At 40.7% G+C, this 144,179-nt stretch overlaps 2 protein-coding genes across 2 annotated transcripts; one reads left to right on the top strand and one right to left on the bottom strand.

Annotated features, from left to right (window-relative positions):
* Positions 1–29,434: 29,434 nt before the first annotated feature.
* LOC308089234 (DNA repair protein XRCC4-like) lies at positions 29,435–127,311 on the bottom strand. The gene is made up of 9 exons (XM_080433842.1): positions 127,189–127,311; positions 108,561–108,727; positions 102,602–102,656; positions 101,785–101,926; positions 59,554–59,720; positions 56,297–56,452; positions 51,817–51,911; positions 37,554–37,677; positions 29,435–29,844 (listed from the first exon to the last, which is right to left on the bottom strand). Exons 2-7 carry the CDS (start codon positions 108,700–108,702, stop codon positions 51,857–51,859), a joined length of 717 nt encoding a protein of 238 aa, XP_080289968.1. The 5' UTR covers positions 108,703–108,727; positions 127,189–127,311; the 3' UTR covers positions 29,435–29,844; positions 37,554–37,677; positions 51,817–51,856.
* Positions 127,312–128,576: 1,265 nt separating this feature from the next.
* Positions 128,577–137,523, top strand: LOC308089235 (protein kish-A). Its single transcript, XM_080433843.1, has 5 exons — positions 128,577–128,618; positions 130,057–130,166; positions 133,721–133,755; positions 133,886–133,969; positions 136,553–137,523. Exons 1-4 carry the CDS (start codon positions 128,616–128,618, stop codon positions 133,951–133,953), a joined length of 216 nt encoding a protein of 71 aa, XP_080289969.1. The 5' UTR covers positions 128,577–128,615; the 3' UTR covers positions 133,954–133,969; positions 136,553–137,523.
* The last annotated feature ends 6,656 nt before the right edge of the window (positions 137,524–144,179 follow it).

Here is a 144,179-nt window from a genome sequence, read left to right as displayed (position 1 = left end):
CCAATTACTCTCAAACAGTGGTTCTCGAAACCTTCCAATTTCATGGACCGCTATTCCATGTGATGTATACGCTCAGCGTTACAGACACTGTAAGGGCCCATTGAACCCCCCCAAGGAACCCTGAGGGTCCCATATGGATCCCACTTTTGAGAACCACTTCTCTCAAATGAATGTAGGCTATGACGATTTGTTCCAGACAGTGCATAGGCTATTCTCAGTGGGGGAAAGTAAGTAAGTACATTTACTCAAGTACTGTAAGTACAATTTTGAGTACTTTTACTTCTACTCCACTACATCTCAGAGGCAAATATTGTACTTTTTACTCCACTACAATTATTTGAAAACTTTAGTTACTAGTTACTTTGTAGATTTTGATTATTATAACAAAACATGTATTACCCACTATAGCCCTATGTACATTTCGGCCATTTGAAAATAGCAGATCTACAAGCTCACAATGCGTGGCGATGCCACGCATTGTGAGCTTGTAGATCTGCTATTTTTTTTTAAAAGGTCCTTATACATTTATACATTTGAAAACTTGCATAATGAGTACTTTTACTTTTGTACTTTAAGTATATTTTGATACCAATACTTTTGTACTTTTACTGAAGTGAATTTTGAATTCCGGAATTTTACTTTTTAATTATTTTATTTTTGCACTTTTTTCACCACTAGTGCATAGGCTATTCTATAACTTTAAGGCATGCATGGCAAAAGCACCTGTTGCTTCGGGATGCTGTGTAGAGCCTACACTTTGCTGTGATTCAATGTGAGTGTTTGGTTGAAGTCGATTATCATTATCCAGTATCCACAAAGTAATTAAGGGTGGTGTAAGTGATATTTGTGGGTTGGTTAAAGAAAAAAGTCTTCTGTTAAAAAGCTCAAGTGTGATAGTATCCTAATCATTGCTATAGAGTCATTGAAGACCCCTTCTCTATAACAATGATTACCATCACAATGTAGAGCTATTAGAACAACACAATGTCATTTACACCACTATAGCCCTGCCCTAGCCTAGCCCCGTTTGGAACCTCACGCTCCACGAAAGCTCCGAGATGAGGTCCCGCTGTACTGGATCCCGACAGAGGTAGAGTCCGTTCAAACGCAGTGAAGATCACATTTTTAGCAACATCGTATCCAAAAACTAAAGGTAGTCCCAGACACCTCCATATGTTTGAGATTTTTCCGGAAAGTTACATTTTCAGGACGGGGTTAAAAAAACGTTTAAATCGCTTATTTAGTCAGCCTGTGCCATGTTTTCCCCATTCAACCCGGAAGAACCCCCGACGGCGTGTGCCAGTATTGCTCCCGATTCGGCTACAATGGGGAAACATGGCACAGGCTGACTAAATAAGCGATTTAAACGGGTTTTTCAGCCCCGTCGTACAAAATGTACTTTCCGGAAAAATCTCAAACATGTGTAGCTCTCTCGGGCTACCTTTACTTTTTGGATACGATGTTGCGAAAGGGTGATCTTCACTGCGTTTGGATGGCATCTACCTCTGCCGGTAGCCGGTACAGCGGGACCTCATCTCGGAGCTATCGCGGAGAGTGAGGTTACAAACGGAGCCCTTAGCCCTGCCCCAGCATCCCTATCCCGGGGGAAACATTCACCCATAGTAGCTGATCTAGAAGCTCACAACTTGCGAGCAACTTGTGAGCTTGTAGATCAGCTATTTTCGGCGAAGATATTTAGTGTAGAGAGGGGAAACTTTCAACCAGGCTGTATCGCAGTGACACACACTGTCGGCTCTCACAGCGCCGGGCTGGGTCAGGTTATGTGAGGACAATGCTGTGACCGGGACTTCACTGGGTTGTAACCCAGTTACAGTTGCATGCAGCAAAACAAACTTTTTTAAAGTTCATAACGTCATGGATTGATCAGTAAAACACTTGTTTATTTAGAAAAAGAGCTACACCTATGTGAATAGCCTACTACATGCCGGATTAGGCTATAAACCATAACCAATAATATTTGCGTCCCATCATTGAGCTACATCATCACATTATATTTGTGATGATATTGAATTTTGGTGTTATTTTTCACGTTATGTTGATGAATTGAATATATACAATACGTTTTTGGTGTTATCCTTTTAGACCAAGTGTTTGACTGTGATTGTGCTGTTCTGCATTTCTGTCTAATAACATTCAATCAATCAATCAATCAATCAATCAATCAGCATAGCCGTACATTTCTAAATTGATTCATGAATGAAAACTTACGTTGAACATGATGTCTTATTCCATAAAATGAAGAGAAAAAAATAAGTAAAAAAGTTATATCCTAAAAAAAAAGATCCAGTTAGTCCCGTTGCGCATGCATGCGTAAAAACGTGTCCAAAGTATTATGTCCAAACACAGCCCGGCAAAAATTAAAGAAATAACTCAAATAATTCTTATTAACACTGATTACTGGTTGTAACAGGTTATGTCCTCAGTGAAGTAGTGCTTATCCCCCGATGATCAGAGCTGCCTTGGGTCCCTCTGCTCTCCTCTCCTGTGTGGTGTGATGCCTCTGCTGCTCTCCTCTCCTGTGTGATCAGATGCCTCTCCTCTCCTCTCCTGTCCTCTCCTTGTGTGATGTGTGATGCTGTTCTTACCCAGGACGAGACACACTGTGAAGTGCTGGCATGCAACAAGGTCAATTTCAGCCTTACATCCCACTGTTATTTCGTCAGTGCTGGGAGGGGAGGGGCAGGGAGAGAGAGAGAGAGAGAGAGAGAGACAGACAGAGGGCCTGATCGTCCAAAAAGTGAATGGAGACACCTTGGGGAGGGAGGGGACAAGCATAATTAGAGCCTCTCTGTCTGTCCATTCCAACAAGGACATCCTTCAGTCCAGCAAAGTTGCCTGATCACGCTCACTCCTCCTTTACTTTGGATTTCACTTCGGATCTCTCCAGATCACCCAAGATTTAGCTTAGCCTTATGTACTCAAGTAGCCTATAAGTGCAATTTTGAGGCATTTCTTTTTACTTTACTGGAGTGTTTCCAATTTTCAGTACTTTCAGCCCTACATACATTTCGTTGTGATGGAAGGCATTGTGAGCTTGTAGATCTGCTATTTTCAAAAGATCTTTATATTGTTTTTACATTTGAAAACTTACTTTCTACTTTTGGTACTTTAAGTACATTTTGATAAGTTTTTAAACATTCTAACAACAAAAAAGGCTCCCTGGGCACAACACATTTTCATGAAAATATTTGAGAACCACTGGTTTAAACAATAATTTAAACAATTGGAAATAAGCCTGAATCATTAACTACACTTTAGAAACAAGCCCAAAAAATGCAACCTGCAACTACCAATTTTTACAAGCAACAGACAAATAAGCCCAAAATCGCTTATAATAAGCAGACATGGCAACACTGTTCCTCTCTCTCACCCAAATTCGGTGGTGTGGGGTGTTAAGAGTTTTGTCACCACTAGTGGTGGAAAAAAGTACTCTGATTATTTACTTAAGTAAAAGGAGCATTAGCACTACTCTTGTTACAACAAGGGAAAGTCTTGTATTCAAGATTACTTCAGTGAAAGTACAAAGTACATTGGCATCAAAATATATACAAAAGTATTTTGTAACTAAAGCTGTCAAATAATTGTAGTGGAGTAAATATTTGCCTGTGAGCTGTAGTGGAAAAACAGACATACTCAAGTAAAGTAAAAGTAGGCTATACCTCAAAATTGTACTTAAGTATAGTACTTATTAAGTGACCATGTTACTTGCACACAGTCTTGTCTGACAGTTCAACTTGGGGTCTGGAATAGGACATTTCCCCAAGTATCAACCCAGTCACAAATAAAGGGAAAACCTGCCTTAAAATCATGGATTTTTAACTTTACAGCCTACAGGTTAATAGAAATGTAATTTATATTTATATTTTTATGATGCTGCTGCCTATCTTGGCTATTAGGTCTCCCCCCATTGATTCATTCATTCATGAATGAATGAATGAATGAATGAACAAGTGAATGAATGAATGGTGTTCTCCTCAGCAGTAGTTTACTACTGATTGTTACTGTATGTGTTAACCTGAATACACACGCATATACACACACAGTGTGTGTGTGTGTGTGTGTGTGTGTGTGTGTGTGTGTGTGTGTGTGTGTGTGTGTGTGTGTGTGTGTGTGTGTGTGTGTGTGTGTGTACGTGTGTGTGTGTGTGTGTGTGTGTGTGTGTGTGTGTGTGTGTGTGTGTGTGTGTGTGTGTGTGTGTGTGTGTGTGTGTGTGTGTGTGTGTGGGCTCACTCACTGGTTTGAGACCAATGTTTCCAGTGAGAGGTTTAATGGGAGGAGACTGGGATCCATGGTGGTGGCTGCATGGTCCCTTCCACCTTCCACATGGGGGAGAGGCTGGACCACACTTTGACAACCCCCCCCCCCCCCCCCTGACCCAACCACCCAACAATCACTGCCATTGGCCAGAGGCAGATAAGAGGGACTGGCTGGCTTTTTCACTGTGGTGTGTGTGTGTGTGTGTGTGTGTGTGTGTGTGTGTGTGTGTGTGTGTGTGTGTGTGTGTGTGTGTGTGTGTGTGTGTGTGTGTGTGTGTGTGTGTGTGTGTGTGTGTGTGTGTGTGTGTGTGTGCGTGCGTGCGTGTGTGTGTGAGCGTGTGTGTGTGAGCGTGTGTGTGTGTGTGTGTGTGTGTGCACGTGTGCGTGTGTGTGTGGTCAGTGAGCAAGACAGAGACTTGTAATGGACAGGACAATTTGTCTGTCTGTCTGTCTGTCTGTCTGTGTCCATTTTATGCCCAAAAATGGAGATCCCCATACTCTCCCAAGTTGCTGCATCATGACATAAACACCAAACCATACTTGACTGTATTTTGTGCCGGTATAGCCATGAATTATGAATAATGATGCACACAATTGCTCTGTTCGTTCAATAGACTAGCTCTGAATGTAGCAACAATTAATTACATTATAACTGTGTGTATTCTTATTTGTATTGTCCTGCAGAATACTAGAAGAGTGGGCACTATAGGGAAATCTGGGAAACATTTTTTGGGACGACTGGGCACGAGGGAAATATATGAGCACCAGGCCTCTGAAGACTGGGCACCTTTTAGCTCTGTAAAACTATGCCTAAACCTAACCTTAATCACAGAATGATGCCTAACCTTAACTGGAAAGCAAATTGTAGTTGCATTCCAGTAATACGCATCTATAGACTTCAAAGTTTGGGTGCCTGGATTCCCCCTACAGTGCTCCTCCGAAACCTGGTGCCCACTCTGTTTTGGTGCCCACATTTCCCTAGTGCCCAGTCTTCCGAGGCCTGCATGGTGCCCAGAATGTTTTGGAGCCCACCCTTCCTGTTACTACCGTCCTGCACTCCGTCCAGCACTGTTGAGGGTGTATAGTGTTGTATATCATATTCATTATTAGTGTGGTAGCACAGGATTTCTCACAGGACCAATAACGCATTGGTTCTCAAAGTGGGGTCCGGGGACCCCCAGGGGTCCTCGAGGGAGTTCCAGGGGGTCCCCAGCTAAATGATGGATAGTTAGGAACCAAATGGACCCTCATGGGTCTGTAACTCAGAGAGTGTACAAATGGAACCAAATGGACCCGTTAGGGTCCATTTGGTTCCATTTGTACACCATTTGTACACACCATTTTGTACACTCTCTGAGTTAAATTAACATTGATTTTACAATATAAATGAGGGTTCTGGAGGTCCTTGACATGAAAAGGTTTGAAAAACCACTGCAATAAAGGTCTTATCTGATCTGATAAAGATGACTGAGATCATAGCCTGGCCTCCAGGTACACTCTGCACTAGTAGAGTGAAAGAGTAAAAGTAAAGGTAAAAGTAAAAGAGTAAAAGTACTAGAGCGAGAGGAGGAGGGAGGGGGGGGTAGATAATGGTTAGTTGTCTGGTCAAACCTTACAGCACTGGTTCCCAAACATCAACCATCAATTACTCACCCCATCACGCCTTGAATTAACCCATTAAGACCTGAGGCCCATTCTACAAAATGCCTTCTAAATCACTAGTTCTCTACACTTTTTCGAGATTTTTCAAAAAATGTTCAAAAACAGCCGATGTACAAGCTTTTATAATCTGCTATTTTTGAACGGCCAACGCAAAAACTAAAATGACACAGACGCTTTCCCGGTTTTAATGGGTCAATGTAGATTTTTCTTTTTCGTTTTTGTGGCATTCCTGAGCCAATAATCCAATATAGGAGGTGGTAGGAGACCAATACAAAACTATATAAAAATAACTATATAAACTCCAAAACAACTCTCACAGTGTGCTCACTACTAAGAGAATGTTTTAAATATAGTATTGCTCTTGTTAAGATTGGTCTCCTATTAACTTTAATTGGTGGATTATTGGCTCAGGAATGCGACAAAAACAAAAAAAATCTCCATGAATTCAAGGCTGCATGTGGCGAGTAATTGATCCTCAGTGTTTATTTAACTCTGAGAATGTACAAATGGAAACAAATAGATAAGGGTCCCTTATAAAAATCGATTAGTTTAACGGCCACTTACCCTGTATTATAGTGGTTCTCAAACCTTTTCGTGCACAAATTGATATGTATGTGGCCGCAGACCCCCACCTGAAAATATGTTATGCCAGGAACCCCCACAAGCAAAGATTTGTGTTTAAAAAAAAGATTGAAAGATTTGCACACATTTTCATGATTTTTCAAAAATAGCAGATCTACAAGCTTGTGAGCTTGTAGATTTGCTATTTTTGAATAGCCAAAGTATAAAATATGGATAAAGGGGTTAAAATGATCGTGATGCCTTATTAACTAATTTGGCTGGGGACCCCCTGGTATCCCCCAAGGACCCCTGAGGGTCCCCGTACCCCACTTTGAGAACCAATGCTGTATTATACTTTGTTGTACAATGGTGGCGTGCAAAATAATTGCGAAAATAGCCGATCTACAAGCTCACACATAGGGACATAGGGCACTGCTAGCGTAAATTACACACATTATTGTAAGCTATTTCCTACCTTTACATTGTATCTGTGAAAGACAGCGTGTTTTTTTTTTGCCAAGCGTGAGAATTGTGTTGGAGTTCAGGCAGTTAAGTGAGAACACCTTGCAAATGATGCTTCTAGCCGCGGTCAATAAAGTTAATAACAGTGTGTGTGTGTGTGTGTGTGTGTGTGTGTGTGTGTGTGTGTGTGTGTGTGTGTGTGTGTGTGTGTGTGTGTGTGTGTGTGTGTGTGTGTGTGTGTGTGTGTGTGTGTGTGTGTTTCTGATAGGTGAAGTCTGGTTGTTAGGTGCTACACTCCGAAAGTCCCGAGTGTTCATTTGAACAAAAGGTTCCTTGTACCCCCTCAGAGTCAAATGAGCGCTGGGTATTTTAGAGTGTAATGGTTTAAATTGACACCAATGAGAGTGGGGAGCAGAGCTGATGCTCCGGTCAGGGATGATCGGGCCCCTGAAGCCCTGAGGACCCCCGGGGGCCCCTTGTAAAAAAAGACACTTAGGTGTCCTTTCCATGCCTGTCTGTGTTCCGAGAGATGACCGCTATTTACCCACAATACATTCTGACAAGCCTGGACGGGTGTGTGTGTGCGTGTGCGTGTGCGTGTGTGTTTGTGTGTGTGTGTGTGTGTGTGCGCGTGCGTGCATGTGTGCCAAGGCTATTACAGTTAACTAAAACTAACAAAACAACAAAAACTAGAATTGAAAAAAAATAATAACAAAAAAATAAACGAGAATAAAAAAAAACGATAACTAACTGAAACTGTAGTGTGTTTACTAAACTAACTAAAACAAACTGAAATTATAGACAAAATGCCCATAGTTTTTGTCAATTTATAAGCTTTTTGGGATGATATGAAATCTTAATCTATTTATTTCGCTGTACCAGCTTTATACCAGCTGTCGGCACCACAGTTTTTAAGACACAATAGCCTACACTTACTCTGGCCCTTTTCAATCCTGCCCCTGACAAATAACCGAAACTAACTAACTTCAAAAATAAAATATGTGCATATGTGCGTGCGTGTGTGTGCTTGTATTACCACTATTCCTTTTTCTGCCCCTGTAACTTGTACCTTGACTGCTGTGCTGCCCTTGGCGACTGAATTTCTCTCGCGAGGTCCAGCTGGGGAAAGGCCACGGGACAGACCCTAAGGACCAGGTGGTGGGACTACATCTCCATGCTGGCCTGGGAACGCCTCAGGATCCCTCCAGTCAGAACTGGCTATAATGTGGCTAGGGAAAGGCAGTGTACGTCTGGGGTTCTCTGCTGCACAATTTACAATGTAGGCATTTAGCAGATTTATCCAGAGTGACTTACAAGAAGCAATGGGAATAATCTCATATAATCATATTTATAATTGAAAGAGAACTCAGTCAGGATACAGATTGAAACAAGTGAAGATTTGTATTATATTTTATTTTATCGACCACTAGTTGAGAAACAGTATGATGTATGATGACGCATCAATGTTGTCAGTTACTTGGAAGTCGGATGTCAAGAACTTCCACAGAAATGGGAATGAGAATTTCAAGGGAAACTGTACCGGTTTACCTGGCTGAGTCATCATTAGTAGGAAATGTGCCCATATCAGTCGCATGTGCTTGCTCATACATATGTTACAATGAATCAGTTAACATGAGTTTAATATGGAAGGTTAAGAGAACAGAATAAGGGCAACCATGGGAAAGGAATGGATCAGTGGTTCTCAATCTTTTGGACCACTGGAGCTCTGGACCACTACCATAATCTCAGTTAAATAATGACTGTTAAGGGATTGACTTAAGGTTTAAATTAAGGCCTTAACAGTCATTATTTAATGTCAAGCTTTTCCCCCACACCACGCCCATATCCCCCCTCCCAACATAACAGTGGTCCCCAGGTTGATTCTCAGTCAGGGTGGTGGTCCCTGGTTCATAATCAGTTGAAAACCCATGCTCTAGAGCAATGAGTACTATCAGAATGTAGTGCTTTAACCTTTTAACAAAAAAAAATGTTTTGTTTTAACCAACAAATATCACTTACCCTACCTTTGATAATTATATATTATAGACAGTGTTGTGCCTCAAGAAACGAAAAGGATACCGGGGAAAACCATTAACCTGGCATCTGTTTAAAACAACGTGCTATCCTAATCGCATTCTTAACATTTTGTGTTCAAGAAAAACATGAATCTAAGAAACAAAACATGAGAATGAGTGACCAGTGTCTGCATTATGGTAGCCATATTTTGGTCAGAGGTGAGTGCTAGGGGGTGAGGTCTAAACCGAGGGGCTGTATGTATGAACACACATGTCCGACTGTCGGACCTGACATGCAACAGACTTTATGCTGGTAGCTCCCTTGTCTCGGTAAAGTCGGGGTAATGTCCGATTGAGCCCAAAACGTCTCAATGGGTGAATGGACCCAGTGATTGTTCGGTGAATGTAGCCAGTGGACATGTTGATGACGCTGCTATTGTTGACGAGAGAGTCGCCTCCATATTCTATGAAAGGAAATACAAAAAAGATTGCATTTGATCCTTGCATCTCCCACAGGCTGTGCCTGTGTTATATTGAACGCATCTCTGTCATTTTAGATTTCTTTGGCTATTCAAAAATAGCAGATATACAAGCTCGTCAAGCTTGTAGATCTGCTATTTTTGAATAGCCAAATAAATCTTAAAATGACACGGATGCGTTCCCGTTCTTAATAGATTAAGTGGGAGTAGCTTATGTGCGTGTCTACTACCCAGACACAGCCCCCCCCCATCACCTTATCAAACAGAGTATTATACCTTCATGTGTGAACGCATCTGAAACGGACATTCTCCTGTCGCTTGCTGCGGGCCGACACCGTCAGCAGACAATATGAGAAAGGGGCTTTAGGACATAAACTGCGGAGCTGTAACTGCTGCCTTTCTGGTGTTGTGAAATGGCCCAGGGCAACTGTTCTTCAGGGGGCGGTTTGTCCATTAGGGTGATGCCTAAATCATACCCCTGGCTGACAAACACCCAACCTGACACTAATGGTGAAGTGAAATAAAAACAAAATTCAAATAAAAAGTAATGGAAACATGCTAAATGATAACCTCGATGTGAGGCATTGACACATTGTCAGTGGTGGAAAAAGTACACAGATGTTTTACTTAAGTAAAAGTATCGATACAGCAATGTAGAAGTACTCTGTTACATAATAAAAGTATCGGTATCAAAAAGTACCAAAAGTAAAAGTACTAAAATGTTTGAAAATAGCAGATCTACAAGCTCACAACGCGTCGCGATGCGACGCGTTGTGAGCTTGTAGTTCGGCTATTTTCAAATAGCCTGGCTATAAAATAAGGCTAAAGTGGTTAATGTATGTTTTATAATATAATAATTTATACCTGCAAAGTAACTAGTAACTGAAGTTTTCAAATAATTGTAGTGGAGTAGGCCTAAAATTTTAATTTTTGCCTCGGAGATGTAGTGGAGTAGAAGTAAAAGTATAGACAATTGGATATACTCCGGTAAAGCAAAAGTATGCCTGTAAATTGTACTGAAGTACAGTACTTGAGTAAATGTACTTACATTGTACACATTGCACTGTGTTTGGATGGTCCACAACATCAAAACGCACACAGACAGACAGACAGACAGACAGACAGACAGACAGACAGACAGGCACGCACGCGCATGCACGCACAAGGTCAAGGAGACAACTCGCAGAGGAGCTCAGAGGAGAGAAGACTCTGACCTGATTGTCGAGCGGAATGTAACACCTGACCTCAGCCACCATTAACCACCCGGCCATCACTTCATCATTTTACTACCTCAGCGTCTCTAAACGCACTCATAATGAAGTTCAAACTCTGTAAAAAACACTGGTGGAAAACAACCAAGTGCATTTACTCAAAGTACTGTACTTTTTTTTAAACAATTTGTGTGGCGCTTTTACTTTTACCTGTGTAGGTGACATTTCTCTATACTGTACTTCTGGCCTACTGCAACTCAGAGGCAAATATTGTCCTTTTTACTTAGATTATTACATTATCACGATACAAAACATCTAATACTTTGTCTATTCAAAATAGTCAGTTTACAAGCTTACAAGCACGATAACATAGTCAATCACAAGCTCACAGATCTGCAGTATAAGTTTGTGAGCTTATAGAGATCTGCTATTTTCGAAATGGGACATTCTACAGAATGAGTGCTTTCACTTTTGCTACTTTTGGTAAATAACTTTTTTCTATCGATTAATCACCCCATGGAGACTTGAATTCATGTTTATTGTTTTGTTTTTCGTCGCATTCCTAAGCCAATAATTTGATGACCAGCGGACCGGTAGGCAGCGGTTCCGGTAGGAGACACAAAGGAGACTCTTTGTGTCTCCTACTGGAACCGCTGCCGGTCATCAAATTAAAAGTAATTTTGGGGGTGAACTACTGTATCTTTAAGTATATTCTGATGCCAATACCTTTGCACTTTCACCAAAGTAAAACCTTGACTACAGGCCTTTTGTACTTTGTAACAGAGTACTTCTACACTGCGGCATCGCTACTTTTACTTACGTAAAAGTATACGTACTTCTTCCGACCCTGGTCGTAAAAAAAGCCTCTCTCTCTACTGTATATGGAACCAGAGACGCCCTGTCGCTCTCCCAGCCCTCGTAAATCAACGAGTCAAAGGAGCGTTTGATCCTGAGGGTCCGCTGTGCGGGCCCCGACATGACCTACATATCACATGGCCTGTAAAAGGTGGTCTACCTCCGGCACCATGCCAACCTCAGACGGCATAAAACGGGCGTTAAGTTTCTCTGACCCAGAGGGACACCTTTTCACTGGACACCACCAACGTGTGCTGCTGAGGCAGCCACCATGTCGCCAGAGGAAAAAGCGATATTGCGTACGTTGAGCAGAAGCGTACAGAGACGTTATTTGAGCCATTAAGACCTGAGGCCGATTCTACAAATGCCTATAAAAATGTTCAAAAATAGCAGATCACAACGGCTAATTTGACCTTTGGGATACAAAAATAAGTCAGTGTGTCAAAAAACTATAGCATTCCAGGTATAAAAAAAATCAACCTAGCGTCTGACTAAATAACATGCAATCAATATTACATTTGAACCTTTTCATAAGACTGCATGGTTGTCAAGGCTATAGGTCAAGTAATAAGGTGGGGTCTGAAGAGGTGAGTCTTCAGGTTCCGGCGGAAAATTGGGAGTGAATCTGCAGTTCTAACTGCAATGGGGAGTTTGCTCCACAGTTTGGGAGCCAGAAGGGAGAAGAGTCTGGGACGTGTGGAGCGTTGTCCAGGATGTTTTAGGGAAGGTTTAGACAGCTTCCCTGGGTTGGATCAGGCTTTGAAGGTATGTTGCGTGTGAACGCAACGCTATAGACACAGACCATGTCGAGTCAATTGCTCGATTTTACGGGGCCTACTAACTAACCTTGAACCTAACCATAACCTTAACCTCACAAAATAAACTATGCCTGAATCTCACCCTAACCTTAAGTAGCCTAAAAATTTTTTTGGGGGGACGAGTTTCACTGGACATCCCAACATCTGGTGATGGAAGGTAGTTTGTGAAAGGATGATTGCTGAGCTTGTGACTAAATAATAACTACATTGGATCCATTGGAAACACATGGGTTACCCCCCCCCCCCCCATCTCCTGAAAAAAAACACCTTTTGACATACAAGGTTACTGCCCGACAGACGATATGGAATCAAGAAGGTTTATTTTGTCTCTTTTGGGTGGAAACCTCATATGTCTAAAACTTGTATGTCTTACTTTTCCAGATTCAAATTGAAAAATCGCTTTCCGCTGTGGTTCGAGCTTGTGGATCTGCTACTTTTGAGTGACGCTGTAGTATGTTCAAGTAGGGGCGTTAATTTACGAAAAACAGACACAAAAAGTTAAAATATGGAGATGAGAGGTTTCTGCCCGACGACAGCGACGATTTGTAACTACCCATACGGTCAAAAGCAGCGAAATGCAAGTAAGTGTGTGAGCTCCGTAAAACACTTCGCAACAACATCAGAATAACAATGATAAAAAAAACTAATAAACGGGGGGTTTACGAAGAGCAATAAGTGGATCATTAATACGTTGTTCCAATTACACGCTGCCTTTTCCAATAATGTCCACGGATTAGATGCAGGCGGCCCCCCGCCTCCACGGGTCAAACAAACCCCTCCACACAAAATAAACTCAATACAAATGTCTCCAAACACATTTTTGTTGGAGGGGGGCAAAAAACATGCACAATAAAAAAGATATAAGTGCCAACGCTTGATGAATTCAAGGTTTTGGAAACTGACCTTAACAACGGTTTTCTGTGTTGACTAAATACCCCCCAAAAAATATGCAATTTAATTGTTAAACAAAAGCAGGAAAAATGAGGAAAACCGCCACGGAATGTTTTCCCAAGGTATTAAGAGATTGTGAAAGAAGACTTGCGGGGGGGATTTTTGGGGAGTGAATGAGTGAACCGCTTGTTTTTAGGAGGAGGGGGAAATGTGGGAAAAAGGAGAGGAGTGTGTGTTTAGATGGAGATGGAGATGCATCCTGATCCGCTTTGAGCCCCGGGAGCCAATCCCACACGCGAACAAAATAAAAGGTGCCATCTGGAACCCCCAAAATGGTTCTTCAGAGCAATGGCTTCTCCAACTCTTCTCATGTCAAAGACCCACCAAATGTAAAGGTATTTGACCGCAGACCTGAAAATATGTTGTGCCATTTTTTCCGTGTGTATAGACCACCAATGTATGATCCATCAGGTTTAGCGAGGGGGCCGAAGGGGAGCTCAGCTCAGGGCCTCGATTTGATCCATGTTTCTTTAGAGTCGTGGCATGTTTTGACATGTTTGAACACGTACAACGTAAGAGCGCTGTGTTTGCTCTGAGTCTGTGCACCGGTGGAGAGTATAACTACAGTACATTTACTCAAGTACTGTACGTAAACCACTTGAACCTCAGTATCCATATTGTTACTTTTAGTGTTTTCTTCGTAAGTTAACGCCCTACTACTTGATCATACAGCGTCACACAAAAGCATGAAGGATTCAAATTCAAAAATGGCAAAAGTAGCAGATCTACAAGGTCCAAACGTGTTGCTTTTTCGTCATGTTTTGGGCTTGTAGATCTGCTACTTTTGCTATTTTTAAATTTGAATCCTGAAAAAGTAACAGTTTTGGATATATGAGGTTTCTATCCCGACTGAGACGAAATGTAGCATATTGTCGCCGTCAGGTGGAAACCTCATATGTCCTAAACCGTTTCCTGTTTTTATTATTATTTAAAAAAACAATTTAAAATAGTGAAAATAGCCGATCTACAACTTTTTTTTGGCTACGATTTTTTTTGGTTAAATCAAAACGTTTTCTTTGTTTTTGTTCAAAGTTATAGCTGTATGGTATATTGTGATAGTAATCATTGCTATAGAGAGTGTTCGTTCAGTAAAAGGTCTCTTTAACTCCAACATAAAACCCATTTTCAGGTGGGTTGCAAACTTTCAGCCAATCAGGGGAGAGAACCCATTTATCAGCTTCATGTGTGATCCATTTGAAATTGTGTCTGCTCGTTCCTTTATGTCATCAACTTCCTAATTCCACTTGTTTATCCCGTATCCTGTGTGAGCTCTCTATCCTGATTGGATAAAATTGGTATCCCGAAATGAAAATGTTCACACTGGTCCCGAGCAGTGTTGCCAGATTCTGTGAGAGAAACAAGCAACCAGGTCTAGTACAACCAGCCCAAAAGAAGCCCAAAAGAAGCGACTATAGGCCACATGAGCACTTTAACATATACATCAGCTATTTGAAAATAGCAGACCTACAAGCTCACAGCGCGTCGCGAAGCGACGCGTTGTAAGCTTGTAGATCGGCTATTTTCAAATACAATCTTACGGGGAAATAATAATAAGCAGATCTGGCAACCCTGGTCCCGAGGAGGGCTTGGCACACATTACCCACCTCGACCATGAAGATGACATTGCCTCGGTAGTCTTCTGTTTTGGTCAATCATGGTAACCAATACCATGTGGTTTATGTTTTGGTCACGGTTCCTCAACCGGTACCAGTATATCCAACTTTCACAATCTCGGAATCTGGGAATTTGAGGTCACTGGCAATGTCACTGGCTAACCGCCCCTCTCCAAGGTCCGTAAACTGACCTTAACCGCACCAAACCCCTAACTAAACGTAACCGTCTAGGCAAGGCAATTAAGTTAAGTTTATTCGTGTAGTGCATTTCAACGAATAGGGAATTCAATGTGCTTTATACATACAACATTAAGCGTAACAAACACATAACACAACGTTTGAATTCAGTCAAAAGGAAGGGGAAATATAGCTGCAAGCAGCGATAAGCGGGGCCAGGGAATGCAGAAAGAAAACAGAAAGAAGCAATGATAAGTAATATGCACAATAAGCCATAGAAACATAGAAGAATGAACTTGAGAGAATGAAGACCATGCAATTAACAAATGAGCATTTTAAACCCTCACTAACCCTAACCTCAGTAAAACAACGCCTAAGCCTATCCTCAAGAAACACTATGTGTAAACACAAGAATGTCAAATCATGATCACCTCAATAGATTGTCGCGGACAGGGGTCGGACCAGCGATCTACGGACTCTGAGGTTGCCTCTCTTCTCATTGAGCTAGATATATGGCCTCCCTGGTAGTGTCTGTTGATAATTATAAGTATTTCCGTCCATTATGAACCAAGCCTCTGTGTCCCGAACAACTCTAGATCACTGGTTCACAAACCATTTACCAATAAAGGCATTTTTGTGTCTCCTCGGAACGAAAACTAGTGAAAGTAGCCGATCTACAAGCTCACAAAACGTTGCTATCTGAAAAGTTGTGAGATTGTAGATCGGAGAGAGAGAGACATGGAAACGGAATAGATTGAAGAGATAAGGATAATTCCTTTAACAGGTCCGTTCATGAAAGTCCTTGCGGTCTTGTTTCCAATGAGGGCCTGTGAGCAATTAGGGGTTAAGAGTCTTGCTCAGGGACAAATTTCATTTGCTGGCCTGGCCTGGAATCGTACCTGGGGAAACTAGGGCCTCTGGCTCCCTAGGCTGGCTCACTAACCACTCAGCTATGGCCACCCCTCAAGAGAGAGAGAGAGAGAGAGAGAGAGAGAGAGAGAGAGAGAGAGAGAGAGAGAGAGAGAGAGAGAGAGAGAGAGAGATGGAAACAGAATAGATTGAAGAGAGAGAGAGAGAGAGACATGGAAACAGAATAGATTGAAGAGAGAGAGAGACATGGACACATAATAGATTGAAGAGAGAGAGAGAGAGAGAGATGGAAGCAGAATGGATTGATTGGACATCTCAACCTATTGCCATTAACAGGAATCGAACCTTCAACCTTCGGATTGACAGGCTGCAACACTACCTATAGTGCTATAGCTTTGTCCAGGCTAAAGTTGTCTGTTGAAGATAAAAGTGAACCAGTGAAAGCAGCCGATCTACAAGCTCAGAAACACGTTGCTATCTGAAAAGTTTTGAGATTGTAGATCGGCTATTTTCAGAATGAAGTATGTCATACATTGCAAAAACATACCTTCTCAGATAAGCATTTCATGTTATCTTTATCAATTGCATATGTATTCATTAATACAGTCTTGTTGTTTGCAATGCACTTTAAATGAAGTCTCCACCAAGTGAGGCTTGAACCGGCAACCTTGATGTTGTGAAACATTCACTTAAGCGGGAAGCCATTGGACCAACAGACCTGGTCCAGTGAAAACGGAGGTCAAACAGATGATACCATTTTACGCAAATAACTGAAAAATCCTGGGTTTAAGTGTTTTTCAAACTGCTCAAAATTGCGGACAATGTAAGGGCGGAGAGAGAGACATGGAAACGGAATAGATTGAAGAGAGAGAGACATGGAAACATAATAGATTGAAGAGAGAGAAAGATGGAAGCAGAATGGATTGATTGGACGTCTCAACCTATTGCCATTAACAGGAATCGAACCCTCAACCTTCGGAATGACAGGCTGCAACACTACCTATAGTGCTATAGCTTTGTCTAGGCTGAGGTTGTCTGTTGAAGATAAAATTGAACCAGTGAAAGCAGCCGATCTACAAGCTCAGAAACACGTTGCTATCTGAAAAGTTTTGAGATTGTAGATCGGCTATTTTCAGAATGAAGTATGTCATACATTGAAAACACATACTCTCAAATAAGTTCTAAGGCACACACTTAAGCGAAAAGCCATTGGACCAACAGACCTGACCTGGTGAATATGAGAGAGAGAGAGAGAGAGAGAGAGAGAGAGAGAGAGAGAGAGAGAGAGAGAGAGAGAGAGAGAGAGAGAGAGAGAGAGAGAGAGAGAGAGAGAGAGAGAGGAGTGAGTGAGTGAGTGAGGGAGGTCCATGGGAATAGGACAGGTGGACTGTTGCTGTTGCTCACTTTCTACAAGAACATAATTATGTCAGAAGATTGACAAACAAATATTGTTAAGCATTTCATGTTATTTTTTAACAATTGCACATGTATTCACTGATACAGTCATGTTGTGTGCAATGCAACTTTAATGAAGCTTGCATCAAGTGAGGCTTGAACTGGCAACATTGGTGTTGTGAGGCATTCGTTTAAGGGAGAAGGCATTGGACCAACAGACAGAAACTGTGAAAAAAGAGATCACACAGATGATACAGTTTCACGCAAATAGCTGGACAATCCTGGGTTTAAGTGTTTTTCAAACTGCTCCAAATTGCGGACAATCTAAGGGCGGAGCTTACTGGTCAACGTGATAGATGTGTTCCTCATGAGTCAAGGCACATGTGTAAGCAGGTTTAATGGCTGTCGGCCAAACGAGGCATGACTTTTGCCTGTTTAAAGTTTGCATTTTCAAAAAATCGCTATAGCGCCCCCCCTTTGACCAATTGGAGTAAGATTGGTTTCAGTGATATTTGGAATGACCCTCAACATTACCGCAAAGTTTCAAAGAAATGTGAGTCTGCATGTATGTGTTAGGGGCAGATGAATAATTGTCATAAAACTGCAATATTCATTGGCTCATTAAAGCTTAATTTTTTCACTTATGGAAAATCTTTTGCACATGTTTGTCGGCATAGGTCCAAAGTTCATGTGTAAAACGTTTCGTGCAGATTACTCAAAAATCCCAGGAGGAGATTGTTTTTCATATAATTCAAAATGGTGGGAGATCTAAAGGTCAGAGGTCAAAAGTCAGAGTGTGAAAGTTGTTGATCATGAGTAGACGCATAATATTGAAGTTTCATGGCTGTAGGTCAAACAGGGCATGAGTTGTACCTGTTCAAAGTTGGCATTTTGCTATAGCGCCACCTTTTGACGAAAGATTGTGAGAATTATTTCTTGATAGTTTTTCATGACCATCTACCATATGGCCAAGTTTCGTAAAAAGCGTATACACGGTTCAGCCAGAACTGCGAAAAGTGGCAGAAGAAAAAAGAGGGGAACATTAAGACAGGTCCAGAGCTGAGCTCTGGCCCTGTAACAAGAAGTTAAACACCTATCTTTATAGGAAACAGGACATTTGACATGGACATCACAATCACATTGGACGAACCAGATGCAATGCTTAAAGTGCATATAGCACGAGTGCTATATGCACTTAGTACAGTAACAATAAATACAGATTTTTTTTTCTTTCTATCAATTATTGTTTTTAGTTTTTGTCGCATTCCTGAGCCAATAATTTGATGACCAGCGGACCGGTAGGCAGCGGTTCCGGTATAGAGACACAACGGAGACTCTTTGTGTCTCCTACAGGAACGGTTGCCGGTCATCAAATGATTGGCTTATAGGAATGCGACAAAAACTAAAGAATAACCGTGAATTAAAGTCTCCATGGGGTGACTAATCGATAGAAAAAAAGTCATTGTGGGGGTGAACTATCCTTTAATAGAGTAACAATAAGTAAAGAATAAAAGAAAATAAAAATACCAAAAATTATAGAAAAACGTACAGTGCAGAAGAATAATGAAAGAAATCTCAATAAAAGGCAGTGGCAAACAGAAAGGTTTTTTGCAGTGATTTTAAAGAGAGTTATAGCAGACCCGCAGTTTTCCAGGTTAGAGTTTGTTCCAGGTACGTCTTCTCCTTTTGGCCAATGCCCATCAGGTTGCCACAGCAGATCACCCGTTTCCATCTGGTACTGTTTTCTGCATCTTACTCCTGCCACCTGCATGTCCTCTCTCACAGCATCCATAAACCTCCTCTTTGGCCTTCCTCTTCTCCTCTTTACCTATAGCACCTCCATCCTCAGCATCCTTCTCCCATTGTACCCCTCATCCTTCCTTTTTCCACATGTCCGAACCATCTCAACCTGGCCGCTCTTGCTTAATACCCAAACCTACTAACCTGGGCTGATCTTTCCACCGCCTGCCTCCCTGCACTGTAAAGCAAGTTAGCAAGGCAAGGCAATTATAAAGCACATTTTAACAACAAGGCAATTCAGTGTGCTTTACATCAAACACAAACCCATTAAAACCTAGAAAGCATCTGTGTCATTTAATATTTTAGCGTTCTATCTTGAAAGTGTGAAAACTACTGATTTAGAGGGGCGCGTTGTGAGCTTGTAGATCTGCTATTTTCAAATGTTTTAGTACTTTTACTTTTGGTACTTTAAGTACATTTTGATACCAATACTTTTGTACTTTTACTCAAGTAAATGTTCAATTCCGGACTTTTACTTGTAACAGAGTACTTCTACATTGCAGTATTGATACTTTTACTTAAGTAAAACATTTGAGTACTTTTTCCACCACTGGTCCACACCAATGCAACTCATTGCAACTGCCATTGGGGATAATTGCGAACGCAGCGGAAGGAGGCGCAAGTGGAGCTTACTATGAAACCGTGCTCGGGTTGTGTGTCTGTGTGCAGTATTGTGTGCACTGCCTGTGTGCAGCCGCGCCCCCATGTGACTCACGCTCTCATTGGCTGCTGACAGATCTCAGAGTGCACTACAGTGTGGCTGAAATCCGCCTGCCCCTGGGTGACTAATTACACTCCTCTGAGAGAAATATAGCAGCTACAGTAAAAAATAACACATCTAAAAGCATCTACACAAGTTCATCTATTGGGATATCTAAGAATTCCATGTCATTTGTGCATATTTCAGGCCGGATGGCAAGTTGAAAACGCCTTAGTTTGAGGACAGTTTTAGATTTCTTCTTGCTAGCTAGCTATGCTGTAACATGGGATTCCAAATGACTAATTTGCACTTTTAAGAAAATGCGTTCGCGCGTCTTACTTGTGGTTGCAAGGAGTTGCATGTTGCAAGGAGTTGCATTGGTGTGGACTGGCCTTTTAGAAAGCAACCACACTTTCAGGTGACATAAAGAGAAGGCCCTTCCTTTGAATGATTAACAGTAAGAGTGTTTTTGGGGGCGTCCTGTCTTTAATTGGTCGTGTGTGTATACGGGAAGAGTGTGTGTGTGTGTGTGTGTGTGTGTGTGTGTGTGTGTGTGTGTGTTACACGGTTACAGGGTTTAGAAGTAAAAGCAGCAGGCAGGTCATAACAAAACTGAAGGAGTATATTTCAGGGCAATACAAAACCAGCAGTGAGCCTTCCTGTTTGAGTCGCTTTGAACTCCATGTGAGAGTGTGTGTGTGTGTGTGTGTGTGTGTGTGTGTGTGTGTGTGTGTGTGTGTGTGTGTGAGCGAGTCTGTGCATGTGTGTGTGTGTGTGTGTGTGTGTGTGTGTGTGTGTGTGTGTGTGTGTGTGTGTGTGCGAGACCGTGCACGTGTGTGTGTGTGTGTGTGTGTGTGTGTGTGTGTGTGTGTGTGTGTGTGTGAGAGAGAGTATGTGCATGTGTGTGTGTGTAAAAGTGATACACTTTGCGCATCATGCTTCAGTTTACTGCATCTGAAGTATATGGTCACTGTTGGCCAGGAACCTTCACATCTCCATATTTCAACTTTTGGATACTTTCTTTTTATTTTCCCATAAATTAATGTCCTACTTCCTCGTACGAGAATGTCTCGACAAAGCGTGTCGCGATGGAAACTTTTTGAAAAGTGAAAGAGTCTAACCCATTCAATCCAGGACAAATGTTTTCTAAATCCTAACGAAAAAAACGTATGTTGCTATATCAGTGTTTCTCAGACCTTTTCATGTCAAGGACCCCCAGAATTATATGTATCTGGCCGCGGACCCCCATCTGAAATTATTTGGTTCCATGGACCCCCAGAAGCAAAGCAAAACATTTTCCCCTTTTAAATATATCTCGTTGCTGTCCGGCAGGAACCAGCTAACTCAATTTTTTCGTTTTGCATTTTTTCCCATAAATCAGTGCTATTGAACACCCTTTACGTCTGTGTGTTGGTTAAAAAAAAATTTAACCAATGAAAAGTATTAAAAAGCGCTTCTGACAAAAGCAGCTAACTCCATTGGATCCTCAAACTTTCTGCTAAACCAGCTAACTCCAGCCTTTTGATCTCCAACCTCATTGTGAGCTTGGAGGTCCATTCAGCTGTTCTTATCAATGATGAACAAAACCTCCTAACTCCACTTTTTGTTTAGTTTTTTTCATTTCCTGAAAAATTAACATTTTGGAGTTAACTGGTTCCTGCCGGACATATATTCATAGATTTGCACACATTTTCACGATTTTTCAAAAATAGCAGATCAACAAGAGTGCCGCGCTATGAGCTTGTAGATCTGCTATTTTTGAATAGCCAAAGTATAAAATAATGTTTATATAGCTCAAATCAAAAATGACTCAGATGTGTCCCCGGATTGAATGGGTTAAGTCAGTCTGTGGGTTTGTATAAATATTGAACCAATGAAAAGTATTAACAAGCTGCTTGTGACCTAAATAATAACTACATTGGATCCATTGGAACGCATGGTTCTTTCCCCCCCCCCCCCATTTCCTGAAAAGTGAGGGTTTTTGGGCATAAAAGGTTTCCACCAGACAGTGAACATGTGTTCCAATGGTTCTAATGTAGTTATTATTTAGTCACAAGCTTATTGGATCAATATTTATAAAACCCCCAACACACACGTAACCACTTTGACTTTAAAAAACAATTGTGAGCTTGTAGGTCTGCTATTCTCGGCTGTTGACTTGTAGATCTGCTATTTTTTTTATTTTTATAAAGCAAACATTTGTAACTCAGATCTTTGCTTCTGGGAGGAACATATTTTACAAATGTTCGCTTTAAAAAATTATACATTCAAAGATTTGCACACATTTTCACGATAAAAAATAAAGAAAAGCAGATCTACAAGGTCATAGCACATGAGCTTGTATATCTGCTATTTTTGAATAGCCAAAGAAATCTTAAAATGACAAAGATGCGTTCCCGGTCTTAATGAGTTAACAATATCCGTCTGCTATTTGAAAATAGCCGATCTAGAACGCGTCGCATGAGCTATAATCAAAAAAATATTGTTGTATGGTATAGGGGTCCCTTGCACAAATTAATTAATTTGAGGAGCACTGGGGAGCTTGTCTGGTGTTCAACCGCCCCAAGTTCTCCCACACAACTACCCTTCTCCGTTCTCTACACTGGCTGCCTGTAGCGGCTCGCATCCAGTATAAGACCCTGGGGCTAGCCTATAGGCCAGTGAAAGGAACAGCTCCTTCTTACCTCCAGGCTATGGTCAAGCCTTACACCCCTGCCCGACCACTTCGGTCGGCCGCCTCGAACTGATCAGGACAGCAGAGTCACTGTCCATCTTTCGCCGCAGGCTGAAAACCCACCTCTTCAGGAAACACTACCCTGATCCTTCCTCTTAGCCTTGCCTACTTGTTGTCAGTTATTTGTACGAGCTCTTGTTTTATTAGATCTTGTTTATTTGATACACTTATTTGTTTTAGCTCTTGCTCATTTGATTTTCCTATTTGTCTCATCTGTTTAAGAAAGTAGGTAGCTGATATATTGCACTTTTACCTTATAGCTCTAGATATACTCTTAGTTGCTTGTTTTAGAAGAGAATGCACTGAAGACTTCTGGTGATTAGTTATTTTCTTGCCTGCCTATGTTGAATGCACTTATTGTAAGTCGCTTTGGATAAAAGCGACTTGGACCCTTGAAAGTTGTAACTCTTGAGAGTGTGCAAATGGAACCTTTGGAGTGCTGTGAATAAAATGCACAGATTTAGTCTCTGTCGGGTGGAAACCTCATATGTCCAAAACAGTTTTCAGGATTCAAATTTTTAAAACATCAAAAGTAGCAGATCCACGAGCACAAAAAGTTATATGAATATGGACATAAGAGGTTTCTGCCCCCGACAGCAATGATTCCCATTCCGGTTGGTTGGCACTGCAGAGGAACACGTTTCACCAGAGTGTGTTTCACCACCGTTGGGGCCAGACTATGCATGCTGCGGCGAAACACTCCCCCACATGTCACGTCCCCCCCCCACAAAACATCAAATGACAATTGTTTGTGATTCCCATCAGCGTATGAAGCTTTTATGAATCATTGCAATCTGCCACCTTCGACCAAACCCGGGCCTGTGATCAAGCTGAGAGAGGAAGTGGAATGGAAAGCTCGAAGCGAGAGAGAGAGAGAGGAGAGAGGGAGGGGAGGGGAGGGGAGAGAATTATTCCCCAATAACCAGAAACAGACCGTCCCTGCGTCATAAGGATCGGCGAGAGCCAATTACAGTAAACAGATTGCAGCATTTGTGGGATCAAGTTAATTCTCCAAAACTGATCCTCTGTTGTGCTGTAAATAACCCGTTCGAACCGGGTGAAAGCATCTGATGTGTCATTTTACATGTTGGCGTTGGCTATTCAAAAATAGCAGATGTACAAGCTCACAGCGCGTCACTTAGTGCCGTGCCGCGAGCTTGTACATCTGCTATTTTTGAACATTTTTGGAAATAATCTTGAAAGTGTGAGAACTACTGATTTAGAAGGCATTTAGTTTGTTCAAAGATATTTTAAAAAAATATATATTTTTTTTTTTATCCCACAATTTTGTAACCCATTTTTTCACCCAGTGCCAATGCCTAGGCTGTAATCATGGGCGCTACTCTCCCTCTGCCAGCCTGGGGAGAGCCCCGAACTGAGCTCATGCTTCCTTCAATGCATGAGGAGTGAGCAGGCCGCCTTTATTGATAGATATACAGTAGACTGACAGGAAATGGGGAGAGAGATGGGGGGGTCATCGGGATCGGGATTCGAACCCGCGGATTAGCAGCCTATAGGTGCCCAGACAGCTACGCCAGCGGTCCGGGCCGGCATTTTTTTTTTTTAATTTAGAACGCACTCATGGGTCTTAATGGGATAAGCTAATCAGCCTGGTGCTGCTCCTATCCCCTCCCCGAGGAGACCCTGCCATCTATGCTGCAGAATATCATCGGTTTCCAAAATGACACGGAGCAAGGGGAGGGGGACAGAGCCAGAATCGAACGGCTTCAACACCAAATCAAACAGATTCCTGGGAAAGTTTTGCAGATTGTGCAAAAAATATTATAAAAAAATCATTTGTAGGATAATCAAGCAGTGGTGGAAAAAGTACTCAAATGTTTTACTTAAAGGTAGGGTAAGTGATTTGCTTTGGTTAAAATACGTGTTAAATAGCTCTATATTCTGATAGTACTCATTGTTATAGAGTGTTTGTTCAGTAACAGGAGTCTCCTTGTCTGTCCACCTCTTTATTAAACAGAAAATGCATTTTCGTTTCAGTTTCAGTTTCATTTCCAATTTTATCCAACCAGGACAGAGAACTCAATCAGGATACAGATTAAACGAGTGAAATTGGAAGTGATGACACTAAGAAATGAGCAGACAAAATTGGAACTGGAACACTATACAAATGAAGCTTAAAAATGGGTACTTTCTCCTGATTGGCTGAGATTTTGACACCTACCGGAAAATGTATTTTCTGTTTATTAAAGAGCTGGAGAGACAGGGTGACATCTGTTACTGAAAAAACACTCTATAGCAATGATTACTATCAGAATATAGTGTCTTAACCTTTTAACAAAATACTTTTTGTTTTAACCAAAAAATATCACTTACCCTACCTTTAAGTAAAAGTATCAATACTGCAATGTAGAAGTACTCTGTTACAAGTGAAAGTTCGGAATTCTAAATTTACTTGAGTACAAGTACAAATGCATTGGTATGAAAATGTACTTGAAGTACCAAAAGTACAAGTACTAACATGTTTGAAAAAAGCAGATCGACAAGCTCACAACACGTCGCGACGCGTTGTGAGCTTGTAGATCGGCTATTTTCAAATAGCCTATGTATAAAATAGGGCTATAGTGGTTAATGTATGTTCTATAATGTAGTAATTTATATCTACAAAGTAACTAAAGTTTTCAAATAATTGAAGTGGAGTAAAAGTACAATATTTGCCTCTGAGATGTAGTGGAGTAGAAGTAAAAGTATAGACAATCGGAAATACTCCAGTAAAGTAAAAGTACCTCAAAATTGTACTTAAGTACAGTACTTGAGTAAATGCACTTTGTTACTTTACACCACTGTAATCAAGGGGACAATGATACAGGAAGTTCAGTGGGTTGTCTAGCCAGGCAGCCATTAAAAGTTGACTTATTCTCTTTTACAAACGGTAACTAATATACTTGGTAAGTTTTGTTGAAAATGAGGCTTCGAGTTTATTACTATAAAAGAGTTCAGAGCGACTATTTTCGTCAAATGTTCACTTATTATGACATGCCCAGAATAGGGATGCTAGGGTTGGATGTGATTAATCCATGTGGATATTCCCTCACACCCTCCTGTCCTAGCATCAGGGTCTTGAGCTCTGCAGTGTTGTTATAGCTCCGCTGTCCACCGTGACAGCAGTGGTATTTCATTAAAATAATACAAAATTTAAAAATAAATATACATATATATATATTCAAAGATTTGCACACTGGGAGATATATGTATGTATATATATATATATATTCAAAGATTTGCACACATTTTCAAGATTTTTCAAAAATAGCAGATCTACAAGCTCATAGTGCGCCACTCGGTGCCGCGCTATGAAATTGTATATCTGCTATTTTTGAATAGCCAAAGTATAAAATAATAGTTAAAGGGGTAAAAATGAGTGTGACGCAACATATTAACTAATGTTGCTGGGGACCCCACTTTGAGAACCCCACTTTGAGAACCAATGATCTACAACATCTACATAGCTGGTGCGCCTCTTTCCTTTTCCTGGCTTTGCCATGGACACCCCACGGTGTCGGTTTGCTCGCCACTAGTTACCGGGTGCCTGACGCATGCAGAGCCCTGCCAGCCTGAATAGCAGATATACAAGCTCGCTGTGAGCTTGTATATCTGCTATTTTTGAATAGCCAAGGCAAAAATCCAAAATGACACAGACAGATGCTTTCCCAGTTTTAATGGGTCAAGGATGTTATCTTCAAGCTACTTATAGTCTACAGAAGTAAAAATGGACTGTATACACATGAAAAAAAAATATGCGTTTAATTTAGTTCAGATCAGTGGTTCTCAAAGTGCGGTCCAGGGACCTCCGGGGGTTCCTTGACGGGGGTTTCCAAAATGGACCTTTATAACTTAGGTGTGTAACTCTCAGAGTGTACAAATGGAACCAAATGGACCCATATACGGGTCCATTTGGTTCCATTTGTACACTCTGAGAGTTAGTAATGATTTGAGAGATATTAATGATCTAAGTAAAGTAAAAGTGCCTCAAAATTGTACTTTCAAGTACTTGAGTAAAAATACACTTACTTTCCACCATTGGTTGAATGGTGAAAGTCTCCAGCCAGCCGTCTCACACACACACACACACACACACACACACACACACACACACACACACACACACAGACACACAGACACACAGACACACACACACACACACACACACACACACACACACACACACACACACACAGACACACACACACACACACACACACACTTTTTTGGCACTCTCTCCGAGTCACAAAACAGATCAATTCAAACTGTAGCTTTGACTGTGCGGGGGTTGGCTACTATATTTTACAGCCCCCAAAACAGAGTGCTTTGGTTTAAATTCAGATAATTAGGCCAATCAGCATCTCTATGGAAGAGAAACCACTCATTAAGGCAGTGATCAAAAGGCTCCTTCTTTAATCACTAGTTTCTAACAGAGACATTGAGACAAACCCCTCTCTCCTAACAGCCTCGGGCCATATAGCGCCGGTGTGGACGGAAGAACCAAAGAGGTGTTTGAAAAGCCAGATCAGATAAGAGTTTAACACACATTCCCGTAAGGGAGGGAAATCAATGCGTTGTTTATCTAGCTGCCAGTTCCAACAGATGATAAAATCAACGCATATATTCATGTTAAAGCTGCGTTGTTGTTGTTTTTACACATGAATACCTTTACATTGCTTGGGAATAAATTAACATTAACTGCCTGGGGCGGGGACAAGCTAGCGGAAGTATTGTTCTCACATCACCCCCCCCCCCCCCGTCATGCTCACCTGTGGAGTAACTACAAGGCTAGCCGCATGCAAAAACTAATAGTTGCACCCAATGATGCTTTATGGTTGCCGGTGAGGGTACCAAGATGGCACAGTGCCAGCCAGCTGGTTGTTGACTTGTTTTTCTTTTTCTATTCATTAAAGAGCTGGAGATACAGGGAGACCCCTATTACTGGGAGAAAAAAAAAACTCTATAGCAATGATTACTAATGTAGAGCTTTAACCTTATAATAAAGAAATGTTTTGACCCAAAAATATCCCTTACCCTACCTTTAACCACTTGAACCCCCATACTTCTACCATGCTCACGCTCACCATATATGGTAAAAGTGAGCCTGCCCATGGGTGATACACATCCCACTGATATGCAGCCAGGGCCATATCAGTGGGATAGGACCCCCACATTTTCAGATGGGGGTCTACTCTGTGGCCAAAGACATATACATTTGGGGGGTCCTTGACATGAAACACTTTGAGAACCATTGGGTTATTGTTTGACGTAAAGCACACTGAATTGCCTTCTTGTTAAAATGTACTTTATAAATACATTTTGCCATTCCTTGCCAACTTGCTTTACAGTGCAGGGAGGCAAAGTAACTAAGTACATGTACTGTATTTACGTACAATTTCCTACTTCTACTCCACTATTATCTCAGAGGCAAACTTTTTGCTCCACTACAATTATTTCAAAACTTTAGTTACCTTGCAGAACAAAGCATGGCTAGATGAACCAATTGAGCCCTATATTTATGGCTATTCGAAAAAGCCGATCTACAAGCTCACAGTGCGTCACACTGTGAGCTTGTAGATCTGCTATTTCCCCCCCCAAACGTTTTGGGGGAAAAAAGTTTAATAGAACATTCAGCAAAATGAGTACTTGTGCTTTTGGTAACGTAAGTATATTTTGATGCCAATATACCTTTGCACTTTTAACTCGAGCAACATTTTGAATTCAGGACTTTTACTTTTACGTAAAAAGAAAATCATACTTTGCTACTTTTAATCATTCATTAAAACCGGGAAAGGGTCCGTGTCATTTTAGAGTCGGCTATTCAAAAATAGCAGATACACAAGCTCACAGCGCGTCACTTCGTGCCGTACATCTGCTATTTTTGAACAATATTGAAAGTGTTTGGAAAATCTTGAATAATTTAGATTTTTGTCAACACAAATCATCTCTTCTGGGGGGTCCCTGGCACAAAACATTTTCAGATGGGAGTCCGCGGCCAAATACAATATATTTTTTAGGGGTCCTTCGCATGGAAAAACAGTTCCGAGACTCACTGATTTAGAAGGCATTTGTAGAATCGGCCTCAGGTCTTAATGGGTTAAGTGAAAAATACAAAAGATCAGTATACTTCTTCCACCACTTGGCGAGATCAGTCCCAGGGCACAACAATGGCTCTCTGTGTGCGGCGGGCAGGAAGACTGGCTGTCATTTATGGCGTTGTACAGGTGCACAGTTTAAGTGAAGGACGATGATAAGCAAGTATGGCTGTTGGGTTTAATTGAAAGGCTGGCAGCAGTCATCGCTCTCTCACCATGCCTCTCACGGCCTCCTCAACCCCCACTCAGCCCGTGGTTATCTCCACATCGCCCCTTCTGCAGCCCGCATTGCTTACAAACGCAGCTACACAGACCTACTGTATAGGCAGTGGTGGACGCCGGTTAACTAAGTACATTTACACGAGTACAGTACTTAAAGGGGATATTTCATTTTCATTCGTTTTTTTATCATTTGTTTGGATTTTTTTTAAATATATAAAATAGAAACATTTGATAAAATAAATGAAAAAGGTCATTGAAAAAAAACACGGCCCCCCTCACGTATTAGAAGGCCAATATCAGTCACCAGAACCAAGGACGGGTGTTTTCTAACATGGTTAAAACGTTTGAAGTTACAATGGGCTTGTATAGGAAGGGGTCTGATAAAATCAATTTATGAAAGGGTTCTTGCAGCCACTAGTTTTGCTCATTATGTGCTTAAAATAACTTTGGCCTTTTGTAAACCAAATAATTACTTACAAAATATCTTTATTAAATCAAAGTATAGGTACCATGGCTTAACAAGAACATACAGCAGAGATCACAGAACAGAACAAAAATGTGTCTTCATCAAAGTCCCATTGGCCCCATTGGCTGGACGAACTTCACAAACGCTTCCTTACCGTCGCTGTCGGGCGGAAACCTCACATGTCCAAAACTTTAACTTTTCAGGAAATGGTACAAAAAAAAAGAATTCGCGTTTTTCACAGGTTTATCGTTTTTTTCCCCATTTCCTGAAAAGTAAAAGTTTTGGACAGAGACGATATCTCAACAGTTGGGAGGATTGTAATACCGAAACGACGTCGGCTTAAATATTTCGTTTTCCACTTCACGTCGCAGGATGCCGTTTTGGCTGGTCAATCTTCCGCGAAGCTTCCCTTCATGAATGGTCTCCGTATCTCTCAGCTCCCCAGCGGCGTTGTTCTAAACCGGCATGATGCATGGAGGACCTATAGGGGAGAGAACGTGTGACATTCTTGTGAGGATTACATAGCTGTGGCGGATTATCCCGCCGACCGCCCGTCGTCCTCAGGAGATGTGTAAGGTGTGTATCATAACACACAGCGGGACGTAGCACCGGTCAAGAGGTAAGAATGGTCAAACCATCTTTACCTCGGCCGGGGCCCACTTGTTGGAAACTGCAAGTGGCCCCCTTAAATAAAAAAAAACCAATTTATTTATAGAGCACATTTATATATATATATATATATATATATATATATATATAGTATAATGCCAAATCTGTCATTTTGTTCAGATTTGCATTCAGTAGTTATTGTCTCCGCCAGGCCGAAGGCGTGGGAGAGACTGTTTTACACATCAAGCTAATCATCTGGGGACCCCCCAAAATAATTTGGGGACCCCCCCCCGCCCCCCCTCCAGAGGGTCCCGACCTCCAGTTTGGGAGCCACTGCACTAGGATTATCCAAACAACAGCCGTCCACTGTCTGCACAAGGCGGTGAGGTACGATCATCACACTCATAAGGAACACAGCAGGGGGGAGGGGTTGAGACAGGTTCAAGCACAGAGCATCTCCATAATGTCTACAGGTCTACTCCAGTGTTGCCATGTCTGCTTGTTATAAGCAACTTTAGGCGTGTTTTTTTCTGACTGTGAAGTCGCTTGTAAAATTGTCAATTGTAAAATTGGTTAGTCGCGGGATTTTTGTGGGCTCGTTTTTTAAGTGTAGTCGCTTGCTTCAAAAATATATATATATATTCGTTGCTGTCCGGCAGAGACCAGCAAACTCCTTTTTGATGCTTTTGCATTTTTTCCCATAAATCAGGGCCATTGAACACCCTTTACATCTGTGTGTTGGTAAAAAAAATATTGAACCAATGAAAAGCATTAAAAAGCGTTTCTGACAAAACCAGCTAACTCCATTGGTTCCTCAAACTTTCTACTAAACCAGTCAACTCCACCGGAGTTAGCTGGTTTTGCTGACTACAGGCTCCACCCCTTTTTGACCTCCAACCTCATTGTAAGCTTGGAGGTCCATTCAGCTGTTCTTATCAATGATAAACAAAACCTCCTAACTCAATTTTTTTTTCATTTCCTGAAAAATGAACATTTTGGAGTTAGCTGGTTTTTGCCGGTTAGCAGTGATATATATATATATATTGTTTAAACCAGTGATTCTCAGACATTTTTCATGTCAAAGAAAATTAATATGTATTTGTCCGCAGACCCCCATATGAAAATATCCCCCCCCCCAGATTTGTGTAGTTAAAATGTTTTTAAAATATTCAAAATATTTCTCCAAAAATCTCAATTTTTGGAAAATAACAGACATAAAAGCGTGTTTATCTCGCAAAGTCTGGCAACGCTGGTCTAACAGGTCTACTCATTACTTCATTACTGTCGGCTGTTTGCTGACCCCAAGACCTAAAACTGGTAGCAAGGGGTGAGGCGAGACAATACGAGAGAACATAATCCTATTAGGATCTATCTAGAAGATACCCTTCAGGAAGTTTTGGACAAACAACATAAAAAAAAAGAAGGGTGCTGAGGAAATTGCAGCTAAGATGATGTCAGTCATGCTCCATAAGGCACTACATGAACTTAATGTGAGAACATAGATACAGCATCGCTGTCGGGCAGCGGTGGAAAGTAACTAAGTACATTTACTTAAGTACAATTTTGAGATATTTGTACTTTACTTGAGTATTTCCAATTTCCAATACTTTTACTTCTACTCCACTACATCACGGATCCAAATAATGTACTTTTACTCCACTACATTTATTTGAAAACTTTAGTTACTAGTTACTATTTTTTTTATTATCACAAAACATATTTTAACCACTTCAGCCATATATGCATTTCGACCATTTGAAAATAGCCGATCTACAAGCTCTTTTTACTTTGGTACTTTAAGTACATTTTGATACCAAAATTTTGTACTTTTACTCAAGTAAACTTACTCAAGTAGGCTTTTACTTGTAACGGAGTATTTCTATATTGCAGTATTGATACTTTTACTTAAGTAAAACATTTGAGTACTTTTTCCACCACTGCTGTCGGGTGGAAATCTTGTAGGTCAAAAGCTGTTACTTTTCAGGAAAGAACCCGTGTTCCAAATGGACCCAATGTGGTTATTATTTAGTCACAAGCTGTTGTAAATACTTTTCATTGGTTCAGTATAGGGATGCAAATGATCGATTAATTAATTTATTGATAGTTGATAACCTTAAAGATCGATTAACTGATTCATTGATAAGCAGCGTTTTTTAGGACCAAAAGGAACATTCTTGTCCGTAACAGAAAATGACTGCAGAAACATAATTGCCTCGATTTATATAACATTAACGAGTGTCAACGAGCATCAGCTGGTCAGACACGCACATCTCCCCTCTGCAGTGCTCTATGGAGTCTGTCTCATTTCTCTCCAAAAGCCCTTGAATATGATTAAGAATTACTGTGATTATGGTAAGCTCACATTTGATATCACACACACCATATCTGTAACTTTCACTAGCCTCGGGCCACCCCCCCCCAAAAAAAGTTAATTGAAAGTCGACAACTTTAATCGACTAAATTCTTAACGGTAGTTAATCGATTATAGATTAATTGTTAACATCCCTAGTTTAGTATTGATAAAACCCCCAGACACAGCTAACCAATAACCAGTACTTTTCACTTTCAAAATCCAATTTCTAAATGTGTCAAAAGTAGCTGATATGCAAACTCATAACGTCACGTCGCGTTGTGAGCTTATAGATCGGCTACTTTTGCGCGTAAACATAAAAAGTTGAAAATGTGCTAAAAAGTTGAAAATGTGAAAATGCACATTGTATTGTTCTCACCACAGATGTTAATAGTGTGATTAGATTTATATGCATGCTAGGTTCATTGTTTACCTGGTGTCCTAGAGTTTCAAATGTATAGAATGTTATTTAGATAACATGTTTAGACATACACTAGGTTCATTGTTTACCTGATATCCTATAGTTTCTTTAAGGCAAAGGTTCCCAAAGTTTTCAGGCCGTGACCCCCCCAAAATTATCATATTTTAACCGGGGGCCCCCACCCTGACAAGCACTTGAAATTGTAGGAGTTGAGGCATTGCATTTAGTTTGACTCGGTCCCACAGATAAATATTGTGCAAATAACCGAACTACAAACTCACAACGCCTCGCAATGCAAGGCGTTGTGAGCTTGTAGATTGTCTATTTAAGGTAATATTTGACAATTTGGCCTTTTGTTATAGTATAGTTTGTTGGTTACTTTTGACGTAGTAAGGGTCTTATTATTAGCTTATTTCTTTCATTTTAGAGCTATTCAGAAGGTTTTAAAAGTCCTTAAATTGTCACTTTACAAATGTGCAGATACCCTGTATACACTTATACTGTATGTTGGTCTGTTTACTGAAAACAATGTTGCACATTAAGCTAATCATCTGGGGACCCCTCAAAATAATTTGGGGGACCCCCCAGTTTACTATAAGGTGACTACAATGCTCTCTCTGCACTCTATTAATATACTCATGTCACCTTGTTGTTTATTGACTAAGGCTCACATTCACTCTGCTGCTTATTCCGCTGTCACGCTTAAGAGCAAGTCACTCTGGATAGAGAGAGCGTCTGCTAAATGCCTACATTGTAAATCGTAACACGCATAAAGACAGAGAAGCATCCCAGGCAGTCACAGGGCGGTGGTGACACCATCTTATTTAGGGTGTAGCCCTGTTGTCCCCAAGTAGCTGTTAATCTCCAAGTCTCTCTCTGTATGGTTTCACACAGAGCCGGCCCTTGGCAGTCGCAGGCTAATCTGAGGGCGAAGTGGAGCAGAAATTGCTTCCATACTTCAGGGGTCCGGTTTCTCCCCCCGCACCGGCCTCAACAGTCATTAACACCCACCAACGCCACCAGTTATAGTTTAAGTTCCTCCCGGAAGTCTCGAGCATTTGTCACAACCGCCAGCTATAAACGGGCGCGTGCATAATGATAAATAAGGCTATGGAGGTTCTCAAAGTGGGGTCCGGGGACCCGCTCAGGGGTCCGTGACGGGGGTCAGAGGCTAAATGAGTTCATGTATAGCGTCAAAATCTGTTTACCAACTTTAACCGTACGGTATTGTCCAAAACTGTTACTTTTCAGGATTCACATTCAAAACAGCAACAGTAGCAGATCTGCAAGCTCAAAACGAGCTTGCAGATCTGCTGCTTTTGATGCTTTTGTGTGACGCTGTAGTATGATCAAGTAGGGCGTTAATTAAAAACACAAAAAGTTGGATATAGAGATAAGAGGTTGCGCCGTGGGTGTCAGCCTCCGAAAATAGCCGATCTACAGGCGTTGTGAGCTTGTAGATCAGCTGTTTTCGGCACACAGCTAAGTACAAATCGGCCATCAAAGCCTGCCAAAATAAAATGTCAACTTCAGATTTAGTCGACTAAAATCTTCTGAGATTTAGTAAACTAAAACAAGACTAAACGTAAAACCTTTCAGATGGCTAAAATGTGACCAAAACTGTAATGGAAATGGCATTTCATTAACCCATTAAGACCTGAGGCCAACAGTTTTTTGATATATATATAAAAAAAAAATATATATATAAATATATATACAAATATTTAGTTCCAAAGACCCCCAGAAGCAAAGATTTGAGTTACAAATTTTCACTTTAAAAAAAATATATATTTACAGATTTGCACAAATTTTCACGATTTTTCATAAAATAACAGATCTACAAGCTCGGTACCGCGCTATGAGATTGTATATCTGCTATTTTTGAATAGCCCAAAGAAATCTAAAAATGACACGGAAGCGTTCCCGGACTATGACTAAAAACTAAATGAAAATCTGCTGTCAGAAACGATCACCGGTACTGAGGGCTGAGTGTACTTTAGTCCACAGCTGGTCGTGAGAAAGTGTGTCAGGGTTCTGTTTGCAGTGGATCTACAGCGGAAGGGATGGGGAACGGGGATGGCAGCGTGCAAAACGCGCTACAGAGCTTTTCTAAAATTGTTTTCACATTGTGGGGAGAATTATCTGGCGTGAGAATGACAAGGCACCTCTCCAAGACACTGTTGCCTTGGCTGTGTCTTTGTTTTGGGTTGTGCGTGCGTGTGTGTGTGTGTGTGTGTGTGTGTGTGTGTGTGTGTGTGTGTGTGTGTGTGTGTGTGTGTGTGTGTGTGTGTGTGTGTGTGTGTGTGTGTGTGTGTGTGTGTGTGTGTGTGTGTGTGTGTGTGTGTGTGTGTGTGTGTGCGTGCGTGCGTGCGTGTGTGTGTGTGTGTGTGTGCGTGCGTGTAAGACATTCGGCAGCCAAGCGGTAAAGTTGACTTTAATCACACGGACGATGACTCATCGATATATAGACGGACCAACAGACAAGACAGACAGACAGACAGACAGACAGAAACAATAGATGGAGAGACAAACAGAAGTGTAGAGGGAGATGGACAATATAGGTCAGTGGTGTGTGTGTGTGTGTGTGTGTGTGTGTGTGTGTGTGTGTGTGTGTGTGTGTGTGTGTGTGTGTTAGAGTATGCTTCTCAAACATTTGCATGTCAAGAACCACCATATTGATGCGTACTGTACTATTTTGTCCGCGGACCCCCATCCCAAAAGATTTGGTTGCCAGGTAACAGGGACATCAACAATGTCACTGTTGCCTCCCACAATTTTCAAATGCTTCCGGTCATACAGTCTGGAGCACGGAAGTTGAAAATGATCAAGGGGAAAAGCGGATGTGACGCCAACTACCCACTTCCGTTCAGTCACGCAAATTTGTCCTGATATAAATCAAAATAATCGAAGCATATATAGCTTGCTGCTTATTAAAAATTGAAATTTTGAAATAAAGTGTAAAGATATGTTAAAATATATCTTTGTGAACGGAAATGACAGATGACAGCATCTTGCCTCGGATTTCGGGAGGTGTAGTTCCAGACTCTATAGCCTTCGGAGATAGTGGAATAGTTGTCTGGCTACACAAGACTACTGGTAGACAGTAATGGTGCTGTCTTATAATGAGTGATAATTAGTGAGGACCAATTATACGAAGATAAGGTTAAAAATGGGCGAAATGCTCCTTTAACTAATTTTGCCGGGGCACTCTGACAAATCAGTCATCTTCTCCTCCACTTAAAACGTATACTGTATATACTTTGTTGTATGTCAAAAAGCGAACATAGAATGCACAGCCATATTGGAAATAAATTGGGCCTCCTCTTCACTTCCCTCACAGGTCTTAGCAATGATATTAATGAAGCTCTGTTCCCTTTAGTGTAGCACAGTGGTTCTCAAACTTTTGCATTTCAAGGACCCCCATAACTCGCAGAGTCACACACCCGTAAGGGGCCATTTGGAACCCCCTCAAGGAACCATGAGGGTCCCTGGACCACACTTTGAGACCCACTGGTGTAGCAGAGTGTTTCCAGTGAGCCAACATGCACAATATCAGCACCCTGACTCTGTTTGACCAGAATGGAACAGAGCCTTCATTAGTATCATTGGTAAAACCTGTGAAGGAAGTCATTTCTTTCCAATATGGCTGCTGTGCACAGAGCCTATACAGACGCTCATAATGGTTGAGCATGGAAACAATAAGCTAATAGCATAATAGCATAATCTAGCAGACACAACACTGGTGTGAATTATCTAGTTGTTACAACACAACATCAAAGCTACTTACAATTGTGTTTAATCAACTGATTCCACAGTACTATAGTTCCAAGTACAAGATGCGTTTGTCAAACTGACACGTTTTTGGAATCCAACTCTGAATGCTAACGACAACAAGACATCAAATCCACACTGACTGAGATCAAATGCACCCAAACACACATGAGTGGAGTAAATACCGTCGGGGGAAAAAACCTTGTATCTCCATATTTAAACTTTTTGTTTTTTTGTTTTCGTAAATGAACGCCCTACTTCGTCATAGGACAGTGTCACACAAAAGTAGCACAAATGGCAGATCTACAAGCCCGACCAGCTGACCTCTTAACAGCCGGCTGCCGTGTTAAGCGGTCAGATGGGTGCATTTTCAGAGCATGTTTATTTTAATGATCAATCAATCGATTGCGTTTCGGCTTTGATCACGGGAAAGTATTATACTTTAAGTTGCTATATATCGGCATCCTAATGAAAAGTAACTTTTTCAAGGTTTTAAAGAAAACCATGACTTTACATAATTGTCCGTGAGGGTCCCTGAATTGAAAAAAAGTTTGAGAACCACTGACATTATAGCGACATAAGTAAAAAAAAAAAAAAAAATGTTTTAGAAGACATTTGTAGAATCCCCAGAAAAAAAGATTTGAGTGAAAAATGTTCGCTTTAGAATATATATTCAAAGATTTGCACACCTTTTCACGATTTTTCAAACGCCGCGCTATGAGCTTGTAGATCTGCTACTTTGGAATAGCCAAAGACATCCAAAATGACACAGATGCGTTCCCGGATTGAATGGGTTAACTAGTATCACTGGTATCACATCTATGAAGGGAAGAGGCCCGGTTTCTTTCCAATGTGGCTGCTGTGCATAGACACCTATATTCTCCCTGAAATCCGCTATATTCACTGATCATCCGGCTGGCTGCGTGTTCAGACATGCGCACAGTATGTAAAACAGACGACAATGTTAAATACCTGGCTAAATACCTGGTAAAATACCTAAATAACCCAAATAAATGCAGAGATCCTTATCAATACAGACCTGTGATTTCACTCCAGCTCAGACGACTCCAGGCTCTGAACGTGGCGGACGCGACGCTTCCGCTTGGGAGACTTGTCGACCTCTGTGTCCGCGATGGTCTCACCGACGCACGGCAGATTACGGCCTACACACACACACACACACACACACACACACAAACGCTGTATTACTATACGAGGACATCGTTTTAGGCAATTTTATGAATGACATTCATTAGGCATGTAACGATTTATCGAAATCGATTAAAACCGATTCAAACTGGTGACAATTTAAATCAGTTTATTACAAAATGTATCGCGATGCAAACAGCACAGTGTAAAAAAAGAGGAAAATACTGGATTTTGGTAAGAGAACTGATTTTAAAAAAAAATGTTTTCCGTCATTTGCTACCGGATTGAAAAGAGGATAAGATAAAACACAGTATTGTAAAAAAAATATATATATATAAATATAAAGGAGAAGAAAATACTGGATTTATATAAGAGAAGATTTTTCATTTTGTCATTTTGTCTGGAAAATAAAAGGTTGTATCGTGAACCTATTATCATGATTCGAATCATATCGTGAGTTGAGAGAATCGTTACATGCCTAACATTTATACAATGTTTTTGATGGGACACGTCGTATATATATATATATGTACTTACTTCCCCTGGGAAACTGTCTTTGTTTTACCAGCCACAACACAGAGAATGTAAACAGATCTGTGAAAGCCTCAACGTAACTGAGCCTTGGGCCGGTACTTCCGCCAAATTCCGGCACTTCCGTTTAGACTTTAAACAGGCTAGGTCTCGCCCCAGCATGATATCGGCGTGTTCTGTTGATGCCGTAACGACACTTCGATCATGTGTATGTGTTTCTGCATAGTGCGGGTAGACGTGTTGTGAGCTTGTAGATCTGCTATTTTCGAATAGCCCAAATATAGAGCTTAAGTGGTTAATCTATGTTTTGTAATAAAGAATTCTAAATCTACAAAGTAACTAAAGTTTTCAAATAAAGGTAGTGGAGTAAAAGCACAATATTTGCCTCCGAGATGCAGTGGAGCAGAAGTAAAGGTATTGAAAATCGGAAATACTCCACTAAAGTAAAACATAGCTCAAAATTGTACTTAAGTACAGTACTTGGGTAAATGTACTTAGTTACTTTACACCTCTGGCATCTATCTAAGAAATGGGTAATTTTCCGTCTAATTCACTTGTATGTCAAGTTTTCTGTATGTTCCAATTAGACGGCCTCAGCATAAATCTGAACACCACTAAGACGGCATGCTTCTCTGTTGCCGGTTCAAGTATTTGCGAGTCGGTTTGCTCATTGAGGTCTTGTCTTGTTCCAACATCTTTGGGATAACTGGCTTTTATTACAGAAGGAAAAACCCACATTTTTCATCCAGCCCAGTGGTGGATTGAAGAAAAGTGTCTGTTCGTGAAAATGCTTTGTGTGTGTGTGTGTGTGTGGGGGGGGGGGGGGGGTGATAGGAATGTCAGATGTGTAGGAATAGATGTGATACAGTTCAGGGATCAGTGGGATATCAGTGGATGCGATCGCCTGACGGGGTCAGCCGACAAATTCTGAGGTCACACCCCCCAAAAAACTGCCCCGAGCGCCACTGATAACGCATCTCTATACACACACACACCACAACCACACACACACACACATATTTGTTTTACTATACTTGTGAGGACAAACATTTTAGGACAGCATTGAAAATTGCTGAAAAATTGCAAAAGCAACGCTATTTTCTGGCGTGAAACTTCAGTATAAGGCCTAAATCTAACCTGTAAATGCCTATTCCCAACCTGAATATTTTCCTAATTGTAAGCCTATAACTCCCCAATCTTTTTTTTTTATCCCACAATTTTGTAACCCATTTTTTTCAGCCAGTGCCAATTGCCTATGTAATCCTGGGCGCTACTCTCCCTCTGCCAGTCTGGGGAGTGCCCAGAACTGAGCTCATGCCTCCTTCAATGCATGAGGGGCTAGCAAGCCGCTTCTTGTCACCTGACAGGGGGGGAGTTTCCCCGGTAGGACGTAGCGCGTGGAAGGAACACGTTATTCCAACCAGTTCCTTTCCCCTCCATCAGGCGCCCCGGCTAACCAGGGGGAGGCAGTATAGAGGGTTTTGTGAGGGTACCTACCCTAGGAGACACGGGGAGAACATGCAAACTCCACACAGAGTAGGCCCTTTCGCCAACCCCACCTAGGGTATGGGCACCGATGACGTGGAGGAGAGGACACGCCCCCAGCGCCCACAGGAATTGAATCCAGGACCTTCTATCTGTGAGGCGACAGCGCTACCGACTGCGCCACCGTGCCCCCAAATCATTTTTTAACCATAAAACAACAATTTCTCTTGTGAACACCGGGAAAAAGATTCCTCACAATATCTATTTCTCAAGTTATACTACACTTGTGGGGTCATATGGTCCTCACAAGTATAGTGATACAAGTACACACAGAGACACAGACACAACATAAACACATGCGCACACACACACACACACACACACACACACACACACACACACACACACACACACACACACACACACACACACACACACACACACACACACACACACACACACACACACACACACACACACACACACACACACACACACACACACACACACACACACACACACCTGTTTGCCCGTTAACTGTGCTCTCAGCACATTTCAGTCCATCCTGAAGACGATTGAGGAGTTTGTTCACACTTGACCTTTGACCTTATAACCAATCATACTGTCAATGGCGGCGCTCGTCCGCGGAAACATCTGCTGCCGCTTGACTAATTAATGTAACGGCAGAGTGTTATTGTGTTAATAATACACTTCTAACAGTAGAGTATTATCTATCTATAAATGAACGGAATCTTTGTGCAAGTGCGTGTGTGGGAGTGCGTGTGTGTGTGTGTGTGTGTGTGTGCGTGGCTGTCCCCCGTTTAGCTACTATCTGACCCGATCCACGTCTAACTTGGCGTGTGTGTCGCCGACGAGTCCCTTTTATGCCCATATTTGGAGATACTCGTATCTGTAGGGTAATAGTTTACTATTTGTAATAGTTTAGGTATTTTCTGTCATTTGTTTTAGCTTTTTATTACATTTTGTATTCTCTGTTTTATATTTATAAATAATTCTAAGTCTATGTTTTTTTTATTCTGTGCAAGGGGACCACAGTGGAAATAAGCAAGCAAAAATATATATCGTAGCTGTCGGGCAGAAACCTCTTGTCTCCATATTTTACCTTATTGTGTGTTTTCGTAAATTAATGCCCCTACTTGATCATACTACAGCGTCACACATAAATAACAAAAGTAGCAGATCTACAAGCTCAAAACGCGGCACGAAGCGACGCATTTGAGCTTGCAGATCTGCGACTTTTGCTATTAAAGTAACAGTTTTGGACATATGAGGTTTCCACCCGACAGAGACGAAATAAATCAAATCAAATCAAAATGTCTGTCTGTCTGTCTGTGTCCCTCTTTATGTCATGTATTCGTCACATCCTCCAGGAGGGGAGAGTTTACGACTCTCAATTCTCCTTTTCTTCTTTTGACAGATTGGCCCTCTGTCATTATCGAGTCGTCAATACGTCATCATTGTGACATCGTTATGACGTCAGTATGTCATCATTGTGTCATCGTTGTGTCATTGGTTATAACTGGCTGTATCACCTGGAGGTGACATAAAACCCAGCCAGAGTTTACCTGGGGTTTCGTCTTGCGAGTCAGACTGTTGCCTCCCATCATTGTCTCCGCCGGAGGCGAACCCGCCGTGTGTTCACCTCCCTCCCAGCCAAGCTAACATTGGTCAAGCTCCACGTGACACGTGTCAATATGTTGACACCAATGCCTTTGATTGGCTAGAGGGACGCATGACGAAATAAAATCCTATAAATAGGTGTGTCACTTCAAAAAACCATTTATGTTTTTTGAAGTGAGGTAAGACAGGATCAATCAGTCTTGATTGGAACTGTACCCCTTCCAGTACAAATCACCCGTCCGTGCGTGTGTGTGTGTCCCTCTGAGAACACCTAACATTGGTCAAGCAAAGGCGCAGAAGGCCAAGAAGGCTAAGAAAGCATACTCATCTACAACAGTAACACAGAAGAGGACTATAGAGTTGAATTGATCCCACAACAAGGCCGAAGTCTTAATACTGTAACAATTGGCCACCTTGATCAATAACATTATGTAGCACTAGAGAAAACTGACATAGATCAAACACACCAATCAACTGCTGAAACTGTTCAAGACAATGAAGATGAAGAAGACAGACAAGCATTTGAACAAACCAGTCAATTACGAGGACTCCCATATGACACATTGCTTCAAGAAGATTTTTTTTAGATGCAGACACTACATATTCAGTCGCCCCTGCAGAACACCAAAAACCACGCGCATTCTACCAAGACGACCCGTTCTACCGGCGGAGACTTGTGCTCCGAGGAGCACATTTTCTTGTTTTCAAATGCTTCCATCATGCAGTCTGTAGCACTGTTTCCCAAACAGTGGGTCGGGACCCATCTTTGGGTCGCGGATCAATTTTTATGGGTCACGAGTAAGAAAAAGGTTTTGTTTCATGAATAAAAAAAAGAAATTCTATGATTTTTCAAAACTATTTCATGAGCAAATAAAAAAAATAGAGAAATCAAAGAAATTCCATAAATTAGAAAACAAATGTTTAAGAACTAGTGAAAATAGCAGATCTCCAAGCTCACAACGCGGCGCAAAGTGTTGCGTTGCGAGCCTGAAGATCTGCTATTTTCACTAGCTTGGGTACCGGGCAAACGTAAAATTTCTCTTTTGGGTCTTGAGCTAAAAAGTTTGGGAACCAGTGCTTTGAAAGCTCTGAAAATGACCCGGGGATAAAGCGGAAGTGACGCCTCCTCCCCGCTTCCGTTTCGTCTTTCCTCATAATATGAATCAAATATGATCGAAGCCTGTGTAGCTTGCAGCTTATCAAGAAATGGGAATTCAAAAATAAAATGTAAAGACATTTTTTAAAGATATTTCCGTGAACGTAAATGACGAACAGATGAGGGCTTCCTTTCTCTGCGTTCGGGGAGGTGTAGTTCCAGACTCTGTAATAGCATTCAGAGATTGTGTAATAGTTGTCTGGCTACGCAAGACTGACTGGGGTCTAATATGTCACCATTACAGTACCGTTAAACCTCACAATATAGAGCTTTAGCTTTTGAACCAAAAACCTAAGGGGTGAATGCATGAAGTTGACACTGGAAAAAACATTAAACTGCTCACAAACTCAACAATACCAGGAGGGGGCTTTAAACCTTGTGCGTTTTAGTATAAACACATATATAATCTTATACATATACTAGTTAAAAAGTACATGTACTCAAATGAAAATGCATACTGGTTATAATAGTGCAAGGTACATATACTGACAAAGTGCATACAGTGGTTTAAAAAGGCCAGCCAGTGACTTGGTTGTGAACACATACAGTTGATGTGGGGCAAATGGTTGGTTGGGGCTTACTTGCCTTAGATTGCACAATATATAAACAATGCATCTGCTAAAGCCTCAGTCAGTGATCGATCCGTTTAAACATATGGGTTGTGTTTTGCTACTCTCTAGGTGATTAACATGGCTCTTGATAGAGAGAGACCAACTAACAGTAGATATAATAAGTGTTATATGGAACGGATGAATGATTTGTAAACTGTATTCTATCGCTGTCGTTTGTAAACCTTCGAATTTTGTGAACATTGGAGCAAAACAGACCTAGGTATAGATTCATGATTGGCTAAAACAAAGAAAACAGTTACAAATAGTTCATTTTCTCAATTATTTCGTAGGTGAATTCAGTTGTTCTCAAAGTGGGTGTCATTGAAGAGTTACGGTTCTGCAACTCAGAGTGTACAAATGGAACCAAATGGACCCGTAAGGGTCCATTTGGTTCCATTTGTACACTCAGAGTTACGTTTACGCTGAGCACTTTAAACAGTGTAGATTGGGCGGACCCAGACATAGCACAAGTTATCAAACTGGGGGGGCAGGGGGCCTTGGACATTAACTGGACTGTGTTAAAATGACGGATTGCTCCTTTAACATACTGTAACACAGGCAACAACACAAAGTATGGCCCGGCTCCCGCTCTGCGCTGCGAGCCAACAAGGACACGCCCAGAAACTGTTGCACCGCCGGAATACTGTAAACACACACGCACGCAAGCGCACACACACACACACACACACACACACACACAGAGTAAAGCCTGATTTATACTACGCCACGCAACGAATACAGCAGATCTGCAATCTCATAACGTGTCGTATCGTGTCGCCGTCGTGAGCTTGTAGGTCTGCTACGCCCTGCGCGACACTACAGACATGACCTTTGACCTCGTCACACTTCCCTGTATAGTTCCCTGTAAAGTCATTTTTCACCCCGACGTTGTCGTGCCTGATTCGCCTCGTTGTCTCCACTGAATTGCCAACATTGAATTGCCAGGTGTGAAATGGTGTCAATTCACACCGCTACCGCCCCGTTCTCCATGACTCCAAGGCTTGGACTTCCCACTGACTTTGTGCCAATGGCAGGGTCCTTTGAAAGTTATGACTCAAGCCTCAGACGAGGCAGAGGGGCGTGCGTGCGGACAGATGTACACACAGATGTGCATGCATACTGTACTAATACTGTACACCAGCGGTTCCAAACCTGTGGTCCAGGACCCCCTTGGAGGGGCCGCCAAAGATGACAGGCCGTGTCTGTTTAATTCAAAACGTATACAATTGGGTGTGGTTGTTATTTGGTCTCCCCTGCTCTTCTATTGAGCAGTGGTGGGAAAATTACACATGTTTTACTTAAGTAAAAGTATCAATACTGCAATGTAGAAATACTCGGTTACAAGTAAAAGTCCGGAATTCAAAATGTACTTGAGTAAAAGTACAAAGGTATTGGTATCAAAATGTACTCATAGCAAAAGTATCAAAAGTAAAAGTACTCATAATGCAGAATGTCCCATTTAACAAGTTTTAAAATGTATACAAATCTTTTGATAATAGCCGATCTACAAGCTCACAATGCGTCGCATCGCAACGCATTGAGAGCTTGTAGATCGGCTATTTTCAAATGGCCAAAATGTATATAGGGCATAAGTAATGTTTTGTAATAATAAACAAAATCTACAAAGTAACTAGTAACTAAGGTTTTCAAATAATTGTAGTGGAGTAAAGTATAATAATGGAAATACTCCAGTAAAGTAATAAATTGTACTTAAGTACAGTACTTGAGTAAATGTACTTAGTTACTTTACACCACTGCTATTGAGCCATTCAGAGCTTTGACACCATCCTGTTTCCTGGTTTGACACCACACTGTGACCTTTCAGGTCAAAAATCCTCTTGCTCTGCAGGCAGGCAGGCTCTGTTAGCTCAGTGGTAAAGATGTCAGCACTTGTGCAGGAGACCAAGGTTCGAATCCAGAATGGGACAGGAAAGTTACGTAGCGCAGCTTTAAGTGGTAAACATGACTGAAACACATGAGCGAGTGCGTGCGTGTTTGTGCAGACGCGTGGCAGTTGTTTGTGCACGAGAGATGTAATGCCACTGAGAGTGATAGCGCAGCGAGCAGCAGCAGCACAGCGGGTCAGAAAGCAGTGCTGCTGGGACACCACTCATGGAAATGCCTGGAAAGCTGTGTGTAAAAAAAAAGGAAAAGCGTGTTTCTGGACAGCAGATGAAGCGCCGAGGCCAGCACACGCGCGCGCGCACACACACACACACACACACACACACACACACACATCTGTACGACTCATCTATCTCTACTTAAGACTGCATGACAGAGAGAGAGAGAGAGAGAGAGAGAGAGAGAGAGAGAGAGACAGAGTGAGAGAGATAGACAGACAGAGAGAGGCAGAGAGAGACAGACAGAGAGAGAGAGAGGCATGTTTTCTCATGCCAATAAAGCCCTTTGAATTGAATTGAGAGAGACAGACAGACAGAGTGAGTGAGTGAGTGAGTGAGTGAGTGAGTGAGTGAGTGAGTGAGTGAGTGAGTGAGTGAGTGAGTGAGTGAGTCAGACAGACAGACAGACAGACAGACAGACAGACAGACAGACAGACAGACAGACAGACAGACAGACAGACACACACACACACAGAGAGAGAGAGAGAGAGAGAGAGAGAGAGAGAGACAGACAGACAGACAGAGAGAGACAGACACACACACAGAGAGAGAGAGAGAGAGACAGAGAGACAGAGGGATACAGAGAGGTACAGATAGTGGTGAAAGCCCATGCAGCACCATACAGGGCAGTAACAGGGTGGAGATGATGATGCAGATCATCACTCAGCATCATTCAGGCCTTGGTGGTGATGATGCCTCCAGCATCACAACAACATCACAGAGGTTGAGCAACACCACAGCGTTCTGATCCCTACGGACATGTTGCATGTCTTTAGTTTGGCTCACCCATTGAGAAGAAGCAAGCAGTGTGTGGTAGAGAGTAACTGAGTACTTTACTCAGTTACTATTTACTCAAGTGCTGTACTCGAGAGTACAATTCCAAGGTAAAAAAAAAAGGAAAAAGGAAAGTGTGACATTGGACATTCAGCACTTTGGTATTTTAAGTATATTTTGATGCCCGATACTTTTGAATACAGGAGTTTTACATACTTGCAAAAGAGTATTAGTAGTGTCACTTTTCAGGATTCAAATTCAAAAACGGCAAAAGTTTAAAAATGGAGATAAGAGGTTTCTGCCCGACAGCAGTGTTGGAAAAAGTACTCACATTTTCTACCTAAGTATAAGTATCAATACTGCAATGTAAACATACTCTGTTACAAGTTAAAGGCCTGTGTTCAAAATGCTACTTGAGTAAACAAAAGTATTGGCATAAAAATATACTTCAAGTACCAAAAGTAAAAGGACTAAAATGTTTGAAAATAGCCAATCTACAAGCTCACTGCTATTTTCAAACAGCCTGTATATAAAACAGGGCTCAAGTGGTTAATGTATGTTCTATAATAGAATCATTTATATCCGCAAAGTAACTAAAGTTTTCAAATCATTGTAGTGGAGTAAAAGTACAATATTTGCCTCTGGAGATGTAGTGGAGTAGAAGTAAAAGCGCTGAAAATTGGAAAGAAAAACAAATCCTCAAAATTGTACTTAAGTACAGTACTTGAGTAGATGTACTTAGTTACTTTACACCAATGCCCGACAGTGACGAAATCTGAGTAATTCTTGCATCACCCCCCCTCCCTCTCTCCCACCCTGCAGTCCATTCTCCTGCTGTTATGGTGCGTGTCTGTGGCGTGGGGGGGGGCATGACTCACACTCGTTGTGACATCACAGCGGGTGCTCTGTGACGCAGGGCAGAGACCACCTCGATAAACCCCTGAACACCAAACCAGGAAACTCAACTAGGGTGGCTTTAACCGGCCAGCCCGTTTCCCAGAACATAAAAAACTACATAGAGAATACCAGCCAGTGTATGTGTGTGTTGTGTGCAGTGATGGAAAGAAGTACTTAATTAAGTAAAAGTGTCAATACCACAATGTAGATAATACTCTGTTACAGGTAGAAGTCCCTGTATTGGAAAATGCACTTGAGTAAAAGTACCAAAAGTATCGGCATCAAAATCTACTTCAAAGTACCAAAAGTAAAAGTGCTCATTGTGCAGAATGTCCCATTTCACAAGTTCAAAATGTATAAAACAATCTTTTGGAAATAGCAGCTCAATGCTCACAATGCGTCGCATTGTGCTGCTATTTTCAAATGCCCGAAATATATACGGTATACAGCTGAAGTGGTTTTGTAATAATGATCGAAATCTACAAAGTAATTAGTAACTAAAGTTTTCATATAATTGTAGTGGAGTAAAAGTACAATATTTTCCTCTGAGATGTAGTGGGGTAGAAGTAAAAGTATAGAAAATGTTAAATACTTTAGAAAGAAAAAAAATACCTCAAAATTGTACTTAAGTACAGCACTTGAGTACATGTACTTAATTACTTTACACCACTGGTTGTGTGTCTGTGTACTTGTATTACTATACTTACAGTATGAGGGCCAAATGTCCCCACAAGTAGTAGTAGACACACAGTCTGTGTGTCTGTGTGTGTGTGTGTGTGTGTGTGTGTGTGTGTGTGTGTGTGTGTGTGTGTGTGTGTGTGTGTGTGTGTGTGTGGGTCTCTAACCTAACCTTGCTTTGCATAATCTCTTCCATTTGACGCGACAGGTTTATTGGATAATAAAGACACCAGCCCAGAACGCTGAGGCCTCTAGGACCCCGGGGTTTGGAGAGACAGACAGACAGACAGACAGACTGCCTTCCCCGGGTCTGCAGCATCATCATCATCATCATCTTCCTCATCATCAGCCTCAATCAGGCTGACCTATGACATCACAAAGCACTGACGGGAACGGGGCGTAGTAAACATCTGCCCCGTTGGCCTTCCACACCCTGCTATACTTCACACATGTTGACGATGGGGCAAGGACACACACACACTCCTGGAGAGGATGTGTTGAGAGCAGCTATTGATTCTTTTATTTGCGATTATTCTAGCGATTTTTTTTCTTCGATTAATCGGCTATTTTCACAATATTTATCTGTGGAACCGAGTCAAACTAAATACAAGTGTTTGTCAGGGTGGAGGGGGGGGTCCCCAGTTCAAATATGATTGTTTTGGGGGGTCGCGGCCTGAAAAGTTTAGAAACCCTTGACATAGATTACATTGCATTTACATCACTGGCCATGTTAGAGTTTAAATGACTAAAAACACAAAGAAATGTTGAAAACTTTAGTTAGTTACTTTGTAAAACATGCATAAACCACTTCAGCCGTTGCTATTTGAAAATAGCAGATCTACAAGCACACAACGCGTCGCTCTGCGACGCGTTGTGAGCTTGTAGATCTGCTATTTTCAAAGGATTTTTATACATTTGGAAGCTTGTGAAATGGGATATTGCATAATGGGTACTTTTTCTTTATAAGTACATTTTGACGCCAATACTTTTGTACTTTTACTCAAGTCAATTTTGAATACCGGACTTTTACTTGTAACAGTATTTCTACATGGTGGTATTGATACTTTTACTCAAGCAACCAAAAAAAATGAGTACTTTTTCCACCACTGCAACTTACCGATCTGGAAACATAACATTGTATCCTTTGCATGAACATAAAATGTGTCAATATTAATGTGTTTTTGATTATGATTTTTTTTCTTCTTCTGAGAAATGGCCTGAAACTCGCAGCATTCAAATGCAGTCACTGCATTCGAATGCTGTGACTGCCCCTCCCCCTTTCACATCTAACGGCCTCAGATGATTTCTTACAATATCTGCCTTTAACAGTCAATGTATCTGGCTGTTCGATTTAAATGACAAATGTCATGTCATTATAACAATATAAACAACAGACGCACGCACACACACACACAAGTGGCAAATGTGTTCATGAAGGACGTTACGCCTGAAGGAAGATTCATGTTTGTTATTTGATTGTGAGTAATGAGAGTACAAGGACACAATTAATGATGCAGAACACGCACGCACGCACGCACGCACGCACACACACACACACACACACACACACACACACACACACACACACACACACACACACACACACACACACACACACACACACACACACACACACACACACACACACACACACACACACACACACACACACACACACACACACACACACACACACACACACACACACACACACACGTTAAGCCATTAAGACCAGGAAGCATCTGTGTCATTTTAGATTTGAACCACTTAAACCATTATTTTATACTTTGGCTATTCAAAAAAATAGCAGATATACAAGCTCTCATACTAGCGCGGCACCATAACTCAAATCTTTGCTTCTGGGGGGGTCCCTGGAACTAAATATTTTAAGATGGGGGTCGGCGGCCAAATACATATCATTTTGGGGGTCCACATGAAAAAGTTTGAGAACCATTGATATATATATAGCAACATAGGTTAAAAGAAAAAAAAAAGATTTTAGGATTTAGAAGACATTCATAGAATTCCCCCAGAAGCAAAGATTTGGGTTACAAATGTTCGCTTTAAAAATATATATATATTCAAAGATTTGCACACATTCTCAAGATTTTTCAAAGAAATAGCAGATCTACAAGCTCATAGCGCGGCACTCGGTGCCGCGCTATGAGCTTGTAGCTATGGGCTTGTAGCTATGAGCTTGTAGCTATGAGCTTGTAGCTATGAGCTTGTAGCTATGAGCTTGTAGATGCTTTTATGACAGAAATCTATTATGACACAGACACGTTCCCGGACTGAATGGGTTAAAGCACTTTTTTCCAGTTCATTGTGTGAACGCTGGTGATGTTGCAACATTAAAGTGAATGTGCAGCCTTGTTCCATTAGCTCCCATCCAGCCATGACACATTTACAACCCAGTCCTGTTCTGGCTGCTTCTTCTCATCATCATGACTGGCCCAGTTAGTATACTAGACTATAATACTCTCTGGTTCTCCATCTGGGGGTCCAGGGACCCCCAGGAGTCCTTGACAGGGGTTTCCAAGAGGTCCCCCATATAGCTAAAAGATTGATGTTCATGGGAACATCATTTGGTTCCATTTGTACTCTTCTCAGAATTAACCCGTTGAAACCGGGAAGGCGTTTGTGTCATTTTAGATTTTAGCCAGTGGTGTAAAGTACTGTAACTAAGTACATTTAATCAAGTACTGTACTTGAGTTATTTTTACTTTACTGGAGTATTTCCAATTTGCTGTACTTTTACTTCTACTCCACTACATCCCAAATATTATACTTTTACTCCACTAAAATTATTTGAAAACTTTAGTTACTAGTTACTTTGTAGATTTAGATTATTATTACAACACATACATTGACCACTTCAGCCCTATATACATTTCGGCCATTTGAAAATTGCATTGTGAGCTTGTAGATCGGCTATTTTCAAAAGATGTTCATACCTTTTATACATTTGAAAACATTCTGCATAATGAGTACTTTCTGCTTTTGGTACTTTAGTACAATTTGATACTACAATACTTTTGTACTTTTACTGAAGTTAATTTTGAATTCCGGACTTTCACTTGTAATAGAGTATTTCTACATTCCAGTATTGATACTTTTACTTAAGTAAAAAAAAAATAGTACTTTTTCCACCACTGATTCGCTCTCTGCACGGCCCTGTAACTGAATGCGTGTGAGCGCGCATGCGTGTCCACAACTGGTTTCGGCCCAAATCAAGTCACCATTTGACCAATGTTAGCCTGGTAAACCCTCCCTCCGGAAATCTCATTTCTATTTGATTCCAGGAGTGAGTCTGGCCTGATCGCCCATTCTGCGATATTGGCTGTGGGCTGGAGTTGGGCGGGAGTAATACCGTTGACTGACAACCCCTTCAGCCAATGATCGTTTTTCCCCTTCAGCCAATCAGCAGTTCACCAGTCTAATGTGACGCAACGGGACTTTTGAGACGGCCATGCCGAAAATGGGTTGCCTTATTCGGATACATGGGTGTCACTGCCCGCCCCTACCGGTTCTCTAAATTTTTATTTTTAAATAGGCTTTGTCATGATTAATTGACCACATATATGAAGTTAAACAACTCAATTCTATCCAAACGATATCTTATAAGTAAATTCCGTGCCTCAAAATAGAAGTTAGAGAGTTTTTTGAAGTAAAACAATAGCGGAGAATATAGCGGACAAAAAAGATGGCTGCCGTTTGTGTTTTGTAGTGATGAGCGGGTCGACCCGTAACCCGCGGGACCCGCGGGTCAACCCGCGGCGCGGGTGGGTCGAGTCAGGATTTCAGAGGAAATTATGCGGGCTATGGGTGAGCGGGTCAGCTGCTCTCACACGCAAAAAAATTAAAAAAAACCTATTTTGAACAACATGCTTGTTTATTCAGCCCATGACAATGTTGTGCTACTGTAGACATTTAAAGGGACTTTGGGTACTTAAAAGAGCGCTATATAATATAAATATATATTCCCACCGCGGGTCGCGGGGCGGGTTGAGCCATAGATTTATATATGGGTTCGCGGGGCGGGTTGAGGCGGGTTGGGTTCCGTCGCGGGTTGGGGCGGGGCGGGTCATGAAAAAACCCGACCCGCACATCACTAGTGTTTTGGGCTCACTCGAACTCGCCACCTGATTGGCCAACTGTCGCTGTCAATCACAGAACGATGTGCGACGACGCTGATAGGCTTGGTTAGTTGGTAATTCCACTAGAAACCCCCACAATGGGCTAAAAGGCCAGACTCACTCCTGGAATCAAATAGAAATGAGATTTCCGGAGGGAGGGTTTACCAGGCTAGACCAATGTGGCTTCCTCCTCCAACCTCTGTCATCTCTCCATCACTGCAGGACAGATGGAGAGAGAGAACGAGAGAAAGTGAGATGGAGAGATGGCAAGAGAGAGAGAGAGAGAGCGCAAAAGTAGCATCACAATCATTTTAACCACTTTACCCAAGTGAAAAAAAAATATACTAAATATATTTTTCAGAAGTATACTTAATATACTATTTTTGTACTTTTTATAAATTACATTTAAATTGTCTTATTTTGGAAAGACTTAAGTAGTACTTAGTATATTAAAAGTTGAACTAAATATATGCTAAAACATATCTTTAATATACTTTTATGTACTTTCCCCCCCAAAAAAAATACAATTTAATTACAAATGTACTTATCTGAAGTACAATTGCTGAAGTATACTTTCATTACATTTATAGTGCATTACAAATACATATCAAGTACTAAATAAATATATATAGAGTATATAGCAATTATACTTAAAATATACAATCAATGTATTACAAATGTACTTGGAGTATAAAATAAATGAATGTGAAGTATACTTTTAATAGTTTCAAGTATACTATCAATGTAATAATAAAGTATTTAAACTACAATCCAAATGTGCTAAAATATACTTTCAATGTAATAATAATGTATTTAAACTACAACTCAATTTAACTAAATGTACAGTTAGTTAATTTAGAATATACTATTATTACATTGAAAGTATATTTTAAGCATAATTGCTATGTACTCTATATTTATTTATTTAGTACTTGATATGTATTGGTAATACACTATAAATTGAATGATAGTACACTTTAATGACATCAGCAAAACTGTACTTCAGATACTATAAGTATATTTGTAATTAAATTGTATTTTTTTGGGAGGGGAAAGTACATAAAAGTATATTACAGATATGTTTCAGAATATCTTTAGTTCAACTTTTAATATACTAAGTACAACTTAAGTCTTTCCAAAATAACACAATTTAAATTTGGGATAATAATGCATTTAAACTACAACTCGAATTAACTAAAAGTACACAGTTAGTGAATGTAAAATATACTATTATTACATCGAAAGTATATTTTAGCACATTATTGTCATAGTTTAACTACATTATTATTACATTAATAATGTACTTGAAACTATTTAATGTATACTTCAAATTCATTTATTTTATACTCCAATTATATTTGTAATACATTGATAGTATACTTTAAACTTTTAAAAGCATTCTTCAAATTCATTGTTTTAACACTCCAAGTATATTTGAAATAAATTGATAGTATACTTGAAACTATTAAAAACATACTTCAAATTCATTTATTTTATACTCCAAATATTTTTGTAATACATTGATAGTATATTTTAAACATAATTTCTATATACTCAGTATATAGTTATTTAGTAATTGATATGTATTGGTATTGCACTATAAATGTAATGATAGTATACTTTAATGACATCAGCAAAAGTGTACTTGAGATACTGTAAGTATATTTGTAATGACATTATTATATATTAGTATTTTGGGGGGGGGGAGTACATACAAGTACAATAAATATGTTTTAGCATATCTTTAGTACAACTTAAGTCTTTCCAAAATAACATTTTAAATTGAATGTATTAAAAGTACCAATGAGTATATTCAATATACTTCTGGGAAATTAAATTTAATATTTTTTGCAATGTAACGTGGAGGCTTGTGGTTTAGTTGTCTGTAAGAGCCATGACAACTCTCGCAACCATCAACAACACACTCACATTATATGTAAGGATGGGAAAAGGGGAGAGAGACTGACTAAACAAACAGACATTTAATTCATGGTTTTACTAACAAATTACATAAAATACCATAAATCACCAAATAGCACCACAACAAAACACTAAACTCAATGACCCATAGCACAACCCCACTACGCATTCCCATATTCAAATAATAACACAAATAGGAACAATAACACACATTTCCCAGCACGCACTGGGGCGCATGCTGGGAAATGGACTTCCTCTAGCCACCATAAATGTAATGATAGTATACTTTAATGACATCAGCAAAAGTGTACTTCAGATACTGTAAGTATTGTAATTAAAGTATATATATATATATATTTGATTAAATAAAAATGTGCTTTTCAAAAGTGTATTCATATAATGTTTAATTTTTGTTTAACTTAAGTACATTTAATGTTAAATATATTTTAAATGATTATAGTATATGTGCTTTACAGTATATTTATAGTAGATTATCCTCAATATGCATTTATTTTAAGATATTCTATAATATGCTTATTAAAAGTATACTTTTCACAAAAACTATTTAAAATATGTTCAAGTATATATTTTTGTAAGTATGTTAATGTCTATTTTATTGAAGTTTCACTTAAGTACTACTTCCTAAAAGTACACTTTTCTTCAGTGCATTTATAGTATAAGGCTGAAAAAATATACTGAAAAAGCGTTTGCTTTAGTACACTTTTTAAGTATACTATTTTGAATATGTTCCTGGATGCTATTAGTAATATACTTCTTAATATTATACTAGTAATATACTTGTTTTAAAGTGCATTCAATATATATTTCTACAAAGCACATTAAATACTAACATAAATTTAATTGTAATTTAGCACATTTCTTTTTAAGTTTACTAATGTGCTTTGTAGAAATATATATTAAATGCACTTTAAAACAAGTATATTACTAGTATAATATTAAGAAGTATATTACTAATAGCATCCAGGAGTAATGTACTTCTTAAAATTATACTTGTAATATACTTGTTTTAAAGTGCATTCAAAATGTATTTTTTACAAAGCACATTAGTAAACTTTTTAAATGCTAAATTACAAATTAATTTATGTTAGTATTTAATGTGCTTTGTATAAATATATATTGAATGCACTTTAAAACAAGTATATTACAAGTATAATGTTAAGAAGTATATTACTAATAGCATCCGGGAACATATTTATAAATAGTATACTTATAAAGTATACTAAAGCAAACATTAAGTATAATGCTTTTTCAGTATATTTTTCCAGCCTTATACTATAAATGCACTGATGAAAAGTGTACTTTTACGAAGTAGTACTTGAGTGAAATTTCAATACAATAGGCATTAACATACTTACAAAAATATATACTTAAACATATTTTAAATAGTTTTTGTGAAAAGTATACTTTTAATAAGCATATTATAGTATATCTTTAAATAAGTGCATATTGAGGATAATTTGCTATGAATATACTTTAAAAGCACTTAAAATATAATCATTTAAAACATATTTAACATTAAATGTACTTAAGTTAAACAACAATTAAACAGTATATGAATAGACTTTTGAAAAGTACATTTTTATTTAATTAAATATATATTTTTTGTTTAGTACACTTTTCACAAATGTCCTAAATTACAAATTAATTTATGTTAACATTTAATATGCTTCATAGAAATATCTTTTGAATGCACTTTAAAATAAGTATATTAGAAGTATAATGTTAAAAAGTATATTACTAATAGCATCCGGGAACATATTTATAAATAGTATACTTATAAAGTATACTAAAGCAAACATTAAGTATAATGCTTTTTCAGTATATTTTTCCAGCCTTATACTATAAATGCACTGATGAAAAGTGTACTTTTACGAAGTAGTACTTGAGTGAAATTTCAATACAATAGGCATTAACATACTTACAAAAATATATACTTAAACATATTTTAAATAGTTTTTGTGAAAAGTATACTTTTAATAAGCATATTTTATTATATCTTAAAATAAGTGCATATTGAGGATAATTAGCTATGAATATACTTTAAAAGCACTTAAAATATAATAATTAAAAATATATTTAACATTAAATGTACTTAAGTTAAACTAAAATTAAACAGTATATGAATAGACTTTTGAAAAGTACATTTTTATTTAATTAAATATATATTTTTGTTTAGTTCACTTTTAACAAATGTGCTAAATGACAAATTAATTCATGTTGACATTTAATGTGCATTGTAGAAATATATTTTTGAATGCACTCTGATTATATTTGCTAAATATATTTTTGCAAAAAATGCATTGTTAGTATGCTTTGACAAAAGTTCAAATTGACAATTAACATACTTATTGTGCTAAAAGTATACTTTAGCACAAAAAAAATACATTTTTTTTTCACTTGGGTATCCATTTACACGTTTGCTATTCGACAATAGCAGATGTGTGCAGCACGTTGAGCTTTTTTTTAACACATCTTCTCTTCTGGGGGTCCCTGGCACAAAACATTTTCAGATGGGGGTCTGCGGCCAAATACATCCATTTGGGGGTCCTTAGCGTGAACAGTTTGGGAACCACTGCTCTAACGGTTAGAGCCGTGGTTCTTAAACCTTTTCACGCCAAGGACCCCCAAATGGATATATGTATGTTAGGTTAGAGTCTAACCTGTGTCTGTCTGTGTCGTCCTGGCCGGTGCGTTGGAGGCGCTGGATGGCGTCCTGAAGGCCTCGGATCTTGGCTTTCTTCTCGTTGAGGACCATGATGAAGCGAGAGTACAGCTCTCTCTCCATGGACTCCTTCTCCTCCACTCGCTGCTGCAGCCTGCAACACATTTTAAAGGGTTAGTTCACCCACAAAAGCAAAATTCCAATACCCAAATAAAAATCCAGAATTAATGATTTACTTGAGTAAAAGTACAAAAGTATTGGCATCAAAATATACTTAAAGTACCAAAAGTAAAAGTACTAAAATATTTGAAAATAGCATATCTACAAGCTTGTAGATCGGCTATTTTCAAATAGCCTAGGTATAAAATAGGGCTGAAGTGGTTAATGTATGTTTCATAATGTAATATATTTATATCTGAAAAGTAACTAGTTACTAAAGTTTTCAATAATTGTAGTGGAGTAAAAATACAATATTTGCCTCTGAGGTGTAGTGGAGTAGAAGTAAAAGTGTTGAAAAAAAAGTAAAGTACAAATACCTAAACATTTTACTTAAGTACAGTACTTAAGTAAATGTACTTAGTTACTTTCCACCACTGACACTCGGTCACTCCAGCATGGCCGTGTTACGGTGAAATTGGTGACCCGCCGAAATATGTGACCATCTTGTGGACTTCACATAGCTTACATGGATGGTCACATATTTCGGCAGGTCACCAATGTCACCGTAACATCGCCATGCTGGAGTGAGCGAGTATGAGTGAGTGGTCGAGATTTGGGGTATTGGAATTCGGCTAAAGAGTCTGCTTTGTGTCTCCTACCGGAACCCACTGCTGGTCATCAAATGATTGGCTTAGGAATGCGACAGAAACAAAAGAATATCCATGAATTCAAGTCTCCATGGGGTGTGTAGGTAATCGATAGAAAAAAAGTTATTTTTGGGGTGAACTATCCCTTTAACCCATTCAATCCGGGAACACATCTCTGTCATTTTAAGATTTATTTGGGCTTAAAAATATATATATATTTGGGATTCAAAAATAGCACATATACAAGCTCATAGCGCGGCACCGCTATGAGCTTGTAGATCTGCTATTTATTTAAAGAAATTACACAATGGGGTGTGAAATCGATAGAAAATAAGTAATTATTTGCGTGAACTACTCCTTTAACGTTGGAATACATGTGTCTGTGCACACAGAGAGGATGATGATGATGATGATGATGATGGACCACACCCCGTCCAGACATGACCACTCTTCCTCTGTGCACAGTGGCAGCTCTCCAATCATTAGAACACACCCGCAAATAAATGACATGTCCATGTGTGAGGTCAAGTCCAGTCTAACACTTTAACCCTTTAAGACCTGGGATACCATTCTACAGAGCTCTTCTAACTTTCTGATAAACGTATGTTTCTATAGTGGTTCTCAAACTTTTTCATGTCAAGGACCCCCAAAATTATATGTATTTGGCCACGGACCCCCCATCTAAAAATATTTTGTTCCAGGGACCCCCAGAAGCAAAGATTTGAGTTACAAATATATCTGCTACTTTGGAATAAATAAATAAATCTAAAATGACAGAGATACTTTCCCGGTCTTAATGGGTTAATAGTCAGTCAGTGCTGGACAGTAACGAAATACCGTACATTCACTTGAGTACTGTACTTAATTTTTAGAGTATGTGTACTTTACTTGGGTTATTTGAAGTTGTTTTGGGATACTTATGACTTTCACTTTGCTACATTTCAAAGACAAATATTGTGCTTTTCACTCCACTACATTTCTAGGACAGGAAAAACTAATTAGCCACTTAAGCCCTATTTCAAATATAGTGAAAATGGCAGATCTACAAGCTCGCAGCGTGGCACAAAGTGACGCACTTGTGCTATTTTTGAAATTTATATTCGTAATTATAAATCTTTTTTTACATACATTTTCTCATCTGGGGGTCCCTGGCACAAAATATTTTCAGATGAGGGTCCGGGGGCCATCAATGTGGGGGTCCTTGACATGAAAAAGTGTGAGAACTACTGATCTAAATAATATAATGACTATAGTTGTCATTATAATTATGGTGTGGACTCTGCCATCCAGAGAAACATTTTCAAAACGACATATTTATTTATAGTTATGCATCATAGTTATCGTGCTCTGTGTGAACCCCCGATTAACAGCTCACAACGTGTTGCATTGCGACAAATTGTGTGAGCTTGTAGATCGGCTCTTTTTTTGTTGTTTTTTAAATTACATGGTTCAAATGAAACTAGGCTGCATAATATCAACTCAAATCAACATCAAAATATGTTTTTTTTACTGAATCCAGTTGATAACGTTATCATCAATCCACATTCTGTATCAGTGATGTAAAAAACATTATGATTCCCATGCCAACAACCACGCACATGCTCCCTCCCTCCACTCGTCTCCTTCCCTCCCTCCCTCCCTCCCTCCACTTGCCTCCTTCCCTCATACCTGACTAACTACTTCTCCAAAGTGAGTGACACCCACAGCCACAACACTAGAGGGAGCGACCATGATCTGGTACCAGCCCAAATTTTGAACAAACATCATGGGAAAGTTCTCATTCTATTGCTCTGCCACCAAAATGTGTAATCCCCTGACACCATCCATTAAAGAAATGTGGATCACTGGTTTCTTTCAAAACAGGCCTGAAAATCCATCTATCAGGAGACCACAAGGGGAGGTAAACTCTATGTTCCCATAGAAAGGAGATTATTTTTTTCATTTTCTCCTTTGTACATATAGTGTTTTATATTTGTTTATGATGTGTATTTTTGTGTTATTTTTATGCTGTGTTGATGAATTGAATACATAGGACCACAATGGTGCAGGACTTTTTTGTGTTTCCTTTTAGCTTTAATGTCTTACTGTACCTCGTGCTGTTTTACATTTCCTGACTAATAAAGTATTCAATCAATCAATCAATCAATTAAAAGAAACGTTACATGCGGTTCATGTCAAGGACCCCCAAAATGATAGTGTATTTGGCCGCGGACCCCCATCTCAAAATATTTAGTTCCAGGGACCTCCACAAGCAAAGATTTGAGTTACAAATGTTGTTTAAAAAAATATATTCAAAGATTTGCACAAATGTTCAAGATTTACAAAAAAATAGCAGATCTACAAGCTCATAGCGTGGCACTCGGTGTCCCGCTATAAGCTTGTATATCTGCTATTTTCGAATCGCCAAATAAATCTAAAAATGACACAGATGCGTTCCCTGCGGCCTTACTCTCGGACGATGCGCTGGTGCTCTCGTTGGAGGCGGCCGTTCTCCTCCTGCAGCTTGCCGTTCTCCGACTCGAGGTCGGCGTTGCGCCGCAGCGACTGGCCAATCATCTGTCGGCTCACCTCCACGGGGTCCGGGACCGCCTGCAGCTCCACCGACCCCAGATCCACCTGAAAGACGGGACATTTTTTAGATTGATTGAACACTTCATTAAACATGCCTATTATATAAAATTACATTACATTACATTCGTCATTTAGCAGACGCTTTTATCCAAAGCGACTTACAATAAGTGCATTCAACATAGGTAGGGAAGAAAACTACTATTCACCAGAAGTCTTAAGTGCATTCTCTTCTAAAACAAGCAACTAAGAGTATACCTAGCGCTAAGGTAAAAGTGCAATATATCAGCTACCTACTTTCTTAAACAGATGAGACAAATAGGAAAATCAAATGAGCAAGAGCTAAAACCAATAAGTGTATCAAAATTAACAAGATCCAAGCCTATAATATAAGCTTTTTTTTTGCTATGCATATATATATATATATATATATATATATATATATATATATATATATATATATATATATATATATGATAGAGTCATTTGATCTCTTATCTCTTATGTAAATTATCATAATGTGTCTAGGGTCCTTAACCTGTCCTATTAATTATGGTCTCATATTGGGCCTGTAATACTGTCATGTTAAAAGTACTCTGTACTCTCTACTAGCAGTCTCTGTGTCTGCAAGCCAAGGTCAAATCCATGCTACAGGCTTTCTCTGCGGCAATCTTGTTTTGGGAACACAGTATCTGGGTGTTCTTTTCTCTACAGCTGTCTCCCTTTAGTGTCACCAAATCTCCACTGACCAGTGACAGGTCAGAGATGTCAAACGTGTTTGACCCAGACATGGGGACGCTGTTGTCCAGAGATAAACTGTCACACAATCATAATCTACCATCATCTACCATCATCAGACGACGACGTAACCATCGCTCTCATCCAATCCGAGAAGTCCACCTTCGCACGGAACCTCATCGATGTCACATCCTATGATGTCATATGTTTATGTTACTGGACAATGTTAAAAGCTCGTGCTTGCTCTGTTACACGACGGAGAGACGGACGGCCGATGTTGCGGACCTGTGATATACTGTAAACCTTCTATTGTCTCTCTGATCTGAATACAAACATGTTTCCTTATACCCTTCGCTGCCTGTCTGAGTCTGGTCTTTCCTTATTGTCTCCGTGCTACAAGTATCTGTACTTTGTGTGGGTCATAAGGTGAAATTCAACTCCAACAATTGGTCTTTATCGAGCCAGGATATGTTTGAAATATGGTGTACGGGGGGGAACTGAGCTATTATCAGACTCTCTTTCCCCGGCGGACCATATTTTAATACGTATCAAACGAACCAGCCTTGGGTGTAACGACTTATCACTTCTATTCAGATGAAGGTTAACTTTGAACAGTATCACAATTTATTTTGTTTTGGACCTGGACGCGATCGCTGGACCTTTGGACTGGACCCTCGACATGTCTCAAATTCCACATGGTCCAGCCATCGGGGTCGGGATCCCTGAACCAACATCAGATTTGATGAGTATATATTTTTATTTTTATTGTACCATGGTCCAGTGATCGGGACCTCCATGTAACTTATCCCTGCCTTGATCTGATGAGTATACCTTTTTCTTTATTGTCTTTACCGAACCATTTGTCTCATAATTATCAGCCTGTTTGTAAATTACTGTTTAACACAACTCCGCTAGGGAGTGAGTGAAGTAAAAATGTTTTATCACCTTTTATCCCTGGGAGAACATTCCTCAATGTCTCATAAATTCTCTTATCTACCTGGGTCATTATATAGTTTGTCTTTGTCTCTGTATATGTTTATGAGACCACCGGAGACACCCCGTACACTGATGTTTGACTATCAGATGTAGGGGGTTTGTCTGTGTGCCTGCATGAATATATCCTTACAATTGTCATAATGTACTGATTTTCTGATTCTATACTGATATTTGACCTAAGATTAACCCCTGTGATATAGCCACCCTTTTACACTGCCTATTTGCTATATGTGGGTTAATGTTACACATCGGGTCTCATATCAACCCATAAGAGAGTGTTCCAGTGTTGCTCTCCAAGATCCTGGCTACATTTACCTGCTCGCTACAGGTAACACCATGTATGCAGATCTGTGTTTTCAATGTCAGTACCACCCTTACCATCCCTCTTAGTACGAAACATTACCAGCCAGCTGCATACCGAACATTACTAACATGTTCGACCCAGACGACAATTGCCCGGTTGTCACCCTTGAAACTTCAGTACATTGTGTCAGTACATTTTTTTGTTTTGTCTTATATGTTTGTTTTATTTTGACCACTGGAGTTAAATCATCCATCCATTTAATATATTAAGCTTTAACAATAGGTTTTAAACCCCTCTTCCATACAGCCTCTCACTTCTCCCATGTCTTATCTGTTTACATTCTCTTGTTCAGAGCTGGTATCATAACAAGGCTATGCCCACAGAAGAATACATTCACACACTATACTATGAAGGCTTGTTTTAAAAGTTTAAAATATATATATTTTAACTCTGTTCTAAATTCCTTGAACCATCAGTATAATTATTTTTGCATTAAAAAATAAGTTTTAATTTATTTAAAATATTTTGAATATAATTTAAAATAATAAGTAAACCAATCAGGTTAAAATCTTTTTCATTCCAAAATTAGTTTGTTGCTGGAAGATATCTATGTTCGGTATGTTCGTATGTCTGTGTGTATTAATGAACGATTTCTCTCTCTATCTCTCTCTCTCTCTATGGGTCCGCCAGCTGTCGTCTACGGTGTGTGAGTGTCCGAGCGAGCGAGAGAGCTAAGGAGTGAAAGTCTATCTGTTTATCTTTGTCCCTTCTACTATCTATGTATGAACGATTTCAGCTATGCAAGGCATGCGTGAATGAATGCGTGTGTCTGTCTCGCTAGTTCTAACCATTTTAGTCAAAATTTTAGTCATTCTCCAGTCAGTTAGAACAAAGTCACTCTGGTCTCTTAAAACTCCATTTCCCATAATTCCTTCAGCAGGAAGTGTTAGCTTTGTGGTACGTTAGACACGTTTCCATGACAACGTGATCCTACCGGTTACAGTCTCTATTGAATTCCATTCAAAACATAGATCTGTTAAATTTACCCTAATAAGATTCAATTTGTTCTATATCAATATTGGGAAACATTAACTATAATATTAAGTTTATTATAAAGTCATTTTTGATTTATTTTAAAAAGTTTTGAAAATATTTTATCATTTTAACTTAAGATTTTTTTGTAAGCTTGCAGATTTGCTATTTTTCTGTACTTATCTCATTTCAATATACTCTTCAGAACAAAGATGTTTATTCCTTATTTTTCATTGTTATATTTTAATTTTAAAAGTTTTAATTATAACTTTTTAATTTTAATTTTTTCATAATTTTTTTCTCATCCCCTTTCTCATCAACAAATCATCTGACACACACTATATTATAGATATATGGGTGTCAAATAGAGGGGAGTTTGATGAATATCTGATTTAAATATTTGATTTAAATGTTTAATTGCTGTGTTTTGTGTTTCTTTTTCATTTTGTGTTTCATTTTAGAACGAGAATGTAAACCACCCCATAAATCCAATTCCTGGACAACTATAAGGTCACATTACCTGCTAATTGTACATACAATTGTACATACAGGGCTAAACTTTAAATTTATATCTGGTTCTAAACCTGTTTTAAACTGTGTTTCATACTACAGTCAACTGTAAGCTACTGTCATGCCCAACAGTAAATTTGATTTCCATTCTGTCTTACAGATTTCAACTTATGTCTTGGATAGACAGATGTTTGATGCCACATGCCTACATGCAATCAGGAAGTATTTCTTGAGTTTTAAGATGATATCACGTAAGTTTTTTCCCAAAATAAAGTGTAAAGTGATGTACAAATTTATATAGTACAGAAGTGTCCCGTTCCATTTTAAATACTTGTATCTTGATAAAGCACAAGGACTGCAGCTCCACAAGGAGGAAGGTAACTTTTCTATTTCTGAACGTGTACAGAAACAATCAATGACCCGAGACGTAGGTCTCTTGTCAGATTTCAATATGAAAACTTACAGACTGGTGAGTTGTCCCTCCCTACAATCTCTCTGCTGCCATGCCATTAAACTGTGCTAAAATTGTCTGTCTTAGTTAAACCAAACATGTTGAAAAGATTTGTTTGGGACGGTGACATTAGCTGAGATTTTTTTTGAATTATAATAAAGTTATTTGCAAAGGTGCAAAGGGAAAACTTGGACACGTGTGGAGTGTCTTGGAAATTCATGAACTAACCCTGTTTTGCTTCCTATTTGAATAAATAAATTATACAGTCCTTTTGAAGAAGTATAAATGTGTATGTTATCTAACACCATTTATTTTTGCCTAATAAATTATACAGTCCTTTTGAAGAAGTATAAATGTGTATGTTATCTATAACCATTTATTTTTGGCCTTAAGTCATTTAAATCTTTGCCTGTCTGTGATTTGATTTTGAATAATGTCACAAGGTACAATCAGCTTGACCTTTGACCCTATCCAAATCATGATAAGATGTAGGCTTGATAGAGTCATTTGATCTCTTATCTCTTATGTAAATTATCATAATGTGTCTAGGGTCCTTAACCTGTCCTAGTAATTATGGTCTCATATTGGGCCTGTAATACTGTCATGTTAAAAGTACTCTGTACTCTCTACTAGCAGTCTCTGTGTCTGCAAGCCAAGGTCAAATCCATGCTACAGGCTTTCTCTGCGGCAATCTTGTTTTGGGAACACAGTATCTGGGTGTTCTTTTCTCTACAGCTGTCTCCCTTTAGTGTCACCAAATCTCCACTGACCAGTGACAGGTCAGAGATGTCAAACGTGTTTGACCCAGACATGGGGACGCTGTTGTCCAGAGATAAACTGTCACACAATCATAATCTACCATCATCTACCATCATCAGACGACGACGTAACCATCGCTCTCATCCAATCCGAGAAGTCCACCTTCGCACGGAACCTCATCGATGTCACATCCTATGATGTCATATGTTTATGTTACTGGACAATGTTAAAAGCTCGTGCTTGCTCTGTTACACTGCGGAGAGACGGACGGCCGATGTTGCGGACCTGTGATATACTGTAAACCTTCTATTGTCTCTCTGATCTGAATACAAACATGTTTCCTTATACCCTTCGCTGCCTGTCTGAGTCTGGTCTTTCCTTATTGTCTCCGTGCTACAAGTATCTGTACTTTGTGTGGGTCATAAGGTGAAATTCAACTCCAACAATATATATATATATATATATATATATAGGCATAGCTAAAAAAAAAGACAAAAGTACAACTTGTACCTTGCCTTTTTTTGCTTTTTTGTTGTTGAGGACTCTACAATCAAGGTGTTCAAGGAGTTGAACTATGTTTGCTTGTATTTTGAGGACAGGGATTCTTTTAGGTTAGTTTTGAGTTTGGGTAGGGAGTCGAGAACCTTTATGACTGGAGATCAGCAGTCGCGAGACGCAGCACAGCAGTTAAGTTACAGGGCAAGAAAGGTTACTACAGATACAGCGCAGGGTAAAAATATCACACAAAAGAAACACCAGCAGAAACCTTGCATCTCCATATTCTAACTTTTTGTGTTTTTTTGTAAATGAACTGCCAGCTTGATCATACTACAGTGTCACACAAAAGCATCAAAAGTAGCAGATCTACAAGCTCAAAACACGCCGCGAGGCAACGCGTTTTGAGCTTGTCGATCTGCTACTTTTGCTATTTTTGAATTTGAATCATTTGAAAAGCTTTTTTGCTTTCATTATTTTGTTTAAAACATAGTTGTTGTTTTTTTTAGCAGATCTACAAGCTCACAACATGTTGCGATGCAACACAACTTAAAGTCAAAATGTTTTTGATAACTGTCTTCTGTGTATGCGTTGCTATTGGAAACACATGCCTAGGTCGCTCTCTCTCTCTCTCTCTCTGTCACTCAAATAAACACGAGGGAGGGGTCGTCTCCATGGTGATCACAGTGAAACCAGAAGGTATAGTGACTGAGGTTGGGTTGGGGTCATGGATCCACTGTAATAAAGCTGCCATCTTCAAAAGAGAACCATCAAATAGTCCTCATTTTTTGGTCCTGGTCTTAAACTATCCTGACAAGCCGTCCTGACCTAGTAGAATTGATTTTAGTTTACTGAAATAACTGTTAAGCCATTGGGAGGGGCTGTGTAAGACTCCAGACCCGGAAGGTGTCTGGGGTGTTTTGTTGCTGGCACCGGCCAACATCAAAAAAGCAAGTACAATCATTTATGGGCCTGATTTCACATTATCAGACATTCTTAAAAAAATATGTTACTATTGCAGCTCCACTGCATGAGCTGACCCGAAAAAAAGCTGCTCCTGGACGGCGGAGACCGAGGCAGCCTTCGTAAAGTTAAAGGACTTCAGCAAACCTTTCCTCCTCCATACTGACGCGTCGGGCACAGGGATTGGGGCCGTGCTCGCGCAGGTAATAGATGGAGAGGAACACCCAGTCACTTTCATCAGCAGAAAGCTGATGAAACATGAGAGAAACTATACGCCACGGTGGAAAAAGGAGTGCCTCGCAGTGAAGTGGGCCATCCACCATCTATACGCTACTACCTGTGGGGGCCGGACCTTCACGTTGATCACTGACGACGCCCCCTTGAAGTGGATGGCCACCAATGAAGACCGCAATGACCGGGTCACTCGGGTGGTTTCATGGAGCTCCAAGATTACCAGTTCACAGTGGAACATCGGCCCGGGAAGGAGATCCCCCATGCCGATGCCCTATCCCACCTGTATGAAGAGGAAGGGTCTGAAGCTCTCGACCCAAGCAGCGAGCTTTTGTGGGGGGGGGGGGGGTATGTGGAGTGTCGCTAGGCAACCGCCTGACAGGTAAGCACCTCAACAGGGAGAGGCAGTGGGACAGAGGCAGGGTACAGCCAAGAGGACCACGGCCCAGCCTAGGACGCGTCATCGAGGGACGCTACCAGCCACTCTACCTCCTCAATCAACCTGATTTTAGGCGCACCTGCGCTGGCCAGCTGGGAGCACCCCCAAGAAAAGCACCGTCTCTGCCTCAGTATAGGCTCTTGCCGCTTCCTTACTTCCTTCACAGGTGTTACCAATGATACTAATGAAGGCTCTGTTCCATTTAGCGTGGCAGTGGTTCTCAAACCTTTTTAATTTCAATGACACTCACTCTGAGAGTATACAAATGAAACCAAATGGACCCTCACGGTCCATTTGGTTCCATTTGTACACTCTCAGAGTTATACACCTGTAAGGTGCCATTTGGAACCCCCTCAAGGGACCATGAGGGTCCCTGGACCACACTTTGAGACCCACTGGTGTAGCAGAGTGTTTCCAGTGAGCCAACATGCAACAATATCAGCACCCTGACTCTGTTTGACCAGAATGGAACAGAGCCTTCTTTAGTATCATTGGTAACACCTGTGAAGGAAGTAAGGGAAGAGGCCCAATTTATTTCCAATGTGGCTGCTGTGCATAGAGCCTATTCACTGTAGGGCTGACCCAAATAACTCGAATATTCGAAGCTTCGTTCGATGGCACATGATTCGAACTTTTTTTTTCAAAAATCGAGTAATTGGCCGTTTTTTTCATTTGATTATTTTTTCTCCAAACATGTACAAATGCAAAATATAAGGTGCTTACCCGCTTGCCCCAAATGTTAACTAGGTGTCCGGAGTATTTGTGCAATGTATTAGTCCATATTTTTGAATAAAGAAGTGTTTTAATCCCGTCTGTGGACGAACGCCATTTTCCCCCCTCGTTTAATTCCTGTTTACATTGAGTGTAATTCCGGCTTTCACCGGACGCGCCCCGTCACTACCGCCCATTGGGAACTTCCGACAGAATCGGTCACAGACTAGATTTAAACACTTCTTAATTGAAAAGTAGACTAATATATTGCACAAATACTCCGGACACCTAGTTAACATTTGAGGCAAGCGGGTAAGCACCTTATATTTTCCATTTGTACATGTTTGGAGAAATACGGGCTTTACTGGTGACATTCCAGGGCGAACTGGGGGGGTGGTCGCTAAGACTCTCGTAGATACGAAAATAAAAGTCACGACGACTCGATAAAATACATTTACTACGACGTTTGTGACTGACAAATAAATCCTCTCGAATCTCCAATTGACAAACATAGCAAGTGTTCCGCTGCTCATTTTAATGCAAAAGAACCTGAGCATACGTTTATTGTCAATTACTGCTGGTCCTTCCATGTCAACAAATAACTAGATCCTACCTATTCATTAACCCACTTTCGATTTAAAACTCCAGTGTCTTCCATTATTCCTGGGATTTCATCTTTTGGAAACGTTCCACCTTCCATAACTTCACAGTGGTAAATCCGTGCTACTTTAAGTCATACATTAATGAGAGGGGGAACGGAGCACAACATACTTAATTGCACAGTGGTGTTGCATGCCGTAAATAGCAGATCTACAAGCTCACAACGCGTCCTATTCGTGACACGTTGTGAGCTTTTAGATCTGCTATTTAATGCGCACGACACCGACACACAACTAGTATAGCTCATTGGGTGTCGGGTTACATTCAGTGGGTCGTGGAGCAGCATTCTACAGCTGATCTTAATAGACTACACTAACGGAGCACCGGGCACCTTCGGTGCTTGGACCTGGTTTGGTGCGCCCCAGCCCCAGCACCAGCACCGTTTTGACAACGGGGGGTGGGTGGGTTCAGCGCGGACCCGGTTCGGTGGGGGGGTGCTCCGCGTTTCAATGTTGTAGCGGCTCCTTTAGCAGCCCTGCTACTAAATTTGTTCGCTGTTTTTTTTTTTTTTTTTTTTTTTACAGCGATTATTCGAAGTTTGATCGTTTTTTGGCCTAAAACTTCGATTTCCAAAATTATAATCGAAGGTCAGCCCTAATTCACTGGCTAGCCACGTTGACGTGGACTGAAACACATGGCAATGTGCATGGTTAGAAACCCCAATTGGGAAGAACCTATGTTTGTTACGACCTTATTTATTTACCTTTTGGAGCTCTCCTCCATTCCCACTGTGGCATTATTCTAAATAAATGGCCATTTAAAGGCTTTCAACACACTGCCTCCGAGTGTTGGTTTGGTTCAGTCTTCACGACATGTGGATTGTACATGTAGCTTGTATATTGGCTATTTCGTAGATTGACTATTTTTGCTGTGCAACATCCTTTCATTTTAGCCTTTGCAGGCTTATGCAAAAGGCTAAAATGTAATTTAGATAGCATGTTATGAGCAGGTGCCAAGTCATTTATAGACCTGGCACCCTATAGTGTGTATAGTTTCAATGTACAGATTATAGATTTTGTTTTTGTTTTGTTGATATTATACTGTTTAGACTGATGATAGGTTCTTGGTTTACCTACAGTATGATCCTAGATTACGATTTCTATGCATTTTTATGTATAACCTTGTGTTTTCCTTGCTTACTGTAAATCGCTCTGGATTAAGAGCGTCTGCTAAATGCCTAAATTGTATAGAATCAGTGGTGGGAAAAGTACTCAAATTCTTTACTTAAGTAAAAGTACCAATAGTGCAATATAGAAATACTCTGTTACAAGTAAAAGTCCAGAATTCAAAATTTACTTGGAGTAAAAGTACAAAAAGTATTGGCATCGAAATGTACTTAAAATAAAAAACAGTAAAAGTACTAAAATGTTTGAAAATAGCAGATCTACAAGCTCACAACGCGTCGCGATGCGATGCGTTGTGAGCTTGTAGATCGGCTATTTTCGGCATAATTTATATCTGAAAAGTAACTAGTAACTAAAGTTTTAAGTAAAAGTAAAAGTAAAAGTACAATATTTGCCTCTGAGATGTAGTGGAGTAGTAGGAGTAAAAGTGTTGGAAATTGGAAATACTCAAGTAAAGCACTAATACCTCAAAATTGTACTTAAGTACAGTACTTGAGTACATGTACTTAGTTACTTTCCACCACTGCATAAGGGAGAGGTATTGGGATATATGGCGTGAAAACTCGACTTCGAGTAGTGTAGTCTGCATGTGCACTACTTTGAACTGAACCAAATTGTGTCTGGCATTTATAGAGCTGGAATGGATATTATCCAGAATTGACATCTTCCGAAATTGCAGTATCCAAATCCCTCTCCCAGTCGCACCTAGATGTATCACCGGAAACCACAACAGAAGCCTGTAGAATAGGCTCAAAACTGTACTTAAGTGCAGTACTTGAGTAAATGTACTTAGTTACTTTCCACCACTGTATAGAATACATGCTGGCTTCTATATGGACTCCAAATGACTGAAATAATGACTGGAGAACTTGACTCCATGTGTGCTTGTGTAAACAGCGGGCGCAGCTGGCCCTGCATTGGCAGCACTGTTGCCCAAGCAGCAGCAGCAGCAGCAGCCAGGCTATTGTTAAACCCAGTCCACAAGGATGAGAAGGTCTGCCTGGCTGCCTGAGTGGTCTTATGGAGCCATGGGACCACCCAGGACCACCCAGGTCCATCTTCGCCACAGGCCCTCACTGTGATACCCAGTGGTTTTACTTAAGTAAAAGTATCAACACTGCAATTTAGAAATACTCCATTACAAGTAGTCCAGAGTCCAGAATTCAAAATGTAGTTGAGTAAAAGTACAAAAGTATTGGGTATCAAAATGTACTTAGAATACCAAAAGTAAAAATAATCATTGGGCAGAATGTCCTATTTCAAGTTTTCAAACGTATAAACATATTTTGAAAATAGCAGATCTACAAGCTCACTGTCTGTCTCTTATATGTCATCATGATTTGTGTGCATGGGGATCTCATCTTAAACACGCTCAGTGCTTAATGAGTCTTCCAGTTTAGTAGACCTTGTATTGTGAATTTGTACTTCCATGTACTGTTGTTCTCATGTCTTACTAAATAAATTACATCAATCAATCAATCAATCAAAACAATGTGTTGCGATGCGACGCATTGTGAGCTTGTAGATCGGCTATTTCCAAATGGCCGAAATGTACAGGGCTGAAGTGGTTAATGTATGTTTTAAGTTTTCAAATAATTGTAGTGGAGTAAAAGTATAATATTTGCCTCTGATATGTAGTGGAGTAGAAGTAAAAGTATTGAAAATTGGAAATGCTCTCAGTAAAGTAAAAATAGCTCAACATTGTACTTAAGTACAGTACTTGAGTAAATGTACTTAGTTGCTTTACACCACTGTGATAACATGCAGGCTGCACAGTGCACACAGACAGACAGACAGACAGACAGACAGACAGACAGTGTCACTGTGATGCGATGCAGGCTTTACAGACAGAGAGAGTGTGCTAACTCACACACACACACACACACACACACACACACACACACACACACACACACACACACACACACACACACACACACACACACACACACACACACACACACACACACACACACACACACACACACACACACACACACACACACACACACACACACACACACACACACACACACACACACCCACCCACCCCTCAGACCACCATACAGACAGACAACACGCTATCCCCTCCCCACCCCCTCAGACCCTCTGGCCAGGGTACAGACAGACAGACAGAGAGAGAGACAGAGAGACAGAGAGACAGACAGACAGACAGACAGACAGACCAGGGTGCAGAGGCGTCAGCTCTGATACAGGACAGGAAGTGAGGGGGCGACAGTTACCGCGGGGACAGAGATAAAAAAAAAAGAGTCTTCCCATACACGGTGGGCACGCGAGGGCAGTGGTTCAAAGTGGGGTCCGGGGATACCAGGGGATACCAGGGGGTACCCCCAACAAATTAGTTAATTTAGCGTCACAATCATTTTAACTACTTGAACTATATTTTATACTTTGGCTATTCAAAGATATTCAAAAAATATTCAAAAATAGCAGATGCTGTGTACAAGCTCATAGCTAAATCAACTGTAGATTTAGTTTAACTCAAATCTTATGATATTTAGTCAAATACAACTTGTATTTTATTCTATTTCATTACATTACATTATTTCTTTTTAATAAATCGACGAAATTCATAAGTTTGATTAACTGTTGCACCCGGAGATTTGATGTCACCATCGCCGCTTTGCTTTTCAAATCATTGTTTTAAGGGGAACCAGGAATGTTTGTTTGGTTTAAATGGAGTTTGAAGTTACAATGTTTTTTTTTAAAGAATGTACATTGCGCATCTAAATATTGAATCGAGCAACTTAAAAACGGTCTGGGGTGCACACAATTACCCCAAGGTTGTGTTTTAAAGTGAAATACCCCTTTAAAATCTACAACTTAGGTGAAAGTGTTCCAGACATAAGTACAGTAAGCTGTATCATAGCCGAGCAGGTTGATGCTGCTCCGCGTGTGTGTGTGTGCATGTGTGCATGTGTGTGTGTGTGTGTGTGTGTGTGTGTGTGTGTGTGTGTGTGTGTGGGGGTGTGTGCGTGTGTGTGTGTGTGTGAGTGTGTCTGTCTTCCACTGTGGCCTGGCGACCGTTCCACTTTGGCTCGCAGAAACGCTGCAGTTTGCCAGACACACAAAACATGCAACAACCGCACGGCCTGAACATGCTGACTGATTTGTATTCATTTTGCTTTTGTCCTTTCTTGTTTCTCTTTTTTTTTTCTTTAGTGGCCGTCTGCCTCTCGTGTTCTTGGCTTCGCCGCTCATCAGAGAACAAAATAACATTGATTGTTAATCGTCACAACAAATAACTTAATCCGGAAAGCAGAAAAGAAAAGTATGATATCGTCTCTTGTCGGGTGGAAACCTCATGTAAAAGGATTTCAGGATTCAAATTCCAAAACGAAACGCGCTTCGAGCTTGTAGATCTGCTACTTTTGATACTTTTGAGTGACGCTGTAGTATGATCAAGTAGGGAGTTGATTTACGAAGAAACAGTATTCTCCCATATTCTAAAAAGTTAGAATATGGGAGATAAGAGGTTTCTGCCCCGACAGCTACGACATGCCTGGACTTCCATCCCCGTCATTCAATCACAAAGTTATTTTAGAACACGTCAAATATTTTATCATGTAAGTGTGAGAACATTTGACATGAGCTGGACTTGAACCGATGCGGTCATCTAGTTTGATTAACCCATTAAGACCTGAGGCCGATTCTACAAAATGTCTTCTAAATCCTAACAGTTTTTTGAAAAAACCTGTGTTTCTATATCAGTTGTTCTCAAACTTTTTCATGTCAAGGACCCCCAAAGTGATGTATTTGGCCGCGGACCCCATTGCAAAATATGTTGTTCCAGGGACCCCCAGAAGCAAAGATTTGAGTTACAAATGTTTGCTTTAAAAAATATAAATTCAAAGAGTTGCACAAAATGTTCAGCCCAAATAAATGTTAAAATGACACACAGATGCGTTCCCGGTCTTAATGGGTTAACAGCTCTGAGAAGACAATAGATCCGTCTGCGGTTTCCTCACAACATCGCGTTGTCCACTATCGTTTGGCCGGCTTGCCGGCGCTGCTCCGCGTATCGCTCCAACGCTTTGCCACCGCACGACTTCCTGAAAACCCATCAAACCCTGGCCGTGCCCCCGTGGGCATCGGCGAAGTTCTATAAATGTGTGCCAACAATGACGTGTCCCCGCGATAGCGTTGTTTGTCTTTCATTTTGATGCCTCGAGACGGAGCGATTCCTCTTATTGGGGGGGAAAAAAACTCTGTTTCCTTCCTCTGTTTGCTCAAGCCGCTCTTCCATCAGTTTTTCTCACACGGGAGGTCTTGTAGGTGTTGGCGCGGTGCCACCATATACACGGTATCATCGCTGAACACATACCGCCAGAGTCCGTGAGTGAGCTGGACGAACGCCTCCAGATTAGCCCTTTAAGACCTGGAATGCATCTGTGTCATTTTTAGATTTGAGCTAAAAAGCATTATTTGACACATTGGCTATTCAAATTTCAAAATTTTCTGAGGAAAAATAGCAGATATACAAGCTCATAGCGCGGCACCGAGTGCCGCGCTATGAGCTTGTAGATCTGCTATTTATGAAAAATCGTGAACATGTTTGCAAATCTTTGAATATATATTCTTTTAAAGCGAACATTTTTAACTCAAATCTTTGCTTCTGGGGGGTCCCTGGAACTAAATATTTTCAGATGGGGGTCCTCGGTCAAATGCATATCATTTTGAGGGTCCTTGACATGAAAAAGCTTGAGAACCACTGATATAGAAACATACGTTTTTCAGAATACTGTTGGGATTTAGAAGACATTTCTAGAATAGGCTTCAGGTCTTAATGGATTAGTGGAGGACTCGGCACACAACCCCTGGGGGGGCTCTAGGGTTTTAGGGTGAGGGTGGTAGAGGTGTGATTGCCCACCCTGACCACCCAGTCACACACACACACACAGGGATGGGGATCGAGAATCGGAATGGGACGGAATTGATTCCGAAGTTATTGAGAATCAGAAAGTCTATGGGAGGGGTCTTCAACAGGGGGTCCTCAGGGTTACTACAGGGGGGGCCGCCAAATCTTTGTGTGATATGATTTTTTTTGTTTTTACATTAACCACTTGAACCCTAGCATCCCTTTTCTGAGGAGAACTTTAGCCAAAAATAGCCAATCTACAAGCTTACTCAAATAGTAAAATCAACAGGAAGTTAACATTTGTATAAAAAAAATAAACAGTGCTGGGTTCGGTGATATTCTATATTGTCTGAATCAGCTTTGTTTGTGTTCGTTTACGGGCTAAAAAAGTGACTTTGAGAGCTGTTTCACCATACAATGTAAGTCAATGAGGAGCATATTTTAAATGATCAATTTCTAATCAATAGAGCAATTATTTTAGATTTCTTGTCCACCTTTGGAGTTACATCATGGCAAGGTAACGACACAATCCAAATACACATATGTTCAAAACTGGTACTTTTCAGAATAAAATTTCAACCTAATATTAGTAGGTTTCTACCTAACAGAGACGAAATAGCAGCCTGACATATTCCCCCCTCTTTGTTGTCGTCCCCAGACACTGTGACTGCCATGAGATGAATTTGCTTTCGTAAAACTCGACTTGCTTTGGCTCATTCATTATCTGCTACTTCTCTCTGTTTATGGGGCTGCACGACGGAGCTGATGCGAGTGGTCTCTATGCAAAGTGGCTAGTTGTCTTCTATTGTTATGCAGCCTACACACCAATCTGGTGGCGGCCCGGCACGGCAGCAGTTGATGTCTTTCAGAGGGTAGTGGTGGTGCCGTTGCTGCGTTTCAGTATAAAAGGGCCATTCACACAGTGAGGGGACAGAGCAGAGTGTGGCCAATACACAAAGCATTGTGTGTAGGCTATACACTAACGGGGGTGGCCAGACTGAAAAGTGCAAGGGACAAAATATCTCGGGAAACCCCCTTTCCGATGCCAGTGGGCGAAGGTGAGAACAGTGAGAAAGCTGGAAAGCTCTCATGGCCAAACCCCTCCCACCCCTTCCATGAAGGGATAGTGGGGCGATTGAGCACGAGGGGAAACGACCGATTAACCTTCTCCTCGGGTGGAGTTGCTGTAGACCGGTGCTAATTTTGACAGCAAATTTTGATTTAGTTTAGTCATAGTTGTTTGATTAAAATTTCATTCAGTTTCAGTCATCTTTTGGTCATCTGAAAAGTTTTAGTTTTAGTCGACTAAATATCATAAGATTTTAGTCGACTAAATCTACAGTTGATTTTGTCGACTAAAATGTATTTTGTCAGGCCTTGATGGCGTCGTAATGGCTGATTTGACACTTGGTTGTAGTGATGTGCGGGTCGGGTTTTTTCATGACCCGCCCCGCCCCAACCCGCGACGGAACGCGACCCGCCTCAACCCGCCCCGCGAACCCATATATAAATCTATGGCTCAACCCGCCCCGCGACCCGCGGTGGGAATATATATATATATTATATAGCGCTCTTTTAAGTACCCAAAGTCCCTTTAAATGTCTACAGTAGCACAACATTGTCATGGGCTGAATAAACAAGCATGTTGGTCAAAATAGGGTTTTTTTTTTTTTTTTTCGTGGAGAGCGGCTGACCCGCTCACCCTCAGCCCGCATAATTTTCTCTGAAATCCTGACTCGACCTACCCGCGCCGCGGGTTGACCCGCGGGTCCCGCGGGTTACGGGTCGACCCGCTCATCACTACTTGGTTGCATGCTGAAATTAGCTGATCTACAAGCTCACAACGCGTTGCAGGGTGACGCGTTAGTGAGCTTGTAGATCTATTTTCACCTGACCTTAGTTCTACAGGATCTCTTTAGTCTAGTTATGGACTAAATTATCAATATATTTTGTCTAGTAGTTTTAGTGATCATATCTTATCGTTTTTATTTAGTTTTTCCCCAGTTTCCTTTTTACCAGGTGCTCGAAGAGCGCCTGAGTCTACAAACAGTCAGACTAATCATCATCATTCGACACCTAGTCGACACCTAGTCGACACCTATTCATCATTGGCTGTCCTGGCTGTCCTTTACTCCTTTAAGCCAATGGGGAGACGGCCCGTCCTCCGCAGTAACCGCCCTCCGCTCCCCTCCTTCACACAGCAACAGTTGCAGACAGTGCAAGTTGCACTGCTGCCTCAGGGAACATAGTTAGCCTAAATGCTAGCGTGCTTCATTAGACCTAGTTTGGCTATTAAGTTATTATTTGGCCATGTTCACACTGACTTCAATCTTCGTTTTTATTGTTGGGAAGACCCGTGTGGTGTCTAAACATGTTGCCACCACTTATATAAAAAACATTATTAGCGTTTACCGTCGCATATTCAATGTTGCCAGGTTTGGCGAGAAACAAGCAATCCGAAAAACAAGTAATCAGGTCTATGAAAACACACACACACACACACACACACACACACACACACACACACACACACACACACACACACACACACACACACACACCCCCCCCCCCCCCCCCCTGGTAGAGTATGACTTTTGTCATTTCGTTCTTGTTTTATGATATATTTATACAGGCTTCTGTTGTGGTCTCCAGTGATAAATCTAGGTGCGACTGGGAGAAGGATTTGGATATTGCAATTTCGGAAGATTTAAATTCTGGATAATATCCATTCCAGCTCAATAAATGCCAGACACACTTTGGTTCAGTTCAAAGTAGTGCACATGCAGACTACACTACTCGAAGTCGAGTTTTCACGCCATGTATCCCAAAACCTCTCCCTTATGCAGTGGTGGAAAGTAATTAAGTACATGTACGTACTCAAGTACTGTACTTAAGTACAATTTTGAGGTATTAGTGCTTTACTTATTACGTATTTCCAATTTCCAATAGTTTTACTTCTACTCCACTACATCTCAGAGGCAAATATTGTACTTTTACTCCATTACAATTATTTGACCACTTTAGTTACTAGTTACTTTGCATATATAAATTATTATATTATAAAACATACATTAACCACTTTAGCCCTATTTTATACCTAGGCTATTTGAAAATAGCCGATCTACAAGCTCACAACGCGTCGCGATGCGACGCGTTGTGAGCTTGTAGATCTGCTATTTTCAAACATTTTAGTACTTTTACTTTTAGTACTTTAAGTATATTTGAATGCCAATACTTTTCTACTTTTACTCAAGTAACATTTGTAATTCTGGACTTTTACTTGCAACAGAGTATTTCTACATTGCAGTATTGATACTTTTACTTAAGTAAAGCATTTGAGTACTTTTTCCACCACTGCCCTTACTATGTGATAAGTGCGACCAGGAGACCGGCACACTTGTTCACCAATTCTGGTTCTGCTCAAAACTAAACTAATTTTAGTTACTTATTTTTTATTACATTTCAAAGGCCTTGAATGCAAATATTGAGCCAGATCCACTGCTGGCTACGTTTGGATCAGTGGCATTCAATCCCTCTATTAAGTCATTTGAGGGTCAAGCCATCTCCTTGCGCACACCGCTGGCCAAACGTTTAATTTTGCAACAATGGAAATCAGAATCTAGCCCTCTGGTTCCAGCCGTGGCTTAGAGACTTGGGCAATGTGCTACACATGGAGAGGATTCGGTATGCAATCAACCAAAAAGATCACGTCTTCCTGAAAATATGGCAGCCTCTGTTGGATAGGTGGTCGGTGTCCTGTGGCGGAGCCCGTGCTCGAGGTGGTCCCTTCAAGTGCTTGAGAGCAGTGTGGGTTAAGTTTTCTCTGTGCCTTGTGTACAATATATTGGACCCACAAGCGTATCACATTATGCTGACATGTCATCTACTCTGATACTCTTTTGGCTGGTGTTCTGTTTTAGTTTTCTTTTTCCATTTTTTCCGCTTTTTAAAAAAAACTTTTTGCCCTTTTCATTTACTGTCATTGTACCTTTTTTGGAGAGGGTTGGGTGGGAGGGTTTGTGTTTGTCTTGTGCGTTTGTTTGTTTTCTTTCAGAAAACTAGAAGGGTTTATTTTTATCACTGTTTATCCTTAGCCTGTAAGCTTTGACAATCCTTCAATAAAAAAATGTTAAAATATTTTTCGTCAATGAAAAAAGGTAGTCGGCGAACATTTCTTCGTCATAGTTTTAGTCGACAAAATGAACACTGCTATAGACTCGGCCTGTCCTTTTGTGCCGGTAGCCATGAGGATGTAGCCTGATTATCAGTCTGAAGCTGCGTGGAGCTTCAGACTGAAATTGGCTGCAATGTCCGCGATTACTAGGGGGAGGGGATTAAAATCTCCCTAAACCAATCACAAGAGATGCACGGATCCGCCTACATCTGACGTCATCGCACAGCTTGTTTTAGCAGATATTCGCTGATTGGCTTGTCGTTAGACCACCCCCACCTCCGACTCCGATTTGACAGGTTTTTCTTCGACCGTGAAAAGCCATAGACCATATTCACACGGCGGCCATATTGGAATTTAACATTGAAAGTGCCGCCACCCGGGGTGGCTACTTTCATTGACTTCATAGAAACATGGCCGCCGTGTGAATATGGTCTATTGGCTCACATTATGACACCAGACCAAGAGGAGCTCACTCAGAGAGTGGGCGGGGTCTATGGTCTGGAACCAGGCTAATGAGGATGTACAACGAGGCACATGATGGTCGCTCTGCTTGGTCAATAGACAAATAACTCGACCAGCCTCAGGCTCTGACATGTTGTACGGAGACTGTATCATATCATATCATCACTGTATCTGCACTTTTAACTGCTGTGCTGCCCATTGCGCTTGAATCCTCCCTGTGGGATCAATAGATTCCTCTAAATCGTAATTGTACAGCTATGTGCTGGGCAGGACTGACCGATATCACTAAGTGATGAAGCTTAGTTTAGCCCATTCAATCCGGGAACGCATGTCATTTTAGATTTTAGCTATAACCATTATTTTATACTTTGGCTATTCAAAAATAGCAGATATACAAGCTCATAGCACAGCACCGAGTGCCGCGCTATGAGCTTGTAGATCTGCTTTTTTTTGGCAAATCTTTGAACATATATATATTTTTAAAGCGAACATTTGTATCTTTGCTTCTGGTGGTCCCTGGAACTAAATATTTTGAGATGGGTCGGCGGCCAAATACAAACAATTTTGTGGGTCCTTGACATGAAAAAGTTTGAGAACCACTGATATAGCAACATTTTTCAACGTTTTTCAGAAACCTTTAGATTTAGAAGACATTTGTAGATGTGTTCCCGGATTGAATGGGTTAAGGTCGATGAGCTAAATGGTAAATGGTGCATTTATACAGCGCCTTTATCCGAGGTGCTTTACAATGATTGTGCATTACATTCACCCATTCACACACATATTCATACACCGATGGTGGAGGAAACCATGCAAGGTGCCAACCTGCTCATCGGGAGCAGTTAGGGGTTCAGCGTCTTGCTCAAGGACACTTCGACACAACCTCTGGGGGAGCCCGGGATCGAACTGGGAACCTTCCGGTTCCCAAGCCGGCCGCTCTACCTCCTGAGCCAATGCCGCCCCGGCAGGGTGCAACAGAATGACCTGTGTTTTGAAGGTCACTGTCCTGTCGTCCATGGGAATCAGGGGTGACATAAGGACAACAGTGTGATAAGGAAGTCTTTGTGGAGGGACTGTCTGTCTGTCTGTCTGTCTGTCTTTGTTCTGGTCCTGGCCGGGGGACATGATGCTGGCTTTGTCCAACACGCCCACGTTTATACTCCTCTCTGTCTGTTTGACATTCTGCTCTGCTGGCTGGCTGATTGCACACACACACACATGCGCGCACACACACGCGTACACACACAGGAGTTACAGTGGTCGTCTTAGAATCGGAAGCTTCCCGGGTTCGATCCCCGGCTCCTCCTGTGTTAGTGCCGTGTGTGTGCGTTTGTGTATTTCACGCACATTGTAAAGTTCTTTGGATAAAGCCGTTGCCACACACACACACACACACACACACACACGTAATATGTTGCAGTGAACATGTTATTCCTTATGTTCCCATCCATACGGACTCTTAAACCCAGGCTGTGTTGTGCTTACACAGGTGTTGCACATGGACATTTTTACATAAGTTTCATCCCCCAAAGTAGTTTTCTCGGGAATTACACGCTCAGTGAACTCTGCCCTGAAGGACTAGCCGGGTATTAAGCCTAAAGTTGTTTTATTGCATGCGGTAACTTCAACCGTGGGTCCAGGAACCCCCTAAGGGCTCCGCCGAGTTCCTACAGGCAAATATTTGTGTGATAGGAACCTTCTATTGGTCTCCGTACTTTCTCTTTTTCGGTTGTTCTGCGCCCCGCCGAGACGTTCTGACTTCTGACTGGTCAAAGTTGGTCAGACATTCAAGGTGGGCGTGATATATTTAGTTTGTTTTCCGCATTCTAGCCAGCTTCATTCTGCCAGCAGTGGGCGGTGATAGTTTGGAAGAGACGTTGGCTGTTTACTAGTCTCACGAGGTACAAACACCTCGCTGTGCCACAACCTATCGCAAGAAAGGGCAACGCCAACTCAAACGGGGGGCCAATCACGGTCCGGTGTCGTACGCTTTCCAGAATCCCAAACCTATCTGGGGTATGAAGGGACTCCCTCTTTCTTTGCCGTTTCGCCCCGGTGGGCATGGTTATATGCCTAAACCTTCTCGGGACCTAAACTAGTGAAAATAGGCGATCGGCTATTTTTGCTACTTATTTTTTTTTATGGATTTTTTTTTAATGAATAATTGTGAGAAAAAAATAACAAAAAAAGAAATTGAAAATCTTTTGAAATATATATATATTTTAAAATAAGAAGTAAAAAAAAAGGATGTTTACTTTGTGTGTCCGCGACACACAAATGGGTCCAGCCCACTGTTTGGGAACCACTGCCTTATTAACCTAACCTCAAAACCACGCCCATACCTGGATATGAAGGTGGCATATGGTCACCACAGTGGCGAGGGATCAGTAGTCAAGATTTGTTGTGGAATGGGCTATTGGGGCGGCGGGAGCCCTGTTCAGGGAACAATGTGCATTTAGCTGTTGTTTTGTGAGACTGTTCTGACTTTCCTCTTTTTTGTACGGTTATTTAGTTTGTTAGTTTTTATGTTGTGCGTTTCTTTTATCCCTTTTATTTCCTGCATTTGGATTGTATGTGATAACTGTGCTTATTTGCATCTTGTTGATCAAGTCTGATCTGGTTTGCATGTCTTTATCACTGCATTTCGGTGCATCTTTTGTTGAAGCCGGGGCGTGGCCGGGTCTGGCTTTCAGAACACAGTGTTCTGTGGCAGTATATATCTGTCGGGCAGAAACCTCCTATCTCCAAATTCTAACTTTTTGTGTTTTTTCGTAAATTAATGCCTTACTTGATCATGCTTTTAGCTGATTTGTTGGATGATTTTTATATCTCTGTGTTGTTACCCATGTCCTCACTGTATTGCCTGATTCACTGCCTTTTGCTATTATTTTAATGTTGTTTTATGCTTATGCTTTTTTTTTTTTTGCCTTATTGTTAAATTGGTTGTAACTGTAATTGTATTCTTGCTCTGTAAAGCACTTTGAGCTGCATTGCACGTCATGAAAGGTGCTATACAAATAAAGTTTATTATTATTATTATTATTATCATACTACACCAAAGTATCAAAAGTAGCAGATCTGCAAGCTTGTTGAGCTTGTCGATCTGCTACTTTTGCTGTTTTTTAATTTGAATTCTGAAAAGTAACAGTTTTGGACCCGACAGAGACGATTGTTTTTTTGTTTTTTGTTTTTTTGGGAGGGAGGGGTCTGTTCTGCAAGCTCCTCGAGCTTGCACATCTGCTATTTTTGAAGATTTTTGAAAAATTCCAAAAATTTAGATTTCTCTTTTTACATAAATCTTCTCTTCATGGGGGTCCCTGGAAGAAACATTTTCAGATAAGGGGGTCCGCGACCAAATACATATCAATTTGGGGGTCCTTGACATGACAAAGTTTGAGAACTACTGCGTTAAGAAGCCAGTGGAAACATGTGGGATTGGTTCCTGGATGGTAGCGGCTGTGTTTTCCTGCCCAGGCCCTGAGCCTCCCACATGGCTGCTGCTTGGCACCATAAACGCCCTGACCTTTACCGTTTATCACTGAGGCTCCCAGGAGAGAGGAGGAAGCACATCATCAAGAGGCTGATGCAGAGAAACAGGGGAGTGAAGGAGGATGTTTTTTTGGCGTGTCCCCCACTCCTCTCTCTCTCCCTGCTTCTACAGGCACTTTAAAATGCTTCTGGGGTCATTCAATTACATGTATTTATAATTTGAGACCTGAGGCCGATTCTACAAACAGTTTTATGAAAAGCCTATGTTTCTATGTCAGTGGTGCTCAAACTTTTTCATGTCAAGGACCCCCAAAATGATATGTATTTGGCCGCTGACCGCCTGACCCCCATCTCAAAATATTTTGTTCCAGGGACCCCCCAGAAGCAAAGATTTGAGTTAAAAATGTTCGCTTTGAAAGAAAATATATATTCAAAGATTTGCACACATTTTCACGATTTTTCAAAAATAGCAGATCTACAAGCTCGTAGCGCGGCACTCGGTGCCGCGCTATGAGCTTGTATATCTGCTATTTTTGAATAGCCAAAGGGTAAAATAATGCTTTTTAGCTCAAATCAAAAATATGACACAGATGCGTTCCAGGTCTTAATGGGTTAATTAAAAACTAGAAAAAGTGCTCCTCGGAGCACAGGTCTCCGCCAGGTCAGGTAGGTTATTGTGGCCTCCTGGTGGCGCTATAAAAGCCAATGTGAAAAGGGTGCCTTTTATTCTTAGGCCTTTCACGGCAATCGGACACTGCATTCGTGATTTGAGGCATTTTGTGCCAAAAATGTGTTTTGCTAAATTAGACCTGATGGTGGCGCTATAACAGGCTAATGTGAAAAAGGTGCCATTTCTTCCTCAGCCTAGTGGGAATGTGCGTGTGAAATTTAACGAAATCACAAGCTGCGTGCATAGTTTGAGGCATTGTTCAAAACGGACTAATCCTGCAAACTTTGGAAGCCAACCTTAGCCAATCAGGATGGAATATGGGAAATCGGACAGATCCGTGTTGATCACATGACTATAGAGATACTGTGTACCGATTTGCATGACGTTTGGATAAAATCTGTAGAAGTAGCATCAAAAAATGGGTTTTGCACAAATCAGCCTCCTGGTGGCGCTATAACAGGCCCATGTGAAACATTTGGGGCAGAGGTTCTGAATTGGCATCCAGGGAGTGTGTGTGCACAGTTTCGCTGTGAGCAAGCCAACGGTGCCGGAGATTAGCTGTTCACAGACGGACACATGGACGGACGGACACACACACACACACACACACACACGGACGGACAGGGGGTAAAACATACTCTCTCGCCATGCCTTTCGGCCTGGCGGAGACAATTAATTGAAAACGGGCAAGACCACTTTGGTAGAGGTTTGGGTTGTATAGTTACCTGCATGATGCAACTCGAAAAAGGTGAACAAGAAATCTAAAATATCTGCTCCATTGATTAGAAATGGATAATTCAAAATATGCTTCTCATTGACTTACATTGTACAGTAAAGCAGCTCTCAAAGTCACTCTTTTTGCACGTAAACGAACACAAACAAAGTTGATTCAGACAATATAGAACATCACCAAACCCAGTACTGTTTGTTTTTTTATAAAAAATGTTAACTTCCTGTTGATTTCGCTATTTTTATTAGGGAGAAAACCCGGACTGGATCCGCGGATCCGGATCTTCAAATAGTAAAATCAACAGTTGACATTTGTATTCAAATAAATAAATAAACTATTTCTAATACATTTGGTGTTACATCATGGCAAGGTAACTACACAACCCAAACCTCTACCAAAGTGGTCTTGCCCTTTAAAGGCTTGATTGAATTTGTTGCTCGATACTACGTGCAACAAATTATATCAAACCCAGGCATTATTGAACTGAAATATGCAAGTGGTTCAGCCCTCAAAAAAGGTTGAGAACCACTTATCTATTCCTATACCACGGTTACCCTTATTCCATTCTTACTTAATCCAACCTCCCATTCCATTGCTCATGTTAACTGATACACTGATTTGTATCTGATGTGACACATGCGATTATATGGGCACATTTCCTAAAAATGATGTCTCAACACACTGATACACACGTTATCAGCCCAGGCAATCAGGTACACTTCCCCTTCTTGAGATTATATAACTCCCTTTTCTGTGGAATTTCTCGACCTCCGACTTCCCAGTAACCGACAACATTGACGCATCATCATAGGTCACCAGGTCATTTAGTGCACTGTTGTTGCGTGGAAATCTTCACTTTCCCACATTACTAAATGCAAGGGCGCCGATACTGCGGGTGCCTCTGGGCTAAAGCACCCAGGCGAAATGACGAGCACCCAGTGGGCGAGGGGGGCGCGCAGCCGCGCGCTCAGACTCCGCCATGTGTTTATGTTTTGCCAGCTCCAGGCTTTGTCTTCACCTAGCAGGTAATTAAACCGAATTAAAGTTACAAAACCCACCTAAAAAAGTAAAATATCCGCCCAGAAACAGAAAATTTTCGCGCAAGGCACTCATGCATGCGCGCTGCGCACGCGTGAGTGAGTGCCAGGTAGCGCACCCAATAGAGCTGACAAATATCGGCGCCCCTGACTAAATGCATGGTCAGGGACCACATGCAATACCTTCACGGACCACCAGAGATCCAGAGACCAAGTTCTCAAACTTGTCTCATGTCAAGGACCACCAAATTAATTTGGCCACGGACCCCTATCTGAAAACATTTCGTGCCAGGGTCCCCCATGCAAGATTTGTATGAATACAGAAAAAGAAAAAACAGAAGAAAAGAAAATTCTACATTTTAAGAGCACATCGTAGATCAGCTATTTTCAAATATCTGATGCATATAGGGGTTAAAGTGGTTGTGATGCAAAATAAAATATTTTTTAATGGGGACCCGCTGGAACCCCCTCAATGACCCCCGGAGGTCCCCGGACTGATAATTCCTTTTAACAGGACGTTCATGAAAGTCCTTGTGGGCTCGTTTCCAATGAGGGCCTGTGAGCAATTAGGGGTTAAGAGTCTTGCTCAGGGACAAATTTCATTTCATCGACACATATGCTGGCGTGGCCTGGAATCGTACCTGGGGAAACCAGGGCCTCTGGCTCCCTAGGCGGGCTCACTAACCACTCAGCTATGGCCGCCCCTACACTTTGAGAACCACTGCTGTAGAAGAAGAATGACCACTTCTCAGATTATTCAGATCTACAAATCTAGTTGTTTGCTCACTTATAGAGTATACCCACCGTTGGACCCCGAAGATTCTGGGTTCGATCCCGGATATACCGCCATCTCAGCGTATGAGTAACACGGCATGGATAACTAATGTCTCTTCTCCACTACAAGAACTAAATGCATATATCGTGCCATCTAACATATTTCACAGGTTCTGGATTTGTTTTGTAGCTTGTATTTTCACTAGTTTGGGTCCCAGAGCATGGACGTTCAGAGAATGTTAGAGGGGTAGGGGGTGAAATCTATCCACAAGTTTCCTAGGGCGTTGTGGGCATCACTTCCTGTCGATTTGATCAGGTATCAGGGATCAAATCGACAGGAAGTGGATGCCCACAACGCCCTAGGAAACTTGTGGATAAAAGGGCACTTTTGGCGAAAGTAGCGGGATTGGCTATTTTTCAAATAAGTATAATCAAGCCTTTACTGGTGGTGCGGCGTACGGCATAGATTTCTAAACAGAGAGGACAATTCTTTTAACATAAAATGCTGCGTTTAAGTGCATGAGAGTTTGAAAAAGGTTATTCTCTCGAATGCTGCCTTCGGGTAGCCTGGTAAACCCTCCCTCCGGAAATCTCATTTCCATTTGATTTCAGGAGTGAGTCTGGCCTGATCCGCCTTTCTGTAATATTGGCTGTGCTGGAGTTGGGCGGGAGTAATACCGTTGACTGACAACCCCTTCAGCCAATGATAATTTTTCCCCTTCAGCCAATCAGCAGTTCACCAGTCTAATGTGACGCAACGAGACTTTTGAGACGATCCATGCCCAAAATGGGTTGCCTTATTCGGATACATGGGTGTCACTGCCCGCCCCTACCGGTTCTCTACATTTTTATTTTTAAATAGGCTTTGTCATGATTAATTGACCACATATATGAAGTTAAACAACTAAATTCTATCCAAACGATATCTTATAAGTAAATTCCGTGCCTCAAAATAGAAGTTAGAGAGCTTTTTGAAGTAAAAAAATTGCGGAGAAAATAGCGCACAAGAAAAAGATGGCTGCCGTTCGTGTTTTGGGCTCACTCGAACTCGCCACCTGATTGGCCAACGTAAGCTGTCAATCACAGAACAATGAGCGACGACGCTGATAGGCGCGGCCGTTTGGCATACACAGCCAATATTGCAGAGAGGCGGTTCATGCCAGACTCACTCCAGGAATCAAATAGAAATGAGATTTCCGGAGGGAGGGTTTACCAGGCTAGCCTTCGGGTACAGTAATGGAAAAGGGTGCATTTGCATGTCTTTCACCAAGCTGCATGCATGGTCTGGAGAGAGGGCAATTTCTACAGACAAGGTGAAAGGGCAGGGGCTTGAGCCCCCTCTGATGTCTAGGTGTGAACGTGCCTGTCGCGGAGAGACATCAGATTTTGGAGTTTGGGAACCAGGGATAGAGACAATCGTCCAAGTTTGATTGAAATGCACAGGGATTTCTTTCTCCCCCCTCTTCATATTTCACACCGGTCTTATATATACTCCACCCTTCCAGACCATGCAGTGTGCCTCTTTCCAGGTATCTACGGTAACCGTGAAAGCAAAACACTTTGAAACTCCCCAACTCTAATGCTCCGCACAAGTCTTGGTACTGTCTTAGCTCTAAGGTGTTGCCTTGATTTCTGACAACAGGTTTCCAGAGATCTGACAAAATGAGAATTAGTCACAGAAGTGCATCATGTAGGAGTAGTTCTAGTCTGTCACTGGAAGCGGTCTTGGAGCTTTTGGGAACCCTAACAGCAGTGGTGTAAAATAACTAAGTACATTTACTCAAGTACTGTACTTAAATAAAATGTTGAGGTATTTGTACTTTACTTGAGTATTTCCACTACTTTTACTTCTACTCCACTGCATCTCAGAGGCAAATATTATACTTTTACTCCACTACAATTATTTTAAAACTTAAGTTACTAGTTACTTAGTAGATTTAGATTATTGTTAAAAAACATACAGTAACCACTTCAGCCCTAAATAAATTTCGGCCATTTGAAAATAGCCGATCTACAAGCTCAAATAGATCAGCTATTTTCAAATGATTTTTATACATTTTATACATTTGAAAACTTGTGTAATGGGACATTATGCCTAGCGAGTACTTTCTACTTTTGGTACTTTAAGTATTTGATACCAATACCTTTGTACTTTTAATCAAGTACATTTTGAATTCCGGACTTTCTACATTGCTGTATTGATACTTTTACTTAAGTAAAAAATGTGAGTACTTTTTCCACCACTGCCCTAACAGCATAAATAATAACGCAGGACTCGTGAGGAAATGGTTTCACCGTTGAGTCAACATGGAGTCCTGATTCATTCCAACAAGATCAATCTGACTCTCACCCTGCCAGGTCAAAATGGGAGCTAGATGGTTCTCAAACCTTTTTGGCTCAGGTCGCCCGCCGCAAATTGCTTTTTCATCCACGGCACTCCCTGAATTACATAGTTACTCATAGAACCTTTCATTTCTGTCATCTTACGGTAAAACGACAAACTTAACACATTCACTGCCAGGGGCTTTCTAATATTGGCAGGTAGCTTCTGCCAATATTAGCGTTCTAACAAATTTTTCAAGAACCACATAATATTTATCTCCAGTATGATTGATCCCCTGATGGTCGCTAATCACGGAGGGTTTCACTGTGCTTAAGTGAAAGAAAGAAAAAAAAGTCATCGTGACCTCCAGTTCTCTTGTTTTACCCAGGTGAAAATAGCTTGTTTTGCCAAAAATACATAGAACACAGGACAGTTTTTAAGTTGCTTGATTCATTATTTAGATATTTGATATTCATTTTATCAGACACGCCCCCTTCCTATACAGACCCATTGTAACTTCAAACTTCATTTTAACCATGTTAGATTCATCAAAAACACCCGTCCTTGGTTCTGGTGACTCATCCTGCCCTCCTAATGCCTGAGGGGCCCGTTTTTTTTTGGGAAAATGTAAAAATAAAATAAAATACAATAACATTTTTAAATAAAATAAATGAAAAAAGTAATCTGAAAAACACGCAGGAACATTCGGCAAAAATGTATCTGCTATTCTTGGCAGGGAGATTTGCTGTAGATCGAAAAAAAACGCACAGTCCGCTCAGGTCCGTTTTACTAAGTATAGACTATAGAGGGTCTAAGTGGTTAAACTGAAGTGATATTGATAAGTTCCAAATATTATCAAAGTATTTTGCGGCACCCCTGGACTTTTTGAACTGGTGCCATCTTATAATGAGCATGAGTGAGGACCAATTACCATACGATATATCATAAGATTACTGTAGGTCGTTTAACCCATTAATATATATATTAGCAGATCTACAAGCTCATAACGCGGCACCGAGTGCCGCGTTATGAGCTTGTAGATCTTCTATTTTTGAAAAATCATGAACATTTGTGAAGATCCTTGAATATATATATTTTTTAAAGGGAACATTTTTAACTCAAATCTTTGCTTCTGGGGGTCCCTGGAACAACATATTTTGAAATGGGGGTCCACGGCCAAATACATATAATTGTAGGGGGCCCTTGACATGAAAAAGTTTGAGAACCACTGATTATAGCAACACAGGTTTTTTCAAAAAACTGTTAGGATTTAGAAGACATTTGTAGAAACCCCAGAAGCAAAGATTTGAGTTACAAATGTTCGCTTTAAAAATATAAATATTCAAAGATTTGCACAATTTTTCATGATTTAAAAAAAAATAGCAGATCTACAAGCTCATAGCGTGGTACTCGGTGCAGCGCTATGAGCTTGTAGATCTGCTATTTTTGAATAGCCAAAGTTTCCCAGTCTTAATGGGTTAAGCCCTAATATATATTTTTTGCAAATAGCAGATCCACAAGCTCGCAATGTGTTGCGATGTGACGTTGTGAGCTTGTAGATCTGCTATTTTCACTATTTCTTAAAAGGGTTTTAAGCTCAGGAAGCTAAATATGCTTCCTGTGCATCTCCCCATTAGGGAGGGTCCTCTGGTCCCACTGGGAGGAGGAGGAGGACCCCCGGGGCAGACCCAGGACCAGATGGGGGGATTACATCCCCATGCTGGCAACCCCCAGGATGAAGGAGCTAATGTTGATTCTCTGCTGGAATTGTTACCTCCAAGACCAGACTCCAGATGAGTTCCAGTGGTGGAAAGTAACTAAGTGCATTTACTCAAGTACTGTACTTAAGTACAGTTTTGAGGTATTTTTACTTTACTGGAGTATTTCCAATTTTCTGCACTTTTACTTCTACTCCACTACATCTCAGAGGGAAATATTGTACTTTTACTCCACTACAATTATTTGACAACTTTAGTTACTTTATAGATTTTGATTATTATTACAAAATATACATTAAGCACCCTATATACATTTCGGCCATTTGAAAATAGCCCATCTACAAGCTCACAATGCGACGCATTGTGAGCTTGTAGAGCGGCTATTTTCAAAATATTTAAATGTTTTTGTTTTAAACTTGTGAAATGGGACATTCCTTACAATGAGTACTTTCTACTTTTGGTACTTTAAGTACATTTTGATACCAATACTTTTTGTACTTTTACTCAAGTAAATTTTGGATCTCGGACTTTTACTTGTAACAGAGTATTTCTACATTGCAGTATTGATACTTTTATAGTTTTACTTAAGTAGAAAATGTGAGTACTTTTTCAACCACCGGATGAGTGGTAGAGGATGGATGGATGGATGGACTTAAAGGAGTAGTTCCCCCAAAAAGCCTTGAATTCATGGAGATTTTGTCACATTCCTAAGCCAATAATTTGATGACCGGGTGGCTGCTCAGTATGTCTCTGTGAGTCTCCTACTGGATAGACTCATCGCCGGTCATCCAATTATTGGCTTAGGAATGTGACAAAAACATAATCAAGGCTTCATGGGGCGTGTTATTGATAGAAAATAAGTAATTTTCTGGGTGAACTACTCCTTTAAGAGGATAAAAATAGTTATGGTTGCATTTGCGGTATGTGGTGTGGTGTGTGCACGTGCTTGTTTGTGCATGTGTGTGTGTGTGTGTGTGTGTGTGTGTGTGTGTGTGTGTGTGTGTGTGTGTGTGTGTGTGTGTGTGTGTGTGTGTGTGTGTGTGTGTGTGTGTGTGTGTAGCCACAATGGCCCACCCATGGAGACAATAGATAGTGTTGTCCAGTCCAATCCTCTATATTTAAAACATTACAAAAAACAGTAGCATTGAACCACATTGCTGTGCACCCAGTAAAAATAGAATAAAAACCACTAACGGTGCATTATCAGTATATCAAATACCTCTCACCCCATTAGCAGTACACTCCAACCAAAGAAGGTTCTCTGGCAGTGGTTCTCTAACTTTTTCGTGTCAAGGACGCCGAAATTGATATATATTTGGCCGTGGAGCCCCATCTAAAAAAGTTTTTTTGTACTTGTAGCTTGTACATCTGCTATTTTTGAATAGCCAACGTATAAAAAGTGGTTGAAATGGTTGTGATGCTATATTAACTCCTTTAGCTGTGGACCTACTGGAACCACATCAGCCTGTTATAGCGCCACCAGGAGGCCGATTTTTGCAAAACCCATTTCTTGATATTACTCGTACAGGATTTGTCCAAAGATCACGCAAATGGAAGACATGCCACCCTTTTCACATTGTCCTGTTATAGTGCCACCAGGGTGACGATTTTAGCTAAACCCATTTCTTGATATTACTCCTACAGATTTTGTCCAAACTTCACGCAAATCGGTACACATTATCTCTATAGTCAAGATCAAGACGGATCTGTCCAATTTCATATTTTCATATTCCATCCTGCTTGGCAAATTTCAAACATTGCTGGCCCACGATAACCTACCTGACCTGGCAGAGACCTTTGCTCCGAGGAGCACTTTTTCTAATTGGTACCATGTCATTTATTGGACTATTTATGTTTAGTTAAGCTGCAGGACCACATTGGAAGTGTTTGATTACGCTTTGATGTGTTATCCTGGGTTTAAGTGAGATCTTGAGATTTTACTCGTACATCTTTTACCAAAATCAAATCAAACAGCGTTCCTCCGTGTTCTCCATATACACTAATACTAAATCTGAACAGTATTGTGTATTTGCGGCAAACAGACACTTTCTGCAAATCGACGTGGTTAAAAAAATCCATTAAAAAAGTGAAAACATTTCATTATCTTGACATTTCAATGTCTTTCACTGACATCCTGTATTTGTTAAATACAGATATATTGCAGATATATTGCCCGGTGATGGATCCGACCCTGGTGGTATTGTGTGATTGTCGAGACCACACGATTGGATTGGAACCAGGCCTGTGTGCAAACGGACCCTTAAACGGCTCTGTTAACTCTGAGGGTGTACAGATGGAACCAAATGGACCCGTAAGGGTCCATTTGGTTCCATCTGTGCACCCTCAGAGTTAAATAAACACTCAAGGTTTCACAGTGTAGATTGGGGTACCAGAGATTAAAACTAATAATAATGATAATGGTATCAAACGGGGGTCTCCAACCCCAATGCATATCATTGTTGTGGGGCAGAAACCTCCTATCTCCATATTCTAACTCAGTGGTTTTCAACCTTTTTCATGCCAAGAACCCCTAAATTGATATGAATTTGGCCACAGACCCCCATCTGAAAAGGTTTTGTGCCATGCAGGGACCCTCAGACGCAAAAATTTGAGTTACAAATGTTCGCTTAAAAAAAATATATATATATATATACAAAGACAGGCACACATTTTCAAGATTTTTCAAAAATAGCAGATCTACAAGCTCATAGAGCGGCACTCAGTGTCGCGCTATGAGCTTGTAGATCTGCTATTTTTGAATAGCCAAAGCTAAGTGGTTAAAATGATTGTGACGCTACGTTAACTCTCTATTTCGATCTACAAGCTCAAAACGTGTTTTGAGCTTGTAGATCTGCTACTTTTGCTTACTTGTGAATTTTAATCCTGAAAAAGTACCAGTTTATTGACATATGAGGTTTCCACCCGACAAGAGACGATATCAAACTGGGGATCCTTGAAATAAAGCATAACAACAAAAAGGTTGAGGATCACTGAGTGTAGATATATTGCCCAGCGCTAAGAGCTCCAGGGCTCTTGGTGGGATTGTGTGATTATTCAGACCACAGGATTGCCGGCTGTTTTTTGTATTTTTTTTGTGGGGGGGGGGGGGGGGTGAGTGATGGTGTTTCATGTACTTTCACTCCTCCTGGGACCGACTGCAGTCTCCTCTCAGCATGGGGCATTTTGCATTCGCAAAAACGTGCAGTTCTCACAGTGTTTACCAATTCTCGTCAAATCACCCCCCCCCCCCCTCCTCCTCCCATTCCTTAAGGGTGTAATTTTGCGTGTGTGTGTGTGTGTGTGTGTGTGTGTGTGTGTGTGTGTGTGTGTGTGTGTGTGTGTGTGTGTGTGTGTGTGTGTGTGTGTGTGTGAGCAACAAAATCGGTGAGGCTAACCCATTCCTGACCTACAGCGACGCGAGCGAGAAGAAGGGATTAAAAAGGGATTAACAATCGCTTTCAATCATCGACCATGCTGCTGACCTCCTGCGAACGACGACAGCCATGTGGAGCAGGCAGCCATGTGGAGCAGGCAGCCATGTTGTTCAACCCCCGCAAAAAATAAAAAAAAATGCTCTCTGTGTCGTCTCTGGTTGAGCAAGTTTTCTCACTTGGTCAGCATCCCACCACCAAACCTTTTTTTTTTTGTAATTGGTTAACCCATTTAGACCGGGAACGCATCTATGTCTTTAGATTTGAGCTAAACAAAATAGCATTATTTTACACTTTGGCTATTCAAAAATAGCAGATCTACAAGCATGTAGCGCGGCACTTGGAGATCTGCTATTTTTGAATTGTGAAAATGTGTGCAAATCTGTGAATATACGTATATATTCTTTGAAAGAGAACATTTGTAACTCAAATCTTTGCTTCTGGGGGGGGCCATGGAGCCCAATATTTTGAGATGGGGGGGTCCAAGGCCAAATAATTTGGGGGGTTCTTCACAATTATGAAAAAGTTTGAGAACCACTGATATATAGCAACATGCGTTTAAAAAAAAAAACTGATTTAGAAGACATTTGTAGAATCCCCCAGAAGCAAAGATTTGAGTTACAAATGTTCGCTTTAAAAATATATATATTCAAAATTCATTTGTACAAATAGCAGATTTACAAGTTCATAGCGCGGCACTCGGTGCAGCGCTATGAGCTTGTATATCTGCTATTTTTTATATCCAAAGAAATCTAAAAATGACACAGATGCGTTCCCGGTCTTAAAAGGGTTAATAAGATTGGCACGGCCCTTTGCAGAGAAAAAAACCATGATGTCTCATTTACACAACTATTTGCCTTAAACAATTTGCTCGGCCTCGGGACGCAGCGCCGGTTCTCCTGAGAGAGCACGCTGAAACAGCGGGTTCTCAAAAGTGGGGTCCCGTCCTTGAAGGGGGTTCCCTAGCTAAATTAAGCAATCAGTTTAACCACTTAAAGTAGGTTAAAGGTTTAATGACATTCACTTTTACACCACATTCAAAGTCTTTGTCCTGGTCCTTCAAAAGTGTACAAAAAGTTTTAAGTGAAAATTCCATTCCAGTGATCCATGGCAGGTGTTTTTCTCTCACATTTCTAAAGCCTTTTCAACTGCAATGAAAAAAGAAATCTTTGCCTGCGGGTGTCGCTGGTGAGGGATTTTGCCTGTCAATCATCGCCTCTGCTCCGCCCCCCCAAAGGAAAGGATAGGGGAGGGGAGGGGCGATGAGGAGAGTGGGCGGGATTAATCGACTGTGACCTCACTGTCGAAGGGCCAAGCTCAGATTACTTTTCAGCCTATTTATTCAGAAAACCCCAGACCACAGAAAATCCACTGAATGTTCTAAGTTCAGGTTTTTTGGGTGTAATTGAGGTCATAAAACCCCAAATAAAACATTGAAAATAAAAAAAGTGAAAATGAATGTCATGATACCTTTAAAGTACCTCAAAGTTGTACATGACGACTATACGGTACTTGAGTAGATTTGAAAACTGGAAGCAACACATAACCGACATTAGTGAAAAGAAAACCAGTGGTGGAAAAAAACTAAGTACATTTACTCAAGTGCTGTACTTAAGTACAATTTTGAGGTATTTTTTACTTTACTAGAGTAATTCCAATTTTCAATACTTTTACTTCTACTCCATTACATCTCAGAGGCAAATATTGTACTTTCACTCCACTACGATTATTTGAAAACTTTAGTTACTAGTTACTTTGCAGATAAACATTATTATATTATAAAACATACATTAACCACTTCAGCCCTATTATACACATAGGCTATTTGAAAATAGCCGATCTACAAGCTCACAACACGTCGAATTGTTGAGCTTGTAGAGCTGCTATTTTCAAACATTTTGTACTTTTATTTTTGGTCATTTAAGTATATTTTGATGCCAATACTTTTGTACTTTTACTCAAGTAACATTTTGAACACAGGCCTTTTACTTGTAACAGAGTATTTCTACAATGCAGTATTGATACTTTTACTGAAGTAAAAAAAAAAATTGTACTTTTTCCACCACTGGTAAAAACAGACTTGTGTAACTGTACTTGGACAGTTTTTTTGGGGGGGTTGTTAGTTTTTGTTTTTTTTTACGTCTACACAAAATCTCCTTTCCAAAAGTAGCCGATCTATAAGTGGTTAAAAAGACCACCAAGACCTGGAGCCACAACCCCCCTCCCCCCCACACCCTCTCAAAGAGAAAAGAAGAAAAAAAAAAAAAATACCACCAGTCATATTTCTCTCTAGTAATGGGTCTATTTATGGGTCTATTTCAATTTTCAATGTCATCAGTTTCATCCCATCCAACATTGTCTGTGAAATATGGTTTCCCCGTCATTATGGGATGTTGTGTTTTGTAGGCCGTTGACAGTTTTGTATTTATTTAATCCATTGTGTTAGTTTTCCATGAATGATGAAAATTGGTGGTTTCAAAACTTTTAAACGGTAGTAACATAATTGTGAGCTACTGTGCACACAACACTGACCACGAATATATCTACGCATTGTTTGAGACACAAACGTGAATAAATCATAACACAACATTGATATATGAATGATTATAAACATTAATATAATATGATTACAACATTTAATATTAAAAGGAATGTTGTATTGTGATGTAATTCTTAGAATAATTCCATACACTGAAAAAATAATGGAGCCAACTGGAACCAGAACTGGTTCTTCAGAATGATGCCGTAGGCGTAGAAGAAAATGTTTTGGTTCAGACCAGAATTCTTTAAAGAACCGTTTATTGTAATGGTTCTATAAAGATCAGAAAAAAGCTGATTGTAGATCAGCTTTTTTCAAACCATCTTAACTGGCTCCTCTCCAAGTAAAGGGGCAGCAGCTCTGTTCCCAGTCTCTCCAGAGTGACTGAGCTGCTCATCTTATGAGCCAGTGTTGCCAGATTTTGTGAAGAAAATAAGAAACCAGGTCTATGAAAAAGACTAGGCCACATGAGCACTTTAACCCCTATATACAACGCTTACTTGAAAGTACCTGCAACCGGCAACTACCAATATTTACAAACGACTTTACAGAAAAACAAGCCCAAAGTCGCTTAAAATCGCAGACGTGGCAACACTAACCCTATCCCTCAGGGAGATCATTTAGGCCGTTTGAATCAGAGATATTATTTTTATTCTTCTATACGGACGGAAGGACGGATGGACGGATGGACGGACGGATCGTGATATCTGTGGAACGCTGTGGTATTGCTTCTTTTAACTTAAAGGGCAGTTAGGGGTAATATATTTTTGGGGGAGGGGACATGAAAAAAATTATAATAATAATACAATATATGAATCATAAATGTAAAAATACAGCCCCCTAGCACATTAGAAGGACAACTAAAGTCTGGGGCGCACACAGAGCCCAGAGGAGACGTTAAAATGACCCCAGAAGTGTTTTAAAGTGAAATACCCCTTTAAGTAAAAAAAAAAGAAAAAAGAAAAGAAAAATGGGAGCAGCAGCAGCAGTGATGGAGAATGATGGCCTGTTAAAACAGACATCAGGGTGGAGCTGACGTCTCAGTAAGTCATGTCAAACACCTGCTTCACTAGCAGTTTAACAGCTAAACCCCGCATATTACACATGTCATTACAACCGCACGGGTCACCTGTGTAAAATATTAATGTCGGGTTAACTCCCACACCTGTTTGCTGTCGCCGCTCCTTTCTTCTCGCAAACCCGAAGGAAACTCGGCTCATTTTTTTTGGTCATTTCTTTTTCTACCCTCAAATTATCCTTCTGGTGAAGATAATGTTTTTTTAAACTCAACTTCTGAGGTTTCAAAAAAGCACGAAAAGGAAAAGAGGGGAGAGGGAGGGAGGGTGTCAACGCAGGTGTGAAACTGGAATGATAGTTACTGTTTAAATGCAAAACGGTCACCGTATATTCTTAGATAAATGTCTACCACACACATACAGCACACACACACGTTTGTATTACTATACTTGTGAGGACGTCAATATATTAGGACAGTGATATTATGAACTGGCATTTTTACATTTTTGGGATATTTCTTTGCAATTTTTAACCCTAGCCCTGAAGCTGAAAATAGCCAATCTATAAGCTCACAATGTGTCATACTGCGACGCGTTGTGAGCTTGTAGATCGGCTATTTTCGGTGCACGACATCAGCGTGCAACTAAGTATTATCAGGCATCACGCCAAACCTATACTGTATCCTAACCTGAATCTTTTCCTAATTGTCTGTACAATATGTTTTAACCAGAAAACAACCATTTCTCTCGTCAGGACCAGGATCATTGTTCCCTCAAAGTATATTTCTGAAATTCTACTATACTTGCGGGGACATTTGGCTCTCACAAGTAAAGCAGAAACACGCACGCACGCGCACACACACACACACACACACACACACACACACACACACACACACACACACACACACACACACACACACACACACACACACACACACACACACACACACACACACACACACACACACACACACACACACAGAGAGAGAGAGAGAGAGATAAAGCCAGAGGAACTAGGCTAAGTAAAGAGAAAGCCTGTAATCGTGTGTTGTCTAACGCTGTCATGTCCGTAAATCAGGTTGTTTTTATGGCCCCTGTGGTGCTTCTAAAAGGACCCCCTAGCCCCCCCTGGCACTGTGGCCTCTCTATAGGTGCGGTGCAGTCAGTCCCAGGACCCCCGGTGACCCTGTACCTGCGGCCTGAAGGCAGCAGCGGCGCCCCTCCCACCGAAGGCCCAAAAACCACCTGAGAACAACGCAACGTAACGTCTCCATTTCGAACAATAGTACTTAAGCACTTTTCAACCTGCTGTCCCCTAACTTTGGCCCGTGTCATTATCTGCCTATAAATCCGGGCTATTATGGAGGGGCAGCCATAGCTGAATGGGTAGAGATGATGATGCCTGCCGCCTGGGAAAACAGAAGGTCCCTGGATCGATGTGTCGAGGTATATATCCCTGTATCCCTGAGCAAGACACTTAAACCATTAAGACCCGGAACGCATCTGTGCAAACCATTATTTTATACTTATACTATTCAAAAACAGCACATCTACAAGCTCATAGCGCGGCACCGAGTGCCGCGCTATGAGCTTGTGGATCTGCTATTTTTTGAAAAATCGTAAATATGCAAATCATTGAATATATATGTGTTTTTATAAGCGAAAATGTTTTACTTAAATCTTTGCTTCTGGGGGGGTCCTTGGAACAACATATTTTGAGATGGGGGTCCGCGGCCAAATACATATAATTTTGGGTGGTCCTTGACATGAAAAGAAGTTTGAGAACCACTGATTATAGCAATATTTTCAAAAAAACTGATTTAGAAGACATTTGTAGAATCCCCCAGAATCAAAGATTTGAGTTTATTTGCAAATATTTTCATGATTAAAAAAAAAATAGCCAAAGAAATCTAAAAAGGAACACAGATGCGTTCCCGGTCTTAATGGGTTAACCCCTAACACAGTCCCCTTGTAAAGTTCTGGATGAGCTTACAGTAAAAGCAATTACCGTCGTCTTTTTTTTTTCCACACTGACATACCTGAAGAATATCGTTGTTGTCGGGCAGAAACCTCCTATCTCCATATTCTAACTTTTGGTGTTTTTTCATAAATTGACGCCCCTACTTGATCATACTACAGCGTCACACGTAAGTATCAAAAGGAGCAGATCTACAAGCTCCTAGATCTGCTACTGCAAGATGGTTGGAGCCAGAATCTGTCCCTGTCCACCACGAGGCTATAATAGACGAGAATAGACTCTGTGCAACTCAAGAGGAATAAAATAAAGAACTAATCTTAAAGCCCATATCCCCCCCCGCCCCCTGACTAAACTATAATAAATAATTACTTTTAAAATGACATTTTCTGTGTCATTTTAAGATTTATTTGGCTATAAATCGCGCTAGGAGCTTGTAGATTTGCTATTTTAGAAAAATCATGAAAATTTGAATATATATCTTTGAATATACAGTATATATTATTTTAAAGTGACATTTATTTACTCAAATCTTTGCTTTTGGGGGTCCCTGGAACAACATATTTTGAGATGGGGGTCCGCGGCCAAATACATATCATTTTGGGGGTCCTGAAAAAGTTTGAGAACCACAATAGATATATCATTGCACCATATGTTTTTTTTAACTTTTTGGATTTGGAAGACATTCGTAGAATCCCAGAAGCAAAGATTTGAGTAAAAAAATGTTTAAAAAAATATATATTCAATGATTTGCACACATTTTCAAGATTTTTCAAAAAACAGCAGATCTACAAGCTCATAGTGCTTTGAGCTTGTATATCTGCTGTTTTTGAATAGCCAAAGAAATCTTAGAATGACACAGGTGCGTTCCCGTAATGAATGGGTTAATGATAACGTTCGGTAAACAGTGGCATCAAACACACGCTGCACACTCCAGGTGTGTCAGAGAGAGACAGACAGAGATCTCTTTGTCTAATGCCTACAGAAAATAGTCTCTGTCGGGGGTGGAAAACCTCATATGTCCGAATAGTGTTACTTTTCAGGATGCAAATTCAAAAAACATCAAAAGTAGCAAAATCGACAAGCTCAAAACACGGCGTGAAGCGACACGTTTTCGAGCTTGTCAATACTTTTTGTGTGACGCTGTAGTATGATCAAGTAGGGCGTGCTAATTTACGAAAAAAAACACAAAAAGTTAAAATATGGATAGGCGGTTTCTGCATTGACAGCAACGCTATGGATACAGGGGTTCAAAGTGGTTAAAACGACATAGTCATAGTTATCGTTCTTGGCGTAGGCCTGTCACAATTATTACATAATCGGCTAATCGCAGTTATTAGAGATAATCGCAATAAATCGCAATATTTTGCATAATCGTCATCATTTCCATGTTAAAACTTTTTTTTTCTTTCTTTTCTTTATAGTGGAAATAGCAGATCTACAAGTTCAAAACACGCCACATTTTGCGCTTGTAGATCGTCTATTTCCACTATTTATGTTTATTATTTAAGTATAAGGTCATTAAATATGTATAAATAGCAGATCTACAAGCTCATAGCGCGGCACCGAGTGCCACGCTATGAGCTTGTAGATCTGCTATTTTTGAAAAATCGTGACTTTTTTTTTTTTTTTTCAAAAAACGGTTTGGATTTAGAAAACATTTTTAGAATCGGCCTAATCACAATTATTTGAGTGACAATTAAATTTGAGTTGAGTAAAATGTCCTAATCGTGACAGCCCTATCTGACAGGCCTTTCTTCGGTCAGGATCGGGTGGTCCCCCATGGCTCGACAATGGGCTGTAAAACCCCTGCATTAACCAATCATGGAAATAACGGCTCTTCCGCGGCTCCTTTCCCCTTCATTTTCCCACCTCTACCTCCGTGAAAGGTGGAGGAGTGACCGCTTGACCAGCTGTCCCCTGCGTCAGGGGTCAGGTCATGTGTCTGTTCCTGTCATAACGCGGACACACACACACACACACACACCGTTATCTCTTTAAAACGAGCAAGGCCGTAAACCGCCAAGACTTCCTTTCTTTCTCTATCTATCTGCTATCTTTTTTTTTAATGTTTGGTCGAGATGTGTTGATCCTACCTTGCCCGAGGGCAAACGCAGGAGGGAAGTTGCAGGATCTAAGAACAGGGGACCCTGAAGGACATTCAGGAATTTCTAACAGCTCTGTTTCCACTTGTCCTACAGCAGTAGGTGGAGAGTAAATAAGTATGTTTACTCAAGTACCGGTGGTTTAACCCAATTCAATTCGCGAACGCATCAGTGTCAATTTAGATTTTAGCTATAACCATTATTTTTATACTTTGGCTATTACGAGCTTGTAGATCTGCTATATTTGAAAAATCTTGAACATTTGTGAAAAAAAATTAATACATAAATTTTTTTTAAACAACATTTTTAACTCAAATCTTTGCTTCTGTGGGGGTCCCTGGAACAACATGCTTTGATGGGGATCGGTGATCATTTGTTGAGACATTTGACAGTTACAAATGTTCGCTTTAAAAAATATATATACAGTATTCAAAGATTTGCACAAATGTTCAAAATGTTTTCAAAAATAGCATATCTACAAGCTCAGTCTACTCGAAGCCAGTGGTTTTCAACCCTTTCCATATCAAGGTCCATTAATTATTCAGCATTTGAGCCACGGACTCCCACCCAAGACTTAGAATATTCTGTTATCGTTGGATACGATTGTGTCCACAATTCCATGCTGTATTGATGCTGGTACCATTACGAGAGATAACAGGCAAACGATGATCAAAATAATAAGTCTTTAATTAAGTAAATGCAGATGTTTAACAATAATTTAACTCTTGAGAGTGTAAAATTTAATCTGTACATTGAAACTACAGGATACCAGGTAATCAATGAACCTACAGTAGCACACTTCTAATCCATTACATCTCAGAGGCAATTATTGTACTTTTTACTCCATTGCATTTTCTTTGGAAAACGTACTACCAGTTACTAGTTACTTTGCCGATTTTGATTATTGTTATTGATTGATTGATTGAATACTGTATTAGTCAGAAATGTAAGCGGCACGTGGTACAGTCAGACATTTAGGCTAAAAGGATAGGACTCGTTTCCATTGTGGTCCTAAAACATACATTAACCACTTAAGCTCCGTTTTACACTTCAGCTATTCGATGTGTGTGAAAGATTATTCAAAACATTTAACATTATTTTCACGTTTCTTTTTTAAATAGCCGATCTACAAACTCACAACGTATTGTGAGCTTGTAGATTGCCTATTTTCAGATAGCCGACACATGTAGGGGTTAAAGTGGTTAAACTGATTGTGATGCTATGTGATCACATTTTCCTGGGAACCCCCTCCTCAAGGACCCCTGGGGGTCCCTGGAACCACACTCTGAGAACCACTGGACTAGTGGAACCAAGGTGTAGCTAGTTGACCAGCTGTTAAAGTGGTTTATCAGCTGGTTAGTGCCGTTAACTTACCGAGATATCTTTGCAGATCTTGCGATAAGACAGGCGGGTGCGATCCGGAGTCAGATGAAAAGAATAGCCCGCCTCCCGCTCGGCCACGCCCCCTCGTCCCGCTCCGCAGCCCGTCAGCGCTGCGCGGAGATCCTCCACGTACCTGCAGGGGTGGGAAGAAAACAACAGTGTTCATTTTGTCGACTAAAACTTTAGGCCTGTCACTATTATTACATAATCGTCTAATCGCAATTATTTGATTTTTTTTTTCTTCATAATTGTCATATTGTTTCCACGTTGAAAAATAGCAGATCTACAAGCTTACAAGTTTTTACATTTTTACAAATTATTAAATATGTCTATAATTTCATTGTATATTGAAGTTATTTGTCATATCTGCCCTGTGGATTTTTTTTATTACGAAGCCTAAAAGCCAAACAGAAATAAAACAATATTCATATGTCCCAATGTTCGCCAAACACACAATTTGTGTGTGTTTTGGCGTTGACATGACATGAAAAAGTTCAAAGAACCACTGACATAGTAACATACGTTTATTTTTTTCAAAAAACTGTTAGGATTTAGAAGGCATTTGTAGAATCGGAACCTCAGGTCTTAATGGGTTAACAATAATTGAACTCTTGAGAGCGTAAAATGAAACTTCATTTTACGCTCTCAAGAGTTAAAGATCAATAAGGGTCTATTTGCCAACTCTCCATCATTTAGCTGGGGACCACCTGAGGTCAGGGAACTGGTTGAGAACCACTGATCTACAAGCTCACGACGAGTCGCGCTAGCGACAGTAGTATTTCTACATGGTGGTGGTGCTACTGCGTACCTGTCCCTGTCCACACCCATGTCACGGATCTCCGTCGCCACCTCATCTTCTGAAACTGGATACAAAAGAAAAAAACAGGCAGCTTTTTAGGATGCCGACGGCAGAGAAACATAAAACATAATAAACAGAAAAAAAAACACGCCGCGAGGAATGCACGTGTGCACGTGAGCGCACATCTGAAGCGCGACGCCGTCAGCTGTTACACAGCTGCTCGCGGAAGGCCGAGGGTCCCACTTAGCACAAGTTCAAACGGAAGACCCCCCCTCACCCACACTTACATATAGTATACAACACCACACACACACACACACATTTGTATGACTGTACTTGTGAGTACATCACATCTTTAGGAAGGCATCGGAAATAGCTGAAAAGCAGCCGAAAAATTGCCGATCTACATGCTCACAATGCGTCGTGCTGCAACACATTGTGAGCAGGTTTATCGGTTATTTTCAGTGGTGTAAAGTAACTAAGTACATTTACTCAAGTACTGTACTTAAGTAGTTTTAAGGTACTTTTACTTTACTGGAGTATTTCCAATTGTCTATATTTTTACTTCTACTCCACTTCATCTCGGAGGCAAATATTGTACTTTTACTCCACTGCAATTAATGAAAACTTTAGTTACGAGTTACTTTGCAGATATCAATTGTTACATTATAAAACATACATTAACCACTTTAGCCTTATTTTATAACAAGGCTATTTGAAAATAGCCGATCTACAAGCAACGCTCACAACGGGTCGCATCTACAAGCCGATCTACAAGCAACGCGTCGCTCAGAGCTTGTAGATCTGCTATTTTCAAACATTTTAGTACTTTCACTTCTGTACATTTTGATACCAATACTTTTGCACTTTCAATCAAGTCAATTTTGAATTCCGAACTTTTACTTGTAACAGAGTACTTCTACATTGCAGTATTGATACTTTTGCTTAAGTATAACATTTGAGTACTTTTTCCACCACTGCCTCTACATGTCTAATCCTAATCCCAAACTGAATATTTTCCTAATTATAAATTAAAAGGTTTTGACCATAAGACGGAAAATGTCTCCTCACAATGTCTACTATACTTGCACACACACACACACACACAGAAGCTGGGATGTGTTGACATTATGTCACAACGCCATCTCTGTCAACTCTGCAGATGGACAGCAAACTATAGAGCAGTTATATGCAAGCGTGCATGTGCGCACACACACACATGTGTACTTACAGGTACACCTGTAAGCTGGTGAAACAAGGTGTTTGTTGTTCCCTGGTACCACCAGAACCAGGTGTCTGCTGACCCCCACACACACACACACACACACACACACACACACACACACACACACACACACACACACACACACACACACACACACACACACACACACACACACACACACACACACACACACACACACACACACACACACACACACACACACACACACACACACACACACACACACACACACAGATCCCCAGCTAAAGTAGTAACCACTTTATCCATTTATACGTTGGCTATTCAAACATAGCAGATAGAAGCTCATAGTCTGGTTCACTATGTAATTTTGTCGGATTTTTTTGAAGATTTGCAAAACTATACATTTTTGGAAAGGTTATTGTCTAAGGAATCAGAAAATCAATGTTTGCATTTGCCCAGATGTGTATATGGCGGCCATATTGGCAATTACAAAATGGCCACCCTAAAATGTACGTTTTTTAATATCTCAGCCTCTAAATAAGCTGGAACATTGATTTTAACTCTTAAACCTACATTTTCAGTGTCGAGGAATCCAATGGTGGTAATTATAAAGCTACAAAACTTTACAATATTAACCCTTAGATGCATGACTGAGTCCAAAATGACCAGATGTGGTTGTTTTCTTGCAATATCTTTGTAATTAAAAAAACATTTATCAATTCATATTGAAGATTTGCAAAACTATACATTTTTGGAAAGGTTATTGTCTAAGGAATCATAAAATCAATGTTTGCATTTGCCCAGATGTCTGTGGCCATATTGGAATTGACAAAATGGCCGCCGTAAAATGTATGTTTTGTAATATCTTGGCTTCTAAATAAGATGGAACATTGTTTTTAATGGCTAAACCTACATTTTCAGGGTCAAGGAATCCAATGGTGCAAGTTATCATTTCATTTTTTTGTATCATCCCATTGACATAATCCATCATATGGGTAAAAACAGCACAGCCCAGGCAGTCAGTCAGATACTAACTCAGTGTTCTTTTTATTTCTTTTAACTGTGAACTTTGGATGTTTGTGTAACCATCTTAAACATCATGACATGTGTAATCTTAGACAGTCTCTATCCATCATCATCATCATCATCATCATCATCACTTTCGTGCATCACAGCTTGGGAATCATCATCATTCTGGCACTGGCTGCTGCACTGACACATTTCAGTACAGGCTAAGTCCTTAGCTTTGCAGGAACATCTGCCAGAAGAACAGTCTGATTTGCACTTGCATTGAACCATCTCAAGGATGGCCTTTGGAGCTGGGAGGACCTCTGTGGTCGTTGGTTTCAGCATGCCACCCGAGTGTTTGAAGTACCCATTTTGCAGGGGATCCAGCTGTGGATCCTGCAGAGCAATGGCTGCTTGTGCCCATGCCCTTGTTTGGACATGGACTCTCAAAATGTGCTGTTTCAGAGCTCCAGGTGTTGGAGGGAGCTTGTCACTTTCTGCCCTGTGCTTGCAGAACAGATGCCATCGCATTTCAGGGATTGTCTTGATGTTGATACCCTTGGGTGAGTAAGCTGCACATACAAAGGACTCCAGTGTTGACAGCATTCCTTCTGTCACTTCTGCTTCATCCAAAAGCATCTGCAGAGCTTTGATAATATCTCCATCCGTTTTGAGGTAGACCTGCAGCCAGGTTGCCTTGCTTATACGGGAGAACCTCCCTGTGTTGTCGGCCCCAGTGAATGCATGGAAGGCTGGCAAAGCCTTTGCTCTTTCTTTACCTAGAGCTCGCCACAATCTTCAATCTGCACAACACCAGAGGCCATAGAAATGGACGTGTTCATCAGCAGGAGGTCGTAGTTTGCTGTGACTAGCACTAAAACGTCCGTATCTGGGGAGAAAAATACCAACTGTGCATCAGGTGGGTTTCGCTGTGAAGCCAGCACAGCCTGGTGGATCAGCAGTGTGTCTGCTTCTTCGTGGTTATTTTCTTCAAAGACCAGGTCTTTGTTGCTCCTAGTGTATCTAGAAGCAGACGTGATGATCAGCTTGGAGGATCCCCTGTTGTACTCTAGTGTTTTGGTATCAAGATAGTCAGTCAGATCAGCCTTCGTCTTGTCATGGGAGAGGAACCTGCTCATCGGGATGTGTTTGATGGTAGGCAAGGCAACCTGGCTGCAGGTCTACTTCAAAACGGATGAAGATGTTATCAATGCTCTACAGATGCTTTTGGATGAAGAAGAAGTGATGGAAGGAATGCTGTCAACACTGGAGTCCTTACAGCTTACTCAGCCAAGGGTATCAACATCAAGACAATCCCTGAACTGCGATGGCATCTGTTCTGCAAACACAGGGCAGAAAGTGACAAGCTCCCTCCAACACCTGGAGCTCTGAAGCAGCACATCTTGAGAATCCATGTCCAAACAAGGGCATGGGCACAAGCAGCCATTAATATGCAGGATCCACAGCTGCATCCCCTGCAAAATGGGTACTTCAAACACTTGGATGGCATGCTGAAACCAACGACCACAGAGGTCCTCCCAGCCCAAAAGGCCATCCTTGAGATGGTTCAATGCAAGTGTAAATCTGACTGTTCTTCTGGCAGATGTTCCTGCAAAGCTAAGGACTTAGCCTGTACTGAAATGTGTCATTGCAGCAGCCAGCGTCAGAACGATGACGATTCCCAAGCTGTGACGCACGAAAGTGATGATGATGATGATGATGATTATGATGATGCATAGAGACTGTCTAAGATTACACATGTCATGATGTTTAAGATGGTTACACAAACATCCAAAGTTCACAGTTAAAAGAAATAAAAAGAACACTGAGTTAGTATCTGACTGACTGCCTGGGCTGTGCTGTTTTTACCCATATGATGGATTATGTCAATGGGTTGATACAAAAAATGAAATGATAACTTGCACCATTGGATTCCTTGACCCTGAAAATGTAGGTTTAGCCATCTTATTTAGAAGCCAATATATTACAAGACATACATTTTACGGCGGCCATTTTGTCAATTCCAATATGGCCACAGACATCTGGGCAAATGCAAACATTGATTTTATGATTCCTTAGACAATAACCTTTCCAAAAATGTATAGTTTTGCAAATCTTCAATATGAATTGATAAATGTGTTTTAATTACAAAGATATTGCAAGAAAACAACCACATCTGGTCATTTTGGACTCAGTCATGCATCTAAGGGTTAAAATTGTTTTGTAGCTTTATAATTACCACCATTGGATTCCTCGACACTGAAAATGTAGGTTTAGGAGTTAAAATCAATGTTCCAGCTTATTTAGAGGCTGAGATATAAAAAAACGTACATTTTAGGGTGGCCATTTTGTAATTGCCAATATGGCCACCATATACACATCTGGGCAAATGCAAACATTGATTTTCTGATTCCTTAGACAATAACCTTTCCAAAAATGTATAGTTTTGCAAATCTTCAAAAAAATCCGACAACATTGTAAATCTAAGCATAAGGAACCAGACTATCACAGCGTGTCACTTCGCTTCGATTTTTGAAAAATAGTTAAAATGTTTGGATACTTTTGAATCATTTTGAATGTTTTCATCATTGGTAAACCAAGAACCTAGCATCAGTGAAAACAATATATACCGTAGTGTCAACATCTGATTCTGTACATTGAAACTATAGGATAAGGACACCTGCTATAAACAATGAACCTAGCATCTGTTTAAATAGCACGCTATCTAAATTACATTCTAAACATTGTTGGTCAAGAAACACAAGCCTAAGTAACAAATTCATGAATGAATGACTAAAGTACTGTATGTCTGCAAGGTCACTAGCATCAATCTAGAAGAAGGTCACGCACACGTGCGCACACACGCGCACACACGCGCGCACACACACACACACGCGCGCACACACACACACCCACCGTAAGGCTCAGTTCTGTCAACCAGGTGCGTGCTGACCAGACCAGCACACCTGCTCCAAACACGGCAGACTCAATAGTGAATAAGATGACTGTATTATACAAAGCCCTACAAATTATGAACTGGACCATTCATCATTATCAGAGCATTTAAATTGTCTACACTAAAACCAAACATAAAATGTCCTTATGATATCAGGTTACTAACTATGCAAGGGCAAAACGCAAACATCCCCCAATTCTTAAAATGTCCTTAAGGGCAGAGAAATTATATATTTTCTGACAGTCAAGGTTACTAAAATGTTGCTTTCTTTTAATAGTTTTGAATGTTTTTTTTTTTTTTTTTAAGGCTTAGTTGTAGTAATAGGTTTGTTTTTGTAATAAATGGTAAATGGTGCATTTATATAGCGCTTTTATCCAAAGCGCTTTACATAGATTGTGCATTACATTCACCCATTCACACACACATTCATACACCGATGGCGGAGGAAACCATGCGGAAACTTCGACACCAACTCTGGGGGAGCCCGGGATCGAACTGGGAAGCTTGCGGGTCCCATCCGGCCACTCTACCGGCCACTCTACCCCTGAGCCACTGCCACCCGTAATAAGCAATATTTGTCTGGGGCGAGATTCAAAAAGCTATCAAGACAATAGTGAAAATAGTTGATCTACGAGCTCACAATCGGATATTGTGTATTCTTGTGTATTCTTGATGAATTTAATACACAGGACCACAATGGAAACAACAGCTTTTTGTGTTATCCTTTTAACATTATTGTATAACTGTACCTCTGTACCTTCTGGTAATAAAGTATTCAATCTATCAGGCAGCCATACCTTCTCCTATCCAGCCCGAGGTGCCTCCATCACTGAGGACCAGAGTGAAGCCAGCGCCCAGGTCACCTGACCAGTCCACTCGCAGGAAGTAGCTCTTCTCGGGGTCAGAGGTCACAGTTATCTGTCGGAAGGCGCCACTCATGTCTGCCGCCCCCTGGTGGTGACATCTGTGGAAAAGAGGATCGCGTCACAGGTTTACAGGGTGTAAAGAAGTGACAAATACTGATTAGTGTGAGTTTTGGACAACATTTATAGGAGTAGTAGTACTAGCAAAAAGTGTGTTTAAAAAAAAAAGTGTCCAGCAGTGGTGGAAAAAGTACTCAAGTTTAAATGTAAAAGTATCAATACTGCACTGTAGAAATACTCTGTTACAAGTAAAAGTCCGGGTAATCAAATAATTACTTGAGTAAAAGTACAAAAGTATTGGCATCAAAATATACTTAAAGTACCAAAAGTAGAAAGTACTCATTATGCAGAATGTCACGTTTCACAAGGTATCATATTCATTATGTAAAAAATGTATCAAACATCTTTTGAAAATAGCAGATCTACAAGCTCACAACGCGTCAGCTTGTAGATCGGCTATTTTCAAATAGTGCTTAAGTAGTTAATGTATGTTTTGTAATAACAATCAAAATCTACAAAGTAACTAAAGTTTTCAAATAATTGTGGTGGAGTAAAAGTACAATATTTGCCTCTGAGATGCAGTGGAGTAGAAGTAAAAGTATTGAAAATTGGAAATAATCTGGTAAAGTAAAAACATCTCAAAATTGTACTTAAGTACAGTACTTGAGTACATGTACTTAGTTACTTTACACCACTGGTGGCCGGGGCCTATATGGGAGCTATAGCCCAAATTTGAAAGGCCCTGTTATAGCGCCGCCATGAGGCTGACTTGGCCACACTGGGAGTGGCCATGGACCGCCGATCGGTCGGTCCATTATCTGCTCACAGACACGCACACGGACACACACGGACACACACGGACACACACGGACACACACGGACATGTGGCCGGACAGGGGTGAAAACATAAGTCTCCGGCGAAGACAAAAAACTCTAACAAAAGCCTGTTTCACTGAAACAGACTCTTTTTGTTTGGGGGTGGGGGGGTGTTACATACAGAGATTATCATTAAGGAAAGAAAGCCCTGTGATGTCTTCATTGTTGATGATGTAAAGTAAAACACAGCCTTAATCATTAGCAGCACTCACACAACCACTGTACCTCATTTGTATGGCGTTTACTGTATACGTAAGCAAACGGACCACCCTGGGCATTGTGTCAGGAATACTCTGCATGCTGCAATGTTGCAATAACTGCCACCCCGCTGTGTGTGTGTGTGTGTGTGTGTGTGTGTGTGTGTGTGTGTGTGTGTGTGTGTGTGCGCATGTGTGCGTGCGTGCGTGTGTGCGTGCAGTGGTGGGAAAAGTACTCAAATGTTATACTTAAGTAAAAGTATCAATACTGCATTGTAGAAGTACTCTGTTACAAGTAAAAGTCCGGAATTCAAAATTTACTTGAGTAATTGTACAAAAGTATTGGTATCAAAATGTACATAAAAGTACCAATAGTAAAAGTACTAAAATGTCTGAAAATAGCAGATCTACAAACTCATCGTGAGCTTTGTGAGCTTGTATCGGCTATATCCTAGGTATAAAATAGAGCTAAAGTGGTTAACGTATGTGTCATAATGTAATAATTTATATCTACTGAGATGTAGTGGAGTAGAAGTAAAAGTATAGACAATTGGAAAAACTCAAGTAAAGTAAAAGTACCTCAAAATTGTACTTAAAGGGATACTTCACTTTCACATAAAATAAACAACAAAACAACAAAAAAATATATTAAATAAAAATGAAATAAGTTATGGCAAAATAAAGGCCCCCTCACACATTAGTAGGACACTCTAATGCGTGAGGGGGCCATGAATTTTCCATTACTTTTTTCATTTATTTTTTATATATTTTTTAAATGTTTATTTTATGTGAAAGTGAAGTATCCCTTTAAGGGATATTTCACTTTCAAAAAAACTTTTGGTCATTTTGTCGTCTACTCCGGCTTTTGTGATCCCCCAGACAGTTTTTAAGTTGCTCGATTCAGTATTTAGATATTTGATTTAAATTTTATCAGACACGCCCCCTTCCTATACAAACCCATTGTAACTTCAAACTCCATTTTAACCATGTTAGATTCATCGAAAACACCCGTCCTTGGTTCTGGTGACTCATCCTGCCCTCCTAATACGTGAGGGGCCGTGTTTTTTCAATTATCTTTTTCATTTATTTTATTTTATTATTGTATTTAATTTGTTTCATTTTCAAAAAAATATATTACAAATAAATGAAAAAAGTAATTGAAAAAACATGGCCCCCTCGCGTATTAGGAGTCAAGTTTTTTTTAAAGTGAAATATCCCTTTAAGTACAGCACGTGAGTAAATGTACAGGTACTTAGTTACTTTACACCACCGTGTGTGTGTGTGTGTGTGTGTGTGTGTGTGTGTGTGTGTGTGTGTGTGTGTGTGTGTGTGTGTGTGTGTGTGCTTCTCTGACTCATTGGAACCACAGGGAGATCAATGGCATTTTGGCAACGATCGTCTGTTTCGTTCCCTGACCTCCAGAAACGTGGATTACAGTACGTGTTGCTTAAATAAAGCAGAAACAGACTGAACCTGATGCCTGCGTTGCTACTTACAGTAAGTACATTCTGTCAGTGAGGATGTGATGCGGTTACATCAAACTGGGGGAAAAGAAACATCTGATGTACTTTCAAAGGCCCCACAGAGAGATTCCACAAAACATGCTGGGACCCACTAATAAACTTTTTGTGAGTATAGCCTGGCCTGGAACTATAACTCTATACCTACACTCGGTCTGTTCTATTATGCTTAATTCATTAAAGGGGAATACCACTCATTTTCAACATTGAACTATGTCTTTAATACACCTTAGAGCTGTTGTGTGGAAATAAGAAAAAAGTCCGCCCCCCCCCCCCCCCTTCTATGTTGCCTAGAACTGGATAATTGATTGAGGTCATGTGATCAGTGACATACGCAAGGTGTACTATTGGCTCCGCCCCCACAGCCAAAATGTTCTCTTATTTCCACACAACAGCTCTAGGGTGTATTAAAGACATAGTTCAACGTTGAAAATTAGTGGTATTCCCCTTTAAGACCAGGAAAGCATCTGTGTCATTTTAAGATTTCTTTGGCTATTCAAAAATAGCAGATCTATATATATATATGCTATTTTTGAATAAATCGTGAACATGTGTGCAAATCTTTGAATATATATATATATTTTTGTAACATTTGTAACTCAAATCTTTGCTTCTGGGGGGGGGGGGCCCTGGAAGAAAACATTTTGAGATGGGGGTCCGCGGCCAAATACATAATTCTGGGGGTCCTTGACATGAAACATTTTTAGATATGTATTAGGCCGTGGACCCCCATCTCAAAATATTTGGTTCCAGAGGCAAAGATTTGAGTTACAAAAGATTGCTTTAAAAACAAATGTATATTCAAAGATTTGCACAAATAAAATTAAAAAAATAGATATACAAGCTATATAGCGCGACACACAATCTAAAATGACACAGATTCCCAGATTGAATGGGTTAAGCTTAAGCACACTACAGTACTACCACTGTTGTCTTTTGTGTTTATTTGTAAGTCTTGTTTGTAAGTTATTTGTGTCAATAAAAAAATATAATAGAAAAAGAAATCACTTTCAACCTGGCATTCCGATTTTCTCATTATATTGTCAAAAATGTTAAAAAAAATTTTTTAGATGGGTTTGGCTATTTGTTGCACTACAAGCATAGCTGTGGGGGGTCTCAGCTTGTGTCACATGTAAGAAGCGGGGGGGGGGGGGGGGGGGTAGGGGGTTGGGAACCACTGCCCTGGAGGACTCCGTGTCTCTAAAGTGACCACCACAGTAAACATTGAATCCAACAGCAACTAACGGGTCAATTACACAGATGTTTATCTAATTCCTGAAACCTACAACAATAAAACATCCCTTTTTACATTTTATTGGCCTTCTTTTAGGTTTTTCGTTTTTTTTATTTTTTCCCCCCCTTTTGAAAAAGCTTGAGAAACTTGTACTTGATGACAGCCTTCCAGGGCGAAACCCCGTCCTTAATATCAAGGACCCCTGGTTCGGTTTGATATGCATTTAGGCCACGGACCCCCATTTGATATTTTTTTTTCTTTTCTCTGTGACCCCAAACTATACCGTGAAATTCTCAGTGCTTATTTAACTCTGAGAGTGCACACATTACCGATTTGGTTTCATTACCGACCCATCGCAATAGGCTCGTCTAGGCACAGCAGCCATATTGGAAAGAAATTGGGCCTCTTCCTTACTTCCTTCACAGGTCTTACCAATGATACTAATGAAGGCTCTGTTCCATTCTGGTCAAACAGAGTCAGGGTGCTGATATTGTGCATGTTGGCTCACTGGAAACACTCTGCTACACCAGTGGGTCTGAAAGTGTGGTCCAGGGAGGGACCCTCATAGTTCCTTGAGGGGGTTCCAAATGCCCCTTTATGGATGTGTAACTCTGAGAGTGTACCATTTGTACACTCTCAGTGTGATGGGGGTCCTTGAAATGTAGAAGTTTGAGAACCACTGTGCTACACTAAATGGAACAGAGCCTTAATTAGTATCATCATTGGTAACACCTGTGAAGGACGTCTATGCTGTCCATAGAACCTAACCTATTATAACATCCTTTTTTTAATGTATTGGCCTTTTCTTTTAGTTTTTTTTCCTGTTTCTTTTCTTTTTGAAAAAAAATGAAAAGCTTGAGAAACTTTTACTTGATTGCGGCCGTCCGGTTGGCTGAAACGCGTGATTAGAGCGTTCTTCTTCTTCCACGTGAAGTGAGAGGTGAGCTGGACGGTTAAGTACAGGGCAGCGTGGATGCAGAGAGGAGACCCGGGAGGAAGAGGGACAACTTAATTGGCACTTGGCCAATTTGGACATGTCGGTCGAGGGAGGAAAAAAATGAAAATGAGACCCTTTCCCCCCTCAGAGAGCCAGATAAGTTATGATGTGACCACCTCTGTACGCCCTGCCGGAGGTCAAGGTGCTTCAAAATGAGACCGGCAGCTGAGAATTTGACACGCACGCACACACAGACACACACAGACATGCACACACACACAGACTGGTGAAAGGTAACTAAGTACATGTACTCCAAGTGATGTACTTAAGTAAAAATTTGAGGCACAGTACTTTCCCTTTACTGGCCATTTTTCAATGCTTTATACTAAATACTCCATCTCAAAAAAGCAAATATTGCACTTTTAAGTTTCTTACTCAACTACAATTATTTGAAAACTTTAGTTACTTGGCTATTTTGCAGATGCGTTGCAAAGTATGATGACAAAACATACATGAACCAATTGAGCCCCATTTTATTCTACAGCTAGTCGAAAATAGACAATCTATAAGAGTCGATTTTCTTTTTTTTTGTATTACAATTTTTTTAAAGAAAATCTTTGAAATTGGGCCTCTACATAATGAGTACAGTATATTATCTAAATTTATATTTTGATTCCAATACTTTTTTGTACTTTTTACTCAAGTCAACTTTTGAATACGGGACTTTTACTCGTACAAGGCCTTCTTCATTACAGTACTTTTACTGAGTAAAAGTATTTCCACACACACACACACACACACACACACACACACACACACACACACACACACACACACACACACACACACACACACACACACACACACAAGTGGAGGTGACTGTAGATTAAAGTTGACCCTTTGTGCTCCTGGTGGGTGTGTCAGGAACGGGGGAGGGGGGGTGTGGGGTGGGGTGGGGGGGGGACTGAAGGGTTCAACTTTAACCTCATAAAGGCCAGGCAGCAGCTACTCATTAGTTAGTGGAACATCTGCTCTCTCTGCAGCAGGATGACCCCGCTGCAGTTAATGACAGAAAGAAAGAAGGACACTCACATTAAAACACACACACTACTGTAGTGTTGCACTCAGGAATGGACCCGTGCACCGTGGGGCCTTCACACACACACACACACACACACACACACACACACACACACACACACACACACACACACACACACTATCTGGACATCTGCACTAAATGACAATATATGGTACCAGTGGTGGAAAAAGTACTCAATTTACTTGAGTAAAAGTACAAAAGTATTGGTATCAAAATATACTTAAAGGACCAAAAGCAAAAGTACTTATTATGCAGGAAGTCCCGTTTCACAAGGTATCAATTGTATACAATGTATTGAAATATTTTGAAAATAGCAGATCTACAAGCTCAAAACGTGCACTTGTAGATCGGCTATTTTCACATAGCCAAAGTTTAAATAGGGCTGAAGTGGTTAATGTATGTATTGTAAGAATAATCAAAATCTACAAAGTAACTACTAACTGAAGTTTTCAAATAATTGTAGTGGAGTAAACGTATAGTATTTGCCTCTGAGATGTAGTGGAGTAGAATTAAAAGTACTGAAAATTGGAAATGCTCCAGTAAAGTAAAAATGCCTCAAAAGTACAGTACTTGAGTAAATGTACTTAGTTACTTTACACCGCTGGGGGCTTCTAGGAATGAGGTCCTGGAGCCTGCATGGATGTTTAAACATGTACTGTACAGTTTTTCCTTGGCCTCTAGGGAGTGTGCGTGCAAAGTTTCACACCGATTGGTCCAGTTATAGGTAGAAACGTGAATCGGCCTGTTATAGCGCCACCATAAGGCCGATTTTAAACACGTAGGGTGGCATTTCTTCCTCGGCCTAGTGGCAATGTGCGTGCAAAGTTTCACGGCAATGGCACGCTGTGTTCATGACTTGAGGCATTTTGTTCAAAACGGCGCACTCCTGCAAACTTTGGGAGCCAATCTTTTTTTCATATAATCATTTATTTTTGCGATTTTATACATCCATTGTAATAAATGCATAAACATTCGCATAATAATCATGATAACCATGATTATTTCTCGCACTATAAATCGCACACTATCTGGAAATCTGCAATAAATGACACTATACCTGTATGGTATATAGCAGCGATCCTGTTACACACTTTGTAAGGAGAGGAGAGGAGAGGAGAGGAGAGAGAACTAATCCAGACCCATTGAAAGTTGCGAGACACTCTTTGATCGGGGTCGGCGCATAATTCCGACCTCCCATTATTCTGACGTCCTAGTCCAATAAACGTTAGGCTAGTGTAAGGTTATAGTGTTAGGGTTAAGGATAGGGTTGGTTATAATGGGTCCAGTCGGAATAATGGGACGTTGGAATAATGACATGGCACCCTTTGATCTTGCTACCACTTGCTATCCTGCCTGAAAAGATTTGCATATATGTTCTTCTCTTCTGTTTACAACGGAGTCTATCGTAGGCATACTCTCTCAATAGCTCGGGGTCCGTCTATTTGCTGAACGGCGTATTTGCGTATCGCTACAAACTTTGCCCTAACCGGATCATCTCAGCATATTAAAGGAAGTTACAACAGGTGTTGGTGTAGATGTCAACATTGAGGCAAACCAATATTGATCAGGAGGATTATCATTTGCTGAAGACAAAAAAAAAGAGTCCTGCAACTTCACTCCATTACATAACCTCCCAAAAATAACTGATTTACATTGCAAGTCATCAATACAAGGTGTGTGGATAGCTTGTAGATTTAGTTTTGTCAAGAAAACAACACCGTTGCACATAGGTGTAATAAATTAAGCTTAACATTACAACAAACTAAGGTAATCATTTGGAATGTGCAAGGAAAAATCTGTTAAATAAACAGTTGAAGATCCATGTTAATAATGATCTTGCATAAAAAAAGATAGAAGCCTGAGCATTGACCATACACAGAGTGTTTGCCCTGGAGGCGGTCCCACAGGGGGGGAAAAGAGCTTGTAGATCGTCTATTTTCACTATGTGTGCACGCCACCATTGAACAATGAAGTACTGTATAATACAGGGCACAAGTGGTAATCAGACTGTATAATCAGACTAGATTTTTTTTGTGTCGATATAAGAAATATATTTTTTAAAGAATTATCACCCAAAAAAATATATTCTCAATTAATCAATGAACCTACATGAGCCAGATTTAATGAATAAAATGTATTTTTGTCCAACTATACCTGTATGGTAGAGTACTTATACAATTGGGGTGGTTGTATTTTGTCCCCCTGGTCTTCTATTGAGACATTTAGATTGTGTCAAAGGTCATGTCTCACCTAGACACAGGATCTGACACAGATTTTGACCTGATGATCAAGATTCAATTTATCCCGCGAACAAGCCGGCACTATTGGCTCAATGGTAAAAAAAAAAAATCAGCACTTGCGCAGGAAACCGGGTTCAAATCCGGGGTAGAAGAGGAAAGTTAAATAGTGCAGCTTTAAGTCGGTTATAGGTAAATCATTTTTGGTTTTGATATATTTCTGGTTAATTGCCCAGCCCTTAGCAGAGGCTATCATTATTTTTTGTCAAAACCAAAGCACCCGTTTGGGCCGACCTGCTGGGAGTGGCCTGTTGACCCGAGCGGGTCAAAACCGTGACCCTGGGACATAAATGAGTCGTAAGAAAGAGGTCATTTTCCAATGTCTCCCAATATCCATCCATCCAGGATGAGTTATGTCTGTGAGAACCCGAGAGCAGCCATACAGGAGCTCAGCCACTAATTCCAGCCAAGGTGCTTCTCGTCAAGAGATTACTGGTTTCCTAAAAGCACAGAGGGCTCCGTCCAAACGTGGCCGCTGACAGCCAAACACCAAGCGGTGTGTAATTAAGGGCCTAGCTCGCATTCCCAACATGCTCGGCTAGTTTGCAGGGACCCCTGAATTGTTTCGAGCGCGGGAAACATCAGAGAGAAAAAGGTCCTCGAGTGTTGTCACTCCGGTGTTTTCCGCGAAACTTTCCTTACTTTTCCTCGTGGAGCTACCATCTGGATTCAATAGGCTCTATGCACAGCAGCCAGATTGAAAAGAAACAGGGGCCTCTTCAATACTTCCTTCACAGGTCTTACCAATGATACTAATTAAGGCTCTGTTGTTTGTTCCATTTAATGTGGTTCTCAAACCTTTCAAGGACCCCCATAACCCTGAGAGTGTACAAATGGCATTTGTACACTCTCAAATAGTTACACACCCGTGAGGGGCCATTTGGAACCCCCTCAAGGAACCATGAGGGTCCCTGGACCACACTTTGAGACCCACTGGTGTAGCAGAGTGTTTCCAGTGAGCCAACATGCACAATATCAGCACCCTGACTCTGTTTGACCAGAATGGAACAGAGCCTTCATTAGTATCATTGGTAACACCTGATACTCTCTTTGTGCCTTAAATATTTTTTGGATATGTCAACTCTAGCCTGGTAAACACCCCCTCCCTCCGGAAATCTCATGCATTGCATTGCATTTGGTTTCAGGAAGGAGGGTCTGGGATTGCTCACAGAGTAAAGCTGCCCGAACCGCTGCGCATACGAACCAATCAGCGGCTGCTAGGGGCGGGATCATCCAATCACCTGCCTAGTAGCTTGAAAAAATGAAACTCCGTCTGTCATCGATTCTGCGCCCGAAGTCTCAGATGCAAGTACGCTGTGAAACAAAATGTGTGTCGCAAGCTTCTTCCATTTGACGGAGTGAGGTTATGTCAACTCATCATTATAGGCAAAAAATTCCCACCATACAGTCATAAATGGGGGCTTACGGTAAGTTCTCACATGTAAGGTCTGCTTTGACTTCACACAGAGGCCTCCCAGTGACTCAAAGGTTGCTAATCCCCGGTGGCACTACATCTGCACTGCACTCTGCCAAAGTGCCCTAGAGCAGTGGTTCTCAAACTTATTTTCCCCCCATTTCAAGCCCCCCCCCCCCCCCCCCAAAATTAACATAATTGGCCGCTGACCCTGATCTGAAAACATGTTGTGCCAGGAAGTATACGGACCCCCCATACAGGATTTTGTGTTGTTAAAATGTTTTAAAAATATTCCACATTTGTCACATTCTTCTCAAGATTTCTTTTGAAAATAGCAGATCTACAAGCTCACAAAGTTCTGAGCTTGTAGATTGGCAATTTTCAACAGAATAATAGATTATAGGGTTATTAAGTGGCTATATTGATTTGGATGCTATATTAACACATTTAGCTGGGGACCCCCCCAGGAACCACCTCAAGGACCCCTGGGGGTCCCCGGACCCCACTTTGAGGACCACTGCCCTAGAGCAGTGGTTCTCAAACTTTTCAGGCCGCCGCGTAGCGAGCCATTGTGAGCTTGTAGATCGGCTATTTTCACAATTTCCGCCTCTTTATTTAATGTGTGACAATTTTTTATGGTATAGTTTGTTGATTACTTTTAACACTGTAATGGTAAAAAGTTATCAATGTGCAGACACCCTTTATACACTTAAACTGTATATTGGTTTGTTTACAATGTTGCAGTAAGCAAATCATCTGGGGACCCCCCAAAATAATTTGGAGACCCCCCTGGGGGTCCCGACCCACAGTTTGAGAACCACTGCCTCTATCTAGGGCAGTGGTTCCATCCCAACCTGTGGTCTGGGCTCCCCTTGGGGGCGCCAAAGATCACAAGGGGGGGGGGGGGCGTGAGGCCTTGACTGTGTGTGGAGGTTGTCCAACATTTTTAACCCATTAAGACCTGAGGCCGATTAAAAAAAAAATGTCTTCTATAAGTTTCAGTTCAACAAATTGTTCAGTGGTTATCAAACTTTTTCATGTTCAGTGGTTACCAAACATTTTCATTTTTGGGGGTCCCCATCTCAAAATATGTTGTTCCAGGGACCCCCAGAAGCAAAGATTTGAGTTAACTTAAAAATGTTCACAGATTTGCACAAATTTTCACGATTTTTCAAGAAATTGCAGATATACAAGTTCATAGTGCGGCACAAAGTGACGCGCTATGAGCTTGTATATCTGCAATGTTTTAATAGCAAAAGTATAAAAGTATGTTCTCAATGTGAAATCAGTCCAACACGTAAAACACAATCTATTATCCTGTAACTTTAAAAGGTAGAGTACAGTAAGTGATATTGTTTGGGTAAAACTAAGTTTGTTAAAAAATTAAAGCACTAATATTCTGATAGTAAATCATTGCTGTCTCTCCAGCTCTTTAATAATCTGAAAATTCATTTTCAGGTCGGTTGCCAAATTTCTAATATCTCTTATCAGGAGAGTGTACCCACTTATCAGCGTACATTTTATAGTGTTCCAGTTCCAATTTATTTCTGCTCATTTTATTTGTTTGATCACTTTCAATTTCATTATTTACTAAAGGGCTGGAGTGATGGGGAACTGTTACTGAACAAACATTCTATAGCGATGATTACTATCACAATATAGAGCTTAACACTTATATAGATTTAACACTTATTTTAACAAAAGAATATCATTTACATTACTATACCTTTAACATAGCTAATTCACTTTAGAACAACCATGAGAAAATTCTCATTCTCAGTTTTTGTCAGATGTAAGAACCCCTGCCCTAGAGCAAGGCATTGAACATCAAAAATGCCCCGGCCGGGAGTGGAGGGGAAGGGGGGGGGGGGGGGGTGGTTGCCCTGTGGTTGACATCTGCATGTCATTACAGATAGACTATATCTATTGTTTCCTGGTGACAATGTCTTCAATGGGAGTGGTGGAATTGTGTGGTCATCGCACTGAGAGATACGGTACTGTAAACAGTGGTTCTCAAGGTGGAGTCCAGGGACCCCCAGGGGTCCTTGAGGGGGTTCCACAGGGTCCCCAGCTAAATTAATTAAAGTTAGGGTAAGTGATATTTGTTTGGTTAAGATATGTGTTAAATAGCTCTATATTCTGATAGTAATCATTGCTACAGAGCGTTTGTTCAGTAAGGGGTTTCCGCATCACACCAGCTCTTTATTATACAGAAAATACATTTTTAGGCCGGGATGCCAATTTTATCCAATCAGGAGAGAGAACTCATACATGATACAGGAAAAACAAGTGAGATTTTAAGTGATGACACAAAGAAATGAGCAGAACACAATTGCAACTGGAACACTATAAAATTTAAGCTGATAAATAGGTTCTCTCTCCTGATTGGCTGAAATTGGCAACCTACCTGAAAATGCATTTTCTGTTTGTTAAAGAGCCGGAGAGATGGGACCCCTGTTGCTAAACAAACACTTCATAGCAATGCTTACTATCATAATGTAGAGCTTTAACCTTTTCTTTGTGTTTGTTTTGACCTAAAAATATCACTTACCGTTTAACCACGTTGTTGACTCTATAAACATTGGCTATTTTGGCTCACAGCACGTCATGATACAATGTTGTGAGCGTGTAGATCTGCTATTTTTCAAAAAATATTGAAAAATATTGAAAAATGTTGAATAATTTTGAATATTTCTGAAACATTTTAACAACATGAATCTTTCTAGTGGGGGTCTGCAGCCAAATACATCTTAATTGTAAGGAAAAAGTTTGAGAACTACTGCAGTGCAGCATAGAGTTTTTTTTTCTCTTACTCATCATGCTTGTGGTTATTTCACATGGTCTCTGTCGGGTGGGAAACCAAAATGATCAAAAGCAGCAGATCTGCAAGCTCGAAGTGCGTCTCTTCGAGCTTGCAGATCTGCTGCTTTTGATGCTTTTCTGTGGGAACCTTCCGATTCCCAAGAGGCCGCTCTACCTCCTGAGCCACTGCCGCTCTCTCAGCAGGGTACTACCATTACGTAATGTGCTGTGATGTTTTGCGTGTGTGTGTGGACCCCTGAAAGAATAGCTGCCACAAGAGCAGTAGCTAATGGTTCCAAATAAACAATAAACAACTGCAACAGAGCCCATGGTCTGACCTCTTCTGATGTAATGCATAGCTGTAGTGTGCAAGCTTGTGTGTGTACGTGCATGTGTGTGTGTGTGTGTGTGTGTGTGTGTGTGTGTGTGTGTGTGTGTGTGTGTGTGTGTGTGTGGACATGCATGTAGGGCTGTCACCATTTCAATTCAAGTTGACGATTAATTGTCACACAAATAATTGCAATTAACGATTGAATTGTATACAAAGAAATTACAGACAGATTTAATAATTGTATATGTTCAAAGAAATAGTAGATCTACAAGCTTGTAGATCTGCTATTTCTGCCATTTTTGGAAAATGTTTGAAAATGCATGAACATCTTTCAACAGGGAAACGATGACGATTATGTAAAATAATTGCGATTATCTCAAATAATTGTGATGAGGCGATTATGTAATAACTGTTACAGACCTACGTACACACACAAGCATGTGTGTGTGTGTACGTGTGTGTGTGTGTGTGTGTGTGTGTGTGTGTGTGTGTGTGTGTGTGTGTGTGTGTGTGTGTGTGTGTGTGCATAAGGCGTGTATGCCGCTATCCCCAAGCCAAACCCACAGGGACCACGCCCCCTATCCATGGCTGTGATTGATGCAGAGGGAGCGCTCGTTTTGGTTCACATGATACAAGCCTCTTTTCGTCCATGTGATTATCTGTGATTTTAAAAAGTCATGCATCGTACATACATTGGCTCGGGAATGACATGCACGAGTGTGTGTGTGTGTGTGTGTGTGTGTGTGAGTGTGTGTGTGTGTGGGGTATAGGCAAAAAAATTGTGGGGGGGGAGTTCAAACATGGACAAATTCATTTAAAACAAGACCAAATTATAACTTGCATTTATCCTACTGTCTGCCTGTATGCTCTCAATGTAATGTCGGTCCAACTTGTCATACAAAAGAATCTAACAAAACAGCAGATCTACCAGATTGTGTTCTGAGCTTGCCTTGTAGAGCAGCTATTTTGAAGTAGCCCAAAAATAAAATACAGCTCGAGCGTTTAAACCAAATCATTTTTGGTTTAGTGTGTCCCCCCAGGACACACTGAGCGGTCCCTAGACCCTACTTTGAGAACCACTGATCTAATTGCTTTACGTCATGAAAAAAAAAAAATTCTACACACACGACAAGTTCTGCAACACCAGAATCTCCTGTCAAAAAAACAAAACAAAAGAAACTCACAACAAGATTTTTTTTTTCACAGTTTAATTTCTCGACTGTGTTGGGAGCCATGCCTGTTCGCACTAGTATCCACTGTAATGTACACTAAAAACGCGGGCCTGATTTACAGTGTGGTTTGCAGTCCTGACGATTTCTCCACACACATTAAATGGCACTTCTAGGAGTGTCTGTGGATGCGAGAGAGAGAGAGGAGGGATGGTTGATGGGGGGATTTCTGCAAACACGCTCCAAATGCGATCAAGATGCGTGTCGCCATTGCAATGGTCGGGGAGGGAGGGGACCCCATTGTGAAAACTTTTAATGAGAAAGCCGGACCACAAGCATTTTAGTCCCGACGTCAGCAGGAAAGAAAAGGCTCCATTATGGAAGCATCCTTTCCAGTAAACGTCGAATAATTGCATTTGCATGATATGCAGATGTTTCCCCTCCTTTACCTCCCACCTAGCCTGGGCACCATTCCTTTTCGGGTATATGATCCGGTCGGGAGCTCTACGTCATCCGCGTCATCAGCGACCGGATCGCGACAAACCGGAAACACGTCTCACCCCAAAATAGGTCCGTCCTATAAAATCCTTGATGCGGCGTAGTTTAGCTTATTTTTTAAATATAAATGTGAGTGTACTTTCCGGAGACTATTTAGCGTCTGTATTATCCGTATTATCCCACGGGGAAATTCTATTCCATTTAAATAGGGATTGGGGAACCAAAACAAAGCGGCACCGCAAAACCGGATCGCGACAATCCGGAAACAGGATTATTTTTTATTTTTTATTTTTCAGTAGGCGTGGCCTAGACCGGATCATATGGGTCTTTAGTAACAGACACCAGGCTGTCCTCCGAGGTGGAAAGACTGGTGATGCGAGGTTACCTCCCACCCACCACACCGCGAGCCTCGACGTTTACAGATGTTCATATGTTCTGTCAGTCAGCTGACCCCGGCTGATCAATTAGGCTCCTTGCACAGCAGCCATATTGGAAAGAGATCGGGGCCTCTTCCTTTACGTGCTTCACAGGTGTTACCAATGATGCTAATTAAGGCTTTGTTCCGTTTAGTGTAGCACAGTGGTTCTCAATCTTCTTAATTTCAAGGACCCCCATAACTCTGAGAGTGTACAAATGGAACCACTGGTGTAGCAGAGTGTTTCCAGTGAGCCAACATGCAACACTATCAGCACCCTGACTCTGTTTGACCAGGATGGAACAGAGCCTTCATTAGTATGACTGGTAAGACTTGTGACGGAAGTAAGGAAGAGGCCCGATTTCGTTCCAATATGGGCCTATTACTGTAAGAAGGATAGGGACGGCATGATATGAACATTTCACGACACGATTATTGTGGCCAAAATAATTGTTATTAATGATATTATAGTGATAATCAAAATATAATACATTTGTAAAAAAACTTACAAAATTACAAAAAAGTCAACCAAAAAACAACATTTTTGGGCAGGATCTCCTTGTTGGTCAGTAGGAACACACTGAGGACACCAGCTGGAGGCTGGAGCACTCATCGCATGTCATTTTGACTATGCATGCACCTCACGGTACTCTAGTCTATAGTGATGAGCGGGCCGACCCATAACCCGCGGGTCAACCCGCGGCGCGGGTGGTCGAGTCAGGATTTCAGAGGCAATAGAGACACACGGCCGGAAGCGGAAGGCCTACAAATTCACACCCACTTTTGAGACAGCGCCGCTACTCGAGGTCCGTTAGAACGATGAACTGCAGCTCTCAATGCAATCTCTATGAGAGGCATTGTAAAATACCGTAATTTCACTGGTTAACTACTGAAGCTGTAGCGATTTTTTTGTGTTCTAATAAAGTGTCCCATTTGTTTAATTTATACTTTTTAATGTCCCATATCTGCCATCTCGATATACTACCTACAATATACTATAATATACTCTATCAGTATGTCAAAACCGCTAGCATCGGAGATCTAGAGTTTAAGTGGTCGCATGGTATATACGTCACGGACGCATCCCTTGAGGTTTTCAATACCCAGAAAACTGGCGAAAGTGGCCGTTATCAAGATGTTTTGGTCATTATCTCTGGAACAGAAGGTCCAATCTGCTCAGTACAAAGCTTGTTGGATGTGTGACTTTGAGGACAACTTCTCGGGTTATTTTTTTTTTTTAGGGGAGGCGAGATCTTAGTTGGGCAGGCGACCGCCTGTCCTGCCTCTACAGTGGGCACGCCACTGGTCGCCGCTCAGCGCTCGTAAAGACAGCGATGTCACTGAAATGCGACAACTTGTCTGTCTGCCGTTTACCCTCTGCTGTGTTAACATTATGGGTAACTCGTTAAAGTGGCAAATAATTTAATGTGAAACACATCAACTATTAAGAAAACAAGAAGATATGTTGACAAAGGCACTCCATACTGTACATTTGGAAACATATTTGTATTGAAATCAATATCGTCTCCAGTTAAAGGTAGGATAAGTGATATTTTTTTGTATTTTGTTTAGTTTTGTTAAAAAGGTTAAAATACTATATTCTGATAGTAATTATTGCTACAGAGCGTTTGTTCGGTCACAGGGGTCTCTCCAGCTCTTTAGTAAACAGAATATAGTGCATTTTCAGGTAGGTGACAAAGTTTAAGCCAATCAGGAGAGAGCGTTGAAAATGCATTTTCTGTTTAATAAATAACTGGAGAGACCTGTAAGACTCCTTTTACTGAGCAAACACTCTATAGCAATAAGTACTATCAGAATATAGAGCTATTTAACACTTATTTTAACAAAAGTAAATCACTTACCCTACCTTTAATGTAGGAATATTTTAAAAGTAGACTAATTCTTATATCCTCTCATAGGGATTGCATTAGCAGCTGCAGTTCATCGTTCTAACGGACCTCGAGTAGCGGCGCTATCTCAAAAGTGGGCGTGAATTTGTAGGCCTTCCGCTTCTGGCAGTGTGTCTCTATTATGCGGGCTGCGGGTGAGCGGGTCAACCACTCTCACACGAAAAAAAAAAAAAAAGAAAACTATTTTGAACAACACACTTGTTTATTTAGCCCATGACAATGTTGTGCTACTGTAGACATTTAAACTTTGGGTACTTAAAAGAGCGCTATATAAATCTGAGCTATTATGATGATGATTATCTTTTTTTTCCCACCGCGGGGCGGGTTGAGCCATAGAATTATATATGGGTTCGCAGGGCGGGTAGTAGCCCTAGAATGTCTGTGATCTTACATACATTTCATGTATTTCAAATACACAGTCATAGATCACCCTCGTCGACGCACTGTGTAGTGACCATCTGCGCGGCCATAAAAGTGCTCTAAACTCCGTCTGTACTCACCCAATAATTAATTCCTAAGACTTGGAGTCATATTTTGTCCTCTAGTTTCATATCCATTTGAAAGTTCTGCCAGAAAACGTGTGTTTAGTCAAATATCTCCACTTTTCCACGAGCTGCACACGGACGACTTTCTGTACGGGCTAGGGGGGGCGCGACTTGAGTAATGGACCGAATTTACCAAACATCCTCTTGTCATCACAAACGTCATAACAAATTGACACAGGGAAGCACAAACGAATGGGGAACACAATTGACAGGTGCTTGTGATTGGTGCGGGGTAATGAATCACTCCATCTGCCAATTGTGTGTCCCAAACATTTGTGCGTCCTAAAGGAAGTTTACATATATCAGTCCTGCACTCATTCCAGGCCCCCCCTAGCCCGTACAGAAAGTCGTCCGTGTGCAGCTCGTGGAAAAGTGGAGATATTTGACTAAACACACGTTTTCTGGCAGAACTTTCAAATGGATATGAAACTAGAGGACAAAATATGACTCCAAGTCTTAGGAATTAATTATTGGGTGAGTACAGACGGAGTTTAGAGCACTTTTATGGCCGCGCAGATCGTCACTACACAGTGCGTCGACGAGGGTGATCTATGACTGTGTATTTGGAATACATGAAATGTATGTAAGATCACAGACATTCTAGGGCTAGGCGGGTAGAGGCGGGTTGGGTTCCGTGGCGGGGCGTGGCGGGTCATGAAAAAACCCGACTCGCACATCACTACTAGTCTAGCACCTCAAAGACATTAAAAAGCAAAACGTCAGACCTCTCACACCTAGGACTCACCTAACCCCTGCTCATTATGCTAGGGTGGGATGGCTCAGGGTAGAGGACGGAGTACAGTAAGTAACTTGCAATGGGCCTGGCCTGGTCTACAAGATACTACAGGGACACCCATGTACCTGTCAAACTACTTCAATAACATTAAAGAGACACACAGGCACAACACCAGAGAGCTCCACTGATCTTGTTCAACCCAGTTTTGGCACAAACGTGTGGTTAAATTCATTCTACTGCTATGCCACCAAAATGTGGAATGCCCTACCAACAGACATCAAAAAGTGACTCCTTACCCTCCTTCAAAACCACCATAAAGCACACCTGTCTGACACACACACACACACACACACACACCCACGCACACACGTCTAAGCCTAAATCTAAGCTAATGTACTCTGCTTTTCGTTTTGGGGGAAAGAGTGAAGTCCCAGTTATGCAAACAATGCTATACATTTATAAACGTTATTATAATAATTACAGTAATACAAATAATAATAGTGAAGATATCAAACTTACGTGCATAAGGTGAATCAGTTAGGTGCTGTCCGCGCGCTGCACGTTGTTTATTATAAGTAACGTTTTTAATGTTTGTTTTATAAATTATAATGTTTTCACAAACTTCTACTTCCTCAAATGAATGGATGGAGAAAAAACTGAACGTCAATCCCTCTCGACCAATCAGAGAGCTTACGTGACGTTACGTTAAGTTACGTTACGTTCAGCGTACGCAGCCCTGATACATGACTGTCATATCATGACAGTCATGGATGAACTTCAACCTGGTGTTTGTACTTTCTCTATTTTTGAACAGTACATCTACATAAACGTTCACATTTCAAATATAAAGTGCTTACCCTATGGCCATAGATGTTACAATTATGTTTGAGTCCTCAAAAGTACCCGTATCTTCCGTATTGTTCAATAAAAAGCATTTTAATCCTATTGGTGGCCATTTTTTCCATATTTTTGCCCTATGCTTTCAACTACGTGACCCTATCGGTTGGGATGTGTATTGCACTCTGATACATTATAACTCTATTGGAAAATGGCACCAATCGGATTAAAATGCTTTTTATTGAACAATACGAAATATACAGGTACATCTGAGGACCCGTACATATTTTTTATATCCGTGGCCATGGAGTAAACACGTTATATTTGAAATTTGAACGTTTATGTAGATGGTTCTTAGATGTATGGGTCAAAAAGGGAGAAAGTAAAAATACCAGTTTGAAGTTCATCCATGAATGACTGTCATGACAGACGACCGTCGTGTAATCCATGGCTACGTCCAGTGGTGGAAGAAGTACTCAGATCTTGGATTTAAGAAAAAGTAGCAATGTATTCCGTTACAAGTAAAATTCCTGCATTTAATGTCTTATTTAAAGGGGAAATCCACCCATTTTCAATATTTAACTATGTCATTAATATAGCATAAAGGAGTTGTGTGGAAATAAGAAAAAATTAAAAAAAAAATTAACATTGCAAAAAAAATTAACATTGCAAAAAAATTAACATTGCAAATTACACTGTGATGACTCATCATGGTGTAATTTGCAATGTTAATTTTTTTGCAATGTTAAATTTTTTTGCTATGTTAATTTTTTTTTAAATTTTTTCTTATTTCCACACAACTCCTTTATGCTATATTAATGACATAGTTAAATATTGAAAATGGGTGGATTTCCCCTTTAAGTCAAATAACATTTCCCTTTGAGGTGTAGAGGAGTAAGTAGTACAATATAAATACATCAATAAATGGAAATACTCGAAGAAGTACCTGGTCCTGGCTTTAAATGTAAGTACAGCACTTGAGTAAATGTAATAATAATAACTTTCCTCCACTGGTTACGTGAGTAACGTAACTTACGTAATGTAGCATTACGTAAGTTACGTAAGGAGGCGGAAGTGTGATGTGGCTTCTCTGAAACAGAGCAACAGACATGGTGAGGAGTTAGTCTTCAATGAATTCTAACTTTTATGCGTTATTAAACACTTTTGCCATGTTAATATGAACTACTACATTTTTGTATTATATTTTATCGTATTCCTGTCGGCATGTTGCATTCCACACGTTAAATGTTTGCCGCTGTTACGAATAACCACACCAATGTTAATGATGCTAGCATGTTCAGCTAACCAAGCTAAATGCCAAGTGGTGATCATGTGTTGCTCTTGGTTTGTATCGTTCTTCAACACACATGATCGATACCAAAGGATCGATTACAAGTGATCGATACAACACAGCCTGTGTGTTTGACTGTAGATGTGATCACTGTGGTCGGTAGATTAATGTTAAATGTAATGTAAACAACTTGTCTGTGCCACGTAATGAGAGGGAGTAGCCTTGGATCAAGACTATCATATATGTATTTTATCGATTTTGCATGTCTAGATACGAAAGTAAAAGTCAGGCTATATGATAAAATACATCTATGATATAGTCTTGTTGCAAGGCGAGAGGGATATGATTACTGATTACCTATGACAGACTTCAGTCAGCAATAGTGGTCAAAAAGTACTGTGTGTGTGTGTGTGTGTGTGTGTGTCTGTCTGTCTGTCTGTCACTTAAAGGTAGGGTAAGTGATTTACTTTTGTTAGAATAAGTGTTAAATAACTCTATATTCTGATACTACTCATAGAGTGTTTGTTCAGTAAAAGGAGTCTCCATGTCTCTCCAGCTCTTTAATAAACAGAAAATGCATTTTCAGTGCTCTCTCCTGATTGGCTTACATTTTGTCACCTACCTGAAAATGTACTATATTCTGTTTACTAAAGAGCTGGAGAGACCCCTGTGACCGAACAAACGCTCTGTAGCAATGATTACTATCAGAATATAGTACTTTAACATTTTTTACAAAAAAAAATACCCAAAAATATCACTTACCCTACCTATAACTAGGGTTGCAGAGTGGGCATTAAAGCTGCACTCGGGTCCTTGGGGGGGGGGGGGGGGGAGGAGTTCCAGGGGGTCCCCAGCAAAAGTAGTTAATGTAGCATCACAATCATTTTATCCGTTTATAGTATAAACGGATAAAATGATACGTATAAACTTTATACGTTGGCAAATCAAAATGTGCAGATCTACAAGCTTACAGCACGGCACGAAGAGCGTGTACATTAGACATTTTTTGAGAATGTTTCATCTCTTCTGGGTGGTCCCTGGTGCACAACCTTTTCAGATGGGGTTCCACAGGAAAATGCATGTCAATTTGGGGGTCCCTGACACGAAAACGTTTGAGGACCCCTGCCTTGATCTATGCAATACAAGTCGCATGACTCTCATCCAATCCATACTATATTTTATCTGTCCGTCTGTCTGTCTATTTGTCTGTCTGTCTGTATATGATCCTGATTCTGTTGCCATTTGGTCCTGTCTTGCAGTCGGCCATTTTCAACTTCCAGTCGCTGCTGACGGTGGTGTTGCTGCTCATCTGTACGTGTGCCTACATCAGAGCCATGTTCCCCAGCCTATTGGACAAGAATAAGACCGGGTAAGACATTCACCTACCCTGCCATATCTACGTACCGCACGGTCCTACTGCAATAGGCTCTATGCACAGTGGCCATATTGGAAAGGCAAAATCAGACCACTTCCTTCACAGGTCTTACAAATGATACTAATGAAGGCTCTGTTCCATTCTGGTCAAACAGAGTCAGGGTGCTTATATTGTGCATGTTGGCTCACTGGAAACACTCTGCTACACCAGTGGGTCTCAAAGTGTGGTCCAGGGACCCTCATGGTTCCTTGAGGGGGTTCCAAATGGCCCCTTACGGGTGTGTAACTCTGAGAGTGTACAAATGGAACCAAATGGACCCTTACGGGAATACGGGTCCATTTGGTTCCATTTGTACTCTCAAGAGTTATGGGGGGGTCCTTGAAATTAAAAAGTTTGAGAACCACTGTGCTACACTAAATGGAACAGAGTCTTCATTAGTATCATTGGTAACACCTGTGAAGGAAGCAAGGAAGCGGCCCAATTTCTTTCCAATATGGCTGCTGTGCATAGAGCTTAATAAGACTGGGCTAAGACATTATTTACCCCACAGTCCTACTGCAATAATCACATCATGAGGACAGGTTTCTGTGCCTACTTTCAAACTGGCAGTGGGAGAGTGGAATAACTATTCGGCCAAATCAACTGTTTAATCTGTAGGCTATAAAACGTATACTGATTTGAAATGAATCATTTGGCTTTATGTATGATTAACTCATTCACTGCCAGAACTTTATTTTTTTGCGTTTGCCCACTGCCAGAGATTTTTAATTTAAAAAAAAAAGTACTCAGGAGCCGAGATACAAAATGTTTAAGTTTTAAGTTAACAAGGAAGTGGATGGGAGTCTAGATCTTCAACAAATCATATCTCCTTGGTCTTTGGGTTAAAAAAGAAATAAATAAATAAGAAAAAATGTGTATTGCACTCTGATACATTATAACTCTATTGGAAAATGGCACCAATCGGATTAAAATGCTTTTTATTGAACAATACGAAATATACAGGTACATCTGAGGACCCGTACATATTTTTTATATCCGTGGCCATGGAGTAAACACGTTATATTTGAAATTTGAACGTTTATGTAGATGGTTCTTAGATGTATGGGTCAAAAAGGGAGAAAGTAAAAATACCAGTTTGAAGTTCATCCATGAATGACTGTCATGACAGACGACCGTCGTGTAATCCATGGCTACGTCCAGTGGTGGAAGAAGTACTCAGATCTTGGATTTAAGAAAAAGTAGCAATGTATTCCGTTACAAGTAAAATTCCTGCATTTAATGTCTTATTTAAGTCAAATAACATTTCCCTTTGAGGTGTAGAGGAGTAAGTAGTACAATATAAATACATCAATAAATGGAAATATTCGAAGAAGTACCTGGTCCTGGCTTTAAATGTAAGTACAGCACTTGAGTAAATGTAATAATAATAACTTTCCTCCACTGGTTACGTGAGTAACGTAACTTACGTAATGTAGCATTACGTAAGTTACGTAAGGAGGCGGAAGTGTGATGTGGCTTCTCTGAAACAGAGCAACAGACATGGTGAGGAGTTAGTCTTCAATGAATTCTAACTTTTATGCGTTATTAAACACTTTTGCCATATTAATATGAACTACTACATTTTTGTATTATATTTTATCGTATTCCTGTCGGCATGTTGCATTCCACACGTTAAATGTTTGCCGCTGTTACGAATAACCACACCAATGTTAATGATGCTAGCATGTTCAGCTAACCAAGCTAAATGCCAAGTGGTGATCATGTGTTGCTCTTGGTTTGTATCGTTCTTCAACACACATGATCGATACCAAAGGATCGATTACAAGTGATCGATACAACACAGCCTGTGTGTTTGACTGTAGATGTGATCACTGTGGTCGGTAGATTAATGTTAAATGTAATGTAAACAACTTGTCTGTGCCACGTAATGAGAGGGAGTAGCCTTGGATCAAGACTATCATATATGTATTTTATCGATTTTGCATGTCTAGATACGAAAGTAAAAGTCAGGCTATATGATAAAATACATCTATGATATAGTCTTGTTGCAAGGCGAGAGGGATATGATTACTGATTACCTATGACAGACTTCAGTCAGCAATAGTGGTCAAAAAGTACTGTGTGTGTGTGTGTCTGTCTGTCTGTCTGTCTGTCTGTCTGTCTGTCTGTCTGTCTCTTAAAGGTAGGGTAAGTGATTTACTTTTGTTAGAATAAGTGTTAAATAACTCTATATTCTGATACTACTCATAGAGTGTTTGTTCAGTAAAAGGAGTCTCCATGTCTCTCCAGCTCTTTAATAAACATATTGGAAAGGCAAAATCAGACCACTTCCTTCACAGGTCTTACAAATGATACTAATGAAGGCTCTGTTCCATTCTGGTCAAACAGAGTCAGGGTGCTTATATTGTGCATGTTGGCTCACTGGAAACACTCTGCTACACCAGTGGGTCTCAAAGTGTGGTCCAGGGACCCTCATGGTTCCTTGAGGGGGTTCCAAATGGCCCCTTACGGGTGTGTAACTCTGAGAGTGTACAAATGGAACCAAATGGACCCTTACGGGAATACGGGTCCATTTGGTTCCATTTGTACTCTCAAGAGTTATGGGGGGGTCCTTGAAATTAAAAAGTTTGAGAACCACTGTGCTACACTAAATGGAACAGAGTCTTCATTAGTATCATTGGTAACACCTGTGAAGGAAGCAAGGAAGCGGCCCAATTTCTTTCCAATATGGCTGCTGTGCATAGAGCTTAATAAGACTGGGCTAAGACATTATTTACCCCACAGTCCTACTGCAATAATCACATCATGAGGACAGGTTTCTGTGCCTACTTTCAAACTGGCAGTGGGAGAGTGGAATAACTATTCGGCCAAATCAACTGTTTAATCTGTAGGCTATAAAACGTATACTGATTTGAAATGAATCATTTGGCTTTATGTATGATTAAAGGCTATGCCACACAGTCAATAAAACATCGACTGATGCACTTGGGCACATCATCAGTGTTGTTGTTACCTGGAGTCACTGGGTGCTTCGGGTCTTGCAACAGACACCCTCCTCCAGGCGACCCGACCGAGGCTGATCAGACCCCGGCCTGTGTCCAAGTGGCATGCTACTGCCCCCACTGTCTCTTGAGGGGAGTTAAGAGACAGTGCTAATTGGGGGTTAGGGTTAGCCTGGCGCTAGCCAGACCGACTACGCAGATCCATGCATGCTGCATTTACAACCTGCAACATGCATGGATCCACGCCATCGGTCCGACCAATGCCAGGCCGGGAAAGTTGAGATGTTGCAGCTGTTGGCGACACTAGGTAGGAGGCTCTAGGCCCTGTGGTTTGGCTCCCGGACTGGCTGGAAATCAAATTTGGAAATCAATTTGCAGAGATTTAAACCTGCTTGAGTCAAATCAATCACAGTGAAATTTCTGTTGCCATTAATGTTTAATTGTAATTGTTTAATGTACGGTTAATATTAATGTATTCCTTAGCTTACAGTAAATGGGAGGTAAATATGAAGCATGTGTGTAATTGTGTCTTTCTCTCTCTTGCAGTCCTCTGGGGATTTTCTGGAAATGTGCAAGAATAGGTAAACAATGTTTCTCTGTTGTTGACACCACTCAGTGATAGGAAACAAGAGTGCTACCGTATCACGCTGTTTCATAAATGGCAGATTGAGCCTAACAAAACGTTCTTATTGTTTGTTTGAATCCATGCAGGTGAGCGTAAGAGTCCCTGGGTGGCGTGCTGCTGTGTCGTCATGGCATTCAGTATCCTCCTCCAGTAGGCGGCGCTCCACTCAGGTAGGGCTGCCAACTGTCCCAATGTTTTCATGATTTATTTCTGTGTGTAACACTTGTTTCTCATCACGTTTTCATGTGCGTTATACTCAGTGGCAGACATGCAAAAGTGTCACTTTTCGGCTACAGTCACCTTTTTGAACCCAAATAGGGCAATTGTGTGACACCTGACCCGAAAGAAAACAACATGTCACCTTTTTCACCTCGGGGCTGTTTGCGTGCCTCAAAAAGTACTCACATTTCTTACTTAAGTAAAAGTATCAATACTGCTTTGTAGAAATACTCTATTACAAGTACGGAATTCAACATTTACTTGAGTAAAAGTACAGTATTGGTATCAAAATGTACTTTAAAGTACCAAAAGTAAAAGTACTAAAATGTTTGAAAATAGCCGATCTACAAGCTCACTGTGAGCTTGTAGATCTGCTATTTTCAAATAGCCTAAGTATAAAATAGGGCTGAAGTGGTTAATGTGTGTTTTTAAATAAGTTATATCTGCAAAGTAACTAGTAACTAAAGTTACTTGTTACTTTGCAGATAAAAGTACAATATTTGCCTCTGAGATGAAGTGGAGTAGAAGTAAAAGTACTGAAAATTGGAAATACTCCAGTAAAGTAAAAGTACCTCAAAATTGTACTTAAGTACAGTACTTGAGTAAATGTAATTTGTTACTTTCCACCACTGGTTATACTTAATTAGTATAATTGGTAACACCTGTGAAGGGAGTAGTAAAGAAGAGGCCCAAATGTATTTTCCAGTATGGCTGCTGTGCTGTGCATAGAGCCTATTCTGTGATTGACCAATCAGAATCAGACATTCAGGCCCGGACCGCTGGCCTAGAGGTCCGGGCACCTAGGCTCATAAGTAGCCTGACAGCGCACCGCGGGGTTCGAGTCCCGTTCCCGATGGTCTTTGCTGCATGTCTCTCCCCATCTCTCTCCCCCTGTTTCCTGTCCATCTCTACGACAAACTATAAATAAAGGCAGAAAAAGACAAATATATTTAAAAAATAAGAATCAAACATTCAATGAAGCTGTGTAAAATATCGTCTGTCGGGTGGAAACCTCATGTCCAAAACTAACTTTTCAGAATTGAAATGAAAAAACAACAAAAGCAGCAGAAATGTGTCGCTTCAAGCTTGCGCATCTGCTACTTTTGATACTTTCGTGTGACACTAGTATTATCTAGGACAGGGGTTCTCAAACTTTTTCATGCCACGACCCCATTTTATGGGGGACATTCTTTGGCGACCCCGCACTTTATTTATAATGCAATTTCAAAGTGGAAATAAATAATTTCTTCAAATAAAAGCATACATTGCTAGCCTTACATGTGACTGCATTGTATTCAGTCACATATATGAATATTTATTAGAAAATGAAATTACAGCAGCGATTCCTTCTGATTTGTAGGCCTGCCTTATCAATGAAATGAATGAATAATATTGTAGTCAATCAATAAAAGCAGCGGAAGTGTTTCTGTACACACATTCGTGAACTGATGCATTTGTTGCCAAAATATGTTGCCAGAACCACCAGAGTTTCTTAATCCAGCTCTCGATTTAATATCTTTGGCCACCGACTGTGTGTTTTTCTCCATCCCGGCCCGGCAGCAGATATTGGTAACTGGTCAGGTTGTCTGTGAGTAGGAACTCCCCACTCTGTAATGTTACACGATTGCGATCCATAAATTGTTTGTTTTGGCACATAGTCTACAACAGGGGTCTTCAACGTTTTCAGGCCAAGGACCCCTTAGCTGAGAGAGAGATGAAGCAGGGACCCCCACTACATATTGTATAAAATTGTGTTACAGATTGAAATTATTCATATCATAGATTTCATAGATGGCTTCATATACTGTATTTTCAGACATTAAACCACTTAAACAGTCAATACTTAGTAAACTTGACCTTTGGCTCTATACTTGGTCTGCTCTTTTCCCCCCCTCTACACCAAACCTCTTGACCGAAAATAGCCGAACTACAAGCTGCGAGGCGTTGTGAGCTTGTAGATCTGCTATTTTTGGCGAATGTTCCCCTCAGAATAGGGATTCTAGGGTATAAGTTGTTCATGTAAAAGTTCCTATCACACAAAGATTTGTCGGACCCCCTGTAGTAACTCTGAGGACCCCCTAGGGGTCCCGGACACCCTGTTGAAGACCCCTGGTCTACAACAGACAGTCAGTGACCCCTCCAGTGCCAATTTATCAGTGTTAATTTAACTCAGAGAGGGTACAAAATGGAACCAAATGAACCTGTTGTCCAAATGTTGTACTCGCGCTCTCTGAGTTACAAAAACTCCTTCAAGCCACCCAGCATCCGCTCATATTGAACTTAATTCCTGCTATATTATAACTATATTGTTTATGAACAGCTAGACCCCACTTTCTTTTTAAAAAAAACATATTTTTTGGTGGCCAATGCGCGACCCCAACCCCACTTTGGGTTGCGACCCGTAGTTTGAGAACCGCTGATCTGGTATGAAGTAGGGCGTTAATTTACGAAAAAACACAAAGTTTACATATGGAGATATATATTTTTTGTATGATCGATTAGTTGTATTAACCGTAACTGTCCTCTCCACACAGAGGGAAGCATCCTGGAAGCACAACACAGACAGTCAGTTGCTTGTCACTTAACACAGACGCCGTCAGAAGACCACCAAGGGCCATGCAGAGACGGAGAGAAAGCGAGAGGAGGTGGGCTGACCAGAGGACCAGAGACCACCTCAGTGTGTCCACACAGTTCTCTCTCTAATGTGTTAGTGGACACTTAATGTGACATGTTTACTACAGATGTTATGTATGTATGTTGTGGCTGTCGGGTGGGAAAACCTCGTACTGTATGTGCATTCAGACAATGGAAAAAAGAGAGGCATGTGTTCCCATTGTAAGTTAATAATTTAGGTCACTAAAGCTGTTTGCTAATATTTTCATTGGTTCAATATTTATACAAGCCACAGACACACTTAAACCGTTTTCATAATGTTTGGGGGAAATAGCTGATCTACAAGCTTACAATGTGTCGCAAATTTACAAACCTTTTTTTGCAATTTACACAAAACTAAACATAAACAGCTAAAATACAAGGTTATAGGTTGGATACAAGCTTTCTGCCCGACAGCAACTGTGTGTGCGTGCGTGCATTTATTAATGTATATGTATGTATGAGTGTGTATGGGTGGATTTATGTATGGATGGATGTATGGGGCCAATGCTTCCTCCGTTATCTCTTATTATACTGGTTTGGTTTAAGCAGGAAATTGTCGTTCCATCGTCACCTGTGGGATCAAATGCTACAGAGTTGGTCGAAACATTTCCGAAGGGTGGCTTTCTTTCCAAGAAAATATCTCCATTTTTGTTTTGTTTTTCTTTTGAAATGGTTTTGGAAAATGACTCGGATCATTAGGAGGCGGCCCATGTTGGCATTTTGTATATAAAAGAGGAAGGACCTTTTTTTGGGAGGTGTGTCCTGAATCGGCATTGTGTATGAAACGGAAGGAATGTGAGTTTTAATGTCATGTTCCTCACACAAAGTAAACATGATGGAATTAATCTAACTCTTTGTCTCTCGGCTCATTTACACTTTGTCCTCCAGTAGAAATTGGGTTTTAAACAGATGTTTTATAAAACATGGCAGTTTGCCATTATGTATTAAAGTATGTTTGTGATTAATTTTGACAAGACAGATTTTTGTAAAATAGTCTTGATCACTAACTGGCTTTTATTTACACTTAATTTTATTTCTAACCACTTTCAACCTGGTGTCCCTATCCTGGAAAAGACGCGCTGTTATTGGCCAGTAGTCAACGTGCTGTGATTGGCCAGTAGTCACTTTGTGTGGCAGCGTGCCCCCTCGCATATGGCGGCCGCAATACAGGTCGTTCCAACGAACTGCAGCGGCCAATGAGGTATCTAGGTTTCTATATCTATGGGGGTCCGCGGCCAAATACATACATAAATGCAAACAAAAAAAAATAGCCAAAGAAATCTAAAAATGACATCAGACTTTCCCGGTCTAAATGGGTTAAAGTGTTCCAAAAGTTAAAAATGCTGATCTAAAAGCTCACAATGTGTTGTGAGCTTGTAGATCGGCAACGTTTGAAAAGCGGAACTATAAAATAGGGTTACAGTGGTTTAAACTTAAGTTACTGTCCACCACCACTGAGTGTGAAAAGGTTTGGTTCACATCTTTCATTATACTCTGAGAGAGAGAGAGAGTGAGAGTTGCTCAACCCTAAAGCAGCAGCCAGCCAGTTGTTTTGATTTCACACGCACAGAGCCCTGAGAGTCTTGGACGCAGTGGAGCGCGAAATGTGGGTCTGATGGGGACATCTTGGTGATGTCACTGTTTTGTTCTGCCATTCGCTTTCTGCCATCTATTTAGCGAGTGCCAGAGAGCGTTTACAGTAGATTGGAGCGACTCAACTGCTGCTGCAGCGCAGCAGAAGGCCAGAACATTCAAACAAATGCAGTATTGTGACAGTAAAGGCGTTTGAGGGAACAAGCGTTGCTATGGTTAACCTAAAAGGAAATAACGAAAACTAGAATTGACACAACATTTAATAAAAATAACACATTATAGAAATTAGGCTTTACAACAACAAACATAACTATCTGAAACTATTGTTTGCAGTGGTGGAAAAAGTACTCAAATGTTTTACTTTTACTTAATAAGTAACCACCATTTACCTTTTATTTAGTATGATCAAGTAGGGCGTTAATTTACAAAAAGGTTTCTGCCCGACAACTATTGTGATAGTAGACAGTTCGGGTCAACAGCAACAAGCAGTAGCCTACCTGAACCTTACTCAAAGTAATGAATCCCAGTACTTCAAAGTAATCAAAGTATACATACTCCTGGTCAAATAATACTCGACTAACAAGCGAAAGTTGCTCTGTCAAATCTCTCTAGGTGTGTGAGTGTATGTGTGTGTTTGATCAGCTGGCTGCAGTCAGCCGTACCACAGCAGTCTTGCTGTGTTGTCTCATCAACTGCGCCGTTCCCATGGCGACCATGACAGATCAAGTACCAAAACAGAAAAGTAGAGATCTCTCTCTCTCTCTCTCTCTCTCTCTCTCTCTCTCTCTCTCTCTCTCTCTCTCTCTCTCTCTCTCTCTCTCTCTCTCTCTCTCTCTCTCTCTCTCTCTCAGCTCATGTGTGGACCCCTGCCCGTTGGCTTCGGGGGTCCGTCTCGGTGCCTGCAGTAAGTAGAAACACTTGGTGCTGGAGCGGACAGAGAGACCCAGAGCCCCTGTACGTAAGCCATGGAAACCCCACAGTGCAAATCCTTATCACTATTAACATGTCACAAGGGTCCCGGCAGGGGAAATAAGCATGCATGTAAACATGCGCTCGCGCGCGCACACACACACACAAACTCTACCATTAACTTGAACTTTGAATGAATTATATTGCTGGACGTCAAACATAAAGCTATCCTCCTCACAGGGCCTGTGGTGGACAGTAACTTTTTCTTCTTTATATATTTACCCTGGGCTGAGCACAAGTGCTCATAGACACACACACAGACAGACAGACACACACACACACATTAAAACCTGGAGGCTGACCACATACTGTTGTTGGCCACTGGGCAGCTCCACTGGAGCGGTTGGGGTTTCAGTGCCTTGCTCAAGGGCACTTCGTTAATTAAGTACATACACTTGAGCACTGTATTTAAGTACATTTTTGGAGTTTTTGTTTTGTTTTGATGACTTTCACTCGGATCACTCCACTACATTTCAAATAGAAATATTGTACTTTTGACTACTTTTCCACTACATTTCTAGGAAGGAACTCTTGGGACCCAAAAACATACAAAAATATATAAAACATTTATGAATTAACCACTTGAGCCCTATATTTCAAATATAACTGCGATGCGTTGTGAGCTTATAGATCGGCTATTTTCACTATTTTTGAACATTTCTGACCGTTTCTGAACATGTACTTCATAATTTACAACCTTAGTTTACTTCGAGTACACAGGCTACCTTGTCCACCGCAGAGTATTTGTATGTTGTGGTATTGCTACTTTTTTCAAAGTAAAAAATTACTTTTATACACAGAGAGCAAGGACATCCGACGCAGGCTAATAAGAACACAGTCAAACGTCCTGTGTGAGCGTGCGGCCAAAACGCCACCTTCAAAGGAAGCACGCCGTGCCCCAGTTTCTATTTTGGCCGCAGGCAGCCAAATGAACGCTCTGACTGGCTTTTAGTTGTTACTGTAAAAAAATAAAAAAGGCTCTGCTAATCGATCACATGTGTCTTTGGTTTTTTATCTCCCTGTTAATCCTGATTTGCAACTCAGTGTGTCCTGTGTCTGTCTGAGGTCTACGGTTTACAATTTAGCAGACGCTCTTAACCCAGAGCCACTCACAGTCAGCACGGTAAACACGAGGTAATGCATCAAATGCATAGAGACAGGGTAGTGCCTCAGTAAACTAGGATATAAACCAAGAACCTATCATCAGTCTAAACAGTATAATATGAAATAATAAATAATATGTACATTGAAACTATACAAACTATAGGTATATGTCTAAATAACATGCTATCTAAATTACATTTGAACCTAAACCTTTGCATAAGACGACATGGTCGTCTTACAATGGACGCTGCTCTAGGCAGCGTCCATTGTAACCTCAAACCGTGGTGGACCCCCTGCCTGAAAAGATGTTTTGCCAGGGACCCCCCATACGTTAGATTTGTGCTCATTGTTCTAATTCATTTTTGAAACAATGTTTCGAACATATTTTTTGAAACATTTTATAATAAGACAAATCTCGCATAGGGATCCGGGTCAAAACAATCTTTTCAGATGGCAAATGGTGGCCACTGGCCAAATACATATTAATTTGGGGGGGGGGGGGGGTCCTTGACATGAATACGTTTGAAAACCACTGCTTCATAGGTGACTGAGTCCCGGAGCTCCAGCTAGAGAGGGGAGGGGAGGTCACAGGTGGGTGTCCGGCTGACCCAGACTCACCCTATACCCAGAGGAGGTGATGCTCTCTCCTCACCCTCGCATAAATCCCCAGGCTCTAATGAAGAAGTGAGGACGGAACAAAGGCTTACAGTACAGAAGAAATATGTCAAACATTTCTGAAGTATGACGGCACTCTCTCTCTCTCTCTCTCTCTCTCTCTCTCTCTCTCTCTCTCTCTCTCTCTCTCTCTCTCTCTCTCTCACTGCCTATAGAAGACCGCATAGTCACAGTCTGTGGTTGGAGCCACATTAAGAGTTTTTTTTTTTGCTCTGTTAGACATCCATAAACTGAGAAAGCCACATGGATTTGAACTGAGAGACTTAAAGTTCAAATATGGGGGTGAGGGAGAGGTTGAACGCTGAGAACCAGAACCAGATCGTGATACCCCTCCTCCCCCCTCAATCTCATAGCGAGCATCACGATACTTGCCGGCAGGCACGGCAGTCAGGAGGGTCTCCACACTCACGCCTCACTCTATCTCCCGTCATTGTCACTCGCTAACAAGCTAGCACATACTATCTAATGCAGGGGTCTTCGACACGGGGTCCGGGAACCCTAGGGGGTCCTCAGAGTTACTACAGGGGGCTGCCAAATCTTTCTGTGATATGATCTTTTTTTTTTACATGAACCTCTTGAACCCTAGCATCCCTATTCTGAGGAGAACTTTAGCTGAAAATAGCAGATCTACAAGCTAGCTCACAACGCCTCGCAGCGCGAGGCGTTGTGAGCTAGCAGGCGTGTTTTTTTAGGTTTTAAGTGGTTAACTGTCTAAAAATGCACATTAACATGAATCCAACTCAACGCTACACATTGATAGTGCTGTCAAACAAGTCTATGAAGCTAAAATGTTTAATCTGCAACACAATGTTATGCAATATGTAGGGGGTCCCTGCTTCATCTCTCTCTCAGCTAGGTGGCCCTTGGCCTGAAAAACATTGAAGAATAATGGTTAGGTGATACTTTTTAAGCAAAACACTGTTCACTCTTCATACTACACACTCAGCGTTAGTCACAGCTCTGTTCCTGCAGCTGTCAGTGATCAAACTCCCCCTCCACCTCCTCAGCCTCCTCCTCCTCCTGTATTATTCCTGGGGATGGTACGATGTTGTATCGGCATCTCTGCATTGGAAATACATGGGGTAGCCTAATCCTGAGGAAACAGTCAGACTGAACTCAATTTCGTGTTAGTTGTCTCTTTCTTAAAACAAGGCTAAGGGGCCCTATGCAGTATCTTCATGTCAATCGACCATTAGATTTGAAGATACATTGTTATCAAGTGTAAAGTTTGACCTCAGGGTGCAAGCTAGCCGAAAAGGTCACGGGGTCACCAAACTATTGCACAGCAAGTACCATGGCGATCTTGAACAGATGAACACCGTCCTTAGAGCTCTGCTGATCTCCTCCTCTCCTCTCCTCTCCTCTCCTCTCCTCTCCTCTCCTCTCCTCTCCTCTCCTCTCCTCCTCCTCTCCTCTGCTGTAGAATCATTGTGGTGAACCCAAACCGGCCCCTCTGGTACTATAGGAGAGGCAGAGGTCCGTGGGTCCGCTCAGCAGGAGACGGTGAAGACTTTATTAGGGCTGATTGCCTTTGAAGACTTCCAGTGAGACTTATAGAGACTGTCCTCCAGGATCAAAGGCTTCCACGGACCTCTGAGGTGAAACAGGAACACCGTTCTGTACCCGCCGGCAGCACCTATCAATCACTACCATTTTAATCACTTATCATCGCATATGTCCAAAACCCGTTACTTTCCAGGAAACGGGGGGAAAACGGTGTTTCAATGGATCCAATATTATTATTTAGTCACAAACTCTTGTTAATACTTTTCATAGAGTACAGAAGTCCTGACGTCACTAGTTCATCCCCTGGGTCATAGAAGTAATTTCTCTATGGAGAATAACATTGGGTCATCTTAGAATCGTCTCATGTAATAATTGTGGTCCGAAAATAAACAAACTGTCTCGGCGATAGTCAGACACTCATATTTGATACAGTCTGTTTCTGGCGAAAATGTAACTAAATCGGCGGCAGTAACATTAGCGTTTTCTCACCGTCAGTTGATGCTTCGTATCCATAAGAGTCAAACCACCGGGATCATTTATTTATTTTTGGAACACAGTTCTTATTTGACGCGATATTAAACACGTCTATGAGAATTCAGATTGGGGGGGGGATGCGTAAATGACGTCAGACTTCGGTGCTCTATTGGTTCAGTAGTTATAAAACCCACAGACACCCAGTGCTCACCGACACATCCGGTGGATCAGCGGTGAAAATCAAACAGATTGAGCCTAGTGGTGTTTTATTGCAGTGGTTCTCAAACCTTTCAGTCCGTTACCCCCCAAAATAATCATAATTTGAACTTGGGACCCCCAAAAATAATCATATTTGAACTTGGGACCCCCAAGAATAATCAGATTTGAACTGGGGACCCCCCCCCACCCTGACTTGCAATTGTAGGAGTTTAGACATAAAAGTTAGTTTGAATCGGTTGTGGGCGTTGTGGGCATTATCTAATATTTGACAATTTGGCCAATGTTTGACAATTTCTTATAGTATCGTTTCTTGATTACTTTTGACACTGGTTTTATTTATTTTTGATCTTAGAGGTATGGTCTTAAAAGTCATTCAATTGTAACTTTAGAAATGTGCAGATGCCCTGTGTATACACTTATATTGTATGTTGGTTTGTTTACTGTTGTGCTATGTTGTGCATTAATCATCTGGGGACCCCCCAAAATAATTTGGGAACCCTCCTGGGGGTCCCAACCCCCAGTTTGGGAACCACTGACCGCACTCTTGCATCGCATCATCGCGTCGCACTATTAAATCTTTGTTCGCACACCTAGAATAAAAAAGTCTTGGGAAGCTTGGGAACCAGTGAGTTACTGTAGGTCACCATGCCTCCCGTCTCCACTCACATGAAAGAACTCTTCAGCTGACATCAACCCACATCTGCTCATGTTCATTATTAAATGTTGTGTTATGAGGGTCCAGCTGGCTCCAACTCTTTTCAGAGGGGGGGGGGGGGTCCGTGGCCAAATGCATATCAATTTGGGGGTCCCTTGACATGGAAATGTTTGAGAAGCACTGTATGCCACACTGTACAGGAATTGCAGGCTTAACAGTGAACTGCCAGGAAAAAAATATACAGTTTAGTTTGCCTCACACTCGGTGTGGGGTATTTTGGACCATGTCATGATGACAGACAGACAGACAGA

This window comes from Gymnoscopelus braueri (assembly GCF_963280865.1).
Source record: "Gymnoscopelus braueri genome assembly, chromosome: 7".
NCBI lineage: Eukaryota > Metazoa > Chordata > Actinopteri > Myctophiformes > Myctophidae > Gymnoscopelus > Gymnoscopelus braueri.
The sequence above is the reverse complement of the archived record's forward strand: the minus strand, read 5'-3'. Positions and strand labels throughout refer to the sequence as shown.

Excerpts from the sequence above, each read along its gene's own strand:
- LOC308089234 (XM_080433842.1), bottom strand. The coding sequence starts at position 108,702 with ATGAGTGGCGCCTTCCGACAGATAACTGTGACCTCTGACCCCGAGAAG. Across the intron at positions 102,657-108,560 it reads CTCGGGCTGGATAGGAGAAG|TTTCAGAAGATGAGGTGGCG; the intron begins GTATGGCTGCCT and ends TTTTGTATCCAG. Across the intron at positions 101,927-102,601 it reads ATGGGTGTGGACAGGGACAG|GTACGTGGAGGATCTCCGCG; the intron begins GTACGCAGTAGC and ends CCACCCCTGCAG.
- LOC308089235 (XM_080433843.1), top strand. Across the intron at positions 130,167-133,720 it reads TTGGACAAGAATAAGACCGG|TCCTCTGGGGATTTTCTGGA; the intron begins GTAAGACATTCA and ends TCTCTCTTGCAG. Across the intron at positions 133,756-133,885 it reads CTGGAAATGTGCAAGAATAG|GTGAGCGTAAGAGTCCCTGG; the intron begins GTAAACAATGTT and ends GAATCCATGCAG.